General features: G+C 34.4%; 7 protein-coding genes and 1 non-coding gene across 10 annotated transcripts; 4 read left to right on the top strand and 4 right to left on the bottom strand.

The window, feature by feature from the left end:
* Positions 1 to 48,894: 48,894 nt before the first annotated feature.
* LOC141715835 (small nucleolar RNA R71) lies at positions 48,895 to 49,001 on the bottom strand. Its single transcript, XR_012572582.1, has one exon. It is a non-coding gene; the product is annotated as a small nucleolar RNA R71 (small nucleolar RNA).
* A 20,670-nt stretch (positions 49,002 to 69,671) lies between these two features.
* Positions 69,672 to 80,861, top strand: LOC141711764 (protein VACUOLELESS1). Of its 2 annotated transcripts, XM_074514442.1 has the most exons (16): positions 69,672 to 70,764; positions 74,151 to 74,195; positions 74,303 to 74,590; positions 75,112 to 75,251; positions 76,508 to 76,613; positions 76,699 to 76,791; positions 77,186 to 77,275; positions 77,368 to 77,481; positions 77,641 to 77,748; positions 77,991 to 78,064; positions 78,232 to 78,286; positions 78,754 to 78,935; positions 79,594 to 79,723; positions 79,853 to 79,955; positions 80,256 to 80,353; positions 80,455 to 80,861. In XM_074514442.1, exons 1-16 carry the CDS (start codon positions 69,985 to 69,987, stop codon positions 80,614 to 80,616), a joined length of 2,568 nt encoding a protein of 855 aa, XP_074370543.1. In that variant the 5' UTR covers positions 69,672 to 69,984; the 3' UTR covers positions 80,617 to 80,861. The 2 variants fall into 2 exon arrangements, with proteins under 2 accessions (XP_074370543.1, XP_074370544.1); XM_074514443.1 differs by lacking the exon at positions 74,151 to 74,195 and having other exon boundaries at positions 69,674 to 70,764.
* A 1,942-nt stretch (positions 80,862 to 82,803) lies between these two features.
* Positions 82,804 to 84,705, bottom strand: LOC141711766 (uncharacterized). Its single transcript, XM_074514444.1, has 3 exons — positions 84,408 to 84,705; positions 83,401 to 83,475; positions 82,804 to 83,254 (listed from the first exon to the last, which is right to left on the bottom strand). Exons 1-3 carry the CDS (start codon positions 84,592 to 84,594, stop codon positions 82,974 to 82,976), a joined length of 543 nt encoding a protein of 180 aa, XP_074370545.1. The 5' UTR covers positions 84,595 to 84,705; the 3' UTR covers positions 82,804 to 82,973.
* Positions 84,706 to 89,377: 4,672 nt separating this feature from the next.
* On the top strand, positions 89,378 to 93,168 carry LOC141711767 (GDSL esterase/lipase At4g10955-like). Its single transcript, XM_074514445.1, has 2 exons — positions 89,378 to 89,826; positions 91,988 to 93,168. The coding sequence occupies exons 1-2, from the start codon at positions 89,555 to 89,557 to the stop codon at positions 92,976 to 92,978; spliced, it is 1,263 nt and encodes a 420-aa protein (XP_074370546.1). The 5' UTR covers positions 89,378 to 89,554; the 3' UTR covers positions 92,979 to 93,168.
* A 6,922-nt stretch (positions 93,169 to 100,090) lies between these two features.
* Positions 100,091 to 104,597, top strand: LOC141711768 (uncharacterized). Its single transcript, XM_074514446.1, has 4 exons — positions 100,091 to 100,242; positions 101,752 to 101,819; positions 103,213 to 103,340; positions 103,906 to 104,597. The coding sequence occupies exons 1-4, from the start codon at positions 100,152 to 100,154 to the stop codon at positions 104,408 to 104,410; spliced, it is 792 nt and encodes a 263-aa protein (XP_074370547.1). The 5' UTR covers positions 100,091 to 100,151; the 3' UTR covers positions 104,411 to 104,597.
* Positions 104,598 to 105,197: 600 nt separating this feature from the next.
* Positions 105,198 to 106,911, top strand: LOC141711770 (putative purine permease 11). Its single transcript, XM_074514448.1, has 2 exons — positions 105,198 to 105,504; positions 105,653 to 106,911. Exons 1-2 carry the CDS (start codon positions 105,465 to 105,467, stop codon positions 106,729 to 106,731), a joined length of 1,119 nt encoding a protein of 372 aa, XP_074370549.1. The 5' UTR covers positions 105,198 to 105,464; the 3' UTR covers positions 106,732 to 106,911.
* A 32-nt stretch (positions 106,912 to 106,943) lies between these two features.
* On the bottom strand, positions 106,944 to 111,141 carry LOC141711769 (putative receptor-like protein kinase At2g42960). Its single transcript, XM_074514447.1, has 8 exons — positions 110,548 to 111,141; positions 109,437 to 110,173; positions 109,226 to 109,330; positions 108,909 to 109,031; positions 108,466 to 108,636; positions 108,231 to 108,360; positions 107,865 to 108,074; positions 106,944 to 107,384 (listed from the first exon to the last, which is right to left on the bottom strand). Exons 2-8 carry the CDS (start codon positions 110,075 to 110,077, stop codon positions 107,253 to 107,255), a joined length of 1,512 nt encoding a protein of 503 aa, XP_074370548.1. The 5' UTR covers positions 110,078 to 110,173; positions 110,548 to 111,141; the 3' UTR covers positions 106,944 to 107,252.
* Positions 111,142 to 113,227: 2,086 nt separating this feature from the next.
* On the bottom strand, positions 113,228 to 119,132 carry LOC141711771 (uncharacterized). 2 transcript variants are annotated; one of them, XM_074514449.1, is made up of 8 exons: positions 118,962 to 119,132; positions 117,417 to 118,189; positions 116,270 to 116,458; positions 116,070 to 116,161; positions 114,940 to 114,999; positions 114,750 to 114,819; positions 114,339 to 114,542; positions 113,228 to 113,892 (listed from the first exon to the last, which is right to left on the bottom strand). In XM_074514449.1, exons 2-8 carry the CDS (start codon positions 118,116 to 118,118, stop codon positions 113,503 to 113,505), a joined length of 1,707 nt encoding a protein of 568 aa, XP_074370550.1. In that variant the 5' UTR covers positions 118,119 to 118,189; positions 118,962 to 119,132; the 3' UTR covers positions 113,228 to 113,502. The 2 variants fall into 2 exon arrangements, with proteins under 2 accessions (XP_074370550.1, XP_074370551.1); XM_074514450.1 differs by lacking the exon at positions 118,962 to 119,132 and adding an exon at positions 118,404 to 118,544.
* Between the last annotated feature and the right edge of the window lie 25,047 nt (positions 119,133 to 144,179).

A 144,179-nucleotide genomic window follows, 5' to 3' on the forward strand; every position in this document is an offset into this window, starting at 1 on the left:
AATTATTGCGAATAAAAATAGACTTAATGATGATCCTTGATTAAGTCCTATCTTGACCGAAAAATATTGAGTATCACCAACAGGAGTCCTGACACAAGTCATCACTTGAGAATACATTGCTTGAATTGCCCTCACATATATTCAGGACACACATTTACTCTCCAAACTTGTCCAGATTACGCTGCGCAGAATACTATCATGAGCTTTTTCCAAATCTATAAACACCATGTGCAGGTCCCTTCTACGTTCCCTATATTTCTCCATTAAAAGCCTCAGAAGATGAATCGACTCCGTTGTCGACCTTCCAGGCATGAAACCAAATTGATTTTCTAACACTGTAACCTTTTTTCTAAGTATAATTTCAATCACTCGCTCTCATAATTTCATAGTATGACTTAAAAGTTTAATACCATGAAAATTATTACAATTCTGAGCATCACCCTTATTCTTGTAAATTGGAATAACTATATTAAGCTTCCATTCATGTGGTATCTTACCAGTCCAAAAAATAAGATTGAAGAGTTGAGCCAACCACCGCTCACCCTCCTTACCTAAACACCACCATACCTTTATAGGTATTTCGTCTAGACCCGTGGCTTTAACTTTACCCATCTTCCTTAATGCCCACTCAATTTATTCACCATATATAGGTTGTATATTAGAATCGCAATGCGATTGACGAACTGTTTCCCACTCAATCTCCTCTCCACTTATACGAGACTCATTAAATAACTGTTTGAAATAGAGATACCATCTACATTTAATATAATCATCCTTAATTAACATGTGTGCATCTTCATCCTTAATAAATCTGACAAATCCCAAATCCCGTTGTCTCCTTTCTCGAGCCTTTTCTAGTTTATAAATTCCATTTGCTCCCTCATTTGTAGATAGGCCTGATAATTCCAGATCAGCCCCGGGTCTTCTCTTTGTTCTACCCGGACTCAACCTCCATTTGTGCGGAAATAGAAGTGTTTGTGGTATAGTTGTAGGCAGGGTTCCTGCAAAACAGAGCTGAAGGGGGGTGGCGTCTCCGCGGCACCTTTGGCGTGAGAATGAGAAGGGGTATCGGAGAAGAAAGGGTAAAATAGGAATTAAACAGATAAATAGTGGTGTGTGTATATGTGTGTAGATAGGAAAGATTCAGTAACCCCCAATACACCTTTTGATCAGCCTTTTATAGGCTTCCCATTAGGGTTTCAGGGTTTGTACCTTGGATTTGGGCCGTAGGTGAGTTTTGGATTGAGAGACGCATTGACGATTGTGATGGGAAAACGTGTCCCCGGATCCGGACCATTGGAAGGTTCTAAATCCATCCCTTCAGTTCTCTGTTAATTGGGACCTAGGCCTCTCTTTTTGAGCCTAGACTAATATGGGTTATCATTTTCCTTCTACTCCCTTATGCGGGTTTTCCAGATGGGGGAGTAAATTTATTTCCCTTATACTACTTAGAAGAAATATTTGGGGTTTGGGCTAGTTAGAAGAATTTTTTTGGGGTTTTTCTTTAGTTTGTTGCCCCCCAATCCCGGGGTCTTATGGATATGAGAATCCGGGGTTGACTTGGTTAGTCTTTTTGATTTGTGTCCAAGGTTGGGTTCCTTGAACTACTTGGAAGAAAAAATATGGATTTTTTCTTTGATTTGTTGCCCCCTAACCCCGGGGTTTTATGAATATGAGACTCCGGGGTTGACTTGGTTAGTCATGTTTTGATTTCAAATTTAATTTTTTGGAGAAGGGTGGGTAGATAATGATGGGATGTCCCTGATTTGACCGGACTCTGAAAAGTAACTGCGGAAATTCGGGTTGTCAGAAAGCTGTGGGAATTCTAAAAGATTTTCCAGCGTACACGTATATATATACACATTTGAGTACGCTAAACATTTCACTCCCCCCTTTTTGTTTCTTGAAAAGACGTGTCGTATCTTAATTACCGTGGGGTAATTATTGGCATGACAGATGGGCAATAACTGCTCCAACACTTACACTTTCAAGACGTGTGGTGAGTGGCCACGCAGCATTAATGTCGCCCCCCTAGCAAAAACTTTTCACCTTTCTCTATGCCCCTATAAATATCCCCTTTTCTTCTTTATTTTTCCTTTTACACGAACACAGAAGCGGGAGTATGCATAGAGAAAGTTTGTCAGCAATTTCTTGAAGCTATTTCTGTTCGAAGCCTCTAATTTCCTCCTGTTACTTGTAAGTCCCCTCTCTTTGTGTTTCTTTATTCTTCTTTGTTTTGCATGTTGCTATTTTGTGGTAGTTTTGCCTCGATATTGTAGTTTTTGTTCAAGTATTGTAGAGGGTTTTGAGATTTTGAGTCGATTTTGTATGGTTATGGGTTTGTATGGAGTTTTTGCGGTAGTTTTATGTTTGATTCACGTAGAGAACCTTGTTTTTGTACGATTTATTTGCGGTAAAAATGGGTTTTTGGTGGTGTAAAGTTAAGTTGAATCCGGGGTCTGTTCCTGGCTTGTGTTTTTGGTTATAGTTGCATGTATAATATGTAGATCTTATTTTTGATCTTTGATCTTCATAGAATATGTTTTCGAATCTCTCTTATTTTTTGTTTTTGTTTTTGTGTTTGGGTTTGGGTGTGGCATTGATTCCGGGGTGCGTATATATATATGTATGTGTGTGTGTAGTATATGCAAGGTAGGAGATTTAAGCAAACAACGAACCTTAAGAAGCGTAATCCAGATAGACCTAAATTTATAGGTGAAGTAGAACCTAGCTCCTCCTCTTCATCTTCCAGTAGTGATTACATAGAAATGCCTCCCCGCGCAGAGAGACCGGTCCAAGTGTTGGCCGAGATATTAATTTTGGGTCACGGGGGTACTCTGTCCAATGACGATGGGTCCTAGGAGGATATGGACCATTACTTTGTTCAGTATAAGAGAGACCTTAGGGCCCTGGGCTTTTATTATAGAGATTTATCTGAGGTTTATGGGGGGCCCGGAGGGCTCAGATGGAAGAGAGCCATACGACGAGGCGACCATGGACAGGCAGTTCTTTAATGCCTCGGGGACAAAATATGAATGTGACCCTGTGCATAAAGAGATCGAGGAGAAGTATACCGATGTCAAGGTAGATAGTGCACTTCGGCTCGCATTTAACCTCAGGGATGAGTATGAGTGGAGGTGGCTGGAGGCCCATGAGAGGGTTTATCACAGACCAGCGGGGGGTTATGTTGGGATACCCTTAGAGCATCTCCAGGGTATGCGCTTAGGCCTGCATCAGTTCACCAAATCCATTTGCTGGGATGTGTATGGGATTCCCTTCACTCAGTTAGCTTGGGCTTTTATTGTTATCTGGGGGATAAACTTAATGTTGAATTGATTTAACTCTATTGCCCAGTTGACCAACCTCCCAGATGTGTCTGGTTTGTGGATGATTCTCCGAAGTGGCTGATCTGTGATTACCTTGATTTCCCGGCCTTGGAAATATTGTCGTAGCTTCCTTCTCGAGTGTACAAGAGCTTGGGAAAATTTTTCCAAGTTTGGTTACCGGGTTTCTGCGTCTTCGAGGACCTGACTTACATAATATATCGAGCTCTGGGTCCCTTTTTCTTCCCGAACAAGGGCTGAAGAGACTGCTCTTGGTCCAGCTGTGATGAGGGATAGGGGCTCTCCGGGCTTCGCCTTCGATAATATTGATGGATTCATCAGATGCTGCTTAACCTTTTCGAAAGCTGAGCTGCATTCCGGGGTCCATTCTATCAGCTTTTGGTTCCAGGCCCCTCTTAAAAACTCAAAGAAAGGTAGGCATCTTTCTACAAGTTTTGGGATAAACCTGTGAAGTGCTGCTAGGCATCCTGACAACTTTTGCATGTCTTTCTGGGTTTGGGGTATCGTCATTTCCATTATTGCCTTGATTTTTTCCGGGTTCGCTTCTATCCTGCCAACTTTTGAATGTCTTTTGAATGTTGTACTTTCTTAAGTTGTCGAAACATTCCCTAAGGTCCTTGATGTGATCCGGTATCGTGATTGATTTAGATATCATGTCACCAACATAGGATTCCATGTTCCTTCCCAGTTGGCTACTGAAAATGGTGTTCATCATCTTTTGATAGGTGGCCCAGCATTGATAAGGCCAAAAGGCATCATGATAAAGGCATATACAGCCCAGTGTGTAATGAAGATCGTCTTTGCGATGTCCTCCGGATTCATTTTGACTTGGTTATACCCATAAAAAGCATCCATAAAGCTTAGCATAACATGGCCTGGAGATGCATCAATCAGTTGGTCTATGTTGGGTAGTGGATAGGAGTCTTTGGAGGAGGCCGAATTTAGACTTGTATAATCCACGCACATTCTCCACTTTCCGCAGGGCTTCTTGACCAACACAACATTGGCAAGCCAATCCGAGTACTTAATTTCACAGATGATATCTGCCTTCAGCAATTTTTCCACCTCTTCATCATTTGCTTGTTGCCTTTTCGGGGCGAAGTTTCTTCATTTTTGCTTGATCGGTCTTCGTTTTGGATCCACATCCAGGCTGTGCATCACAACTGATTCGTCGATCCCGGGCATATCTTCCGGGGTCCAAGCAAAAATGTCGGCATATTCTTTCAGTAATTCGACGAACTCCTTTTGAAAGGACGTTTCCAGGCCTTTACTGATTTTAATCTTCTAGGTGGGGTTCCCGGGCTCGAGTTCTACCTTCATTGTCTGCTGGTCAGGCTTAACTTTTGTCTTTTCTTTGATTTCTACAAACTTCTGGATCCGGGCTTCAGCGTTGGTTACGATGTATCCCGAATCTTCGATCACATTGACATCCAACTTGGGCCTTTTACTAAGGTGTTCACGATGTTTCTTTCTGCTCTGCCCCTTGGGGAGGGGCATTATCTTCTTCCAGTTTTCTGGATCTATTTCTTCCATGATCAAGGCCTGACCATAGCACCTCCCTGCCATGTCCCTGTCACTCTTTAGTTCTCTTATACCTCCCGGGGTGGGAAATTTTAGCTTTAAATGAATCATCGACGGGATGGCCCGGAGCTTAGTAATTGTGGGCCTGTCGAGGATCATGTTGTATGACGACGCCGCACTTATAATGTAGAACTTCATGATATGAGAAACCTGTCGGGGTACGGTTTCAAAGTTTATGGGGAGATAAATAACTCCTCGGATCGGTATCATTGTATTTCCGAACCCATATAGGGGGTCCTCAAGGCAGGGGTCCATGCGTAAGTGGTGAGCTCCATCCTGTTAAGTGTGTGCTCGAATACCGTGTTAGCAGAAGAACCATTATCAACTAAGATTCTTTTTACCTCATTATCTACCACATCGAGAGCCACCACTAAAGCCTGATTGTGGTCTGGATTGAGTCCTTCGAAATCCGAATAAGAGAAGTATATTGGCTCATCCTCAAAAGTTTGGATCATCATCACATCATTGTCTATGTCCGGGCTCCATAGTGGAGAGACTATTCCGCTAAAGACAACGTTGACCACATTCTTGCTGCTTCTCGGGGCCTTTTCTTTGTCATTCAACTTTCTCTGAAGATACTGGTTCATGTTTCCTTTTTTGATTTGATCTTCAATGAACATTTTCAAAGAAGAAACAGTTCTATATTGTATGTCCATTATCTTCGTGGTATCCACAATGCTTGTCCCGGGCCCTGTTCTCCGGGGGGAGCAAGTAAGGTTTTCGGGGGATAATAAAAAGGTTTACCTTTAACCTCGCGCAAGATGTCAGCCCGGGGCCTGTTGAGGGGTGTCCACTCTGGCTTTGGCTTGGGCTCCCTTTTAGCTCTTGTTTTTTATTCATTTTTCTGGGGACCCGAATAACTGTCCTGGGGTGGGGTTCCCTGAGATTGTTGGATGTAGTTTGATTGCCTATCCAGCTTGAATCTCTTATCCTTCCTATACGATGAGCGACGTTCTGGGGATTCGTCGTCGTCTCCTCATGGATTCTCCTATTCATCTTCATTGACTTGAGAAAATCATTTTCTTTTATGAACTTGGAGGCCAACACATAGGCTGAGGCAAGGCTTTGAGGCTCTCTGTGAATTAAGTCCTTAACAAAGCCTTCACAAGAAACTGGGTGGAGATTTCTCCTGAAGATGTTAACGGCTTCTTTTTCTTCCAGGTTGGAGAGTTGGTTGACAGCTTCTTGAAATCTTTGATGAACTCGGGTAGGGACTCATTGCTCCTCTGTTGGATTGTTTCCAAATGACACATTTGCAGCTAATTCATTCGATTAGCCCGGAATATTTTTAAGAATATTTCTAAAAAATCCTTCCATGAATCCACACTCTGAGACGGGATTCGATTGAACCATTTCTGAGCTCCACCCTTCAGCATCGATGCAAAGAAACGACATCTTGTGAGATCATTGTAGTCATAGATGTTGGAGATTTGTTCAAAATAGTTCAAGTGTTGGTGAGACTGCGTAGCTATATGAACATTTACGTGATAACTCAACACGGTAATAACACTATAACATGATAGGTTAATAATACTACGTCTACACAAGAAAGCAGGAAGTATGAAGACAAGGCAAATACATAGAATCAGAAGATTATAAGAAAGCCTGAAGTCTGTCTACAGGTCACTGAAAGAAGTTCATTAATATGATCATGCCTCAGTGAAGAACAAAGGTTAAAGACTTTCAGGGTTTCAGAAATATTGAAGATTCAGTATACAAGTGCTACCGGAAGATTTCAGTGTATTGGCATTGATTGAAGATAGACAGTGTTCGAAGCATAGGAATCTGAAGAATTGAAGATAGGGTATAGACAGAGGTTAATAAAGACGTTGTCTAAAGTACTATGAAGGATTTCAGTGAAAGTACAGTTGTTTATTGACATTCAGTGTCTGAAGCAATAAAGTTGAGGCAATCTTAACAATGTAATCAAGGCTATAATACGAAGACCTGAATCGGGGTTAGTCGTCTGTGAACCAGACCAGTTGCACTAGGCGTCAACAGCTCGTGAAAGGAATCTGGGTATTATTTATAGAAGAATTGTTAAGTTGAGAAACGTACTTGGATTGAACGTTTATCTGTTAAAGTACGAGAAGTGGTGCACGGGGTATACTGCTCAACAGCTCAGGGGACTGGCGAAGTTCAAAGTTTAATTAGTAAATTAAATAAATTTATTTAAAGGACTTTAATATAATTTATTTAATAAACTTAAATTGATTTATCTTATAAACTTTAAGTAAGTTTATTTTATAAATCTAAATTAGTTTATTTATATAAGTTATATTTAAGTTTATTTTATAAATTAATTTTGTTACAATTTAAACTTAAAAAGAAAAAAAAAAAGAGAAAAACAAAAACAATAAAAAGAGAAAGAGAAAAAGAAAAGAAAAAAGAAAAGAAAGAGAAAAAGAAAAGAAAAGTAAAAGAAATAGAAAGAAAAGGAAAACAAAACGAAAAAGGAAAAAGAGAAAAAAAATGGGGAAAAGAAAATAATCAAAAGAAATCCAAACGTGTACATATTTTTTAGTTTGAGGTTTTGTTGATTAAGTACATTCATGTACTTGTTACATCAATCAAAGTTGTCGCCACAGGATTCTTCCCCCTCCCCCTTGTCGCCACAGAGCCTATTTGTTTGGTCAAGTAAAGTAGTGTAGTACTGTAGTCGCCACACAGAACCTGTGGCCACAAAAGCTTCTCTCTCCTCGGCCACACATTTTATTGGATAAAGTCTACACTTTGCAGTAGAAGATAAGAAGCCATTCATTTATTTATGTTCATCTTCTCTCCCAAGAGAGTTGTGAAAATGGCAGCATTGATTTACAGAGAAGCTCAAGCTTTTTGTATATCCGTTTAACTTCTCACCGGAGTAACGTTATAATGCCCGATTCAATTCTTGTATATTCTTACGAGCATTATAATCGTTATCCGGTAATTAAATCCTAGTACAAACAAAAGCTAGATTATTGTATAGGATTTGATTTATAAATCTTTGTAGAAGCTAGGAACTTTGTTGTTCTTAGATTGTATCCGGTTAATTTATTTACCGGAGTGTAGCAACACCCCTCAAGGATTTATATACGAATATATATTTCCCCGAATATCTTGTGTTCCTTGCTTTTATCGTTCCAAACACTATTTCTCTCAAGAACACGAAACTACTAACCGAGCACTAAATATTTTATCCGCTAAAGATTCGAAAGAATTTTTAATTTAGTGATTATCGTATTCAACCCCCTCTTCTACGATAATTCGGGACCTAACAATTGGTATCAGAGCTGACTGATTGATACACAAATCAGGATCCTTAAATAAATTTATTTTATTAATTTGAATTTACATTAATTTATTTTATAAATTTAATTTAGGAAATTTATTTTATAAATTTATTTTAAATGAGTTTATTATTTAAACTTGAATAAGTTTATGTTTTAAACTTAATTTAAATAAATGTATTTAATAAATTTGATTTAAATTAATTTATAATTTGAATTATAGTAAATAAGAATTTTTAGTTTAGATTTAGTTAAATTTATTCTCGATTTATTTAGCTGCCAGATTAATTTTCTCAGAAAATTTAGGCTGCCATTTTGTATGGTTATTGGCTGCCAATTATGGTACTCTTCGACAGCTTCAGTGTAGTGTGTTTTGGCACCTCCACATACAATCAGCCAGAGATGCAATCACGGGATTTGGTTGGTCACGGCTGCGTGCACATCACGCGCAGGAGGCTGATAACACAAGTCACGCACTTGTGGTACAACACGCGCCTGCAGAGTAAGTTGAGGTACAGTGACTGCTACGCGCGGAAATAATCAATCACAGCAGCTGCTGGTTACCGGCTTCACGCGCAAGTGCTTTGATTGATGCATGGGACCCGCCTAGTTGGTACATGCGGTAGAAGCAAAACTATCGCCACAGAAAAAGCAGGAGTATCAGCTTACTACTTGTGCTAAGGAATAATCTTCTAAGGCAGATACAAGGAGGAATTGTAGTCGCCATACAAATAGAAAATTCTAAGGCAATTATGTACACTCCTGGCACACTCAGTCACTATAGATGCGCAGGCTTCCTGTTTACTCGTCGCCACAACCTATCTGCATTCTAAGTCACCACACAAACTGATCGCCACAGCCAGTAGTTGCCATAGAGCTCTTAACTAATTTTTGTTATCTTAATTATTATTTTTAATTTATTTATTTTTCCATAAAATTTAAAATTCTTAAATTTAATTTTTTTTTTAAATAATAATTTACATTTTATTTAATTTTTAAGAAAATTTGAAATTCTTGAAAATTAGATTTTACGTAAATATTTATTTTTTGATTAATTTATTTTCTAAGAAAATTAAAATATTAGAAATTTAAATTTCTCTTAAATATTAAATTAAGGGTACTCAAGTATTGGTAGACTCAGGATTCCTCCGGACTTTTAAAGTGTATTTTAATCTTTCGAAGAAAACGAAGACCATGTGTTATTCAGACGGAAAATTCCCGAATACAGAAAATTTAGATAATGGTTTTCTTACTCCAACAAAACTGATTCCAAGACCTACAGACGAAAATTATGGATCTTCCTCAAAGGCTTACTTCATAGGATACCACTGAGTTTTCAGACGCAGGAATTGAATGAAATTTCTACGGGTACAATTTTTCTCGGAGATTTTAAGACAACTCTATGATTCCAGATTATACAGTCACATAGTGGTTTGTACCAATGCTACATTTATCAGGGAATCAATGAGATCAAATAGGTAGGAATTGTGGAGGTCAGAGAGAATAGTGGGGACATACAAATATCTCAGTTACATGCATTAAGATTGGAACCTCGGGACAGAATGTAAGAGTTACTGATAGCTGAATCAGAAGAAGCTCAGTTAGAAGTACTTGAGGGACTGGACGTCGGGGGAGTGTTTCACTTGTCATATAAGTTTAGTCACATCAGATTCACAAGGAGTACAGATTCAGTTCAAGAGGTGGTTAAAGACTATATCCAAGGATCAAGCTTATCTATTCTGAAGCAGAGATTCTTACAGATTCAGTTCAAGAGGTGGTTAAAGACTGAGAATGGGACATAAACAAGATTTGATAGCTACAGGTTTGACAAGCAATATGTGTCAAGTAACTATCAGGGGTTTTTTCTACAACGGAACAAGAAGCTTGACAAACAAGGATGAGTAGGGATTCAGTTGAAGAGTTGAGATAAAGGTGGAATGTTTTCTTAGGGAAGCAGCCAGTCAAAACTTATTGTGCACGGGAAAGAGTTGGGATGGATCAGATGACGAGAACAATGAATATCTTGCTTTCATAGCAATCTCTGAAGATGGTCCAACTCACATATCTCGGGTTTTAAATTCTTGAACCACTGCAATACTTTGCTCTCAATATTCAATGCATGATAAGATCTTAGTGTTTAAATGTTTAACACTCGTACAAGCATGGTAGATTTTAGATAATGCTGAACTAGTTCACTAGATTATTTTTCTGGTAACTAGGATTGATGTTTAACTTGTGCATGTTACTTTAGATGATCTTAAATATGTGTTTGAATATTTGTTGAACATGATTAATTGCTTTAGTGAGGTATATATTTTTTCAGCATATAAGACCTTTATTTATGCTTACTCTCTGTATCCTATTACAATAAGATTTATTCATTTGATCTGAATTATTTGTTAAGATATGTTAGTTAATAATTGGATTGAGATATCTAGATGAGATACATCAACAGGATTGGACTAGATAGAATTAGTGATTTATTTATTAATTCTGTTTGTTCCATATCATGCCTGTCTTGTTTAATTCTTATGTGTAATATTTCTGAATGAATGCCATGTATTATTAATACAATGCTTGCCTATTTTAATGCCATGAATGCATCTCTTAGTACTTGCATTAATTGTAGAAAAAGCATATTTAGGATTACAATAGGGCAAAGACTGCTAGTTGTCCTTATGTAAGGTTGGAATCATTTTTCTTCTATCCTAGAGATAATTTTGTCAAGATTATCAAAATGGAGAAAATGGTCAGTCAAAGATAAGAATTAGCATGATAAGGTTGCAGCTGTTGTTATCTCTGTTTATAATAAAATCTCTAATCCAACTGGACCCAAACTGATAAGTTGGGTACCAAGAACTGTTAATCCATTTGTGAGTGCAGGACGTAACAGGCCAATTGATTCATATGTATTCTTGGTAATTCATACTCAAGGCATATGATAAAAGAAAGAGCCTCACAATCAAATGTGATTAACAAAAGCTATTCTGTCAGTAATCTTTGGAGATAACAGCAAAGGTTTTCATTATGGGACAAGCTATACAGATAAAGGGATGTCATCATGGATTCAACAATTGATATCACTTATAACAACTAATCATTGGAGTCACTGATAACAGTTGAAGCAACTTCCTTGCTGGAGAATCAAGGCACAAATCCTCTTATCAGACAGTTCTGCATCAAAGGACAAAATGTCAATTTAATGAAGGATTAATGTCTCATCTGAAGCAGGAAGATTGAGAAGCTTGCTCTTGTTAGAGTAAGGAAAAGGATATGCTCGTAGCTAGACTGCAAACTCTAAAAAGGTGAAGTCAATGGTTTCTACTGTAAAGCTTTATCTGACAAAAGTTTAGTTATGGCAATGGAAGCTCTCACCCTTGAACATCAACACAAGGAACTCTTTTGTAAAAAGGGTTTAGTGAGAGGACTGCCTCATCTGGAATTCAGAAGACGATAAATGTGAGGCATGTCAGAAAGAGTCAAGGACAACATCACATCTAAGTAAAGACATATCTTAGTGATGGTGGTTGACTACTCTTATTAAACAAAGTTGTTATTCATACATTCTCAAGACAAGACATCACAGATGGTGATTGATCATATCAGGAGATCAAACTGGAAGCAACTCTAGAGACATATTCGGCACTGGGAACTCCGTGTCAGAATGGAGTGGTACAAATGAAGAACTAGAACTTGATTAAAGCTACAAGGGAAATATCAAGCTAATCAAGACTTTCTAAATACCAAAGGGCTGGAACAGTCAATACAGTTTGCAACAAGTAAGATCAAGCCTTGATCAGGATGAATACATGAAGACCATTAATGAGTTAATGGCCAACAGAAGCAAACACTGGATAACCTGAAAGTGTTTGGAGAGAATATTCTACAGAAGTAAACAATGAAATGTTTTCAGTTGTTTGAAGATCTTGACATTTACATTTAAGACTAGTTAGGATATTTTTCATGGCTACTCAGGGGAGTCTACAACCTACAGGGCATTTGTGGTTGATCAACAGAAGGTGATAGACAGTCAAAGTGCACAGTTCAACTACTCTATGCTCCAAGCTATTACAGGAGAAATTAATGGTATTGATGATTCATATCCAAGCAGGGGATTGGCAGGGTATAATACAACTCATTATTTCAATGAAGCTAGTCAACAAGGGTAAGGATTTTCAGGAAATCCCAGCAACAGCTTAGGGGGAGCAAAAGAAGGATCAATTAGTCAGACATAACACCATATTGAATATTAGAGGACACTAAAGAACATGTCTGCTGAGACAAAGGGTTTGATGTCTGTTAGTCCTTTAACAATGCAACAAGAATTACAGAAGGGGGGTTGAATGGAATTCTTGAAACTTTTTCACAAATAAAATTGATCTAACTTAAATATATATCAGTGTGAATTGATTTGCAGAGTGCGGAATAATAACTTGAAATGAATCAAAACACAAGTAATTAAAAACACAAGTCTTTAAAAACTTTCTGGTGGATTTGAATGTATCCACCAGAGATATATAATATATCAAGAGAACTCTGTGTAGCAATTAGCTCACAGCTGCTTACAAATTGTCAACAACTAAGATTGTAGAGAAATGCTAAGAATACAGCTTACAAATGTTTCTTTTGTTTTGCTTAGTTTTTTTGTTCTATTTGCTACTTCTAGGTTTATATATCACCAAGATTACAAAGCAATAAGACAAGATAATAAAACAAAAACTATCAAGTCTAATATTATGCTACTTCATTACTCTATTCCAGCATCGTTGAATATCTTCATAATAGCATAGAAATGGCAATGCTTCTTTGTTCTCTAAAACCCAGTTGAATAGGCTTCCACATTCCATTTGCATACACTCAACGCCTGTGACTGTGTTGTCGCTGTCAACAGATGTTTGAATTCTTTATCCGTCAGGTTTATGATCATCCGTCGAGTTCTTGATCATCCGTCGAGTTGTCTTGTTGATCATCTGTCGAGTGGCATTGTTGTTTATCCGTCGGGTAGCAATCCGGCACTTGACTTCATTTCATTTATGCAGAATTACAAGACATCATCTATGTACAATTAATCAACCTATTCTGCATATCTAGTTAAAGTCAACATGACTTGAGTACTACTACAGAATCTAAATAATGTGTATGCAGAAATGTGCTACAGACTTATTGTTACATAAGCTACTCACTCGATGGAAAATAAGTCATCATCCGTCGGGACTATATTGAGTTATCCGTCCGGACTATAATCCTTATCCGTCGAGTGCTACATTTTTTACTGAGTAAGATCTACCAAGGTGTTTTGTTAATGAAATCATCAAGTACACAACATATACACAACAATCTCCCCCAATTTATGTCTACTGGAATTGTAGCCATAAATTAAGAGAAACTTGATGATAACAAAACACCTTAAAAATATAATTTTGAAAGGTAGTAAATAGAACTGTAAAGTGCTTCATTTAACAAAATGTACAAAGTTTAGCTCACAGTCATTTTCAAGGTGCTCATCTAGCCTGAGCAGATTTATCTAGTTCCTTGAAGGTCTGGATCTCTTTCCAAGCTTTCTGTTATTTTCTTCAATCTGATTTTGGAGCTGTCTGTGGAATTCCAGTTCATCAGATTCTGAGAGATTTAGCTTTTCTTACATCTCCAAGAGAGTCTCATTACTAGAGATGCTCAATTGGTCTTCTAATCTGAAAAATCTTCTAACTCCTTTGTCATCCATGAACTCCATCAGTCAGTAGGGCCTTAGATGCACTCTTTTCCATGTGTAAGGAATAATTAGAGTCTTTGGGAGTGCATCTTTAGCTCTAATACTCCTCAGTTCTTTAATCTTCTTTAGAACCAGTCTTCTTGCAGTTACATTGAGCCCAAAGTTCTTCTTGAAAGATGAATAAACCTTTATCAGTACAGCTTGGCTTTCTTGAAGGATCCTGTGAAGCGGCCATTGAATCTCCTTTCCTCCCTTGTACTTGAAAACTAACCTTTCAGGTAGATTTTTGTATGCATCAATCCCTCTCACTTCTTCAAGTTCATCTAGATAGAGATTTAGATCAGAGAATTCCTTGATGTCACACAAGTACATGTAATCTCCCTTGTTGACTTTAGATTGAGCTTTAACTAGAGATTTGGATTTGAGAGGTGGCAACTTCACTTTCTTGACTGCTCTTGACTTTGTTCTCTTTGGCTTGTTAAGGATTGGCATATTGAAGTCAGGAATTGGTAGGCTCTCCCAGTCTATTGGTTCATCCTTAGGCACAATAGGTTCACCATGAATGTTCTTGTAAGGATCCACCACCTTGATGTCTTCAAATACCACAGAGGGTTTTGATGCTTGAGTTGTAGTTGGAGTGGATTCCTTGAGAAACTGATCCTCCAATTCCTTACCAACAAAGTTCAATTTTCTTTTGGTTCTTTTGTCCAATTCCTTGTATCTCTGAGATTTCTTCTGTTGTGATTCAACTTGCTTCTTTTGATCTTGAGATTCAGTGATTTCAGATGGCTGAGCAGGAATCTGTTGTGTTGGTTTCACAGCTTGTAGCTTGGCCAAGATAGCAGCTTGCTCTTTCTTTTACTTAGCCTTTTTGGCATTTAGAATAGCTTGCTTCTTTTCCTGCTTCAATCTTGCCTTTTCTTCTCTCTTTGCTTGAGCAAATTGAGGATGTCCAGCCACCACACAAATTTCTTTCCCATTCCTGAAAACTTTAGCAATTCTCCTTTTTAAGGCTGAATCAGTTGGATCCTTGTAGAATGCAATTAATCTTGACAAAAGCTTCTTCTCAGGCTTAGGTGTCTCACATACTGTATCCAAAGGGTTCTTTAATGATGATTTTGGATAGTTCACCCTTGGCTTCAGAATAATTTCAGCCTTTGGAGATTTGATGCAAGATGGCTGTCCTCTTTCCAGATAGTTCATGCTCATTTCATTTACAGAGATCTGCTTGACTTGAGAGTGATGAATGGCTGAATTTACTGGCTCCTTTACTAGCCCAAACTTCTTTTGTATTTCCTCATCAATTTTCTCCCAGTTGATTGGCTTCAACTGTTCCTTTTCAGCTTCTATTAAATTAGCTGTTGCTGCATTGATCAATACTGTCTGTTACTGGTGGCTTGGAAAAAGCAATTATAGGCATAATTACTTTACTGATTTGAATTTGAAGCTTCTCCCCCTCACTTGGTCCTTTCTCCCCCTTTTTGTTATCATCAAGTTGAGTAGAGGAGGAGGTTTGTGTAGCCACCAGTTTCTGAAGCAGGTCTGTTTGTTGAACTTGATGAAGATGAATGGCTGTTAGAGATGCTTCCATAGCTGACATTCTTGTACCTAAGGCATCTATCTTTGTGGCAAGATCAGAATTTTTCCTGAGTTGTCTCTTGATGTCAAGCATTGTAGCTTCTGGAAGCTTAGAGTCCATCTTGTCAGAAATAGCCTTTTTCATCTCATCAATATCACCCTTGATGGTGTTGACATCTCTAGCATGTTGGAAGTCTTGAATCTGTTGTAGTTGCAGAGAAGCAAGATGTGCTTGAAGGAGCTTCTTGGTGTTGGAATTTGTAGTGGTTTGAAGAGCAGAATTTGTCTGATTTATGAGTTGGATCAGGGTTGTCTTGAAGTAGTGTTCATCACAATGTTTTGAAAATGCCCATGATGACATGCCTGATCTTGAACTGGAACCTACTTCTCCCCTATGTCCAATGGTTCTTCTTCACTATCTCCACCTTCATCTCTAAAGAAATCTGCTGAACCACCAGTCTCATAATCAACATCACCAGCTATAGAGAGCAAAGTTGTGATGGCATCCTTAACTCTTATCATTGACTGAGTGGTATGCACAAAATTGAGCATCCTTTCTGCATTATCATTGCCCTGTTCAGCTAGAAGTTGATAAGCTGGAACAGGGTGAGTAAATGCCTCAGCATCAAGGGAGGTGGAATCTATAACAGCTTGAGATTGCTGAGATAGTCACTCCCTGTCTGCATCCTTGACATTCATTAACTCACTAGCAATGACATCCATCCTTATAGCTCATGTACCTGTATTTCTCTCTTGTTCTCCCTTTTGTTGCATCAGGGTCTCACCCTGGCTTCCCACCCTCACCTTCACCATCTAAGGTGGGACTTCTCTCACTCTCTTTTGCCAATCCTGAAGAAAGGGATTGCATATTTTCACTATTTTGCTCTCCTTTTTCCTGGGAGCAACCTAGACTCTCACTCATAACACTCTCTTCCCTCAATCCTAAGAGTGACTGTACAACCACTAAGTCTTCTGCACTAGAGATAATAGATGAAATTTGAAGTTGTGCAGAGACACCCGACGGATGAGGAATATCCATCGGTTTAGCAATTTGACTATCTGATGGATAAATGTTGTTAAGCTTATCCGTTGAGATACAATCACTACTCGACGGATGAGCAATATCCATCGAGAGAGTAGAAATGAATGAACTTGGAATTGAAACTATTGTGGACTCTGTGCTGATTCATGAGATTTTGGGCACATATGTTTCAATAGTTCCTGAAAGAATTGGCAAGTGAGCCAACAAATCATCCAAAAAATGATGCTCACTTGCAATAGATTTTGGCTTCCCTAACAAAGTTAAAGAAGGGGAATCAGGAATTGATTTGTTGATGATGTCCACATCCAGAGAGTTTGTGGGAGAATTTGGTGTTTGAGGTGCTTCTATTACTAATGATTTTGGCTGTGACTCCACATTTATTGGAGCCACATCAAGCTAAATTTGTGAAGGTGCAGTGACTGTGTCTTTAGCACCAGTTTGCACAGTGTGTGAACCCTGTGCATCCCCAAGGGTTTTGGATTTCTTCTTTCTGGCATAAGTTTGGGGTGAGCTAGTGTCCCTTACCCTTTTGGCCTGTGCTCTTGGCTGAGAGCTTTGTTCAATAGCCACATCCTTTTGGGAGGATGCAACTAGAAATGAGTTTTTATCCTTATTAATCACTGCAGTTTGTTGGAAAACTACAGTGTGGCTAGGCTGGGAACCACTCAACTCTCCATCCTTATTCTTAGGGTTTCTTTTATGTTCACCCTGTCCCTCACCTACCTTACCCACCTTCACACTCCCCTCTTTGGTTTTGGTAGATTTTGCAACTGGCATCTTTTGAGAGATACTAGATCGGGCTTTCTTTGATTTGGATTTTGAAATTTTTGATGATTTAGTAGCTTGGGTAGGCAACTATTGGGTCATTGACACAATTGTCATTGCTACACTAGAATTCAAAGAAATTTGTGAGGTTGGAATAGTAGAGACAGATGAACTTACCTCTCTTACTTGAGGTGCTTCCATTATAGGGAAATAGAAGAGTGGCACTTCTCTATGATGAATGACCCTGTTCAAATCTACAATAATTCTTCTCTCTTGAACCCAATAATCTAATTTGTTGTTTGGGTTCTCAAGTACAATTTCCTCAGAGAGGTGGTTAGCTAACATCATGAAAAATCTAGCATAAGAAACATTTTTACCCCTCTTATTTAACTCTCCTAATTTAAATCCCAACTCAAACAAAACAAGATCACTGAAATTAAAGAACTTATCTATAACTAGCATGTAAAGCATGTTAAACATGGAAATATTGACAGAATCAAAATTACTGATTTTACCAGAAAAGACCTTGGTCACTACATCACACATGAAACTCCATTCCTTCCTAAGACCCAATCTCCTAATGTCACTTTACTTAGAAGTAGAGAGAGCATAGTTCATGGAATTAAGCATATTAACTATATCAGTGTCTGTGTGTTGTAAGGTCACATTATTATCAGGAATCTTGAAACATGCTTTGATAACATCACTATTAATACAGAATTCCTTACCTTTAATGGTGAGTGTGATGGTCTTATTTATGGAGTTGTATGAGGCAGTAGTCCACATCTCTTCAACAACCTCACTGAAGATGGTGGGAGATTCTAGCATTGCATAGCTGAGTTTGCAGTTCTTCACAAAATCCATCATCTTGTGGTAGTCACTTGAATGTTGAATCCCCTTGATTACTAGAGCCGTGAAGTTGTTATTCTCATAGATGTATCCAGTTTATGACATGATCTTGACTACTGGTGCCATTGTTAGAGAGTGGAAATTGTAGAGATAGAGATGCTAATTGCTTTTGAGAAATAGAGAATTAGAGCAGATAATTTGAGAATGATAAAAGAAAAGCAATGGAAATGAAATAAGCTTTTATACTATCTCAAAAATAACTATCAAAAATATTAAAGTAAAATAAAGTAACCAATGAAAATTGCCTAAAATAGCCGTTTAAAAATAAACTGTAAAAATTCCATCAATTATCCGTAGTGTTATGCTTACAAATTGTAAGTATACTCGATGGATAATGTTCAGGAATTTAACGGCTAAGATTAAGACAATTCGACGGATGAGGATAAACTGTTATCCGTCGAGTCATAAAATATTCCATAAAAATAATTGATTTTTATTTACAAGCAATATTCCGACGGATGATCAAATTCGATGGATGATTAAACTCGATGGATAAAGATCATCCGTTGAGATGTAAATTTTGACTTAGCCAAAATTCCATCTTAGACTGAAAAATCAATTAAATTTCTGGCTGCACAGCAACCTGCAAATTATCTGAAAAGATTTAAGAATAATTAAGCATACCTAACTCGCTTACCAACCTTGAGAAGGTGGATTCATCAAGTGGCTTGGTAAAAATATCTGCAAGCTGCTTTTCACTTGGAACAAAATGTAGTTCCACAGTACCATTCATTACATGTTCCCTTATGAAGTGGTACTTGATGTCTATGTGCTTTGTCCTTAAATATTGTACTGGATTTTCAGTGATGGCAATTGAACTTGTGTTATCACAGAAAATAGGAATCCTCTCAACTTGCATACCATAGTCTAGCAATTGATTTTTTATCCATAAAATATGTGCACAGCAACTGCTAGCACCAATATATTCAGCTTCAGCTGTAGAGGTAGAAACTGAATCTTGCTTTTTACTGAACCAGGACACAAGCTTATTTCCTAGAACTTGACAGGTTCCTGTTGTACTTTTTCTATCAATTCTACAACCTGCATAATCTGCATCTGAATAACCAGTTAGATCAAAACCAGAATCTCTAGGGTACCAAATGCCAAGTTTTGGTGTTCCCTTGAGATATCTGAAAATTCTCTTAATAGCTACTAAGTGAGATTCTCTAGGATCAGCCTGAAATCTTGAACACAAACATGTAGCAAACATTATATCTGGCCTACTAGCTGTTAAGTACAGAAGTGAGCCAACCATGCCCCTATAACTTGAAATATCCACAGATTTTTCAGTAGTATTTAATTCAAGCTTAGTTGCAGTGGCCATGGGAGTTTTTACAGATGTGCAATCCATTAGATCAAACTTCTTTAAAAGATCATAAATGTATTTAGTTTGACTAATGAATATTCCATCACTAACTTTCTTAACTTGCAAACCAAGAAAGTAAGTTAGTTCTCCCATCATACTCATTTCATACTTACTCTGCATCAATTTGGCAAACTTTTTGCAAAGTTTTTCATCTTAGAGCCAAAAATAATGTCATCTACATAAATTTGAACAAGTATACTAGAGCCATTAACATTTATAAAGAATAAAGTTTTATCTACAGTACCTCTTGTGAAGTGATTTTCCAAAAGGAACTTTGGTAAAGTGTCATACCAAGCTCTAGGTGCTTGATTCAGTCCATAAAGTGATTTCAAAAGATAGTAGATATATTCTGAAAATTTTGGATCTTCAAAACCAGGAGGTTGACTAACATAGACTTCCTCCTCCAAGTCTCCATTCAGAAAGGCACTTTTGACATCCATTTGATAGACCTTGAAATTGGCATGGGCTGCATAGGCTAAGAAGATTCTTATGGCTTCAAGTCTTGCAACAGGAACAAATGTTTCATCAAAATCTATTTCTTCTTGTTGACAATAGCCCTTCGCAACCAATCTAGCTTTGTTCCTGACTACTATGCCATTTCATCCATCTTGTTTCTGAATACCCATTTGGTGTCAATTGGATTCTTTCCTCTAGGCTTGGGCACCAGCTTCCATACCTTATTCCTCTCAAATTGGTTTAGCTCCTCCTGCCTAGCTAAAATCCAATCAGGATCCGACAAAACTTCTTCTACCTTCTTTGGTTCTTCCTTAGAAAGAAAGCTGTTGTACAGACATTCTTCTTGAGTTGCTCTCCTTGTTTGAACTCTGGAAGATACATCACCAATGATGAGCTCAAAGGGGTGATCCTTTGTCCATTTTCTTTGTTGAGGTAGATTAGCTCTAGATGAAAAGGCCTCATTGTTGTCTTGATGTGTGATTGAGTTTTGATTGTTAGAAACTACCCCTGAGTTAATGGATCTTTGATTTGAGAAAGGGGAGCTTTCTGTAAGTGATCTATCCTGAATTCCAGTTCCTTTTGATAACCCGACGGATGGTGAATTTTGAGTACCGACGGATGAAGCAGGTTGCCTTCCGACGGATAAGGCAGATTGTCTCTCGACGGATGAAGCATTATGTAACTCGACAGATGTTGAATTTTGTGCTTCATTGGTAGTAGATTTTTCTGCATTATCCTTTGATATTATTTCATGATCACTTTCATCATCACTGTCATCACTAACCATCTCCACATTGTCAAATTTGAGGCTCTCATGGTAGTCTCCATCTTGCAGTCCTTCAATCTTTTTATCATCAAACACAACATGTATTGATTCCACAACAATGTTGGTTCTTAGATTGTAGACTCTATATGCTTTACCAACAGCATATCCAACAAAAATTCCTTCATCTGCTTTAGCATCAAACTTCCCATTCTGATCAGTTTGATTTCTCAAGATATAACATTTGCAGCCAAAGACATGAAGAAAATTTAGAGTTGGCTTCTTGTTCTTGAACAATTGATAGGGAGTCATGCATTTTGCTTGATTAATCAGAGAAATATTCTGAGTGTAGCATGCAGTATTTACAGCTTCAGCCCAGAAATATGTTGGTAATTTAGAGTCTTCAAGCATTGTCCTGGCAGCTTCAATAAGTGATCTATTTTTCCTTTCCACTACTCCATTCTGTTGTGGAGTTCTTGCTGCTGAAAACTCATGCAAAATTCCATTTTTTTCATAAAATGCTCTCATGGCAGAATTCTTGAACTCGGTTCCATTGTCACTCCTGATTATTCTCACTTTGAAATCAGGATGATTATTGACTTGCCTTAGGTGATTGATGATGATTTCACTAGTCTCATCTTTAGACTTTAGGAAATATGTCCAAGAGAACTCTGAGAAATCATCTACAATTACTAGGCAAAATCTTTTCCTTGAAAATGACAACATATTGAATGGTCCAAACAAATTTATGTGTAGCAGTTGCAAAGGTTCTTCAATTGTTGAATCAAGCTTCTTCCTGAATGATGCTTTGATCTACTTTCCTTTTTGACAGACATCACACAATCCATCCTTAGAAAACTCCACTTGAGGAATGCCTCTAACCAGTTCTTTCTTTACTAGTTCATCCATGGTCTTGAAGTTTAAATGGGATAGCTTCTTGTGCCATAACCAACTTTCATCCTGACTTGCTTTGCTGAGAAGACGAGTAACAGATTCTGCATTTGATGAGTTGAAGTCATCTAGGTACACATTTCCTTTTCTCATACCAGTGAGAACCACTTTGTTGCTCCTCTTGTTAGTCACAACACAGGCTTTTGAGTTGAAGGTTACTGAATTGCCTTTATCACAAAGCTGGCTGATACTCAACAAATTATGCTTGAGACCATCCACTAAGGCAACTTCCTCAATGATGACATTTTCTATTAAAATCAAGCCATATCCCACAGTATAACCCTTGTTGTCATCTCCAAAAGTAATACTAGGGCCAGCTCTCTCCTTGAATTCTATGAGCAGGGTAGAATCACCAGTCATGTGTCTTGAACAACCACTATTCAAGTACCATAGATTCTTTCTGTTTCCCCGCACACATCAAAATTAAATCAAGTTGATTTTGGTACCCAAGTTTCCTTGGGTCCTGCCTTGTTAGCTTTCTTTTTCTGGATATCAGATTCATCCTTAGTCATTTGAGTTGAACCTTTGAAACCATTCATTACAGCAGAATTATCATGCATATTATGATTAACAGGGAATGATATGCTATTAGTGAACATGTTATTCCAGCAAGACATGCTAAATGGCATTTGTGGCATACTAAATACATCATAATAAGGATTAGGTGCAAATGGCATATTAGCAAATTGTGCATTCATATTCTGTGTAGACATAGCATTCATAGGCATATGAGGCATGACATTCATGTTGGGAAAGTGAGATGGCACAGATATAGAAGTAGGCATGGCAGATTTGTAATTAACAGTAAATGATTTACACTACTATACTTGACACAGATTTTTCTAGGAGCATATTTATCAGGTGTGTAGTTATTGTGTTTGTTAATCCCTACTTTACCATTTCTATTATTTTTCCTCTTAGCCTCTGTTTTAACCTCAATCTTTTCAAGTTTGTCACTCAATTGCTTGACAGTCATATGACCAACATTAGCCTTCTTCACTTGACTAGATTCTTCTGGAATAAAATTCTTGCAAACTGATCCATATCTCTCATTTAACTTGACAAGCTTGGCTTTACTCATAGGCTTGCTCACAGTCGACGGGTGTGGATTTATGTCACTCGACGGATAACCCTTTTTGTTATCTGACGGATGACCCTCATCATCCGTCGAGTCTACATCTGTTAGCGATCCTTCCAACAAATTGGATTCCAGCTTCTCTTTGTTCTTCTTCCAGGCTGCATCACAAAAGGACTCAATCCCTTGAACTTTGGTGATTTGAGCATGAACATCTCTAAATGTTTTCCATGCCTTAATCACCTCATGTTCACATTTAAGCTGCTTCTTCAAGATCTCTTCTTTCTTCAAGGACTCAGTTAATTCATCCTTAGCAATTTTGCACTCAATTCTTAATTTTTCAAATTCAATGAACTGAGACTCTAGCACATTATTCCTCTCACTTAAAAACAAATTGTTTTATTTGATTTTAGCATTTTCTTTAGTGAGAGACTTAAGTATAACACGCAAATGATATAATTCTGTAGACATGTCATTTATAGCATCATTACACTCAGATTTAGATAAATGTGCAAGGTTAGTGGTGATTACCTGATTACTTGAAGAACTTGTCTTTGTTTCATCAGACTTGGCCATTAGGGCTAGATTGACATAGCTGACATCCCCATCCTCATCCATACCATCTGCATCCCAGTCATTTTCTTGTGTAATAAAAGCCCTTTACTTTTATTTGAGCAGCTCAAAGTATTTTTGTTTATAATCCACAGGCTCAAACTTCTTTTTGTTGGAATCTGACTTTCTACACTCACTGGCAAAGTGCCCTGCCAAGCCACATTTGAAACACTTGAATTTTGATTTATCCACCATGTTTCTATTTGGCTTAGCTGCTCCAAAGTTCTTCTTGAACTTGAGCTTGGAAATTCTTCTAGAAAGAAATGCTAGATGTTCATTAATATCTTCCATGTCATCTTGGATCAAAGAATCTTCATTTTCTGCTGCCAGCCCCTTGCCCTTGTTTTCACGGACCTTTGAAGTTGATTCAACAGCTTCCATCTTCATCTCCTTCTCTTTTTCTAACTCAGCAACTAGTGCAATGGATCCTCCTTTCGTCTTTCCTCTCTTCATCCTCTCATCTTACTCTATTTCAAGCTCATAGGTTTTCAGGATGCCATACAGTCGCTCCAAAGTAAACTCCTTGTAATCTTGAGAGTTTCTCAATGAGACTGTCATAGGTTTCTATTCCTTTGGAAGAGATCTAAGGAACTTCAGATTGGAGTCTTTTGTCTGATAGACCCTTCCATGCAGCTTTAGAGCATTTAGTAGTTTTTGAAACCTACTAAAGATGTCAGTGAGAGACTCACTTTCTTCACTATGAAAATGCTCATATTGCTCAATCAGTAGCTGCATCTTGTTTTCTCTAACTTTCTCAGTGCCATCACAGATAATCTGTATTGTATCCCAAACATCCTTGGCAGTTTTGCAATTGATGATGTTGTCAAACATATCACCATCAACTCCATTGAACAGGATATTTATGGCCTTCTTATCTTTCCTGACTTGTTCAATATCAGAATCAGACCATTCATGCCTTGGCTTGGGGACAGATGGCTCATTTCCAGTTGCAGCTCTCATTGGTACATGAGGGCCTCTTTCTATGCAATCTACATAGGCTTCATCTTGAGAAAGTAAATGAAGATGCATCTTTACCTTCCAGTGATGGTAATTATCTTTATCCAGAAAAGGAATCTTGACTCCAACATCCTTCTTGTTCATCTTACTATTTTGTTGTGATCTTTAAACTCTTTGTTTATCAAGAGCTTGCTCTGATACCAATTGTTAGTCCCTTAACAATGCAACAAGAATTACAGAAGGGGGGTTGAATGGAATTCTTGAAACTTTTTCACAAATAAAATTGATCTAACTTAAATATATATCAGTGTGAATTGATTTGCAGAGTGCGGAATAATAACTTAAAATGAATCAAAACACAAATAATTAAAAACACAAGTCTTTAAAAATTTTCTGGTGGATTTGAATGTATCCACCAGAGATATATAATATATCAAGAGAACTCTGTGTAGCAATTAGCTCACAGCTGCTTACAAATTGTCAACAACTAAGATTGTAGATAAATGCTAAGAATACAGCTTACAAATGTTTCTCTCTTTTTTTTGCTTAGTTTTTTTTGTTCTATTTGCTACTTCTTGGTTTATATATCACCAAGATTACAAAGCAATAAGACAAGATAATAAAACAAAAACTATCAAGTCTAATACTATGCTACTTCATTACTCTATTCCAGCATCTTTGAATATCTTCATAATAGCATGGAAATGGCAATGCTTCTTTTTTCTCTAAAACCCAGTTGAATAGGCTTCCACATTCCATTTGCAAACACTCGACGCATGTGACCGTGTTGTCACTGTCAACAGATGTTTGAATTCTTTATCCGTCGGGTTCATGATCATCCATCGAGTTCTTGATCATCCGTCGGGTTGTCTTGTTGATCATCCGTCGAATGGCATTGTTGTTTATCCGTCGGGTAGCAATCTGGCACTTGACTTCATTTCATTTATGCAGAATTACAAGACATCATCTATGTATAATTAATCAATATATTCTGCATATCTAGTTAAAGTCAACATGACTTGAGTACTACTACAGAATCTAAACAATGTGTATGCAGAAATGTGCTACAAACTTATTGATACATAAGCTACTCACTCGATGGATAATAAGTCATCATCCGTCGGGACTATATTGAGTTATCCGTCGGGACTATAATCCTTATCCGCCGAGTGCTACATTTTTCACTGAGTAAGATCTACCAAGGTGTTTTGTTAATGAAATCATCAAGTACACAACATATACACAACAATGTCAATATTATTCCCAGAGTCTAGTTCTTAAGTGATCCAGATGGTGGAGTAATGATTAGCAGGGCTACTGAGTGTGAATGATTATTTCTCTAGTTTTCTATCTGAAGAAGAAACTAAGAAAGTTACAAAAACTCTGATAGATCCGGATTGATTGGGTGATTGTAAAGCAAGATGAACTCAATCAGTCAGCAAGCAGATTGTAGGGAAGCTGGTATCCAAACCAAATGACAATATTCTAATTGGTACAAGGATAACCAGAAGTGAAAACTGGATGATAATGGCATTGTTACGAGGGACAAGGCCAAACTGGATGCTAGGTTATTATCAGGAAGCAGTATCTAACAGATAGCACCAGTGACAAGACTTTAGGATATTATGACATATCAGGCACCTGATGCACATTCTACCTGGAATTGTACTCTGGTAAGTGTGTACAAGTGCACTCTTGGTTGGTGAGTCAAAAGAGGAAGTCAATGCAAAACAGTTCATGGACTTTACAATAGCAGATCAATTGGACTATGTATATCTCTTCTTCACAAGCTCACTTCAGGTTGGAATGAACTAGTATACTACTCAAGCAATCGTTAAGGACATGGTATGGCACTCTAACTGAAGTTACAGTCTAATATGAATTAGTAGAGTCGTCATATTAATAACTCTCTTATCACTAGGCATAAACATAGTGTTATATATGTGCTCTGATATAATGATAATGTTATATGTTGGTCTACTAACAAAAACTTTTGCAAGATTATTTGTTAAGTAATTGCAGAGTAGGTATGGAGGAGCATGTTGGAAAGGTTACAATTTTTTTTGGTTTACTTCAAGTAAGCCATTAGGATAATTCTTTTAGGAGCTCAAGCAAGCCAAAAGAACAATTCTTTTAGGAGCACAAGTAAACCAAGAGAATGATGTCAATACAAGTAAGTTAAGGATCTTTTGAAGATGCAAAATTTGGAAGATTCCGAACATGTCATGACTACTTACCAACATGAACCACTTAAGCTTGATTAGTGAAACTCAGGTATAATGACAAGCTATAGAGGTATGACAAGCTCACTCTTTTACTCAAATGCTAATAGACATCATGTAATGTTCTCAAGATACCAAAGTGCAAGGTTCTAAGTAGATCCTAGAGAATCCAATCGTATAGCTATTAACAAGATTATCAGATATCTTAAGGGACTATCAACTCTTGGAGTAAAGTACCCTAAAGATATTATGCTTAATATGTTTGGCTATATAGATATAGATTACGCAGGTTGTAAGAAAGACAGGAGAAGCATCTCTGAAGCTGTCAGCTTAAGTGACAGGAGAAACATCTCAGGAAGCTGTCAACTTCGTGGACGAAGATTGATTTCTTTTTATGATAAGAAATAACTTCAAATCCAACAACCCTGTGGAACACTCTATGATAAGGCACCTTCACGCAAGGTATCATTTATTTTGAGAGCATGTCTTTTAGTCAAAGAGTTACTGACAGAAACATTTATTAAATCACTTGATGAAGTTAATTTTTCAAGACTGGTTTGTAAGTGTGGGATATCATTAATTGCACATTAGTTGGAAATCCCATCTTTAAGGAATTCTTAATACAAGTTCACAAGTATTAAATCTTCAATATTTAAAGGACTTGTGAATTTATCAATAATCTGTACCTCGTACTTAGTGCTACTATCTTGATTATCATGATTACAATGTCATATACATTTGTGGTAGTTAAGTATTATAGCATTAAGTTTGAATATTATTTTAACTGATTTAAATTATGAGTGTAGACAATTCCATTCTATATCAGTCTCATAATTTAAATTATCTTAAAATAATATGCAACATAGTTATTTGTATCATGTACGAATAATTATGATACTTCAAGTATTAGTGATATTATTTAGAATTTTTGTTCTAAGTAATCAATGCTTATTTCTAAAATCACTGATATTGAAAGTTGAAGTATTTTCTAAGTTATGTGTATAAAACTCTCAATATTTTATATGCTTAGAAAGTATTTCTAAAATTACTAATTATCCAGAGTGTGATTGCCATGTATATAAGTCATATATCCTATTAGTGATTATTCAAGGATAGTTATGAAAATATTTAAGTGCCAGTATCTAACTCATAGATATTTAGTATTTATTTATTTATTATTTATTTTAGGTAGTTTGGATTATGGAAATTGAACCAATTCAATAATATTATTTGCTCCATAATTCAAACTAACTTAAAATAAATAGGCGGCATGATTGATTATAACTTAATATGCCAACAATTGATATCTAGTATATTGATTATAACTTGTGTGTTATAAGTTAATTATGAGATTTTGGTTTTAGTGAATTTAGCAATGCTTATATCTCAAGAATTCACTGAAATCAGAATATGATTGTAGCATGATTAGTTATGTGTAATTTTTGACTTATTTCAGTTAATGATATTTAGTTAAGAGTTTAACTATGAACTAATTGTGGAGTATTAGTATTTGTGACATTACTTAGAACTCCTCTAAGTAATCAATGCTTATCTTCAGTCACTTATACTAATATAAAAAGTGTAGAAATTTTTCTTAAGTACAACTATGGTTATAATGTTTGATTGCTTTATTAGAAGTAACCATATGTTGTCAAGTTAAAATAATTTTTATATTTATTTGCAAATTCCTAAACACTTTGATAATAGATGCAATACTCAATGGATCAAAGTATATGGAACATAGAATATTTTTCTAAGATTGCAAACAAGACAATGTTGGTCAATGTTGCTTTATTTATCGAACCAGTATTGTTTGAGATACTACAGTTGTTAGGAGTTAACAATTGTATGATATATGAAATTGAATGCTGATGTCTTTTTGATAGATAATTGGTATTTAATTCATTGATATCTTATTTTAATATTTAAAATATGATGCAACATAATTATTGGTATTCAAAGTACTTGACAAGTATCAGAAAATGATATATTGTTAATATTTTGTTGCAGATAATTGTGAGATTTTAAGTTCTAGTGGATTTATATGAGTTGCTATATCTGACAGATTCACTATAATTTGAAATTAGCAACATAGTCATTCTTATTAATATTCTTTATCAATAAACCATATTGTTGGTAATAATTTTATAAAGATAGATTATGGAGCTTTTGATATGAATGAGAATTGCTTAGACTTTACCCTAAGTGATCAATGCTTTTACAAAAACTCATTCATATTGAAAGACAAAATCTTTCTTTCTCTTCTTAATACTGCTAGGTCATCAGTCTGTGCCTTATCAAATCATTTATTTTTTTAGGCATAAAAACAGACTTGTGCACTCGAACAGTTTTAGGAGAAAATCAAACTTCTTTCTACATTGGTGATTGCTTATTTTCATTAAAATCTTTTGAAATCACTATTGTACATCATTTCTCTCAAAGATTAAATGCATAATTTTCATTCATTATAGATCTTAAGTGCATTTTATCTCTACATTACCATATGTTTTGTGATACAGGTTCAGCCTCCAATGACATTCTTTCAATTGATAGTCATGAGGTTGAAAACCCACAACTTCTATCCCAGACTGTAAAGACAAACACAGAAACAGAACCAACCAACACTCTTTTACCACTAAAATGAAGTATGAATGAGCGTGAGGGAGAAAGTGCCTTAGTGCACCACATAAGGAAGGTTCTGAAGTCAACCCAGCAGCTCTGTCTCCTACAAATTTGAGATATATCGAAACTGAGGCAACTGCTAGCTCCCATACATCTTCTCAAAAAGATATAATGGCTGAAAAGGCACAAAACAGTTACTAGATTCATCCTCTCAACAGGGTGTGTCTATTAAAATTCGCCTGTCGGCCAGGGTATCCGATGTAGTGTCACCACCTCAAATATAAGCAATTCTTGATGCACAAGGAAAGGTTACACACACAAAGGATGAGTTGACGGAAATAAGAGTTTTGACCATTTTAAGGCCAGATTCGATTGTTCAAGGTTCTTTAATGGACCAATTGCCTTTATAGGTGTTAGGAGAGGATACTGATCCAATAGCCATATGTCAGTGGTCAGTGTCTACCTCCCCAGGACTAATAAACCTGGATGCATCTGCGGATAGTGGATCTGACATAGGTGCAGATCGGCAACTTGTTGATAACGATTCAGATATTACCTGATGAGTCACAAGGAAATGTCTTCACAGACATTAGAAGGGAACTTTGATCTTTATGCTAAATTCTTTGGATCATTGTTTACCTTCCCAGAGTTCAAACCTGGAACCCTAAAAGGGAAATTAGCAACTTGTAGATTATGACTCAGATTCATCTGACGAGTCTAACAAGGATGAGGATTTGTGAACTCCCATTGCACCACCTGTGACCTTCTTAAAGATGGCTAAGGTGATTTTCCTTGTAGGTACAACTGGATTTTGGAGCTATGAGAGGAGTGATACACTTGTGAGAATAAGTGTAAACACGAGTGGAGAGAAGAGCGAAACACTTGTGAGGTACACGAAACAGAATCACACACTCACAGTGAGGAAGAAAGACAGAAACACCATATCCCATTCCCTATCCCTAAACATGGTTCTTGATACTTCGGGTCTCGAATCTGTTTATGATTGGAACCTAACTCTTAGGGACCTAACATTTACAGATTGGATTAGAATACTTCGGGACCTTTGGGAGCTAACAATTGGTAACAATTGGTGATCTCACAGTTGGGAGGTATAAGGAGTTGGGAAGATTAGTGAACATGATGATCAATAGTGAAGTCATTTTGCAGAATTTCAAGGGACATGGTTGATCAGACTATGAATTTTTATTTCTTTTCCAACCAAGTGAAATATGAGAACTCCTTCAGATGATAGCATAAATTCCTTCTCTAAGGGGGAGATAAAAGCTTATATAATAGTTTGGAGGATTTCTCAACTAAGGGGGAGAAATAGCAGAGATGAGGAAAAATGTAAAGCACATGTACACTACACCACACCATTGTTGTTTGTAACTACCGATCCTATTGTACGAGAGAGGTGGTAAACACAAGGTGATTTCCTAGTGATCAGAAGAAGTGGTTTGGTTCATCACTATTCTTCATAAGGGAAGAAGCTGTTTTCCAAAAAGGGAGTACCATTGGTTTTTATCTGTGGATCCTATTGTACGGGAGAGGTGGTAAATGAAGGTGATCTCCTTTAAGCAGTTGATTCTCGTATAGGGAGAAGCAGGAGAGATATGCGCTTCTCAGCAGGAAATGTGGTTGTACAAAAGAAACTGCTGATGATTACTTCAAGACTGAGAAGTGTTATCTGGAAGAGATTTGAAGAACCAAGAAAATGAAGATAAAACTATTTAAAGATCAGTTCAGTGCTAGAGGAACAAGCATCTTGCATTTCAGTTACTCAAGAAATTTGGAAATGCAGTATTTGATCCAGAAATCCAGTAGCATTATTTACAAGTCCTGGTACATTACTTTTTCTAGTTGTTAGTTGAGTTATCCTCTCTATTTAATTTATTTGTTAAGTTTAACAATCAAATAGGGGGAGATTATTGTTGAGACTGCGTAGCTATATGAACAGTTACGTGATAACTCAACACGATAACAATACTAGAACATGACAGGTTAATAATACTACGTCTACACAAGAAATCAGGAAGAATGAAGACAAGACAAATACAAAGAATCAGAAGATTATAAGAAAGCCTGAAGTCTGTCTACAGGTCACTGAAAGAAGTTCATTAATATGATCATGCCTCAGTAAAGAACAAAGGTTAAAGACTTTCAGGGTTTCAGAAATATTAAAGATTCAGTATACAAGTGCTACCGGAAGATTTCAGTGTATCGGGATTGATTGAAGATAGACAGTGTTCGAAGTATAGGAATCTGAAGAATTGAAGACAGGGTATAGGCAGAGGTTAATGAAGACGTTGTCTAAAGTACTATAAAGGATTCCAGTTAAAATACAGTTGTTTATTGACATTCAGTGTCTGAAGCAATAAAGTTGAGGCAAGCTTAACAATGTAATCAAGGCTATAATAGGAAGACCTGAATTGGGGTTAGTCGTCTGTGAACCAGACCAGTTGCACTAGGCGTCAACAGCTCGTGAAAGGAATCTAGGTATTATTTATAGAAGAATTGTTAAGTTGAGAAATGTACTTGGATTGAACGTTTATCTGTTAAAGTACGAGAAGTGGTGCGCGGGGTATACAGCTCAACAGCTCAGGGGACTGGCGAAATTTAAAGTTTAATTAGTAAATTTATTTACTAATTAAGTTTATCTTATAAATCTAAATTAGTTTATTTAATAATTTATTTAATAAACTTAAATTGATTATCTTATAAACTTTAAGTAAGTTTATTTTATAAATCTAAATTAGTTTATTTATATAAGTTATATTTAAGTTTATTTTATAAATTAATTTAGTTACAATTTAAACTTAAAAAGAAAAGAAAAAAAAAGAGAAAAAGAAAAAGAAAAGAAAAAAGAAAAGAAAAAGAAAAAGAAAAGTAAAAGAAATAGAAAGAAAAGGAAAACAAAATGAAAAAGGAAAAAGAGAAAAAAAAAGGGGAAAAAATAATCAAAAGAAATCCAAACGTGTACATAGTTTTTAGTTTGAGGTTTTGTTGATTAAGTACATTCATGTACTTGTTTGTTAGGTCACACACACTGTAGAAGGGGGTTGAATACAATGTATACTACAATCAAATCGAATTAAGAACACAAGTATGAAACACAAAATAATCTTATTAATAAAACAGTATTACAATGAAACCGTTCTCTCTCAGTGATGAACAAATATCACGAGAGCTGCTAGGGTTACAATGAATAATATTCTCGATTAAGATAACACTTATAGTTTAAACCCTATGATGTGTTTATATAGACACACAGTTACAAGATAAACTTCTAATTGATATCGAACATAAGTCTGCATCCTAAAATATATCAACTAGTTATCTTTTCTTCCAAGTATTCTATTCTTCATAGAATTCTTCTCCATGCATATCTCTTCTTGTTTTAGTCTTGATCTTCTTTCCTTTCAATCAGCCGCCTTCCTTATCTGAACGTCTTCTTAAGTCCTGATATTATCTCCTGATAAATATCTTCTGATAACTTAAGTTCTGATAACTTAAGTTCTGATATCTTAAGTTCTAACTTCAGTATAAGTACTGATTTCCAGTTAAGTCCTGATTTGTCCTGTTAGTTAAGATCTGAAAACTAAACACAAATCATTATTAGACATGACATCACAAATATATCTAACAATCTCCCCTAACTTGTAAATTAGCATAATATACAAGTTCAATAGATATTTGATGATGTCAAAAATATTAAGTACAAATGCATATGAGAATTTGACTAAATAACTACAACTCACAGTCCTTGTAGCTTTTACCATCCTTAAAGTTTGATATCAGCTTTAGCCTGTATATACTTCAAAATTTATCAGCTATAGTTCTTGACTTGGCTTCAGTGTGTGATCTCTCTAATGTCAGGAGTTGTTCTGAGATAGTTCTTTAACAGACTTCTCTCAGCATATTCAAGTTCATTCTGCATCCTCCTTTTTACATCTTTAAGTTCAACTGTATCTTCATTTGTCTGAAAGACAGCAGCCCTGAGATCATTTATTTTTTCTTTCCTTATATCCTAATCCAGTCTGATGACATAGGCTTTATCATACTCTAGATTGAATTCAATTCCCTTAATACCAAGAAATGTAGTGATTTTGGCGGTATTAGGCTTCATCTCAACTATATCACCATTGTGAGCTCTGTACTTAGGATAGTATGGCCCGTCAGACTTTACAGAGTAAAGTTTCTTCTGCCTTTGAATATCAGATTTTAAGTAACTGGCAGCACCATCTGTTGACCTGTTTTTCACTTGAAGTAGAAATAGCACATGTTGCAATTCTTCAAAGTACTTCAAACGAATAGCATTCTTTCTAATCTGGAATACCCTCCCATCTGTCATGAAGTATAGCATGATATCTTCTTTTAGCACAGAGTGGTAGACCATTTGTACAGACTCCAGTTGATTCAATCTTTCAGGAGTTGTTCCTACTTCTGGTTCACTCAAAGAAGTTGGATCAGAGGTAGATTATTTACTCTCTTTTCTTTAGAACTACCCAATCCTAATTTGTCTCTAGCTTCCTTTCCTCGAATAACTCTTGCTTCAAAACCACTTGATGTAGTCTTCAATGGTTGAGTAGATTGTTGAGCTTTAGTAAACCCAGGTAGTAGAATTTTTGAAGGTTTAACATGAGCAATGTCAGAGGTTTCTTTTTCTTTATCTTCTGATATCAAGCCAACTTGAGCTCTATCAGAGGTTACTTGCTTCATTATAATATCAGAATTTACTAAGTCCTGATCTTGAACAACTTGAGCTCTGTCAGAGGTTGTTTGAATATTCTTCTTCTTCAAAATCAGACTAGTATCTTCATCAGATTTTGCTTCCAGATCCATGATTGGCATATATATCTTTACATGTTAATCAACTTTAGCTTTTCCCTTAAATCTTGGATCTACCTCTACTTGTGATTTGGCTTTGGATTCAGAGTTGGTTGCCTCAGAGTTTGTCTTCTCTTTAATCACAATGCTCTTACGCTTTGGAGGTTTCTTTGCAGTAATAGAAGCTTTAGACTTGGATTTGACATTTTCTGCTTTAAGTCTGGCTTCTTCTTCCTTCAGACTTTCAAAGTCCATTCCTGGATTGTCTTTGAGAAACAGTCTTTTTGAAATTTCTTCATCCAGCTTCTGTAACTTGGGGTCTTGATAGTATACTGATGTTTCCTTCCCTTTAAGCTTCAGTGTCTGCATAAACTTCTGTGATTCTTGCCTTTCACCCTGTATCAGAACATCAGGCTTAGTCAGAACTTGCTTATCAAAACTTTTTCTTCTATCAACATCAGAACTTGATCTCTGTGTAGAAGTTTCTGCTTTCCTAGATGAAGAGCCTTTGCCTTGACCATGACCTCTACCCCTTTTAGAGTTTCTCTGGTCTTCATTATCATCATCCTTACCCTTCAGTGGTTGATCAGTTTTGCATTTGGACTTAATCACTTTCTCCCCCTTTTTGGCATCATCAGGTAATAGGAGAGAGACAAGCAATTCCACAGAGTTTTGGATTTCATTGAGTTGATCTTGTTGAGCAGCTTAATTCTTTAAAATATCATATATTTGAGCTTGCTGCTTTTCTTGAGTCTTTTCTATATATCTCTCTCTTCCGTATATAGGCGTTCCTTTTTTTTTTTAAAATAAATAAAGCGGGTAGAGTCTTTGGGACAATAATTGGTATCTTTATTACATTAGTTAAAACTTTTTTGTTCTTATTCATTGCTATCACAACAAGATGGACTTTACCAAGGCTAAGACTACATATTTAACGAAAATAAGAATTCACTATTTTTCTTGTCGATAAAGGCCTCTTAACTGAATTAGTAATTAAGAATATAGATAAAAAGGGGTTATCCGCAATTTTTGATTTCTTTTTACAATTTAGATCTTATGCTGGCTTAAAAAACCTGTTCTTTTCCAACTTGACATTCATGTCTTGTTGAATCAGGGTTTCTTGAATTTTGTTCACCTTGGCTTGAGTTATTGAGTGTTGACCTTGAAGGTGCCTTGTACTCAATGCAGTAACTCTGAGCTGTGCTTTGAAATCATCATTCACCAACATCTCATCAGCTTTAGCCAGGTGCTCAGCAAGAATATTTGCGGTAGGAACAAAATCAACTTTGTTCCACTCCTTGATCCATTCTTGTCCTCTAGGAGTTTCACTCCAAGGTACTGGTGCATCCTCTCTAACAAAGTTCTTGATTAGATCAGCTTTGCCGAGAACTTGTTGAGGTGCATATCCTGAAGGACCAGCTGCATCAGTATTTAGATTTGTAGCAGCTTCACCAGTATTGTCAGCATTTGCAGCATCAGAACTTACAGAGCCTGCAGAATCAGCTTCCTCTGATAAAATGATAGTGTGTGAGGCTCTAGAGGTTTCAAAATCATCCTCTAAGTTCTGATCAACATCCAAATTCTGATGCTCACCTAATATCTGATCTTCATCATCTAAATTCAGAAGAGGTGTTATTGGAATATCTACATTGAAATCAGCATCTAAAATTGGTGTTGTTGGTGGAGTATGTTGAAGAATGGTTGGAGCTTCTAAGTACAGAACCTCAGGCACAACCAAGTTGTGAATATCTATTTCAAAACTTGTACCTGGGTCTTCAACATGTACTTGTTCAATGATATGAGACACAAGAGGTGTAGGCATTCTGTCTTGAGCAGTGTCTTCAGCTTGAATTGGTGACAGTGGAGATATAGATTCAGTCGCTTCAGCAAATTCTGGTAGTGTAGATGGAAAGGATTCAATCACAATTGGCTCCTTTGGGATCAGATATTCCTGATCCCCTTCCTTAGCTGCTACTCCCACATCCTCTGAATCTGACTCAGTTGTGTCTCTGTTAGCTCTTTGTTTCTTCCATCTCTTCAAGGGTGGAGAGACTGTGGGAGCTTTGTCATCATAATTTATCTTTCTAAGCCTTTTGAGGGGCCCAGAACTCCCAATTTCCTTTGTTTTCTGAGGAGACACTTCCTCAACTGCTTTTACAACAGGTTCTGATGCTTGAACATGTGCCTCGTCTTCTGATTCATCTCTCAGAATCATCCTCCTTCTCTTTTATTGTTTCTGAGGTACAGTCTCTGTCCTCTTTGCTTTAGAAGAAGAAGGCTTCACAGTAGGTGCTGATGGTTGATTGGTATGTGCTGATGTTTGTGTTTGTGGAGTGACAGGAGTAGGTGATGATGGTTGTTGTGTGTTGGTAGGTTAGACATCAGGATATAGCAATGAATATGTAGCAGCATCAGCATTTACAAGAGCTTGCTTTACTGATAAAGGAATGCTAAGGGGTCTCAAAACTCCCTTCTTGTTGTCAGTAGTGAAAAGATCGGTAAAAGCCCTTTTTGCTAACCTAAAAGGTTCTATGAGTTCACCTGCTAGTTTTGGTTCATCTTTTGTACAGTAATTGTAAATTAACTGACATAACCTAGCAAAGTAAACTACATTCCTGTCCTCTTTCATTCTATCTCCTATAAAATATAACACGGTCTTTGCATAATCAAAATGAGACTGGTTTAGGAGTGCATACCCAATTTGTTGTGTCAGAATAGGAATGGCATCAAATTTTGAGCACTTGTTTGCAAACGTCTTCGTGGTGCAATCGAAGAAGAAGCTTCATTCCTTTCGAATATATGGACATTTGAGTTGACCCAACTTAGCCAAACTCTGTTCATACCCAAGATTAGCCATCATTTGCTGTAGTAAGGGCTCCTCCACAGCAGAACTGAATTGACAGGATTCAGGTAGGTGTAGAGGTTTTCGAACTGCTCCCGGAGTAACAACATACTCATCCTCATTTGTTGTAAATACGATGCTTGGAGTCCCATGCTTACCACCATCATCATAATGTCCAGTACACCAGAATGTCAGAACTTGAGTTCCAGATACACTGGATGGCTGTGTCAATGCGAACCCAATTTCACTATGAGATAAGAAATCCTGAATAAAATGAAGTTTCGAAGGAGCTTCAGTCTTAGTGAGAATGGCAGCATAGTTGTTGGGGACGAACTTTGCTCCATTATAGATTATATCCTTGGTTGCCATTGAAAAATAAGTGAGAAGTTAGAATGCCTGAAAAGTGTTTGATAAAATGTCTGTATAGTAAACCGTCAGAAAATATGAGAGAATAAGAAAAAGAAAGAGAGTGAATAGTATAGAAATGTAAATAAAAGATTTGAAAATCTTTTATCTCTTTTACTTAGACACCCTACGTGACAACAGTTATTGAGAAGTGGAACAGACGTTACACATGTCAGGCATGCAGCAGTTAAGACAAAAGTTAATGGGCACGGGAAATAAGTAATGATTACTATGTACATGCAGTTTTTCAAAAAAAACTGTTTCCACTAAATAAATGATTATTACTGTCTTTATCTCACATGAACCAATATTCTGATAAAATATAATCGTTCAAGTATTGACTTAAAAAATCAAGAAAATAAATACTGTCACGTCAGCATCAGAACTTGATTGTTATCAGAATTTAAAAGTCATCAGAATATGGCTTCTTAACTCAAAAAATGAATGTTTATTTCTGTAATTCTTCACACAAATACTGATATGGTTTCAACAGAACTTAATCATCAGAACTTGTCCTCAAAATTTATGCAACTGACACTTAAACTATTCATCTAAAACAACATTGATCACCACAGTAATTTTCATCATTCATATGGAGTGTAAGTGTGTGCATTAATCTAAATATCAGACAAAGAGTAAATTCTGATTCACTTCAGTACATCTTAGAAATAAGGCATAACTAAGAACTTTGCTCAAAATCTGTCATTAGTCTGAAGTCTGCTATAGAATGAGGTCATGCATGAATCCACCTCAACTATTTTGTGCTCATTTTATGCATCTTTGAAATTCCTTTTTACAGTGGCTTCTCAGTGTAAGTGAGTCACGACTGTTTATCAAAATTTATGCTGTTATCAGAGTATATCTCCAGTAATCAGAGAATGTGAAAAGTCACCAAGAAAATTTTATTTTGTTTTTCTAATGCATATTACTTAATACCAGTAATGCACTTGGGTCTTCCCTTCCACATACATTTTTCTCTAGATCTCAAAGGAGTACCTGATATTTATTTCTTTTCTTTTATTTTTCTTTTGATAAGTGAGGCTTATCTGTACTTAGTACATCCATAAGATTTACCAACATCAGAACTTAACAGATAAGAAGCACTATTCTAGTTTTTGACTTAGTAATAAGATACACAAAATAAACCTAACCAAACTCAATATCAGAATTTGCTTGTGTTAAAAGATTTTCACATAAACAATTACTTAAAACATGGGATCTTTAGTATATTAGAGACTACTAGGTCAACATCTAGCACAGTTATCCTCATTGGATTGAATAGTCACAGAAGCATTCATATCACTATCAGAGTTTAGAAATTCACATCAGACAACAATCAGCACTTAGACAAATTTCAACTTAAGCACAAATTACACAAAGAGAGTAATATATGTAAATACTGATCATAAAGTCTGATGTATCAGAACATAAACTAAACAGATTTAGAGAAAGAACCTGAAACCATTCCAAGTTTATTTACTAATCTTGTAAAAGTAGCTCCACACAGTGGTTTTGTGAAGATATCTGCTAGTTGTTGATCTGTTGGAACAAAATGCAATTCCACTGTACCTTCCATCACATGTTCCCTTATGAAATGGTACCTAATGCTGATGTGCTTTGTCATTGAGTGTTGAACTGGATAACCTGTCATAGTAATAACACTTTGATTATCACAGTAAATAGGAATTTTAGAAAATTCTAACCCATAATCCAGTAACTGATTCTTCATCCAAAGAATCTGTGCACAACAACTTCCTGCAGCAATGTACTCTGCCTCTGCAGTTGATGTGGAAATTGACTTTTGTTTCTTGCTAAACCAAGAAACTAATCTGCCTCCAAAAAATTGGCAGCTTCCACTTGTGCTTTTCCTGTCAATTTTGCACCCTACAAAATCTGCATCTGAGTAACCTATTAGCTTAAAGTCTGATTCCCTAGGATACCACAATCCCAGATCAGTTGTACCCTTAAGGTACTTGAAAATTCTTTTCACAACTGTTAAGTGAGGTTCTCTTGGATCTGGTTGAAATCTTGCACAAAGACAGGTAGCATACATGATATCAGGTCTACTTGCAGTTAGATAGAGTAATGAGCCAATCATACCTCTGTAATCAGTGATATCTACTGATGTACCAGTATCTTTATCCAATTTTGTTGTAGTGGCCATAGGAGTGGATGCACTTGAACAGTCTTGCAATCCAAATTTCTTCAACAAATTTCTGGTGTACTTAGATTGACAAATAAAAGTTCCTTCTTCATTCTGCTTGACTTGAAGGCCCAGAAAATAGCTAAGTTCTCCCATCATACTCATTTGATATCTTGACTGCATTAGCTTGGCAAACCTTTTACAAAGTCTGTCATTTGTAGAACCAAAAATGATATTATCAACATATATCTGTACCAAAAGTAAGTCTTTTCCATGGTTGAGATAGAATAAAGTTTTGTCAATTGTCCCTCTGTTAAATCTACTTTCCAGAAGAAACTGAACTAATGTCTCATACCATGCTCTTGGAGCTTGCTTAAGGCCATAAAGTGCTTTATCAAGTCTGTAGACATGATTAGGAAATTTTGAATCTACAAAATCTGGAGGTTGTTCAACATATACTTCTTCTTCCAATTCTCCATTAAGAAAAGCACTTTTTACATCCATTTGAAAGACTGTAAACTTTTTGTGAGCAGCATAAGCCAAAAATATCCTTATGGCTTCCAATCTAGCAACTGGTGTAAATGTTTCATCATAATCAATTTCCTTCTGTTGAGAGTATCCTTTTACAACCAGCCTTGCTTTATTTCTTGTAATTATGCCATCACTATCATTTTTGTTTCTGAACACCCATTTTGTACCAACAACTGATCTGTTCTTTGGTCTTGGCACTAGGGTCCAGACTTTATTTCTTTCAAATTCATTTAACTCTTCCTGCATTGCTTGCACCCAATCAGCTTCTTGAAGAGCTTCTTCCACTTTCTTTGGTTCAGCCTGAGAAAGAAAAGAATGATAGAGACACTCATTTGATGTTGTTGTTCTAGTTCTAATACATGCTTCAGGATCTCCAATAATCAAGTCAGGTGTATGTAATTTAGTCCATTTCCTTGCAGATAGAAGGTTATCTCTAGAACTGGATGCTCCCCCATGATCCATGCTGTCTCCATCAACATTTTCTGATGCTCCCCCTGAAATTATGCTCTCTGAGTTGGATCCTTCAGAATTTGAGTTTCCAGAATTATCAGAATTTGGCCCATCAGAACTTGATGAATCAGAATTTGAGTTTCCAGAATTATCAGAACTTGCCCCATCAGAACTTGATGAATCAGAACTTGAAGAGCATGTTCTAGATTCTGATGCTTCTTGAGATGTGGTTAGATCTTCAATATGCTCCCCTGCACAGGTGCATTTTCCTTTGGCGTAGTCACCACAGTTTCAATAACATCAGAGTTTAACCCATCAGAGTTTGCAGTATCAGGATTTAGACTATCAGAATTTACAGAATCATAATTTAAAGCTTCATTCTCAAATCTCAGCTAATCATGATCATTGAAATCTTCAAGTCCGGTAATCTTCTTATCATCAAAAGAGACATTTATAGATTCCATGACAACCCTTGTTCTTAAATTGTAGACTCCGAAGGCTTTTGTGGAAAGTGGATATCCAACAAAAATTCCTTCATCAACTTTTAGATCAAATTTGGAGAGCTGTTCAGGATGAGTCTTAAGAACAAAACACTTGCATCCAAATACATGAAAGTACTTCAGATTTGGCTTCTTTTTCTTCACCATCTCATATGGTGTCTTTCCATGCTTGTTGATAAGTGTTGCATTCTGAGTAAAACAAGCAGTCTGCACAGCTTCAGCCCAAAAGTAGGTTGGTAACTTTGCCTCATCAAGCATAGTTTGTGCAGCTTCAATAAGAGTTATATATTCTTTCTTTCAACAACTCCATTTTGCTGTGGAGTTCCGGGAGCAGAAAATTCCTGCTTTATTCCATGGTCTTTGCAGAACTCTTCCATATTCATATTCTTGAACTCAGTGCCATTATCACTTCTTATAATTTTCACAGAGTCTTTGACCAATTTATCCAGTTGTTTGACATGATCAATCAAGATAGATGCAGTTTCACTTTTTGTGTGCAAGAAATACACCCATGTGTATCTGGTAAACTCATCTACTGTGACCATAGCATATTTCTTCTTTGCAATAGACATGACATTGACTGGACCAAATAGATCAACATGTAGTAGGTGATAAGGCTCAAGAATTGAAGATTCAGTCTTGCTCTTGAATGAAGATTTTCTTTATTTTGCCTTTTGACATGAATCACAAAGGCCATCAGGAGCAAATACTGATTTTGGAAGTCCTCTCACAAGATCTTTCTTGACTAGTTCATTTATATTGTTGAAATTTAAATGAGAGAGTTTCTTGTGCCAATCCCAGCTTTCTTCAATTGATGCTCTACTTAACAGACAGATTGCAGAACCATCAGAACTTGTTGAAAGCTTAGCTTCATAAATGTTACCATGCTTGTATCCCTTTAGAACAACTTTGCTTATAGATTTGCTTACAACTTCACAGTGTTCTTCAAAGAAATCCACATGATAACCTCTGTTACAAATTTGACTAACACTCAGCAGATTGTGTTTAAGTCCTGAGACTAGAGCTACTTTTTCAATGATGACATTCCCAAGATTGATATTGCCATATCCCAAAGTTTTTCCCATGTTGCCATCTCCATAAGAAACTTATGGGCCAGCTTTCTCCACAAAGTCTGATAGCAGGACTTTATTTCCAGTCATATATCCTGAACATCCACTGTCCAAAACTAGGATGTTTTTCCTGTGACCCTGCAATCACAAAGACCACTAATGATTAGTTTTAAGGACCCAGACTTTCTTGGATCCTTTGGCCTTATTAAGTTTGTTAACATTTGCAGCGAATTTAATATCAGAGTTTATGTCAACATTTTTTTATCAGAATTTACAGTATCAGACTTTGCATCAGGACTTACACTAGAAGGAATAATGCTAACTTTCTTTAAAGAAGGTTTTATTTGATAATAATCATAGTACACACTATGATATTCCTTACAAGTATAAATGGAATGTCATAAACTACCACAATGAAAACAAGGATTTTGTGGCTTAAACCTAACAGACTAACTCTTAACTCCTGACTTAGAAGGTAAGGAGTTTATTTTCTTATTCTTCCTGCAAAAAGAAGCCAGATGGTTAGAATTTCCACAATTATAGCATTTCTTTCCAGGAGCATTAGGAACAGGCATATAATTATTACTTTTATTCACACCTTCCTTTCCATTCATATTTTTCCTAGGTGGATTTACCTTGTTTACATCATTAATCTCTTTCAGCTTGTACTTAAGCTGCTTCTTTGTCATTAAGCCTATGTTAACTTCAGTTGGTTTATCCTGTTTTAATTTGTCAGAAGTTGACTCTGCCTTAACTTTTGTACCAATATCTTTCATCTTTTCAGAATCAGACTTTGCAGATTTAGCTACAAACTTAACAGGATTTACCTTTGGCTTAGTAGTCTGTTTAACAATAATTGGCTTAATTTGTTCAGTTCCCGTTTCACTTTTATCATCTCCATAACCTAAGCCCTCTTTCCAGTTTCCACTACTTAGTAAATTCTGAGTTGTTCTGCCAGAGTTAGTCCAAGTCCTGATAATCTCTCTTTCCTTTTCTAACTCAGTTTTTAGAGATTGATTCAATTTTAACACTTCATCTCTAACATAAAAGGCATCATCTCTTTCTTTCTGAGTTTGATGGAACATAACTAACTCATTTTCTAAATAATCATTCTTTTTCTTAAAAATCAGATTTTCAGAAGTTAACCTATCACATGTAAAAGTCTGATCTCTATAGCTAATGAATATGGTTTTAAGATAAGATCTCAACTCAGTAATATCATCAGTATGAAAAGCATAAGTTGTTTGAGGTATCTTTAACTCAGCAGCATCAGAACTGCTATTAACATTTGCCAGCAAGGCATAGTTCACCTCATTTTCAGAATCTGAAGTGTCTGTCCAGCTTTTCTTCTTTGTGACAAGTGCCTTGCCTTTGTCACTTTTTCCTTTCTTGCACTCAGGAGATATGTGGTATTTCTCACCAGAGTTGTAGCATTTGACATTTAAGTAATCTCCTCTCCCAGACTTTTCTCCTTTGCTTTCAGATTTTATGAATTCCTTCTTATCAGAACTTCCACTTTTCCTGGAAAACTTCTTTCCCTTTTTTAATTTCCTGTAAGCTATCTTTGTGATGCCCTTCACCATAAGAGCACACAATTTCATTATCTCTTCATCAGCATCCATCTCAGATAGACTTTCAGTTTCTAACTCCTCATCACTATCAGAACTTGATGACTCAGTATCAGACTTTGTGATGAGAGCCTTTCCTTTGCCTTTCTTTGAGACAATCACTTTGGGGGATTCCTCCTCAGCCTTAAAAGCAATTGTTCTTGACTTTCTCCCATGCCTCTTGCTTCTTTGATCCATCTCAAGTTCATGAGTTTTGAGCATACCATAAATTTCATCAAGAGTAGTTTCATCAAGAGCATAGTTGTCTCTTATAGTAGTTGCATTCAAATCCCAACTTTCAGGAAGAGCTAGAAGGAATTTAAGATTAGTATCTTCAAGATCATAATCATATTCCTTATCCATTAGTGACAGATCATTCAAGAGTTTGACAAATCTGTCATATAAACCAGTTAATAACTCATCAGGTTCTGAGTCAAAGTGCTTATACTCTTGAGTGAGTATAGTCCTCATGTTCTTCTTAATTGAATCAGTTCCCTGGCATCTTGTCTCCAAGGCATCCCATATCTCCTTTGCAGTCTTGCAGTTAATTACCCTGTTTGACATGACATTATCAATGACACTATGCAGCAAATGCCTTACCTTTGCATCCTTGGCAATAGATGAGATATCTTCAGCTGTATATTCATTTTTCTCCTTTGGTACAGTCATTGCTGGCTGATCTACAACTAAAACAGAGATCTTGGTTGGCTTATGTGGTCCTTCATTAATTCTGTCAAGGTATTCTGGATATGTAGCTTCCAGAAACATAGTCATCCTCACTTTCCATATGGGATACTCAGAAGGTTTCAGTATGGGAACCCTAATAGTCTCATATCGATTATGGATTTGAGTCTTTGGAGTTTCTTCAGTTTTGATGGGCTTGGTTGGAATTTTCTCTTCTTCAGACATGATTGTTTTGGGTCTTTACTGTATATGTGTTAACAGATTGATCTGATACCACTTGTTAGGTCACACACACTGTAGAAGGGGGTTGAATACGGTGTATACTATAATCAAATCGAATTAAGAAAACAAGTATGAAACACAAAATAATCTTATTAATAAAACAGTATTACAATAAAATCGTTCTCTCTCAGTGATGAACAAATATCACGAGAGCTGCTACGGTTACAATGAATAATATCCTCGATTAAGATAACACTTATAGTGTAAATCCTATGTTGTGTTTATATAGACACACAGTTACAAGATAAACTTCTAATTGATATCAAACATAAATCTGCATCCTAAAATATATCAACTGATTATCTTTTTTTCCAAGTATTTTATTCTTCATAGAATTCTTCTCCATGCATATATCTTCTTGTTTTAGTCTTGATCTTCTTTCCTTTCAATCAGTCGTCTTCCTTATCTGAATGTCTTCTTAAGTCCTGATATTATCTCCTGATAAATATATTCTGATAACTTAAGTTCTGATATCTTAAGTTCTGACTTCAGTATAACTGTATAAGTACTGATTTCCGGTTAAGTCCTGATTTGTCCTGTTAGTTAAGATCTGAAAACTAAACACAAATCATTATTATACATGACATCACACATATAACTAACATTGTTACAACAATCAAAGTTGTCGCCACAGGATTCTTCCCCCTCCCCCCTTATCGCCACAGAGCCTCTTTGTTTGGTTAAGTAAAGTAGTGTAGTACTGTAGTCACCACACAGAACCTGTCGCCACAGAAGCTTCTCTCTCCTCAGCCACACATTTTATTGGATGAAGTCTACACTTTGCAGCAGAAGATAAGAAGCCATTCATTTTTTTCTATTCATCTTCTCTCCCAAGAGAGTAGTGAAAATGGCAGCATTGATTTAGAGAGAAACTCAAGCTTTTTGTATATCCGTTTAACTTCTCACCGGAGTAACGTTATAATGCCCGATTCAATTCTTGTATATTCTTAGGGCATTATAATCCTTACCCGGTAATTAAATCCTAGTACAAATAAAAGCTAGATTATTGTATAGGATTTGATTTGTAAATCTTTGTAGAAGCTAGGAACTTTGTTGTTCTTTGATTGTAGCCGTATAATTTATTTACCGGAGTGTAGCAACACCCCTCGAAAATTTATATATGAATATATATTTCCCCGAATATCTTGTATTCCTTGCTTTTATCATTCCAAACACCATTCCTCTCAAGAACACGAAACCACTAACCGAGTACTAAATATTTTATCCGCTAAAGATTCGAAAGAATTTGTAATTTAGTGATTATCGTATTCAACCCCCCCTTCTACGATAATTCGGGACCTAACATCAAGTGCTCCTCGGGGTTGGTCAGTCCGTCAAAAGAATCAAAATTGAAGTGTTTGAGCCCGGATTCCCTGGGAGTGGATTCGAGCTTTCTGGTGAAAGGGGTGGCAACTGCTCCTATCTCCATGTCACCCTCGACCTTTCTCTTGAGATCACGGAGGGCTCGGGCCATTTGTTCTAGTTTGGATTCTTTCTCAGGCTCAGAGTCCGAAGAAACATGGATTCAGTGAGATTTATTCTTTAACTTTGCTTCTTCATCCGAAATCGCTTCTCAATAATTTCTTTTGCTTTGGCTTCTTCTTCCTTCTGGATCCTATCTCGGAGAGTAGCTCTTTTAATTTCATCCCGGGCATCCTCTGGTGGCCTTTTCAGGTTCTTTGCGATTCAATACATGACTTATCCTCTTGACTCTTCAGAATGTTCTTCCTGATCCCCCGGGCAGGTTTCGGGTTTCGGTCCATACTTTTATTTCCACATGCTCACTGCGGCTTATATCTGTTCCGGGGTCATGTTTCCCCAAGGATTTGTCGAAGTTTCAGCATACTTGTGGGCTGCCTTTTTAATGGTTATCCTCTAATCTCCTGGTTGGGGAGGTTAAGGTGGAGTCCGAGTTATGAGGGGCCCTTCTTCCACATCATCCATTTCCCCGTCCCTGGGTGGGGCAGGGGGTGGCAGAACCGAGGCAGAAATAGTTGTCTTGTTCTTTCTTGTTGTCATGATTCTTTAGTAATATTAAAAATTACAGCAAGAGAAGGTGCAAACTTGAGTAGCAATACGTAAATTTTAGATCTAAAACACGTGATAATCACAACTATGAACCCCAAAAAGTACTATAGTACTATGACAAGTGTAGCTAAATAAGATCTTCTAATCGATATTTTAAGAGCGCATATTTTGGGGAAAAGTAGATCTGAGAAAACAAAGTAGTAATCTTATAGGAGTGAGGTATTTTGATCTTTTAGGTGGAGTAAAGGTACTGAAAATAAACATGACATGTCGGAGGTTCGACCCCTCCTTCTAGCGCCAATGATATTTCCAGATCACCCCGGGGTCTTCTCCTTGTTATACCCGGACTCAACCTCCATTCGTGCGGAAATGGCAGTTGATAAGTGGCATTTATATCCACTTAGAACACTTCGTAAAGGCTCAAATTGGTGTTACGTACCCAAGATGTTTGTGTTTTTTATGTGTTTTCGTAGTGTTTTGGATTTCAGGGCATATTCGAAAGAAGAAATGAATATTACATGTTTTATGCTTAAAAGAGTGTTAGGATGGAACATCGGTCGATTGCGCACAAGAAACCAGCACGAGAAGGTCAAGAAAGCAGAAAAAATTAGATTTCCAGAAGGTCAGGGCGGCCGCGCCCATTTGTCAGAAACTCAGGGCGGCCGCGCTATGTCGAATTTCAGGAATCCTGATTCTCTTATAAGATTGATTTGCTGGATTCCTGATCTGTTGGGATGGTATTTAAAGACTTTTAAAAGATGTTTTTCATATAGAATAGCAAGGAGATAGCAGCAAGAAGACCTAATTGCACAATACAACGAAGGTGAAGAAAATCTTATTTTTACTTGTAATTCTTGCTTAAGTTGTAATCTTGGATGCTTATTTTCTTTGTTATTTGAACCTTACCCTCTTGTTAACGTACTTTTGATTATTATTCATTTTATAAAGATCTAGTTTGTATACCATGCTTTCATTGGAACCCATGGTGACGATGAGTTCGGTTATGAACTAATCATTATCGTGGGGTTCTAACGGATTTACTTATGGATTTCTATAGTTAATTTCTTTCGATATCTTGGTGTCTGGTGATTGATTGATATCCTAGTATTGGTTGTGCTTATTCGTCTTATGTGTGTAGTTAACATATAAGATAACGTGTTAATCTCTATTAAAGCGAAAGTGAATATAGAGGTTTAAACTTGCCATGCTAGCATATGTTCATGTATTTATTATGCGTGATTCGTAGGTAATTTTAACCATCTTACTTGCCCTATGTAATCACGATAGATAACTTGTTCATTAAACCTTTATGTTGTCAAATTCTATAGAGATATAAGGTCTTAACATAATTGGAGTTTATTCAGCTTCTATCTCTTTTGTGGATGTCTGGTAGTAGGGTATTCGTACAATGAAAGTTGGCGTTCACTAGTTTCGTGTTATCTGATTATTTGTCATCATCATTGCATGCTAAGGTTAAAAACAATGACTTTGAATGAAGTAGTAATGAAGTTAGAATCCCATGTTTATCTTATATAGTTAATTCAATCACTTTTATTCTTAGTTAATTGCATGTTAGTTTAATCTTAGTTATAAATATCTCAATTTGTTATTGTCTTAGCATTAAGCGATAGCCATACCATTGTTGCATAGATGCAGAATCTTAAGTTAACTAAAAAGAGTCTATGTGAGTACGAATTTAATTTATATCTTATACTACTTGCGAATGCGTATACTTGCGTGTAATTTTAGCATGTATTTTCGCCTTAACAAGTTTTTGGCACCGCTGTCGGGGACTCGATGTTAAATTTAGTTTATGTGCTTGTCATCAATGATCGTTAAAGTTCGCTGACTCAAATTATTTTCTTACAAGGTTTACTTAGTCGTGTGTTTCATGTACTCTAGTTTTTATTGCAATAGGAGAACCAGCAGCAAATACGAAAGCTTTGAGGGATTATTCTCAACCGAAAATCAATGACATTCAGTCTAGCATTGCCAGACCAACCATTTCTGCTAATACCTTTGAAATCAAGTCTAGCACGATTCAATTGGTACAGAATTCAGTCCAGTTTGGGGGTTCTCCAACGGAAGATCTCAATACGCATATCAGGGATTTTATAGAGATCTGCGACACCTTCAGGTTCAATGGTGTGTCTGAGGATGCGGTGAAACTGAGACTGTTCCCGTTCTCTCTGAGGGACAAGGCTAAGAGCTAGTTACACTCTCTGCCAGCTGGTTCGATTTCTACCTGGGAAGATCTTGCTCAAAAATTTCTCACTAAGTTCTTCCCTATAGAAAAGACACCTGCAATCAGGAATGCTCTTACTTAATTTACGCGTCAATCGGGAGAATCTCTATGTGAAGCTTGGGAGCGCTATTACGAGATTCTTAGGAAGTGTCTTCATCATGGAATGCCTGATTGGATGATTATCAATTACTTCTATAACGGTTTGGGAGCATAGTCAAGACCCATGCTCGATGCAGCATCAGGTGGAGCATTTTGGGCAAAGAGTTATGAGGAAGCTTATGATCTAATTAAACTGATGGCTGCTAATGAATATCAGTATCCAACCCAGAGATTGCCACAGGGCAAGGTAGCAGGAGTTATTGAGGGGGATACAACTACGGCTATCACTGCTCAGCTAAAGGCGATGGCTATGAAAATCGATTCTCTGGCCAACTATGGAGTTAATCAGATAGCCAGTGTTTGTGAGCTATGTGTAGGTGCACATGCGACGGAGCATTGTGCTATATCTTGTGAATTGACTCAGTTTATGAGCAAATTTCAGAGGCTGCAGTAGCCAGTTCCTTCCATGTACCATCCTAACAACCGTAATCATCCGAACTTCAGCCGGAGCAACAATCAGAATGCAATGCAACAGTCGTACCAGCAGTTTGGAAATAAGCAATTCAATCATCCTGGTTTCCAATAACAGTTTGCACCAAGACATCATTTTCAGCCACAGGGGATGCAACAACAATCACATGGAGGACCAGGTCCATCTGTTAATGAAAAATCTGAATTCGAGGAGTTGGGGCTTATGTGCAAAAGTCAAGCGGTTTCAATCAAGACTCTGGAGAACCAAATAGGGCAAATTGCCAATGCACAGTTGAATCGACCACCATGAATGCTTCATAGTGATACAGAAGCCAATCCAGGCAAGAAGGAAGTTAAAGAACAGGTGAACACCATCACCTTGAGGTCTGGGAAGGTCGCAAGCCCCCAAATTCAGCAAGACAAAGAGTCTGAAAATTATGTCCAGAATGCAGGTGCGTCTACACCCTTGCCAATTCCAGAAAATGAGATTGTAGCTGAAAAAGTTGTGCAGAAGGATGTCGAGGTGGAACCGAAAAAGAAAGTTGTTGCAAACAATCCTCCTGAGCAGAATATATGGGAGAAAGAAGGCTATCCGCCTCCCCCATTTCCTAAAAGGCTTTAAAAACAGAAGTTCAATTAGCAATTTGCCAAGTTTCTGGAGGTTTTCAAGAAGTTGCACATTAACATGCCTTTTGCTAAACCTCTAGAACAGATGTCGGGCTATGCTAAGTTCATGAAGGGTATTCTATCTCGGAAGCTAAAACTTGAGGAGTTGGAAATAGTTGCTCTAACTGAAGAGTGTAGTGTTGTGCTGCAACAGAAACTACCTCCTAAGCTTAAAGATCCAGGAAGCTTCATGATACCTTGCACCATTGGCAATTTGTCTTTCGACAAGTGTTTGTGTGACTTGGGAGCTAGCATCAATCTGATGCCCTTATATGTCTTCAAGAAACTTGGGTTTCCTGAGTTAAAACCGAAAAACATGTCCTTATAGTTGGCCGATCGGACCATCACTTATCCACGAGCTATATTAGAGGATGTCTTGGTCAAGGTGGACAAACTCATCTTCCCTGCTAATTTTTTAATTATAGACTTTGAGGAAGATAAGAAGATTCCCATCATCTTGGGAAGACCATTCTTGGCTACAGGCCGAACTATGATCGATGTGCAAAAAGGAGAGCTTACGATGAAGGTTCAATATTAGAAGGTCAATTTTAATGTGTTCAAGGCAATAAAGTTACCCACATATAAAGAGGAGTGCTTTTAAGTAGAGCGGGCCGACTCTGTGAATTCGGAGCTTGAGCAATTACCAAAGTCAGATACCTTAAAGAGATCCTTAATAGGGGAATCAGTTATTGAAGATGATGAAGGAACATATCAACTGCAGGTTTTGAATGAACCTCTGTGGAAGAGGAAGTTGGATATGCTATTCGATTCTTTTGGGTTAGCAGAGCTGAAAATTTCTCAGGAGCGTCTCATGCCATCTATTGAAGAAGCTCCTACATTTGGTTTCAAACCACTGCTAGATCATTTGAGTTATGCATTTTTTAGGTGCACCCTCTGACAAGGGGTTGGACTATATCTATGATAATCTAAAGGGTGACCGACCAGTTCCTCCCGTGCTTACAGATGGTCCCTCTCGTGCACCACAAGCAGTTGATAGGTTTGGTCTTGGTGATGCGCTGTATAGAAGATTGTCTGGGCGTATTGAGGCCATACATGACATCCACCGACGTTTTGCTGAAGATTTGACACACGCTCTCAGTATTGTTTCCTGAGACACTGGTGTCGAGGTTGATTGGCCACCTGATCATCCACCTGAAGAGGGTGATTCTCTCGCTAACTTGGTATTCCTTGTATCCTTATTATTACCTTAGAACATTGAAAATTTTAAGTTTGGGGCTGATAATGTAAGGATGAGTATTTGTGTGTGAGTCCATATATATGCATATTCATGATAGTTTAGTTCATATACTTTGCATATTTGTCATGTAGTTATTTTTTTTATTTTTGTTTTGCGTATTTGTTATCATGTTAGTATGTTGCATATAGTTGCATTGGCATTATATCATGATCCCTTAGGTTGCTTTTCTGATTAATTTTTGATGTTGATTCGAGTTAGTGATGTCGTTTAGAGGAATGTTAAGTCCTAACGAATTGATTTGCATGCTAGTAACACGAAAATTTTCTCTAAGTCTTATAGGTTGATTGAGTGCTAGATCATGATCATGACTTGTTTGTTTGTCGAGGTTTAATCACTTGTTTATGTCTAGAATTTATGATATTCTCTTAGTGACAAAATAACATGGATTGTTAAAATTTGGAGAAAAAAATTGGATATCAATGCTAGTTGTGGCTAGGCGTCAAATGGCTAGTAGTTGGCTGATATTTATATGAGTAGTCTAGGGTTGAGCGAGATGGAGCGAAACGCACTCGTTCAGAACATGAGAAAAAAAAGAAAAAAAATATGTGTTATGCATAATTGATCACGAGTGGGCTCTTTAATACTCGAGTTATTAAGTTCTAGGGGTCTTTGTGCCTAGTGACCTAAGGCTTTTATAGTCTGTGATCCGCTAACCTAACGCTCGCTATATGGGTATTATTGCATAAGTCTTTTGTGGACCTCGCTCATTGCACGATCAAATAAGCATGTTTGTGTTTTTATGTGTTATCAATAAAAGCATGAATCCTTGTATAACTCTTATAAAATTGAAGTGTTGTCAGTCATTTTTTGTTTATCGTTTATTCTGTTTATAACCTTGTGATTGTCTTGATGAGAGGTGAGTTATGATTATTGATCTAGTTTCGAGAGTATATCTGTTAAGCAATTGCACACACACACGTTTTTGGCTTGTGAGTTAATTTGTGGGATTTGATTGAACTTTGTGTGAATAATTGCATTCTTTGAGATGTTGCTCATTGGTTGGTTTAGTTATTCTAAGGGGATCATTGCATTCATGTTAGTTGAATTCATGTATTTTTATTTCTTATTTTTGAGTCTGTTATGCTTGAGGACAAACATCGATTCAAGTTTGGGGTTGTGATAAGTGGCATTTATATCCACTTAGAATGCTTCGTAAAGACTCGAATTGGTATTTTGTACTCAGGATATTTGTGTTTTTGATGTGTTTTCGTAGTGTTTTGCATTTCAGGGCATATTCGAAAGAAGAAATGAATATTGCATGTTTTATGCTTAAAAGAGTGTTAGGATGGAATCTCGGTCGATTGCGCACAAGAAACCAACACGAGAAGGTCAAGAAAGCAGAAAAAATCAGATTCCAGAAGGTCAGGGCGGCCACGCTAGTCTTGGGAGCGGCCGCGCCCATTTTTCAGAAACTCGGGGCAACCGCGCTATGTCGAATTTTAGGTTTCCTGATTCTATTATAAGATTGATTTGTTGGATTCCTGATCTGTTGGGATGGTATTTAAAGACTTTTAAAAGACGTTTTTCATATAGAATAGCAAGGAGATAGCATCAATAAGACCTAATAGCACAATACAATGAAGGTGAAGAAGATCTTGTTTTTACTTGTGATTCTTGCTTAAATTGTAATCTTGGATGCTTGTTTTCTTTGTTGTTTGAACCTTACCCTCTTGTTAACATACTTTTGATTATTATCCAGTTTATAAAGATCTAGTTTGTATACCATGCTTTCATTGGAACCCATGGTGACGATAAGTTCGGTTATGAACTAATCGTTATCGTGGGGTTCTAACGGATTTACTTAGGATTTCTATAGTTAATTTGTTTTGATATCTTGGTGTGTGGTGATTGATTGATATCCTAATATTGGTTGTGCTTATTCATCTTATGTGTGTGGGTAACATATAAGATAACGTGTTAATCTTTATTGAAATGAAAATGAATATAGAGGTTTAGAACTTGTCATGCTAGCATAGGTTCATGTATTTATTATGCATGATTCGTAGATAATTTTAACCATCTTACTTGCCCTATGTAATCAAGATAAATAACTTATTCATTAAACCTTTATATTGTCAAATTCTATAGACATATAGGGTCTCAACATAATTGGTGTTTATTAAGCTTCTATCTCTTTTTTGGATGTCTGGTAGTAGGGTATTCGTACAACGAAAGTTGGCGTTTACTAGTTTCGTGTTATCCGATTAGTTGTCATCATCATTGCATGCTAGGGTTAAGAAAAATGACTTTGAATGAAGTAGTAATGAAGTTAGAATCCCATATTTGTCTCATATAGTTAATTCAATCACTTTTATTCCTAGTTAATTGCATGTTAGTTTAATCTTAGTTATAAACATCTCAACTTGTTATTGTCTTAGAATTGATCGATAGCCATATCATTGTTGCATAGGTGCATAATCTTAAGTTAACTAAAAAGAGTCTCTGTGGATACAAATCTGATTTATATCTTATACTACTTGTGAACGCGTATACTTCGTATAATTTTAGCACGTATTTTTGTCGTAACAGGAGTGTTTATGGTATAGTTGTAGGCAGGGTTCCTGTAAAACAGAGCTGGAGGGGGGTGGCGTCCACGCGGCATCTCCGGCGTGAGAATGAGAAGGGGTATCAGAGAAGAAAGGGTAAAATAGGAATTAAACAGATAGATAGTGGTGTGTGTATATGTGTGTTGATAGAAAAGTTTCAGTAACCCCCAATACACCTTTTGCTCAGCCTTTTATAGGCTTCCCATTAGGGTTTTGGGGTTTGTACCTTGGATCTGGGCCGTAGGTGAGTTTTGGATTGAGAGAAACGTGGACGACTGTGATGGGACAACGTGTCCCCGGATCCAGACCGTTGGAAGGTTCCAGATCCGGGCCACCTGGACGGTGGGGATCTTGCCACGTGTCCGGGAGCCCTTCAGTTCTTTGTTAATTGGGCCCTGGGCCTCTATTTTTGGGCCTAGACTAATATGGGCTATCAAGACCTATATACATTTCTTCATAAGCCTTATCTTTCACCTCCACAACAACCCTTTTTACTAGCCGTTTTGCTTCCTTATAGAGAGTTTTCTTTGTATCAAATTCCTCTTGTTCATTGCAACATATAACCTCCTTAAGGCGTGCTTGTTTAGCTTTTACCCACTCTTACACATCCTCATTCCACCACCAAGCCTCTCTTTGTTCATGAATTTTCCCCGAGGTGATTACTAACATATTTTTAGCCACACCCCTAATTAAAGAAGCCAAATGATTTCATATTTGGTTTACATCATCCTCAACAAAGCTTCTTTGTTCCAAAATATTTGTCAAAATTTCTTATTATCACGGGCATCTTGATTTGTAATAAACATTTTACTAACTTTTCTATAATTGTTTAATTTCAGGAAACAAAAAGTCTCCCAAAATTGAAAAATTCCTTTAAAATGTGTATGAATTTCAAGAAAATTTCGTACCATTTCACACTTTTTTATGATAGTTGAGTGATGAAAATATTTTATAATATTATATTTAAGTATTTTGGAATTAATTTTCTGAAAAAAATAATTTGTAAAAAAATTAAAAATTAAGGTATTTTTTCAAAGATGGATGGACCTAATTCACATAAAGCTAAATAGAAAAAAAAATCCACCGATATCTAAATTTATGAAAACTTAACGTAATCAATATTGGGTGAATTTTATGGATCTAGCGGTCTGCCCGTGGCCCTTCCGAGAATTGTGAGCCTCATAACTTTTTGTTAGGCCCAAACTTTTCCGATGGAATAGCGGGGTTAAACAGTTAATATCGGTTGTAGGTGTTTGTTTTCCTCTTTCGCAGTCTGGCATACTCCTAAACGAAAATTAAAAACCAGGAATTATAATTTCATACGAATATGTTTCCCGTTCACATTTCACATAGTTGATTCACTGGTTACATTACTTTAAGGGCTTACTTCCGAATTGATTAACTTGTTAAATTATTTTAAAGGCTTATTTTCGAATTTCTTAACGGAAAGGAAGGAAGTGATTAGAAGATAAAATACTTTTATCTAATTTTTGGAACGAAAGATTGTCAAATTTACACTCGTTAACACTTTCTAACTATTATTTTAAAAATTCGGAAACAAGATTATGGAAGAAAATGAAAACTCGAAACTCGGAAGAAGGGGTAAGTCTCTCTGCGGATAAGAGCAACTCCAACAGGAAATAATATAAATTAATAAGATCCTAGTTATTTAAGACATTATAAGGCAGCCCAACCTAACAACAATCCTTATTTTGGTTTCTTACTATTATTATGATATTAAATTGAAATCATATTCATATTTTTTTAAAAAGAGAGATAAAAAGGAGTGTGAAAAAAGGAGTGAAATGAATATTTAATTAACAAAAGTAAGAGCAACTCCAAGAGATTAGCTATTTGGAGTCTTAAAGTAAAAATATAAGGAATAAGAGGAAAAAAGTTACTCCAACGATATCCTAATGATTTCTTAAATCACTAAGATCCACTAAAATCTTCTTCTAATTCCATATCTTTAACTAATCTCTCTCCTCTTCTAACTTTTATTTATAATATATATTTGAATGAAGTATTTTCTCTGTTATTCCTAGAGGACTAACAATGAGATTTACAGAAGGGGGGGTTGAATGTAAATCTCAAAACTTTTTCAAGTTTTGAGAAGTTTATTAAAGCAGTGTGTTCTAGATGAACAAGTGTATGAATTGCTTTGAGCTAATGCAGACAGATATATATTCAAACACAAAATGTAAAGAACACAACAAACTTTAAAAACTTTTCTGGTGGATTTGTTGTTCCACCAGAGATGGTATATTAGAAAATCTGTGTTCAACAATGTTGATCACAGCTGCATCCTAGTACAAACTAGATGAATTTTCTCTCAAGATATTTCTTAACAGCTCTGGAAAATCTCTCTCTAATTACTAGCTTCTTCTTGGTTTATATATATTACCAAGTGTACAAGTGAAAAACAATATAAAATTACAATAGTAAAATAAGTTCTTCACTTGCTTCTTTTCCTGTTCACTCAAGTACTTTGTTGACTATTGCAACTTTGTACTAAAGAAGAACGGCTGCTTTTTCTGTTGATCCTGAAATTCGGCTACCACATCTCAGGTTTTCTCTGTCAACCCACGTGCCTCTGTTTGTAGGTACAACTACCATTTATCAACGGCTAATTAGCAGAACATCCGTTGAAGCTTTCATCCGTTGATGACTTCATCCGTTGAAGGATGTTATCCGTTGAAGCTTTCATCCGTTGATGCTCTCATCCGTTGAAGGATGTTATCCGTTGAAGCTTTAGAGACATCCGTTGAAGCTTAGCTTCTCATCCGTTGAAGGTCTTTAAGTCATCCGTTGATACCACTTCATTTATACAAAATTACAAGGCATGAAATATTTACAATTGGCCTTCCTATCTGCATATCATCTAGTAGTCAACATGACTCATAGTTTCTCTCAACTTCTAAGAATTACAATTTTAAATACAGAGACTGAAATATGCTACAATACTAGACTTATTTCTAAGTAAAGCTACACCATCAACGGATAGCCAAAGTGGTCTTATCCGTTGAGGCTACAGACACTAAATTTCTACTTAAGTGTTTTGTTAAACATATCATCAAACTAATGCACATATATTCCTAACAATCTCCCCCTATTTATGTCTATAAGAACTGTAGGCATAAATTCAGGGTTAACTTGATGATAACAAAACACTTAACAAATATTTGAATTGAAACTAAGTAGAAATATAAAAAGTGCTGCAAAAGTGTATGTACTAGGAGGTAATTGAAGATTTACAGTATTTCCAAGGGTGCTCCTCTAGCCTGAGCAAATCATCATTTTCTTCTTTGTTCCCTGGTTTTCTTTCCTAGCCCTTTGTCATTTTCCTCAATTTGGAGTTGGAGTTGTCTGAAGAATTCAGCTTCATCTTCATCACTGATATCCAACTTAGATTGCATTTCCTTGAGAGTTTCATTGCTGGCAATCTTGAGTTGGTCTTCAAGTCTTAAAAATCTTCTGACTCCTTTGTCATCTCTAAATTCCATCAACCAATGAGGTGATTTGTGAATTTTAGTTCCCCTTTCTTGTATGAGTAAGGTTTTGGGCAAAGCATTTGGTTCCCTCCAAGTCTTCCTTATGTTGGCAATCTTGTTGAGAATTTCAGTCTTGGCTGTTCTGGTAAAGCCAGAATCCTTTTTGATGGCTGAAAAGACTCTGATCAAGGTAGAGTAGCCTTCATTTAGAATCCTGTAGAGAGGCCATGTTCTTTCCCCAGCTCCCTTATATCTGAAAACCAATCTCTCTGGTAGCTGTCTGTAGGCAGCTATTCCCCTTACTTCCTCCAGCTCATCCAGATAGAGATTAATGTCTGAAGCTTCTTTTATGTCACAGATGTGAACATAATCATCTTTAGAAATGGGTGGCTTAGGGTTAGGTTTTTGTTTTTGAGTGAATTTCTTAGAGGTTAGGGGAGGTGTAGATTTAGATTTTCTTTTCTGTTTCTTTGGTAGTGGTATATTGGTTACAAAGGTAGGCAATGTGATGTTGTCCCAATCAATAGGTTCCTCTTTTGGAATGATTGGTTCACCATGGATATTTATAGAGGGATCAGCAACAAAAGGTTCAGGTATGGAAGGTAGTGGTTTAGATATAGATTTGGTATCTTCAGGGTTATCTTCACTCCTTCTGTGTGCCTTGGCCTTTCTTCTGTTTCCCTTCTGCCATTCCTCTCTTTCCTCCATATTTTCACCAAATATGCTCCCAAGAACCTCATCTAAGTTAGCAATCTTTTCTTCACCCCTGACTTCAATTCCTTTCATTTCTTCAACTTGGCTTGACTTTAGCTGTTTTTCAAGCTTTGCTTGTGCTCTTTTGTCAGCCTTGAGTTTTACAGCTTCTTTCTTCAACCTTCTGGTTTCTTCCCTTTTAGCCTTTAGAAATTTGGGATGTCCTTGCATCACACAGATACTCTTTCCCTCTCTATAGATAAAGGCCATGTTCATTCTCTCACCCTTGTCCTTGGTCTCCTTCTTCTTTATGATGCTTGCACTTAGAACTTTGTCTCCATCAGGTTTTGGAAGAGGAAAGTCTACTTCCTTTATCTGAGCAAAGTCTAGGGGATTCTTTGTGGAGTCCATACTGGATCTAGTGTTAGGCTTTAGAACCATAGGTTTTAAATTCTTGAAAGAAGTCTCTCCAACCTTATTTCTCCCTACTGGCTTGAGCTCCATGTTGATTGGTTCAATCTTTGTGCTAAATTTCACAGATGTTGATTTATTTTGTGTAGAACCAAACACCAATTGTAACCTTTCATCAATTTTCCTCCATTGTTCTTTCATTTGTATTTCAGCTGCTGCTAGCTGAATCAAATCAATTCCATCAGGTTTTCCCTTGATTTGAATGATTGGAGAGGTAGTGATGGCAGGAACTAGCACTTTAGATATCTGAATCTTTGTAGAGGGCTCTCCTTCCCCTTCCCTTTTATTCTCCCCCTTTTTGTTATCATCAAGGAGAGGGGTCAAGCCTTGTGCTTTTGCCAGCTGCATTAGGAGATTGGTTTGAGATTGTTGGTTGAGAAGAAGGGTGGCCACAGAGTCTTCAATTCCTTGAACTCTGTCTTCCAACTTGGCCAGCCTTTGTTCTGTAACTGATTCCTTTTTCAATCTCGAAACCAAGTCCTGCAAAGTACCATAGGGCATGACTGAATCCAATTTTTCTGAAGTGAAGGATTTCAAGTCAGCAATATCTTTCCTGAGATCATCTAGACTCATATTTTGCTTTACTTTCTGCAACTTCATGAGATGCAGTGAGTCCAGGTGAGCTTGGAGGATAGCCTTGATATTTGCATTTGAAGTGTTCTGAATGGCCTGTTGAATAGTGATGATTTGTTTGACCAAGTGGACATTGAATTCACCTGTTCTATGCTCCTTAGTCAGGGCCCATTCAGGTAGATTAGGAATGGAACTAGGGTCTTCATCTCCCCCTATGTTCATGCTTCCATCAGAAGAAATAGAGTCATCATCATCAGAATTTACTCCAAATTCCTCAGATGGCTCACCAGCTGTAGAAGGCATCCTGTAAATAGCAGCTTTATCCCTTTGAAGAGATTCTGTTGTGTGCATTAGATGTAGTGTCCTTTCTGCCTCCTCATTGCCCTGAGCAGCCAACATTTGATAGGCTGTCACAGGATGAGTAAAAGTGTCAGCATCCAAGGAAATGTTATCAATTACAGCTTTGTAATGTTGCTGAAATTGTCTTTCCTTTTCAGCATCATCCACAATCATAGACTCATGAGCAATGGCTGGTTTCACCCTTGTATCAACTGTACCTGCTTTTCTCTCTTTTTCTCTATGTTCTTGCATCAGGGGCTCCCCCTGGCTCACACATCTCACTCCCTCACCTTCACCTTCTAAGGTGGTACTCCACTCACTGACTTTTGCCATGCTGGAAGAAATAGCATGCATTTTTGTGCTCTCAATCTCTCCTTTTGCCTGGGAGCAACCCAGCCTCTCACTCAAATTTTCACTCCCTGCCCTCAATCCTAAAAGTGATTGCACAGTATTCATGTCTTCTACACTTGGAATCATTTCAGTTATTTGTGTAGAGACTATCAACGGATGTGGAATATCCGTTGAAGTTGAAACTGTTGTTATCAACGGATAACTGCTGTTAAGCTTATCCGTTGAAGAGCAACCACTTGTCAACGGATGAGTGATATCCGTTGAAGAAGGAAAAGAAGATGAAATTGAAAGTGATATAACTGTTGAATCTGTATAGATTGATTTGATATGTGTTGATACAGATCCTTCAATTATATCTGAAAGAATTTGCGGGTGATCCAACAAATCATCTAAAAGATGATGATCACCTGTATTTGAGTGGGGCTCCTCCCTGAGTTGTAAAGAGGGAGAATCAGGAATTGATGGGAATAACATATCCACATCCAGAGATGGTGAAGAAGTATTTGGTGATTGATGTGTAGTTATTGTGAGAGAATGGGGCTGTGACTCCACATTTATTGGAGTCACATCAAACTGAGTTTGAGAAGGCACAGAGACAGATGGATGTATCTGTGCAGTGTGTGCACCCTGTGTAGAAGATTGGGTTCTAGCCTTCTTTCTTCTAATAAAAGCTTTTGTAGGTGAGTGTTTGGCTTTAGTGTCCCTCCCTCTTTTGTTCTGTGTTCCTGGTTGGGAACTCTTTTCAATAGTAACATCCTTTTGGGAGGATGCTACTAGGGATGTGCTAGAAACCTTTTCAACCACCACAGCTTTTTGAGAAACTGGGGCTTGGCTAGCTTGGGAAGCACTCAACTCTCCTTCCTTATCCTGGGGGTTTCTTTGATGTTCACCCCTCCCCTCACCACTCACACCCTGATCACTTCCCTCAGGGTTAATGGTTGTTGTTACAACTGTTGTCTTTTGAGAAACAACAGAGGTGGTTTTCTTTGTCTTGGATTTTGAAAGTTTAGATTTGGTGACCTTGGTAGAAATCTGTTGGGGCATTGACACAGATTTCATGGCCACACTAGAAGATAAAGAAATAGAGGGGTTGGAAGAAGTAGGAGTTGTAGAAGCAATTACCTCACCTACCTGGGGTGCATTCATGATTGGTAAATATACCAATTGCACACTGCTGTTGAGATCCATTCTCAATAAGTCTGCAAGAACTCTTTTCTCTTGTGCCCAGCACTTGAGTTTATTATTCTCATTGATAATGACTAAACCTTCAGCAACATGGTTAGCCAATAACATAAAGAATCTAGCATAATAGATGTTATTAGGTCTATTAGCTTTGTTACCTAATCTAGTACCTAATTCTAGCATCACATAGTTGCTAAAGTTAAAGTACCTATCAGAAACAAGCATATAGAACATATTAACAAGAGATGAAGTTATGGCATCAAAATTACTAATTTTCCCAGAGAAAACCTTTATGAAGGCATCCCCAAGAAAACTCCATTCTTTCCTAAGGCCTTTTCGTCTAATACCCCCTAAATTAGCAGAGTTAAGAGAGTAACCTATGGAATCTAACATGCTGGATACATCACTATCAGTGTGTGGTGTCATGGCATTGTTCTCAGGTAATTTAAAACATGCTTGTAAGTCATCACAGTTAATACAGTGATTTTTACCTTTGAGAGTGAAGGAGATAGTCATATCCATGGAGTTGAACTCAGCAGTTGTCCAAATCTCCTCAACTACTTCACAGAAAATCGTTGGGGCTTCCAGCATTGCATAGCTAAGTTTACAGTTTTTGATGAAGTCCATCATTTTGTGATAATCTGAGTGGGCTTCATTCTTTTCTACCAGAGCTATGAAATTGTTCTTCTCGTAGATGAACCCAGATTGAGACATAATCTTCACGACTGGTGCCATTGTTGTGAGTAGAAATTGCAGAGAATAACTTGAAGGTTTTGTAGAGAGAAAATGGTAAATGCTTGAAATTCTAAGAAAGCGTAAAGTAATAATGAACAATCAGAAGGGCTTATATGCTTTCAAAGAAAAAGAAATAAATAAAGGATTAATCAATAAATAGGTGTTAGTGAATTTCAGCCGTTTAAGAATAAACTGTAAGTATTCTAATAACTACCTTTAAAACCAATACATACAGATGTATGTATGGTATCAACGGTTAAGAAAATAGAATCAACGGTTGTGGAACACCTCAAACGTCTGATGTGACATTTCAACGGATAATGTAAATTGTCATCCATTGAAAGGTACTTCAGCTTTATCCGTTGACGGATAAAAGTTCCAGAGATATACTTGTCTTTCAACGGATAATGAATATCCGTTGATAGAGCAATTTTGACTTTCAACGGATAGGGAACATCCGTTGATGGAATAAACTTTGTTAAAAGTCAAATTTGTTCTAGCAACTAATATATTTCAGGCTTCACATCAAATTGCAAAGAAGACATGAATTTTAAGAGTAATTAAGCATACCTAGCTCACTTACCAATCTTGTGAATGTTGATTCATCAAGTGGCTTGGTAAATATGTCAGCAATTTGTTGTTCACTTGGAACAAAATGTAGTTCCACTGTACCATTCATGACATGCTCCCTGATGAAGTGGTACTTAATATCAATGTGCTTGGTCCTTGAGTGCTGCACAGGATTCTCTGTTATGGCTATGGCACTTGTGTTGTCACAAAAGATAGGTATTCTATCAACATGAAGTCCATAATCAAGGAGTTGATTCCTCATCCATAACATTTGAGAACAGCAACTTCCAGCAGCAATGTATTCAGCCTCAGCTGTAGAAGTAGAGACTGAATTTTGCTTTTTGCTAAACCATGATACAAGCTTGTTTCCCAGGAATTGGCAGGAGCCTGTTGTACTTTTCCTGTCTATTTTGCAACCTGCATAGTCTGCATCTGAATAACCAATTAGATCAAAGCCAGATTCTCTAGGATACCAAATTCCTAAATTTGGTGTACCCTTGAGATATCTGAAAATTCTCTTGATAGCAATTAAGTGAGACTCCCTAGGATCAGCTTGAAATCTAGCACACAGACATGTAGCAAACATTATATCTGGTCTGCTAGCAGTTAAATATAAAAGTGAACCAACCATGCCTCTATAACTTGTAATGTCCACAGACCTTTCAGTCTTATTTAATTCAAGTTTGGTGGCAGTGGCCATGGGAGTTTTTGCAGATGAACATTCCATTAAGTCAAACTTCTTTAAAAGATCATGAATATATTTAGTTTGACTAATGAAAATTCCATTACTAACTTGTTTAATTTGTAAACCAAGAAAATAGGTTAGTTCTCCCATTAGGCTCATTTCATAATTACTTTGCATTAGCTTAGCAAACTTTTTACAAAGTTTATTATCTTTAGAACCAAATATTATGTCATCTACATAAATTTGAACAAGTATACTAGAGCCATTAACATTTCTAAAGAAGAGAGTTTTATCAACAGTACCTCTAGTGAAGTGATTCTCCAAAAGAAATTTTGATAATGTTTCATACCAGGCTCTAGGTGCTTGCTTCAGTCCATAGAGTGCTTTCAACAGATAATACACATAGTCTGGAAAATTTGGATCTTCAAATCCTGGAGGTTGACTTACATAGACTTCTTCCTCTAATTTCCCATTTAGAAATGCACTCTTGACATCCATTTGATAGACTTTGAAATTGGCATGGGCTGCATAGGCTAGAAAGATTCTGATAGCTTCAAGTCTTGCAACAGGAGCATATGTCTCATCAAAATCTATTCCCTCTTGCTGAGAATAGCCTTTAGCAACCAATCTGGCTTTATTCCTTATGATAATGCCATTTTCATCCATCTTGTTTCTGAATACCCATTTTGTATCAATAGGACTCTTGTTCTTTGGTTTGGGTACCAGCTTCCAAACTTGGTTTCTCTCAAATTGGTTTAGCTCTTCCTGCATAGCTAATATCCAATCTGGATCCAATAAGGCTTCTTCCACTTTCTTAGGTTCCTCCTGAGATAGAAAACTACTATACAGACATTCATCTTGAGTAGCTCTTCTTGTTTGCACTTTAGATGATGCATCACCAATGATCAGTTCAAAGGGATGATTCTTGGTCCATTTCCTTTGAGGTGGAAGATGAGCTCTAGATGAGGTGATCTCAGTATTGTCATGATGTGAGATAGAGTTTTGATTAGTTGAAACTCCCCCTGAGTTGTTGGTCCTTTGCAGGGAACTTGGAGTTCCATCAATTAATGATGTAAATTGATTATCAGTTGATGAGCTATGATCAACGGATGCTTCATTAAGTACTTCAACGGATGATGCACAATGTCTTTCAACGGATGCTGAATTTTGTGCATTATCCAGGAGCAAATTTTGTATTCCTTTTGAAGTGTCGTCTCCATCAATCTCTTCTTCACTATCATCACAATATATTTCAATATTGTCAAATTTGAGTCTCTCATAATGTTCCTCATCTGTTAGTCCATCAATCTTTTTATCATCAAACACAACATGCACAGATTCCATAACAATGTTGGTTCTTAGATTGTAGACCCTATAAGATTTTCCAGCTGAATAACCAACAAATATTCCTTCATCAGCCTTTGCATCAAACTTCCCTTTATGGTCAGATTGATTCCTCAGTATAAAACATTTACATCCAAAGACATGAAGAAAGTTTAGAGTTGGTTTTCTTTTCTTGAACAACTGATAAGGAGTCATGCCTTTAGCTTGATTGATCAAAGAAATATTTTGAGTGAAACATGCACAATTAACAGCTTCAGCCCAAAAATATGTTGGTAACTTTGATTCTTCAAGCATTGTTCTGGCAGCCTCAATTAAAGATCTGTTCTTTCTTTCAACTACCCCATTTTGCTGAGGTGTTCTTGGAGCTGAGAACTCATGCATGATTCCATTTTCTTCACAGAACAGCCTTAATGTCAAATTCTTGAACTCAGTTCCATTGTCACTCCTGATGTTTCTTACCTTCAAGTCAGGATGATTATTGACTTGCCTGATGTGATTGATAATGATTTCACTTGCTTCATCCTTTGATCCAAGAAAACAGACCCATGAGAACTTTGAGAAATCATCTACAATCACTAAGCAATATCTTTTTCTTGCTATTGACAATACATTGACTGGTCCAAACAAATCCATATGTAGCAGCTGTAATGGTTCATCAATTGTTGTTTCAAGCTTCTTCTGAAATGATGCTTTCCTTTGTTTGCCTTTCTGACAAGCATCACACAGACCATCCCTTGAGAATTCAACAAGAGGAATTCCTCTTACTAAGTCCTTTTTGACTAGATCATTCATTGTCTTGAAATTCAAATGGGATAGCTTCTTGTGCCATAGCCAACTTTCAACTGAACTTGCTTTGCTGAAGAGACAAGTAATAGATTCTGCATCTGTAGAGTTGAAGTCAGCTAAGTACACATTTCCTTTTCTAACTCCAGTTAGAACCACTTTGTTGTCTTTCTTACTAGTGACAACACAGGCTTCAGAATTGAAGGAAACTGTATTCCCTCTATCACATAGTTGACTGATACTCAGTAAGTTGTGCTTGAGACCATCAACTAATGCAACTTCTTCAATGATGACATTCCTTGTTGAAATCAAGCCATATCCCATAGTAAACCCTTTGCTGTCATCTCCAAAGGTTATGCTGGGGCCAGCTCTCTCTTTAAACTCTGTGAGCAGGGAGAAATCTCCAGTCATGTGTCTTGAACAGCCACTGTCCAAGTACCATAGATTTCTTCTATTTTCCTGCACACCACAAAATCAATCAATTTGATTTTGGTACCCAAGTTTCCTTGGGTCCATTCTTGTTAGCCTTTCTCCTAGACTTCATTCCTCCTGCATCTTTAGACTTAGGTGAGTTTGAGTCAACCTTGGTCTTAGATGTGGTTGGTTGAGGTGTAGGGTTAGTCACAACATTATCCAGCACATTTATAGAATTATTAGGCATGGATTGTGCATACATGTTATTCCACATTGGCATATTGTATGGCAATTGAGGCATACTGAATGCAGCAAGATAAGGATTGTTAAAATATGGCATGTTTGCAAAATATGCATAAGGATTTTGTTGAGACATAACAGGCATAGCATGTAGAGGTGATACAGACATGTTAGGCATGGAAGAGGGTACAGTTATGGGAGATTTCTTAATAGATTTACAATTAGCAGATAGATGATTAACACTACTACAATGCACACAGCTTTTTCTAGGAGCATACTTATCAGGTGTGTAATTGTTATGTTTGTTAACTCCTACCTTCCCATTTCTGTTGGATTTCCTTTTGGATTCCTTTTTATCCTCAACCATCTTGAGCCTATTATTTAACTGTTCTAAGGTCATGTGCCCTACATTCACCTTTCTGACATCTTTGGATGTGCTTGCTTCTTCTTTGACAAAGTTCTTTGAAGTTGAACCAAACTTTTTGTTGAGTTTCTTTAGATTTTCTCTTTTAGAAACATCTGCCTGTTTTAATTGAGGAACCTTCAACGGATGTTCCTTTTCTTCCTTCAACGGATAACTTTCATCATCCGTTGATTCCACATCCGTTGACAGTCCATCAATTAATTCCAGTTTCTTTTTATTTTTATCCCAGGCAGTTTCACAGAATGATTCAATTCCTTGGACTTTGGCAATTTGAGCACTTACATCCCTAGATGTTTTCCAGGCTTTAATCACCTCTTGCTCTTTCTCTAATTGATTGGAAAGTATTTCTACTTTCTTAACAGATTCAGCTAGTTCATTCTCAACAGATATACAATGCAATTTGGTTTTCTCTAGGTCAATCAACTTATTTTCTAACACAGTATTTCTATTGCTTAAAAACAGATTGTTCTCTTTGATCCTACTATTTTCTTTAGCAAGAGATTTAAGAGACACACGCAAATGATACAATTCAGTAGACATGTCATTGAAAGCATCATTGCACTCTTCTTTAGTAAGCTGTGTTAAATCAGTAGTGATTACCTGATTGCTTGATGAACTAACTTCGTTTTCTTCAGAATCAGCCATGAGAGCAAGGTTGACATAATCCACATCTTCATCCTCTTCATCTCCATCAGCTGCCCAGTCCTTTTCTTGAGTAATGAAAGCCCTTTCCTTCTGTTTGAGTAGATCAAAATATTTCTTTTTGTAATCTACTTGTTCAAATTTCTTCTTTTCAGAGGTTGGCTTTCTGCACTCACTTGCAAAGTGTCCACTTATACCACAATTAAAACACTTGAACTTGGATTTGTCCACCATGTTCTTATAGGGTTTAGTGGCTCTAGTGTTTTTCCTGAACTTCATCTTTGCAAATCTCCTGGACAGAAATGCAAGATGCTCATCAATACCATCAGAGTCATCTTGACTGGAGTTGTCTTCATTTTCAGCAACTTGCCCTTTACCCTTGTCTGATTCTGGATTTCTTACACCATCTTTGGAGCTTGATGTAGATCTCACAGTTTCTTTTCTGCATTCTTTCTCATTTTCAGCTACCAATGCAACTGAACCTCCTTTCTTTCTCCCCCTCTCCAATACCTCATCCTGTTCCAACTCTAGTTCATAAGTCTTCAAGATTCCATATAATCTTTCAAGAGTAAAGTCCTTATAATCCTGAGAGTTTCTTAAGGAAACAGTCATGGGTTTCCATTCCTTTGGTAAGGATCTCAAAAATTTAAGATTTGAATCCTTCACCTGGTACACTCTACCATACAGCTTCAGTCCATTCAACAGTTTTTGGAATCTATTGAATGTGTCATTTAAAGATTCATTCTCTTCAAAATGAAAGTACTCATACTGTTGAATGAGAAGCTGCATTTTGTTCTCTTTTACTTGTTCTGTACCTTCACACAGCAGCTGAACTGTGTCCCAAACCTCTTTGGCAGTTGAACAATTTATCACATTATCAAACATATCCTTGTCAAGACCATTAAACAAAATGTTCATAGCCTTCTTATCCTTGTGGACTTCTTCTGTGTCTTCCATTGTCCATTCTGCTCTAGGTTTTGGAATGGATTGACCAACAGCAATTGTGGCCGTAGCAACTGTGGCTACTTTGTGGGGAATGTGAGGACCATTCTCAATGCAGTTTACATAACCTTCATCTTGGGAGAGTAGATGAAGGTGCATTTTCACCTTCCAGTGGTGATAACTGTCTTTGTCAAGAACTGGGATCTTTACTCCAATATCCTTCTTACTCATCTTTGTTAGATTCCAAGATCTTTAAACTCTTTGTGTGTCAAGAGCTTGCTCTGATACCAATTGTTATTCCTAGAGGACTAACAATGAGATTTACAGAAGGGGGGGTTGAATGTAAATCTCAAAACTTTTTCAAGTTTTGAGAAGTTTATTAAAGCAGTGTGTTCTAGATGAACAAGTGTATGAATTGCTTTGAGCTAATGCAGACAGATATATATTCAAACACAAAATGTAAAGAACACAACAAACTTTAAAAACTTTTCTGGTGGATTTGTTGTTCCACCAGAGATGGTATATTAGAAAATCTGTGTTCAACAATGTTGATCACAGCTGCATCCTAGTACAAACTAGATGAATTTTCTCTCAAGATATTTCTTAACAGCTCTGGAAAATCTCTCTCTAATTACTAGCTTCTTCTTGGTTTATATATATTACCAAGTGTACAAGTGAAAAACAATATAAAATTACAATAGTAAAATAAGTTCTTCACTTGCTTCTTTTCCTGTTCACTCAAGTACTTTGTTGACTATTGCAACTTTGTACTAAAGAAGAACGGCTGCTTTTTCTGTTGATCCTGAAATTCGGCTACCACATCTCAGGTTTTCTCTGTCAACCCACGTGCCTCTGTTTGTAGGTACAACTACCACTTATCAACGGCTAATTAGCAGAACATCCGTTGAAGCTTTCATCCGTTGATGACTTCATCCGTTGAAGGATGTTATCCGTTGAAGCTTTCATCCGTTGATGCTCTCATCCGTTGAAGGATGTTATCCGTTGAAGCTTTAGAGACATCCGTTGAAGCTTAGCTTCTCATCCGTTGAAGGTCTTTAAGTCATCCGTTGATACCACTTCATTTATACAAAATTACAAGGTATGAAATATTTACAATTGGCCTTCCTATCTGCATATCATCTAGTAGTCAACATGACTCATAGTTTCTCTCAACTTCTAAGAATTACAATTTTAAATACAGAGACTGAAATATGCTACAATACTAGACTTATTTCTAAGTAAAGCTACACCATCAACGGATAGCCAAAGTGGTCTTATCCGTTGAGGCTACAGACACTAAATTTCTACTTAAGTGTTTTGTTAAACATATCATCAAACTAATGCACATATATTCCTAACATTCTCCTTCTTCACTTTTTGTAATAATAATACTTTTTAATGATAAAATGTTATATAAGGAATGAATATAGGGAATTTTGTTGGAGATGAGAATATATATTGATGTATTAACTTATTAGGATCCAATATTTTATGTGACATTTAGGTAATGAACTAAGAAGACGTTGAAGATGCTCTAAAATAGGGAATGGTTAAACATCCCTTATATTTAAGGAAACAAAAAATGATCTTAACTTTTTAAGGAACTACTATTATGGTATTGAAATTTTAATTTTGATGGAATTTTTATAATTTTATGCTCTGTTATAGAAATCGGTCGATTTTTAAAAAATCGCCGATAAATCGCTTAAAAATCGGTCAAAAATATTTGTCCGATTTCCAATATAGCCGATTAATCATCCGATTTTTTAAAAATCGTCCGATAAATCGTAAATTGGTATCTCAACCGAATAATTCCGATTTCTGAAATCAGTAACCCTGATTTTATGTAAGAATCCATTATAAATGAGTAATCGGAGTTGCTCTGAGTTTGAATAAAAGAAAATCAATGTACTACTATGTGAACAGTACTCATATAACTTAACAGAGATGGTGAATGGATCCGTAGGGACAGCAGGAGCAAAAGTAACCGGACAGTTTGAAAACATTCCAACAGCTTCTTTCCAATTCATCTTCAACCACCTCTCTCTCTCCCCCCCCCCTCCCCCCTACAGGCGATCATTTTGTAGTTTAGTTTAATTAAACTCTCTCTCTCACTCGCTCTCTCCCCACACCACTCCCCCCTCCTCTCTCTCTCATACATAAAAACATACAGCGATGCCCTAATTATTCAATTCAATCAAACACTTCTTCTTAGAACCTTTTACAATCATGTCAGCAACAGTCTCTGTGGCCGCGGAGTGGCAGATCCTCTTCGATCGCTTCTACCGCAAGCCAGAGCTCTACCAAATGCAATGGAAACACGTCGATCTCTCCCGCAACAAAGTCGCCGCTGCTCCTTTCGGCGGTCCAATCGCCGTCATCCGCGACGACTCCAAAATTGTCCAGCTCTACGCCGAATCAGCCCTCCGTAAACTCCGTGTCTTCAATTCAGCCGGCCTCCAGCTCTCCGAACTCATCTGGCGAAACCCCGGCGGTCGGTTAATTGGAATGTCCTGGACCGATGAACAAACCCTAGTTTGTATTACCCAGGACGGTAGTGTTTATATGTACAATATCGATCTCGAGAGTGTTGGTAGTGTTGTTTCGATGGGACATGATTGTTTTACCAATAGTGTGGTGGAGTGTGTGTTTTGGGGGAATGGTGTGGTTTGTATTAATGAGGCTTTTCAGGTGTTTTGCATTCAGGATTTTAGGAATCCTGTTTCGTGCCAGTTGGCGGAGACTGGGATTGAGGATTTTCCGCTTTGTGTTGCGGTGATTGAGCCACAATATACTATGTCTGGGAATGTGGAGGTGTTGCTTAGTGTTGGGGATCAGATTTTGATGGTGGAGGAGGATGGGGTTCAAAGATTAGATGTTGATGTTGGGCCTATTCAGAAGATGGCGGTTTCGCAGAATGCCAAGTTGTTGGCTGCTTTTACTCATGATGGGCGGCTTTTGATTATGACTTCGGATTTTTCGGAAATTGTATTTGAGCATACTTGCGAGGTTGGTTACTATCATCTTTGGCTGTTTTTGCTTTTTCTGAAACTGCAGAATCATATCTTTGTGGTACATTGTCATCTATTGTCGGTTTACTCGATTAAATTATTGAGCAATTGCATTATATACTTAATACTTGTAATCTTGTTGTTTTCTGCATTTTAAAATCGTAATACGATATGCCTCATGGAAATTGGTTTATAGGTTTGATAGATATAGCTGTTTAGTGGTGCATCTTCTTGATGGGTATAGAATGTGGCTGGGGCACCAGTCCTTTTCAAATTCACCTTTTCTGATAAATTGAAATTCCTAAATAAGTTTAGGTGTTTATGGAAGTATATGATCAGATATTTTGCTTTTGCATGTGGAATGCTGCAGCTTTATGTGTCTGGTACATTGTTATAAAAACATTTTGTTCACGGTGAGCATCTCACACTTTACTAATTTAATGTTCGAAAGTTAAAACTTAAAAATCTATTATTGATTTACTGGATGAAATAATTGTAAGATTTCATTATTTGCATATGATCTAGTTGAGGTATTGGCTGCAGTTGTGGTAATTTAATATTGCACATGATGATTGCTTCATAGTTTAAGTTGATAATGATTTTGGTTGATGATGCATAGTGCAACTTCTAGGGGGGTTAGAATGTGGCTGTGTCATAGGGCTGATATGTTTCATCATCACCCTTTCGACATGTTCCAAATTGGCTTATGAGTGGATCTAGCTGTTTATGTTAATATGTGAGTACTTACTTTTGTTTGTGGGAATAGTTATATACGTATTTTGTCTTTACTTTCTTTTATTCCAGTGTACGTTATTTCGGAGAAGTTTCGGGGCTGTTTACTTCAACAGCTTTCCAGAAAACTTTTCGTAGAAAATAGAAAATTTTGAATATGTGTTCAACTTGCATATTTTCTAAAATGAAAACTAGAAAAATGGAAAACACGGTTTTGTGATTTATAACTAGGAATGAGAAAATTATGGAAAACAACTTTTTATTGTTTTCTGATTTAAGAAAACAGAAAACACCCACGTTCTAACCTAAAATCCACGTTCTAACCCTAATATACACACATTCACTACCTTTTTATTCACTACATTTTTATATAAGATATGCATAATATATTATTATATTGTTTCTTATGAAAATACATGAATATTATTAATAGTAATACAATTAATATTATTAATATTAATACATTTGTTTTAAAATATAGACAAAACAAACTCCCATAAAATTTAAAAGTTTTATATTAATGAAGTATTCACAAATAAATTTTTAACATAATAATACATAAAAGTTGATATATAATACAAATATTAAAAATTATATAAATATAATTAAATAATTTAAAAACAAGTTTTCATAATATAATTTTTGTTGACAATAACATTATTTATAATTGTTCATTGATTACATAAAAAAACCATATATTTCAAATTGAGAAGTGTTTATATATATTTTATACTTTTTTGTTTAAGTTAATTTGGAACATGTTTTCTCATTTTTCAATAGTTTTCTTAGAAACAGAAAAGTGAATTTTTTTAGAAAATTGGAAAAAAGAAAACTGGAAAAATCATCTGCAAGTAAACAACCCCTTCAGTGTAGTATTGGTGGAGGGAGGTGCTAAAAAAACCAACTGCTAGAAATTTAGACGTGGTATAGTGTTAAAATAATGAGGCTTTTTAGATAAAACTACAGATGGAGATAGTGGTGGTTAGTGGTTTTTAAGATTGAGGTAATTAAAAGAAATTAAATACTCAGATACACTTGTATTCGACCAAGGCTTGAGCACCCACTATCTTATAACCAGTAAAACACGTGATACCGCTACGATACCTTGCAGATTAGATAGTCATCTAGTTGATATCTTTTGCAACTATATTATGACCGTGTTCCCTTTTCATATTCATGCAACTCTTTACTTCGTATCAAATTTTTATAACATCTTGGTTATGTCATGTATGGTCTGATATTTGTTGGCGTGGGCTTTGTATAACCACCGTTGGGCGTTTGACAACTGATTGCAGCACATAATGTGCTAAGCAAGATAATGGAATATGACTAAAATTTATTAATATCAATAGTAAATTATTGTCAGAAATGGAGGTATTATTTTCCAGGTAGTAGATATTATTCTGGACTCTTTTTCTTTTTCATATGAGGTTTGCCCTTATATTACAAAAATAACGGCTTGTTATGAAAAGTTTTCTATCCTGTGATTTTGTGTCGAATATACGCAAGTGAAACTATATATGTTTTACTATGCTGCTAGGTCCTTTACCCTCTTCTTTCTTTTCCCTGATGTTGTTCTCATCTATATTTCAACTGGTCCAGCATCATGTGTATTTGTAAAATTCAGTTTGTACTTTCTTTTCTCTAAAAATTACTCCCTCTGTCCCATATATTTCGACCACAATTCCTTTTTTAGTTTTTTGTATGTCCCAAAAGTATTGACCACATTTTCTTATTAAAGAAAATTAAGTGTTAAATATGTTAATCTTTTGTAAATATGTTAATAGTTGAGGTTAAAGTGGTATTTTTCATTTGAATAAGTGGATTTCTGATGGTGGACAAAATAAATGGGAGGGAGGGGGTAAATTTTTTAAGTGTTGAGAAACTTTCAGTCCAATATTGCTAGGATAATGAGATATTTAAGATGGTGACCGGTTACAAATGATTAGGATAATTAAGCTTAGATGTCTTACAAATGATTATTTGTTCTAACAAATCTTAGGATGAGCGAGAATTGAACCCAAGACCTCTACCACTAGGCCATCCCATCTCGGGATGAGCGATAATCAAACCCATGACCTTTACCATTAGGCTATCCCTTCATGCTCAGTTATTTGTTCATATTCAATACAAGAATGAAATATAGGAAATCCTTAAGATGGACAGCTTATTGTTGTAAAATATTATCAATTGTTCAATTGCAGGTAATTTTTCAGTGTACAAAAATGACCCTTTCTGATGCATAGCATAAAATAACTAAACTAGTTAATAACTTTATATTATTATTTAGATACAATTTTGTTTTAGAATTAGTAATTATATTATCTAGTTAGAATTATTCTAGAAAATATATATATGATAATTAGATACATGGTAGTACTTAGTAGGAAATTAATTGGTATAAGTTAATATTAAAAGGATCTGTTTCCTTTTATTTTTGATTTTACTCAGTCCGCAAGTTTCTTGTTCACCATGTCTTAGGAGTTCTGTATTAAACAATAGTAATCTTCTTTATTGAATCTGTCCTACATTACTTTCTATCTAGCATGCACGAAAAAAGGACATATCACATTTTCGAGCTTTTCTATAGAATATTTAATGATTGTGAGAGCATGTATAGTAGTTTAACATTTTCTGCCTTCACGCATACAGTCGGTGCTCCCTCCTGAGCAGCTGGATTGGTGTGGAATGGATAGTGTATTACTCTACCGTGATGATGTGTTTTTGAACTTTTCTTTTAATATAATTAAAAACTGACACACCATATATTACTTGTTTAACATTTTCGGTCTTCACGCATACAGTCGGCGCTCCCTCCTGAGCAGCTAGCTTGGTGTGGAATGGATAGTGTGTTACTCTACTGGGATGATGTGCTTTTAATGGTGGGTATTGGCGGTTCCGTGCAGTACTTTTACGATGAACCACTTATCATCATCCCGGAGTGTGATGGAGCAAGAATTCTCTCTAACACAATTATGGAATTCCTACAACGAGTTCCAGATTCCACTGTATCTATCTTTAAAATTGGTAGCACAGAACCTGCAGCACTACTGTATGATGCTTTGGATCATTTTGATCAAAGAAGTGCCAAGGTATATTTTAGAAAAACATCTTGTTTGAATCTAGCTTACTATTATGTCCTCATATCATAAAGCATAATATACCGGCAGAACGGTGTGCAGAAGCATGTTCCTAAAGCAGAAAAAAATTTAGGCCCGCCTAATAATAGTCTGTGCACCTTTTTTACTGATTAAGTCGGAATTCTATGCCTTCAAAGGGCCTATTTGTTGTGACTTTTGAACTCTAGGCTTCTTTTTATCATCTTTTTGGTGTTAAATTTCTTCTAATAATTAGAATATCTGTTTAGTAGACTATGTAATTTGTTGGTATATAGGTATTCAATTTAAAAATCCCTTTTTTCCGTCGAACGATAATTCCCTTGAACTGTTTCTGAAACAAACCAAGATGTTTGGCTAAGTAACCACTTATTGAAATTATATGCACTTGTATACTAAAGGATACTAATATACAAAAAGCTAAAATATAATATGAGAAGTAGAAACAATTGAGGTGGACCATGAATCACTGAAAATTTTTAGTGGCATGTATTCAGGCCGATGAAAATTTGAGATTGATACGCTCCTCACTTCCTGAAGCTGTAGAAGCATGCATTGATGCTGCTGGTCAAGAATTCAGCATTTCACAGCAACGGAAACTACTAAGAGCTGGGAGTTATGGCCAAGCTTTTTGCAGGTGGGATTATTTTAACTTCGCTAACAAAAAAATGATAAAGTTAAGTAAACATACGTAATACTTTTTTTTGGGTCAGAACCGATGTAGTACTTAAAATCAATGTATCTGTGATTAATTAACACGTATGATTTTCTTACTAAGAACTCCTGCATTCTATTTACTATCTGAAAAGTTAAGACTTAAGAATATATAAAATTGACAACTGGGTGCACACATGTATATACGGAGGCACAATGCTTTTTAAACTTTGCTCTCTTGAGGTTGAGACATACAAGCTTAAAACATATCTGTGGTATCCAGATTTTTCAGCAGGAGCAATAGTATTTCTGGGATACTCTTTATTCTGGCAAAAGAAAGCACGCTTAGAAATATGTTATGACATTCACAATAATATGACCCCTTATCTCTGAGTACCATGCTTCTGATTGACCCAGTGTTATGAACTGAAGAGCAACAGAGATGATTATAACAGTTGTATAGACTATAGATGAACAAGAAATGAGTAGGTTAATAAGAAAGTAGGACTTTCTTAATTTACTGGAGATTAACTAGTATAAATTTTTCAAGGATTTCAAGTAGCTTAGTTACTCCCAGCACCCCCAAATGGGTTAACTGGTTTCGATTATTACCCTACGGCCTAACAGATTCTAGGCCGTGTTTCATTTAATACCCTTGAAGTGATTCGTGCATATGTCATTTTAGTAGAGGCTTTAGAAGTTCTAATCGGTGTCATTGGCACCCTGATATGATATGCACCAAACACGGTGAAGAGCTGTCTTAATTAAATGAGATACATGAATTTCCCCCCTACATATCCCCAAAATTAACCACCTAGACATCACCCACTGGCACTCTGTTCCAGGGCCCTATCGTACGTATTACCCTCTTTGGCTAATCGATTAGCATACTTACTAATCTTTTTTGGAACGGTGGATTCACATCTTTATAAAAAGATGGTCTTATTTAGAAATTTTGTTGTTTTTTGACAAAGAACCAAATACCTCGTCTACAAATTTTATGCTATTTTTAACCTAGTACAGGTAGAAAACAATCCATGTTCGACCTTTCTTTGACCGATATAACCATGTAGGTCTTTTCCATGCAAGCTTGCTTTCCACATGTACCTCATTAATTTTATTTTACTATATATCTAGGGTCAATAGTAGTTTTACATGATTAAGTATTCTTTTTCCTAGATATAGCACATTTAAAGAGTCTGATTTTTCTCGGTAATGATATCCAGTTGGCTTTGACAGTCAATTTCAGCGGGTCCGCATCCAAGAGATGTCTAAAACTTTACGGGTTTTAAATGCTGTACGTAACCAGGAGATTGGTATTTGTCTAAGTATTCAGCAGTATAAGGTATGAAAATGCATGCTTAAATAATGACTTCTAATTTTTTTCGGACACTTTGTTCTTGTTAAGTAATCTTCGATTTAACTGGCAGTTGCTTACACCGTCTGTGCTGATTGGCCGTTTGATAAATACACATCATCACCTTTTAGCATTGAGGATATCAGAGTACCTTGGCATGGATCAAGTAAGTTTAGTTTTATATTGAGCTTTATTTTTCCAGTGCCTAAAGGTTCTTGAAGTGAACGGCCATCAAAAAGTTCATGTTATGTATTGATAACAAACTCTTTTGAATCTGTTTATTGGTTAGTGATTATAAATCCCTCTCCTTTTAATTCAACCCCCTTTCGAGTACAGTAAAACCTCGATGAATAAATAACCGCAATAAATTATATTCTCTTGGTTTTAACATAATAGAGATGATGTTTTTTTAACCTCGATCAATGAATAATTTCGATGAACTAATAAGTTCTCCGGTCACGAGGATACCCATTTGTCGAGGTCTAACTGTACTAGGTTGGTTGTAGGGAGAATCAAATGCTTTTGTATGTCCCACCAATTTCTCTGTCTGCTTTGTGCAGGAAGTGGTAATTATGCACTGGGCCTGTTTAAAGATTACAACATCTTCTGCAATTCCAGATATCAATCTTTTGGAAACTTTGCTCGAGAAGGTTTTTCGTTGTTGAATTCTTTAGGCTAACTTGTAAATCTCTCAACTTTCTTGCATGAGGAATGTCTGACAATGATATTCTCGGGGTTTCAGCTAAAATTGTGCAAAGGGATATCGTATGCTGCAGTTGCTGCTCATGCCGATAAGAATGGCCGGAGGAAGTTAGCAGCTATGCTTGTAGAAAATGAACCACGTTCCTCCAAACAGGTTCTCATGTTGCTTAATAATCTACATATATTTTTTTTTCATTTGTCTTTAATAATGGTGAAGTAGTCTCTTCTAAATAATTCATTCTTGGTGATCATCTTGCTTCTGACAGCTGAGGTTAAATTAGTTCACTAATAGATGAGTGTGACTTCCGCACAGGTTCCTCTCTTGCTAAGCATAGGTGAAGAAGATGCAGCTTTGATGAAAGCAACTGAAAGTGGTGATACTGATCTTGTTTATCTCGTTGTGTTTCACATCTGGCAGAAGGTACCACATAGTTAAACAGTATAGACATCACAATATCACATGATCACAGTATTAGTAGAAGCAGTAGCAGGTTTAAGTTTTGGAATTAGTAGCAATAGCAAGTAAAAGTGTTGGTTTGCAATGAGCATTTTATCGGGGGGTTTTAATCGTTCATATGTCTGACTGTAGTTTACATGTATAGCTTCACGTATTACCTGTATGTAAAATCAAGCAGATATGTAAGTACCTTTTTATATATTCAGAGGCCAGCCTTGGAGTTTTTCGGGATGATCCGAACCAGACAACTGGCACGGGACCTCTTCTCAAATTATGCACGGTAAGTTTACTTTGTTAAAAGAATAGATATATGTGGGTTGCATTGTTAATTTGTTTTTGTTTCATGTTTTTATTGGAAAAAGTTATTCTTCAATTGCACGCATATAGGAGAATAGAAAAAATATAAAGTACAAAGCCCGCTAATGGTAAAATAATTTAATATCTCAGATGCTATAGACATGAATTTCTGAAGGACTTCTTTCTCTCCAGTGGTCAGCTTCAGGTAAATATGTGTGTTGGTTGTTTTACGAAGATAACATTTTTTTCCTAAATGATCCTGTTTGGCAATTGTATTTCTTTATAGATTTTTTTATGCTGGTTGATTTTGATTGTTACTTCTGGATTGACAAGAGTTAATGGTCAAATCACAATGGGTGCTTGTATAATGATCTATTAATAGACACCCTTCTTGTTAGGGTGAGTAACTGGACTTTGTAGATTTCTATGGTTACTTTTGGACATTGACAAGTGTTAAGGTCAAATCACAATAGGTGTTTGTATAAAATAACAGACACCATCCTTGCTAACCGAATTACTGGACTTTAGAGTATAGAAACAGAAAATTCCCGTTGCCTTCATGTTATAGTTTATATTGTTTTCTTCTGGATTTGTTTTAGTTGCTTAATCACATTCCTATTATTTTAAGTATCTTGCCTGACAAATTTTCCTTGCAACCTTTAAATGTTGCAGGACGTTGCTTTTTTGTTGTTGAAAGAGTCTTGGGAATTAGCTAAGAGTCCAATGGCCAGCAAAGGAGCACCTCTTCATGGTCCACGCATAAAACTTATTGAAAAGGCCCATAATCTTTTCTCAGAAACAAAGGAACATGTCTTCGAGTCAAAGGCAGCCGAAGAACATGCTAAGTTGTTAAGGTAAAGATGAGTTTGTAATGCACATGACACAGTGCACATATTATCAATATGATCTTTCTCAATTGGACAAACTGTTGATTCAATATCTGGTATCAATTTCTTTTCCTATGAGTTTAAAATCCATAGTAGATTTAAAAATGTTCTATATACCATTGTTCATGTCTAGATCTTTTTCGATTTCTTGGGGCTAAGTATCTGGTTAGCACTTACTGTATTTTGTTGGTAGAAAAAGGGATAGTTAGTAAATGCCGCTATCACTTTACTTCACATGTCGTGTACATATTACTTGGATATTGCAATCATGTCTAACCATCATGGTTTCGTTCCAAACAATTGGTAAACTACTTCTTAACTGTTTGCTGCTTCATGTGAAATAGGTGACAAAATATGCAAATAACTCCTCAGTATATAATCTGTATTTACAGTTTTTTTAAAAAGTTCTGTTCTGGTTTTGGTCCTTGATCTAGTGAGTTCATCCACTTTTTGATTTGTCAAAGTCCAGTAATAACTACTTATCTGGTTCTTGAGCATCTAACCACGTAGTTTGACCTCTGGATACCTTCTTTATAGAATTGACGTGGTAGTTTTTATCTTCTGTTTCTTATAATATAAGCCAAGTCATTGACACTGATCATCATCAATTTTTAAATTATTACAGAATGCAACATGAATTAGAAGTGACCACCAAACAGCCAATTTTTGTGGATTCAAGTATCAGTGACACCATCCGCACATGTATTGTACTGGGAAATCATCGTGCTGCTCTAAAAGTTAAAACTGAATTCAAGGTTTCTGTTTTCTCGTGGAGCTTCTGTTAAAAACTGAACACTCCATCAATTGATGCTGATAATTAGTGCTCAATTTTATTCTTTTAATTTTTATCTCACTTGTGTTATAAATGCTGATCACTTGATCAGGTTTCAGAAAAGCGGTGGTATTGGCTTAAAGTTTTTGCGCTGGCAACAATTAGGGATTGGGATGCCCTAGAAAAATTTTCAAAGGAGAAAAGGCCACCAATTGGTAATATTATCAATCTTGTTAGGCACTTGCATTACATGACGAGTTTTGCTAAAATTTGATATGTTTTACAAGGTTGGCCTTTTATAATTTTACTTGTATCTTGCTATCTCTTTTATACTACAAGCAAAGTTCTTTGGTAGTTGGTAGACAAAAGGTGTTCCTCCATTTGTACTTTACACTTAATGAATAGCGTTGAATATAAGTTGTCTACTTAAAAAGAACCGAATTCACTTTTGTTACTTCTCTTCTACTAGTAGCTAAATATTATATTCCTCTCCGATGCCTTGTCTTGGTAAGTAGGTTATCGGCCTTTTGTGGAGGCATGCACGGATGCAGATGAGAAAGGAGAAGCTTTAAAGTATATTCCAAAATTGGCAGATCCCCGAGAAAAAGCTGAGGTAATTCAAGGGGAAAATGTCAGTTTAACATTAAATTTCGATTTCTGTATGTAAAGTGAAATTCGGGTTGTTAATAAGAAAATTATGTAAAACTTGTTCAGGCCTATGCTCGAATTGGCATGGCAAAGGAAGCAGCAGATGCTGCTTCACAGGCTAAAGATGGTGAACTGCTAGCACGTTTGAAGTTAACTTTTGCACAAAATGCAGCAGCTTCATCAATTTTTGATACTCTCAGGGATCGTCTGTCCTTTCCAGGTGCATGATCGTCTCTGTTTAGATGTATGCCGTTCTCTAAAATCCTTAATCTCAGTAAACTCTCTTGTGTATTGTCTCTATATTAGTATATTGCGAGAATTTCGTAGTTAACTGTAAAGTTGTTATTGGCCAAACCTTAGTTTAGCTGCAGTCTAAACTACACCTTGACAAATTTGTCACACATGTTTTGTGATGTATTTTGTGTTGTGAAAACTACACTTTTTTGTGTATAAAAGTTTGCAGTTTTCTTTTATATATTGAAGTGCTAGTTGAAAAGTTCATCCATTTTTGGAAAACAAGGAATCATTTGGTCCCGGTGCCATGCAATACATTTGATATATAAATTGATCATAAGAGACGGCAAAATCTATGTATTAATCAAAAGGGACAGTAGCACAACTACATTTTCAAGGAGAAAATTAAGAATCGCCTACTAATTTCAAGTCTTCAAGAGCATCTGGTGCGTTGCTGTTGCTCAGTCTCGTGAAGATCTCCATTACAAGTTCGTCCGGGAGATTTTGAATAAAGGAACCTTCGCCCTTCAAATTAAAATTTCATAATGCTGCTGCACATGAAATATTGGCAAACGTGTCAAGGCCCAAACAAATATTGTAATTCTAACATGGAGGGGCCTTTTAAAAGGGGACATCCTTGGAAGGAATTAATTACCTGATGAATGTTCCAAGAGTTGGATCAGATACACAAAAAAGTTTTTTTTTATTCTTAATTGATTGTTTCCAATTTAGCGGATCCTACCCCTTTCAATATCAAAAGTTAGTACCCAATAAAACATCGTCTTTCTAATGTGTGCCCAAGAGGACACAATAAATATTAAATTTTATGAGTTTTGTGCATTTTTATCGGTGGAGTTGTTATAAATGCAGGGGTCCATCAATATTTATGATTAGAGGACCAATTAAAATGCAACAAATTCATGGGAGTTAGTGTTTATTGTGTACCCTTTGGCACACATTAGAAAATCCGATAAAACATACTACGCAAAAAAAATTATAACAAAAAAGATAAAGTACATATTAAAATAATATTTAAAATAATAGCCTCTCCCTGCAAAGTGATAATAAGATGCATAATTATACATATTAGAATTGAAATTGAAAACAATACACACTCATGAGATGTCATCCTTGTCGTCGAAGCTTATGAATTTTGTCTGACTATTTTAAATTCTGTCTTTGAATTTTATCTTCTAAAAACCAGATGTATGGTAAATTATCAATTCTACGTATGTAAAATATTTTTCAAAAAAAGTTATCAAAATGGCTCGTATCATTTTTTTTATTTGGGATTTATATTAATAAACTAGGGGCCCATTTTATATATAAGTAAATATTCAATAATACGATGATAACTTGAAAACCGTTTTGAGAACGTATTTTTAGAATTTAGCATTTCTCACTATGAAAAGATACCAGGGAGGAAGAAACAATATGCTTGCTTTTTATAATAATAAATAATTGACAAAATCTCAACGAGATAATCTAAATGCGTATTTTTTTTCTCACGGATTCTTAAGAGTCCAGGAAAATAAATATTCGAATAATAGATCATTTTTTATGTTTTTACTCAAAGTATTATATATTTATATTTTTTGTAACTATAAAATATCATTGCTAAGGTTGATCTACATTTATCAATAATAACATTAAAAAAATTAAATAATACAAAAATCAAGTTAAGGTTGATCCACATTTATCAACAATAACATTAAAAAATTAAATAATACAAAAATCAAGTTTTACTTGGAATTTCGGAATTTGACAAATTTAACAAAAGTTAAATTTTGATTAAGATTAGTGACTTGTTCAGTAAAATCCTAAAAAAACATGTATCCTAACAAATAGCCAAAGATACCTTGTTTTAACAACATTGGTAGTTTTCTATTAGCTCAAGATTCAACATAAATTAAATAAAGTTGGTTAGTTCACTCCAGTATCATAATTAAATTAGACAATCACTGGTAAAAATGTAGGGACTTACAAAAAAAACTTGAAGAAGCTGTTATGAATGAACAACTTTCTTACCACCCTTAATACGTACCAGTCATATCTTTACTACACTCATAATTTGTGTATTCACTGCATAGCATTCATTAAAACCTAATGACTTGAAAGTCTTTTCCAAAAAAAGTTTTTAAATTTTTCCAAAGCAATCTACATTGCTAAAACGCCAACTACTTGATGTCTAGTTTACATGTATCCAACTTTTGTGATGATAATTTATATTGTAGTGAGTACAGGTCAGTAAGAAAATTATTAGTACTGAACTCATACCATGACTTGGACAAAGCTAATTGCACACCTTACATATATAAGACTGGTTTTTGTACAAAACTGGAGGAACGATATCATGGAAAAAGCTGCACATAACCGGTGGCTATAGCAATGCCTAGTATAAGTAGTGGTGGAACAAGGACAAAGGCACCAATGGTGGCGAAAAAAGTTGAATCATTTCTCTGAGAAACTTCATTCAGGTAACTCTGTCTTCTGATGTTTCGCTTCTGCGAGACGGTTAGAAACTTTGGACTAAACTTTTTAAGATTTTTCCCCAAAGGAATTGTGAAATCATCATCTCGATTTCCCACCAGCTGAGCAAGTTGATCCCGTATCGTGAGCTTTGTACTGTTACCTGGGAATTTAAACATTATTGTTCATGTATACATATCACTTCTTAGATTGAGTAGCTACTTGATACATTTTAACGAATTCGGTGGGCAAATTTGATATAAAACCCCATATGAATTTTACCTAAGAAGTAAAACAGGATGTACATACCGTCAGCAGATGATGATCCGGAGGATGTGAGTTGGTCTAAGAGGTCCAGCTGCGTTTGAGCAGAAGAAAAAGACCCTTGTCAAGGAAAAAACAATAGAGAAAGTCTGTCAGGAATCACTATTACTACTTTCTTCATCATCAAATGGGAAATTAGATGTCAATTTTGATCTAATTGGCCCAATGAAATAGTAAGAAAACTAAAACAGAATAATTTTTTCAGTGCAGTAATTAGGTTAATTCTTTACTAGTCATAAAGTACAATGCAATTTCATGTAAAGCCCTAATAATCTGTGAGCTAGCTATATGGGGCAATGCTTGATGAACGGTCGATGAGTTAAAATTAGAATAAATATTTACCTTAGACTTGAGCCAAATACTTGCTAGTCATATTTAAGTAATATCGTGACAGGAGTTGAAGATACGTCTAAGCACTACTTTCGTTACAGAAGTCATTTTGAAGTGTTTTCTTGAAATAGTTTTCAAATTATCTTGAAGAAATTTTGTAAAACCTGGTGATGCTTTGGGCAGAGGTGTGAGCCAAAGAGGCGCATCTTCATGAATTAGCTAGTGGAGGGGATATATGACATGAAAGATTACAGATAGTGTAATTTATAGCGAACTACAATTTAATGATAGAAATATATATTGCATGATAGAGCAAGAGGATCATAGCCTCTCTCGTTTCTTCTTGTTAATGGAAGCTGATATGTGCACACCCTGATTGATAGATATAAACCTAGGGTGTGCACATATCAGCTCCCTTGTTAATTTGATGATAGGCTGGGGGATTCAAGTACAGAGCCAGGGCTGCAATCAAAATCAACCCCCCCCCCCAAAGGTCCGGCTTGCAGACATGATCCTATAGTTGAACAAACTTGGTAATATTGAATCTCATGAGCACTACTTAGAACTCAACATTTAACCTGAACATCTACATATAGGTTTTAAACAAGATGGATTGAAATGATATACTAACAAGTACTACTTGATATGAATTGTGTGTGTACCAGAGTAAGTCGAAAACTCTTCTTGATCAGCAACTCCACCTTCTGTTTCTTCAGAGAGAGCTTGTACTCCAAAAGAAGAAGATGAAGCTGGAGAGAAGGTACAACTGAAGTATAGATGTTTGGGTTTTGGTAAGAAACAAGATTTAGAGGGAATGGAACAGTGTAGTGTTGTAGCATTCAAGGCCATGATATAGTAAAAGTTTTGAGCTTTCCATTCTTCTTCTCAGGCTTAACCATCACAAATTTCATTCTGGCTGAGTTCGGTATTTTGGATTCCTCATTTTTTTATGGATAGAAATTAAAATTAAACCTCAGCCACATAAGTAATAATCTTTGCTGGGAGCCCCCTCAAGTGTACATGTTAGAGCCATCTCTGTTTCATTAATTTTAAATATTATACAATGCTGCTTTCTTTTCGACATTGTAGTTCCGCATGTAAATAATTTATGATCAGCACTCTAAGCAAACATACAATCATATGGACTATCAAAAGACAAAAAGAAACCAGTAAAGCCAACTTTTTTTTAAATATAATTTCAGATTCATAATAGATATCATATCCAGGCCTGGGTAAAACAATCGGTCGAGTTCGAAATCACAAAATTGATCCCGTAATTTTTACTTAAATATAAATTTAAAGTAGATATATTCTGACAAATAAATTGAAGCATCAAACTATGTAAGCGAAAAATATATTTCGATCATTCAACTAAAAAGAAAGACCCTTCTCGCATATTAAGGGGTCCGGTGCGGAGCTCATACTGCACTCCCTCGATTGCCCTCCTGATCATATCATTACGCCAAATCAATGTTCTAAAAGTCGGAGATTAATTGAATTAATCGGTGATTAATCGATGTTCGGTAGGAAATCAAACTAATTAAGAGAAAATCGGGTCAAAATCATTTTTTACGAAAATCGGACAAAAAACGGTATTAATCGGTAAAAAAACAGGCCTTACTGGTAAAATTTTGAAAAAATATTTAGAAAATAAAAAAAAAGTTGTAAAAAATTTAAGAAAAATTATAATCTCGTATTACATATTTACTATTTTAAATTGTTAAATAATAAACTCTATTATTTTTTCATCTCAAATTAACCTCAATTCATAAGTTAGATTTTAAGAATTATATATACTTTAATAATATTTCATATTTTAAATTTATTTGTATAAATATTTACAAAAATGATATATGTATAATCAAAACAGTAAAATAATTATAAATAAAAATAATATTAAATTAGTTCTGATTAATAACCCGATTAATCATCTCTTCTATATATAATAGCACAACAAGAAGATAATATTTTGAGATTAAAAAGTCTCATTGAAAAGACTAAACTACCCCTATTTTTAATATTTATATAAAAGTTGTGTCTTGTGGGAATCAAACTCAATTTGTTCATTCTTCTATACAAACTCGTAGCACTACACCATATTATTGTCACATGTACTTTTTATTATACACATAATATGTAAGCGTACTCTAAAGAAATATTTTATTTAACTTTAAAGATAGCTATTTGAATTCTGTAAAAAAAAATGATAGTTACTTGAATATTTGTATAATTTATTTTAAATAACTGAATTCCAGATATAAAGTGAGGCATTGTACATAAGTGAGTTATTATCTTATTTATTATTATTTTTTAGTTTTAAAATATATCTCATATATTTTTAACATATTTTTTATTATAAAAAGTAATTAAAATGTACATATATAATTTTTAAAGAAAATATTAAAAATAGAATTGCCTATATATAAATAATCTAAATTGGTATTAAATATTTAGATAAGTTCGAATTATAATGAGTCAATGAATTTTAGTTTATTTTGAATTTGAAATCAGAACTTGGCCCATTATTCAAAAAATACTCGAAATTTGACTACATGGCTGGCCGAAAAACATTGTCACATTCTACGTTTAGTAAATTTAAATTACAAATTCGACGAGAATATCTTACCAATAATGTGAATTTTTTTGATATCTTATATTAATAAAAATGAATGTATTTGAGGTATTTATAGGATCAAGTTAATTGATTATTTGTATTAAAATTACTAACTTCACTCGTAGCGCAATAGTGTTTTAGGACTAGTCCCGATTTTAAAAATATTTGAAATTTGATATGAGGTCTCACGAGATTTGTTAAAACTGCGATGATATATTAAATCGATTTATTTTTTATTTTTCTCTTTAAAAAAACTAGCATTTTAGAAAGAATTCTTTTAGATAAACAATATTTATTGATCAAGATAATATTGTACAAATATTTTGACTTATTTTAATATTTTGAATTATTCAAATAAAAGTTATATCTATACAATATTGTAGAATTTGATTCAATACATTTTTATACTATTTTAAAAAAAAATGTTCAATAATCTGAAGGAATTAACCAGTTCAACTAATATTTATATAACCTTATCTAATTGAAAAATATTTAATTTTAGGAGAATAATATACAATATTATCAAATTATTATACGAAAAAATATTAGAGTTGTAATGAAAGAAACTTAAAAATAGTTTAAATAACAATATAATTACAATTTTTTCTTCAAATTCTTGAAAAAAATCATGAACATCAATAATAAGTCTTACAATATATAATTTATTTTTATGTTACATGATTGATACTCGGTCGCGTAAAAAACAGATATGGATTGTTTGTTAGTGATAATGTGAATACCATATATAAATTATTGCAATTTATTTATTACATAATTTTAATTTTTGAATAATTATAAATATATGTTATTTAAGTAATCAATTGTCTCACTAGATATTAATAATGATTATACATGTACATAAATCAGATATTTAACATATAAATAATTGAAACCATAGTAATTTCCTAAGAAATGTAACATACGATAATCACGTGTTAACATAGACACATATAACTTAATCTTATTTTGTTAAGAGTAGTGTAAAAAAATTAACATTTTTCCAAATATACATACATTAAATTTCAAAAACTAACAATTTTCATTAAAATCAACTTTTATATTAACAATAGTGTAAATTTTATATTATTTTATATTATGATTGCAAGTAATTCTAAATTCAGTTATTCATTTTTTATTTTTTTAAATTGAGTAAGTTAATTGTAAGTTAATAGAGAACCCAGTAATATTATAGACCAGTTATATAGTTTATTTAAATAAAATTCAAAATTTTTGGTCAACTCTGTATTCAACATATATGTTAATTTTTAACTTTTTTCTTTGTAAACATATTAACGACATTCTACATATTAAATTTATTTGTTTCATTTTAAAAGTACACTGACTACCCTATTTATATTCATTCATTAAATACAAACATACAAGACAAACAAGTATATATATATTTTTCTTAATGAGTTATATTGAAAATATTGTGTAATTTAGTAATGTCTTGTATGAAAATGATACATTAGACATTATACAATATTTATAAATAAGAATATAATTAAAAATATTATAATTACGTACATAAAAAAACTTTAGAAAAAAACCCGTACCTCGCACGGATTATTATTTATTATGCTAGTTTCAAATAATAATCGATTCCCTAATTAATCGTTGAACAGTGCCTCCACCAACTAATCCCGATTTCCACTTTCTGCAACCCTGCCAAATTAACTAAGAATATTAATTATTTTTTTCATATTTATTTATTATCTTGATAAGTAGCTCTGCAGCCTATCATTTAGTAAGTCAAGCGGTGTGAGTCCTGCACAAACTAGCACAAAATGAACCCAAATTAAAAATGCACGTAAAATCCGAATACAAAATGCCCGTCATATTCAATTAAAAAAAAATTATTCGAAAAAACCCAATCTAGTCTGATCCGATTAGCGGGTCTTAACGCACCACATATTTTTTATAACAATCCGGCCTCGCCCGACCGCTAAAAATCCGGATTAAAGCCCAATCCAGAATTAAGCCCGATTCGGACAAAAGTCCGGTTCAATCCGAATAAAAATCCGGTCCGACCCGATAAAACCCCGAATTTTATGGTAATTTTTTAATAAATATTGGAATAAAACTTTTAAAAATTATGTTTAATTGAAATTTATTTTATAATTGAATATAATTTTGTATAATAGTCAAAAAAATTTAATAGACTCTTTTAAAAACTGGTATTTACACATTTTTATTTATACGTGAATATTTTTTGTTGATATTAAGATCGAATTATCGAGATGTAAGTTTTAAATTCAAATTTATTATAAGATATAATATAATTAATTTCTTCCAAAGTCTGTCGAGTGTGCACGTATAAATAAAAGTCTAAATTTATAAATGCAATCCAAAAAAATATGAAAATTTATATTATTACAAAAAAAATTGAAATTATTATTATTTTAGCAAAAAAAAAAATTGAAATTATTAATATTAAAATTATTTAAAAAAATCCGGCGGCCAACACAATTTTAGAACAATCCCAGCCCAGTTTCAAAAAATCCAAAATTTTAAAGTTCAGACACAATTCGGCCAGATCCGATTTTCGTGCATATCTAACACAAATGAAGGTAACAATTTTTTTTAGAAACAATTGAGTTTGTATTTTAGTTAAACTAACCCTTACCGCTAAATATAGTACAAGACTCGATTAACACATATACTAAATTTTTATATCATTTAAGTCGTGTCGTGGTCAAAATTTTTGGGTCTATACATAATTTTGTGTCGTGTACTAAAAATAAATACAAACACTAAATTTTAGTAAAATTTAAGTCTTGTCGTATCCAAAATTGTGGGGCGACGAATCCCCAGCTGGCGTTCGAAGTGCAAGCGCGTAAACCAAACGGGACACGGCTATACAACCCGAAAACGGTCAAAAAGACGAACATAGCCTTCTAACATAATCAAAGTCAGGGGCAAATTGGTAAGGACAAGTGAAGAAGGTCAAATAATATGACCGTTGGAAACGTTTCCGGTAAGCGTTTTTTTTTATCTTTAATAAATCTCATCATATCTACCTCATAATTATTAGATTTTGCTCCCCCAAAGTCTAGATCGTACCTCTGTTTCATTAAATTCTCCTAAATCTGATTAACTCAACAATGCAAATCACATTATAACAATCTCTCTCTCTCTCTCTCTGTCTGTCTCTCCCCCTTAGCTGAAGAATCATAAGGAGACTGATAATTACTAATGGCGAAGAAGAATGCTGAGGAGATAGTGAAAGAACCGATGGCGGTTTTGAAAGAGAATAATAATTCTATTATTAACAATAACAATAATGATGAATACAATATAAATTCAAACTCACCTGCTGTTGTTGCTGCTGCTGCTGATTCATCATCATCCTCGTCTATATGTGCTGTATCGAATAATAATGAAAATCATCATCCTTATGCGTTTCATGTTTCCGGGCCTCGCAATGTATCTTCTCCCAATTGGAGAGAAATCATCAAATCTAGCTGGTATATTTCTGTCTAACATCCGTCTTTTTTCGATCTTCATTTGCCTTTTTCTTTATATGACATGCCCTTTCAACTTGTTTAAATTGTTGAATTACAATTTTAAACTGCTTTATTAATTTCTTTACTTGTTGATTTATATGAATACAGTTATGCAAATGTATAAGATGATAAAGACTTACTCCATAAGTTATACGCCTTTGACTCTACCCGTGTTCGCGTAAAACTAGATTATGTTAATAATAATAACTAAAAGCTTGTGACTCTGATTATGTTACTGGATTCTATCTTTGATACAACTTAGTAGTCACCCTGTTTTCCTGTTGGACTATAATTTTTTTAATTTGACCTTCGAAAACTTGCACAAGTATAAACTTAAGTATCCCAAGCTGTTGAACCTGGTTGTTTTTATCATAGTCAGGGATGGAGGTATGATTAAAATTAGAGAGGGCTGTTTTTTACATGCCACATTCTGTGTATAAAATGAACAAACTGTAAATGTGCCAACAATCAATATATTAATGCACATTGCGAAACTTCAAATCAAGTTTATACACAATAAAGTTCATGGCCTAATGCCTATATTAGAGTTTTGTCCAACCCATTCTTGATTCTTCTTATTTATTTGGGTGGTGGCCAACAAATCATATTGAGAGAGGATTGGTTCATAATTAAAATATGGTTAAAAAGATTGGGTGACGAAAGCCTTATCCGAGGGGTGGATCATGTTTACGACATGAATTGAAAAGTTTGGAGACCAGAGCTATGGATGCACTCATTCCGTCAACAAATGGTCATTGATGATAAATGGTGGATGGGGTATTTAAAACTTTTAACTCATATATGAGCTAAACTGCCCATTTGTTCTTTTTGCCTTTGATTCCATGAATTCTTCCCCATCTTGATCTTCACATAAAACCCAGGCTTGTCGAAACTCAGAACTTGTCTACCCTGAAAACTATCCCAAAACATTATAGTATATCCTCTCTCAAAAAAAAAACCGTAAATCATCAGCTTATTGATATCGTCTCTCAAAAAAACCGTAAATCATCAGCTTATTGGTTGGCTTTTGCATATTACTAGTAGTAGTAAAGTGTGCCTATTCCTTGTCCTTACCCCATTGACTCCTCTTCTAGTCATAAGTTAGTTTGTATTCTAAATCTGAAGAAAGAATATGTATTTTAGCCTCTTATTTGTCTTAGAAATTTGCGATGTGATAGTTTGACTTATAATTATATAAATCTCTGTGTTGCCCAACGGAAATTCGTCTAACAGAGGAAATCTTTTTTTCCCTATTTCCGTACTTTTGTACAAATATTTATGCCTAAATATTAATCATCCATACTCCCTTGTGTTTGCAACAAGTTTTGGTCTGATAAGCATATAATATTGTAGTCATTCAAGTGCTTTTATACAAATCTATAACATTTCTGAGCATTTACTTTAAGTATGAGCACAAACAACCATTTATATACCTGTGAATATACTAAACTGTTTCTTCGTCTAGATATACATATACACACACGCACAAGTGTTACGTATTTAATTCTCATACTTTCTGATGTGATTTTGCATCCATGTCATTTGGCCCTTGAAGAAAATTAATTTTGTGTCTCTATTTGGACTTGTAAGATTGTAAGTTATTGGAAGAGTTGCAGAGCTTTTGCTAATCATAGTATAGTGTGACTTTTCCCTTGTCCTTAACTCATTGACTCCTCTTCAAGTCATATAGGAATTAGATTGTATTAATTTGGAAAAAAGAACCTGTATATTGGCCTCTTATTTGTCTTAAGATGTGATAGTTGACAGATTATAAAACTTATCTATCTGCATCAAATCTAACTTTAGGGTCTATGCCAGGATCCATCAGACTTGACTAGACTGAAGTTTTATTTCCTGCCAGTTGGCTATACAACTGATTAACGGCTTAATAGTATGAAAGTGATTGACAATCTATGTAAATTGACCTATTGATCAGTTTATCTTTTGGACAACTTTATTGTAACAAATAACTTTAAGGTCCAAGAGGAATAATGTATCTATATGGATAATGTCTCTTGAATAATTTGCTTGAAATTTTTCGGATTAAGAGATTTGTGTCAGTCAGTCTTTCTTCTCGTCCTAATAAATCCTGGTCACTTACACATCGATGAATTTTCTTCAGGAAGAATGGAAACTACAAGAGGACAGTTATTGCATGTTTCATACAAGCAGTTTACCTTCTCGAACTTGACAGACAGGAAAATAAAACTGAAGAAAATGCTCTTGCTCCAAAGTGGTGGATACCTTTTAAGTACAAGTTGTCTCAAACCTTAATTGATGAGAGAGATGGATCTATATATGGCGCTATACTAGAATGGGATCGGTCTGCTGCATTAGCAGACTTCATACTCATCAGACCAAGTGGCGCTCCTAGGGCTGTCTTGGTACTACGAGGTACATTACTTAAAAGCCAAACAATTAGACGTGACATACAAGATGATCTCCGTTTTTTAGCTTGGGAAAGCCTAAAAGGTTCCGTCAGGTTCAATGGAGCTCTGGAGGCTCTGAAATTGATTGCAGGTAAGTATGGAGGAGGCAATGTATGTGTTGCTGGCCATTCTTTAGGAGCCGGATTTGCCCTTCAAGTGGGAAAAGCATTAGCTAAACAAGGTGTCTTTGTGGAGACTCATTTGTTCAATCCACCTTCTGTCTCACTAGCAATGAGCTTGAAAAACATTGGTGAGAAAGCTGGTATTGCTTGGAAGAGGCTTAAATCAATGCTTCCATCCAGCAATGAAACCCCAGCTACTGGTGAGATCGGGGAAAATGTAAAGACTCCCAGTAGTGGACTGAAAAATTGGGTACCTCATTTATATGTGAACAACAGTGACTATATCTGCTGCTACTACACTGATCCTGCTGGTACAGAAGGAAACCAGGAGGTAGAAAACAAGGAGAATGTTGGTCCGAAAAATGGACAAGCTGCAGCAAAGCTTTTTGTTTTATCAAAGGGCAAACAAAAATTTTTAGAGGCACATGGATTGGAGCAATGGTGGGGTGATGATTTGGAACTTCAACAGGCTCTCAGTAATAGCAAGCTCATAAGTAAGCAGCTGAAGTCCTTGTATACACTACCAGCATCATCTAAACAAACTCAACCTAAGCCTTCATAGTAGAAGGCTTCCCTTCAGTTCTTTTTTATCCATTCTTTATTTTGTTTATTTCCGTGCGAGTCAATTGACTAATTCCGTCCCAATACCAAACAATTTTTATTGCCAGTTACAGATGACTGAAATTGGAATTTGTTTATATGATATACATTCTCTGTGGCATTGATAATTTGATAAACTGCATGTTTCTACTTGATAACTTATGAGTACTATTTTATGCTCTATTAATAAATAGTGAGATAATGATTGCTAGTTCATTATTTATTATGTGCTCTACATTATAGGTGGACTTTTAAGTAGTAGTAGCAAGGTTAACAGAAGTCTTGTTAGTTTGTATTGTTCCCTTGGAAGGTTGAGAATTTGAGATTCCATATAACTGTGGACGTTTAAATTGAAATCTTAATTCAGCCTAAATTTTATAAAATCGAATTTTGGATATCTAATAACACTAGAGCAAAGCTATGCTCGTTCAGATGGTTCCGTATATATGCACATAGATCTACTGTTTTTATTCTCTAATTTCATTGTGACTTGAAAAACCCAAAAGTAGTAGTTTGTAGAATTATTTAAACTGCTGAAGCCATGACAAGGGACACTTTCTTTTTATAAAGAAGGGGATATGATTGTGTATTTGTTTTTATGGAAGCTCATGCAGCTTATTTGTATCCTACTAGTTTAACTTTTAGGCAGAGAGATGTGACCACTTCTCATTCTATGTTATTAATTAGATCAACATGTAAGATTGCAGGTAAGTATAGTGTCTGATGCGGCTGTTTGGAATATTTAATAGTAACATCAAAAACTGGTCAGAGATTGCCCAAATAGGCCTCAAGTGTAAACTAGGAGATATGAAGATACATTGTCTGAAGACAATATATAAACAGATGTTTATTTTTTTTATAGATTCTTGTATATGGAGTTCTATAAACATATATGAATTCTAAACAGAGATGTGTCTAGAATAGCATAATTTTGAGCACTTTGATAACACTATTGAAGATAAATAACTATCTTCACAATGCAGTATATATAATTGGAAGAGACTCGCAGATAATGAGGTAATGTGAAGATGCAGAGTGTATGTTGATGTAAGATAGATTCTATATACAGCATTACAGCCTGCTTCTAACTCAAATTTCCTTAAGCTCAATGGCTGGAGCTTGATAGCATCTTTATACACATTAAGGTAAACAGAATTATTGAAGATAAGTAGATAACAGACTAAGCTTAACATATGTACCACTCCAAAACAGTAACACAATAGCGTATATGTACAGCATCTATAAACACCTTCATGCACGTTGAATATCCAACGAGTGACACTACTACACCATCACATAATCCAGGAAATATCATAAGCGTAGTCACAACCTTCTTGTGGCATTATGGAAGCCCCACATGCATCATCGCGGTCATAAACTAAAGGATTATTCATCTCCGAAATCCATGAATACTCTACATCATCTCCAAATTGCGGAAAGATTATTTGTTCATGACTTCCAAGTAAAGAAGAATGAGCTTGATCAATTATGTCATTGCTAAATATTGTAGTTGACATGTTTAGTTCTTGGAAATCACTCTGTTTCTGGCTCTCAAGGAAAGAAGAATGAGCTTGAGTAATCATATCATTACTGAAAAATTGACTTGACATGTTTAGTTCTTCTGAACTATTATTCCATGTATCAAACGTCGTTAATGGAACATTAATTATTTCAGAACAAGAACGTTCAAAAGACCACTCTGGGCTACTTTCTTGGAAATTATAACAATAATCTTGATCAACAACAGTATTATTCTGCAAAAGCTGAACTTGTTGATCATCAATTGGTTGGGATATAGTAGAGGATATCGAAGATGATGAGGAAATTGGAGTTGGATTATAAGTTTCTGGAGGACTAGCAATTCCATTTCCAGTAAGTTCTTGAACAAGAGATTTGAAGTTGGAAGGGTTGATAATAAAGACTTTAGGCTTCAAAACCTTAACCAGATGGTTAAAACTTTTCTTTTCGTGACACATACTATTACTACTATCTCGACTCTTGCTCTTGGATAGTCTCTCTTTTCTTTTACTCAGTCTCTTCCCCATATTGTATAGAAATAAAGGATATACTAGTTGAAGAAGTCTTTTGATTTGGTCAAGGAATTTATATGAAGCGCTGCTATTCTTCGTCTAGGTGTATAGAGATCTATATATAGAACAATGAGCTAGCTAGATAATTACTGATATGGTGGTAGTTGTGGATATACACATGCAGCAGTTAGTAGCATATTAAAAAGATGCTAAAAATGATAATGATGTTCAATTTTAAATCTTGCACTAGAATTAACATTCTGATTAGTAGTCTTGGCTCTTGACTTCTGAATTCTGATTCACCTCAACAATATTTTATGTCACTTTTAGGCAGTTATTATCAAAAGTTCTGTATTTATCTGCAAAATGCTTAAATTTGTCCTCACTGCAACTATGGGTTAGTTATGTGTAGGGTTTCATCAATTCAGTTGAAGAAAATAAGCCAGTGACATTGTTGGATTTTTCGACTAACCAGTTATCAGCTAACTGTGCAATGGTTTGTCTACTTACAAAGCTTCCAATCTGTTCTATGAGAGATATGGTTTGTCTACTTCCCAGGCTTCCAAGTTGTTCCCTGACTAGGAAAGAGATTGACCTTTAAGAGCAGTGTCTATAATATAGAGCTAGAAGAAAAACCAAAATTTTGAAGCATGCATATAATTTAATATGCAGTAACTGTTATAATTCTTAAATGTATGTGGATTAATCAATACAAGGTAAGCGGCAGCTGTGTTTGTTTATATCTGTGAAGTATATAATCGATCAGGATTAATTAAAAATAGTGGGCGTACATGCATAATGTGGACAGTAATTGTGACATCCGGCCATGTACTGTTTTAGTGTTTTTTTGCTGCTTCTAACCAGTCATGAGTCCTTGCATTGATTGATCTTTCGTATTGGTGAATTTTGGTCTGATTGAGGAGAAACCTCATAAGCTGAGAAATGATTAAGCTTTCAAATTGTTGATGAACCGTGAAGGGGTGATAGATTTTTAAGCTCTTGAATCGTTGATTGATGACTAGAGAAATGGTTTAATGTCACTAATGTATTGATAGAGATGATTAAGGCCACTATTTTACTAGAGAAATTGATTTGTGCCAGACAAAATTCAAATGAACCATGCCTCAGACCTTTCTTTCATCCGTTTCTGCAGATAAAAATTTGGATTAGTCTGTACATAGTGCATACTTGTTTTTGCATTACACAATGTATAATCATAAATGCACCACTGCAAATTTAATCTCATTACCAGGCTTTAGAACATCGCATCTTCAAGTATGTTCTAGTCTAGAAGTTGATTTCCCACTTCTCATCGATGGGAAAACTGGAGCTTATCTTGGATAAAATTGCAGAACAATATAAATTTTGAGTGTGATCAACTTATTAGCCTGCCTGCAAATAAGGCATGAAGTAAATAAAGATGCACTGGTAGATTTTCATAGCGTCTGCATTGTGTTCAACACAAAAAAAAAACAATACTGTATAACAGATACATTAAGTACAGGTCAAAAAAATAGAAATAAAAATGCTGGCAAGAATAGTCCATGAGATAGGACACTTGAAGAACTATCTATTCAGTTTTGTTGTATGCTGTGTAATTGCTTTAGTTGTTACGAAATGAGCAATAATTGACGATTTCATGTAACATGATCATATTCTTGATATATTATACTAAAATCACCATTTTGAATGAGGATGATAATGGTTATGGAGCTCTGTCACTCTACTAAGCAAAAAACGCCACAAATGAACAAGCACAGACCTATGAAAAATGCAGCATTCCAAATCATGAACAATCAATCCAACTATGAACAATCCACCCTTCAAAATTACCAACAATCATGCACATCCTACCACTTAGTTCCTACCGCCAAGATTGTTTTGTTAGTCTAATTTCTTAGTAGAGCGGACAATTTGGTACACCACTAGTGAACATACACTATATGAATATGTGTTTTAATCACTAACACCAAATTATACGAGATAATTATATTTATAAATTAATATATATAATGCATGCATATATTTATATATATAATATAAATATTTACAAGTTTTTATAGAATACTATGTAAATATATATATATATATATTTAAATATACACTCTCCATGTTTCATTAAATTATACATTAAAATAGATTTTTTTTATATTATATGTACATATATATTATATTAATTTTTATTTAATATACACCGAAAGTACACGGAAAATATATGACACGATTCGAATCGGATATGGGTTTTACATATGAATACACAAAATCATTTCGGGTCAGATATGAGTTTCATGTTACGTACACGAAACACGAAATTACACGACACGACTCGATTGCCCGCTATATTTCTGAGACTGAAAAATATATCTTTAAATATTTATTTATCAAGATTTTTACTCCAATAAAAATTATTCCATAAATAAATTTTTAATATCTACACACTTTGATGGTTCAAGCCGGCGATTAGGCATCACTTTTTTACCGTCCTCAGCTTGATTGCATTTTTTCCCTTGCAGCACCAGGGGTGTAAAATGATCAGGGCCATATCGGGTATCTCTTTGCTCAAGTATAGGATTATATTATTTTTGTAGTGTCTAGATTTAGGTTCGATATCATTTTATTCTGATATAAATCGATCCCGGATATTGAAAGTCCGGATCCAAACCGGATATGAGTCAAAATCGTATTTTTGCTTTCTAACCGGGTAGTCTGTGATCCATCACATCCGAGTCAAATATGATCCACCAATATTACAAAATAATTTTAATTTATATTATATAATTATCATTTTTTTTAAAAAAAATAGATGTAATATTGTAAATATACTACATAATCACAAATAAAAAAACTTAAATATAAGATGTATTAAACTCATAAAATTATAAATTTTCCATTTTAAAGGTGGGTAAATTATATTTAGTAATAAATTACATTTATACAAGATATTAATAAATTATAAATTGATATTTACTTAGAAATGTAATGAGTTAAAACTATAATCATATGCGGGTTTTAATCAAATACGGACCACATATTATATTTGGGTAGGATCATTTTATTGAAAAAATATGAGACATAATTTGAGCGGGTACATAAATACTCATATTCGGAATCATATTTATTCATATTTTTTACGCTAAGTTTGGATTCATATTTAAAACGGATATAAGACATATATTATATTTTCAAACCATATATAAGTCAAAATACCTAATAATTTGGATCATTTGACAGCTTTGTATAGCACAACCGTAGATTTTTTCAATAACATACTTTTTAATTAAAAATCATAATTTAATAAAAAAATACCGGCCAGTCATTTATTTTAATTTTGTCAATTTGGTTTATTAGTAGGCTAGGATTTTTTAAAAAATTTCTATTTAACCTATTAATCCCGTGCAAGGTACCGCCAATTCAATTTTTAAGTCTTAATTCTTACAAGTTTTTCTTTATTGAAATATATATAATTATTTATTAAAAATCAAAATATTATATTCATTTGAATATAAATAATTATAAAAATTATGATATAATAAATAAGAGTCAGATTCAGTGGATAACTATTTTTTTAAGGCAACTAAGTAACTATCTCTCATAAGTCCACATATATAACACACATGTTCTTCAGCTTTAACGACTATGTTATGTAGTTTGTTGTTTTTTACTACCTTTAGCTTTATATTAAATTTTGACATTGTATTTTGTATTCTTTTAACATGTTTTAAATATTTTAAATTGTAGGTTTCTTTTTTGTATCTAGTAATTATGTGTTCTATATTTACTTTGTGCGTGTTGTGTATTTTTAACTATTGTACGTGATTTTTGTATGTTATGTTTTTTGATTAATGTTATATAATTTTTGTATGTTATGTTTTTTTATTAGTGTTATATAATTTGTATGTAATTGTTATGTTAAATATTTTGTAATTTTCATTGCACAAGTTAGTGAAAGTTTAATATGTTTTGTAATCGTTTTGTGTAGTGGATATTTTTCATTAGTGTTCTGTATTTTTTAAGATTGTTCTATTCTATAGTAATTGTTTGTTCTCTAAAATTCTAATATCGGGTATTTTTTTTAGAGCTCTATTTGTTTGTTTTATGTGCCGTTTATATCTATATATTTTTTTTCTTTAAATTTTGATATGTTATCAAAAATTTTCGGTCCCTATCTTTATTTTATGTTTTCTGAATATTTTCATGTTCTATAAATTTTCTTGTACACTTTGTGTGTTCCTTAATTTGAAATACCTTTTATTTTTTATTCTTTATTCATGTTCCGTAAATTTTAATGTTCTGTTATATATTTTCTATTTCTTTAATTTTTATGTGTTTTGTAATTTTTTATGTTCATTAATTTTAATTTATGTGTTCATTAATTTTATATTTCACAATATAAATACTAGTTTAGATCTTATAATTTATATTTTATGTTCACTAATTTAAATACTTATATAGCACATAACATTACAAAACACATAAAAATTTTGCATAACACAATAAAATTATATGTTTTTTATATTTATAAGTACTTTATGTTTTATATTATATAATTTATATTTTAAATATTTTGTAAATTTATATTTGTGTGTTCAGTATTTTTTATATCCTCTAATTTATATTTTATGTGTTTTCTAATTTCTGACATGTTTTTCAAATTATGTCCTCTAATTTATATTTGTGTACTTTTTATGTGTTATACTTTTTTTATGCATGTAAGTTAAAAAATTATGTTAATATATTTTTATAAAAAAAATTATGCAAATTCAATGTTTAATTTGTAAATGTAAAGTAAATAGACAACTGAAAAAATAAATAAAAAGAAAGAAAAAACAATGTACAAAGGAAAAGGAAAGAAAAAAGTAATATTTTATAGATAAAAATGGTAAACATGCGTTAAGTTACTTAGCCTTTGATCCCAAACCTAATAAATATATGTTTATTAATAAATAATTAATAAAATAATAATAATAAAAAAATTTAAAATTATAATATATTCAATTTTTAATCCGAATAATAGTTTTGGTTAATCCCCGAGGGGTGCACAAAATAAAAAGGACCTAACAATTGGGGAAGGGCGAGGCACACAAGTTTGGCTACCAGCGACATTGATGGCTAAACCGGTCACAACACAGCAGCTGAAATTGGAAGATGTTTCAAAGTATTTCAACCTGCCTCTCTCTGACGCTGCTGACTCTCTTGGTACCTTATCTACTTCGCAACTTTATTCCCTTTTTTATTATTATTTTCTATCGATGAACAAGTGAATTAATTAATTAATTAATTGTTATAGTTGTTACCAAGTGCTTAGCTAAACTTTAATTAGGCATGTTTTTTTTTGCACTTGAAAATTTATTCAGAATTTAAATTGGGGAAATTAGAGAAATTGGAGGTGGGGTTTTTTGATTACTTGATTTATATGGGTATTGAGATTCACTGTGACTGTAGTTATGGGGTAGGCTTTTGAACTTCTGATGCGTTGCGATATTGCAGAAATTCGTTTCTGCGTTTATGAAACTCTTTCTTATTGAGCATGTAGCTCTCGCTCTGCACTTATTGTAACAAACTTGCACTTATTGTAACAAACTGATTTAAGGATTTCAACAGGTTTTTAAGAGTGGTTCTATGGTAACTACCGTATATATGTTATTGAGGATTTCATGGTTATGGTTGGTTCCATCATGTGTGCTCAAGTGTAACGCTTTGGTGACAGTGATGTAGTATTATATATTTATCATATAAAAGGAATATAAATAATTTAGAAGTAAATTATATGGCTGTTAGCTAAAGTTTAATTTTTGTTGAGTGGGTTTTAATTTTGGAATACAATTCAATGATGGTGCATAGTACTTGAAGTGTATGTAAATATTCTTAATTATTTATAAGTAATCGAATAATGTGCAGCCATTAAAATTTCATCTATTTCGATAACAATAATAGCAACCTTTTCATTTATCATCTTCAAGGAAAGTTGCAGTCAAGGAAACTTAGCTCAAACTGTCTCCTATACCATTTTTTACTGTGGAGTGTGATGAAACTAAACCTTGCATGGAGACAACAAAAATGAATAAGTGTAAGCATACACCATACTCCTAATAAGAGAACAAGGTCAATTATTGAAACCTGCAACCTTAAAGTTTATAAATATTACTCAAAATATTTACTTCCTCGCATTTAAAGTTACAAGCCAGAAGATGTAACAAAGAGTGAAGGAAAAAAAGATTTTCATTTCAGTGAGCACATATAACTAATAAGCCGACTGACTTTAATTAGTGTAGGTCTTACAATTAGAAGAAATTATAGAAGGGGAAACAGTGAATATGCCTTCATCCCCTTGAAGAGGTTGAGTTCAGGTCTTACCCAAGGCATAGTAGGGGGGTAATTGTTTTCATTAAAGTATTAATATGTATTAATTCCTAAGAGATCTAGATGTTGATAGCTTTTGGATGTCAAACGTATACAGGTGCTATTGGTTCAAGGTTTTGATGCTGGCTATAATTTTATGTGTCCACCCTTCGCGTTGAAACCTAAAATTAATTGGATTTGATTTCTTCTGCTATCGTTGAAATTAAAATGATGCTAATGTATTTTTAGGTGATTTTATTGATACTAGTGCCTATAATTGTGAAATTGCATAAACCTGTTTCTTCAAGTGTCTTAAGTAAGTCTCTCCAAGAAGTTCTCATAATGTATGTTATTTCAATGTTACAGGTGTCTCTATTACTACCCTGAAGAAACTATGCCTGGATAATGGTCTGGTCAGGTGGCCATATCGGAAGGTAGGGTTTGAAAATTCAAAACTGTCTTCTTATAAAAAAAAATTTGATGATAGCAACCCATTGGTAAAATTGTACACAAACACACATACAATAGAACCTCCATATAGTAATACTCAATATAGTAATAACCTCCGTATTGTAATAAAAATTACAGTCCCAACTTGGGTCAATTATAATTAGGAATAAACTCTACATTGTAATATTCTATACTATTTTAAAGTTCATCCTTTATTAATTTTCCTCTATAAAGGAATAAAACTGCTTAAAATTTATTAAATATATCCCAATAAATATAATCTTGTTATATAAACATTGGAATTTCCACAACTTAAAATATTTTTCTAAAGTTATTTGTAACAATCGCTTGGTCGTTCGGGTCAAAATTGCATTTTTAGCTTTCATGTCCATAATAATTGATCACCACAATCACCATCTTGTTATATCCAAAATAATCCCATTTTCTCGAGCATCTTTGAAACTTCTTGACTCAAAACCTCTTCGATTTCTACACTATCATCCTCTGGTTAACACCTTGCGCTTCTTGCATGATACGTGCAATGATTTCTTCTTCAATTAAGGCGTAAACCACTTGATGAAATGTCCAAGAAACTTATTGATATTCATCTAGTTAGTGTAATAAAATTCTATAAATAAATATTTTTAATTAACAATTCATATGTTAACCTCTACTTAAGAAAAACCTCTTTGTAATAATATTTTTTCTCGGTCCCGAGGATATCTGTATAGAGGTTTTACTGTATTTGATAAATAAGCCTCTTGGTTGACCCTGGGTAGTTTGTGATGTGACTTCAAATATATTTTTTTGATTTACCTTTGTTCTGTCGAATCAATTTTATGGCCTCGCATATCCGTCAAATTTAGTTAGAGAATTGATACTCTATTGAGACAAAAGCATGCAACAGGAATCATCATTGGCTAATCTTAAATGACAGTTATATTTTTCTATCTAATAAAAGATTTAGTAATTTTTTTTATAATTTTTTTTATAACTTGTTACCTTTAACCTCTTGCCAAAAACAAACTACCTGAGTGATGTGCTAACAAGTTTGTGTGGCTGGATGAATGCAATTAAAGTATATAAGGTTTTAATTGTTTATTGGAAATTTGTTTAGATTAGGTGTACTATTCTCTTTTTATTGTGGATTGTGAAACACGGAAACTACAATATCTTCTTTTCCTTCTCTATCATAACCACATATATCAATTTGAATAAAATATAGAACTCGGTGCTGTTGTAGGATTAGCAAAAGCATAGTACCTAGTATTTCTTCTTGTTTTATGCATTTACTAATGGTGTTCAATATTCATGGGTAGAAGTGGTTTACTTGTACTACTCTTATCTGACTATGCATCCTTTCTGCAAATCATTTAGATTCTCCTAGGCAAGAGTATTGAGGATATCATGAAGGAGGCAGCTCTAGAGAAAAAGACGAGACATGAATTACTGAAGTCCACAAAAGACGGAAAGGTTGATGCAACAAAGAATACTGTATCAATTGGGTAAGAGAAACCTCAGTGCATCAAAAGAAAGCACCTTCAGGTGTAGTACCTGGAGCCTAATCTTTGTCTGTATAATTCTGTCCCATGAGTGCTAGTCTTTGGTTTGTACTTTGTAGATAGTGTCATTAGTTCGTAGTGACTCAAATTTGGTGAAGGGCCTTCTATCAGAATTCAGAAGTTTGTTTTAGCAATTCTGAAAGTTTTAAACAATTCCTTCTCTTACTCTGATGGCTTACACATTCTTTACTATAAACTAATATTTCACCAGTATGCAGTTTAATCCCCACTACCATTACCCTCTTTGCTACTTGTATAATAGTGATCACCAAATGACTCGGCCTTTCCCAACTCTATATATTGTGCGTGATACCAAAGAGTGCTAGCTCATTAAAACTGTGGATCATTAACTTTCGATTAGAACATGCCTGTACCAAACTTGCATTGTTCAGACTATGGATAAATGATAATTAACTTGAACTGTGAAATTTTAAGAATTGTATCTGTTCATAGATCTTTCTCTTCTGATTCTTTCAACTGTTAAAATCAGTTGCATCTTGATGTGCAGTGCTGTCCACGAGATTCCGAAATTGCGCTCGATCACACAACCCCCCGCATATAAGAAGGTCCAGACTTCTTCTTTAGCCATTGTTGATGAATTCAGGTACGGATTCCCATCAAATGGCTTATTAAGAACCTCTAACAAATGGTGGGGAAGCAGTACTGCTACTAGTAACAAGGATACCCAGGTAAAAGCAGATAGAAGTATTGAACAAACTGGAAGTATTGAACAAACTGAACAACAGTCTGAGAAGGTGTCAAACGGTAGGCCTTGTAAAGGCGAAATTGGTGGTCAAGGCGGAACAGATGAAACCAATACTTCTCCCCAACTCTCAGGTACAGGTCTATTATTAGCCGTGAGGAAAAGAGCTCTGGAGGAAGGGCAAGAAGCACTGAAGCTTGGGTTTTATCAGTGTTCTGGCATAAACAAGCTGGGAAAGCGAGAAAAAATGTTGCTTCAGGGAATTTTTGGATCCTCGTTACCTAAAGAGTGGACAGATGTCTCTTCTTGAATCTTGTTGGCCAGACATTTTGAATTATTACCATAGTCTGTAGGGTTAGATATATGGGTTTTCAATTCAGAGGAATCTTTATTTGTTTTTCTTCTACGGCGTACAAGTTTTTGAACTGTCTTATACTAATGTATAATCAGTAGAATCTTTATCTGTTTATGAATTTATTTTATGTTGGTTAAGGTGTAATTTGTAAAATAAATTACATGAGCAACTGCAACTGGAAGTAGTATCCTTTGTTGTGCCATTGGCACCTGCTAAGCACGGAATTTTATCAGTTTGCTTGTTTTGATTGGCTTATAAGTACTTCTTTATAATGATGGAACATCTGTATTCATAATAACCACATCAATTAAGATGCAAAGGTCTATTATCGTTGAAATGCAAGTTGCACACCTATCCGATCCATGCATTTATTTTCTAATTCACTTCTATTCTCTATCGTCATTTATTTTAATCAGTCACTCACGTGTGCTTCCTGTATAACAATATATAATTCAAGTGATTTTATAAATTACTTAAAATGTTATTATAGCTTCTTTAAATTGTAGTGTTCTTTATTATGATTTCATTTCTTGTTAAATTATAATTGTCATCTGCCATTGAAATAATGATTTTCGGAGTTCAACTTACAAGAAGAATCTAAAACATAAGTTGCATGACTAATTACACTTACATTTTAAGTTGGGCCTAACCCAGACCCAGATGTAATTATGGCCAAGTTGTATATGCAAGAAGAAAAAGAAGAGAGAGGGGAGGTAGGCGTAGTGTTTGTTAGTTTGTTATTTCCACGCTCAGCAGACAACCGGGTAATAACATTAACGTGATGCCATAGTATATGGAATACATGCATTTTAGATGCCTGGTAATGTTATCCATGACACCATTTATCCTTTACTACAGCCTGCAGTCTTTGGACTGTGGCATAACAACTTCAACTTGAATATCTAGGCCACCAAGCTTAGATAGCTTTCTTGTTCATACAACTTCAGTTATCAGTCATATTAGACAGTCTCTGCTAAAACATTCACAGGCCATCCTTCTTTCTTCAGTTATGGAACAAGTTGACCAACCGCCGCAACTTCATGTTATAGGTGCAAATTGTCACTCTTTAAGTATAGTGTGTATCATACCAATACTCTATATAATCATAGCATTTTTTCGATTTCTAGTTTAGGTTATAGACCCTTATTTTGATAGATGTACTCTAATTACTTGACTAACTTTTATGAATAATGTCAGAGGACAAGACAACTTTACGACGTACACTGCTACACAGCGTCCAAGGTTACAATCAATGGTGGTTGCGGTTGATCCTCTTCACCGTCCTTCTCATATGTGGTCAGTCAGCAGGAACTCTACTGGGAAGGCTTTACTTCAGTGAAGGTGGCAAAAGCATATGGATGGCAGCATTAGTACAACCTGCTGGTTTTCCAATTCTTATTGTTCTTCTCTTCGTTTTCCATGTCTTTCCAAACTCTGGCAAAACTGAGAATTCGAGATTTTTTGTTTCACTCTTTACCCTCGGCTCTCTGTATTTCTGTTTTCTTGGGCTTGTTAGTGGAGGAATTACAATGATGTATACATTTGGCCTTTGTTATCTTCCTGTCTCTACTTTTGCCCTCATTTGCTCCACACAATTAGCTTTTAATGCCGTGTTCTCCTTCTATATAAATTCACAAAAGTTCACTGCACTGATACTGAATTCTGTAGTCCTCTTAACCACCTCTGCAGCTCTACTCGTAGTTGGAGTTGACAACACGAATTCTAAAAGTGGTTCGGAAAAACAGAAATTTTGGGTTGGATTCATCTTCACAATTGGTGCAAGTGCTCTCTATGCTCTAGTGTTGTCCATCACTCAACACTTGCTCCAGAAAATACTGAAGAGTGTGACCCCTGTTGTGATTCTTGAACAGATGATTCTTCAGTCATTTGCTGCATCAGCTGTTTGTGCAACCGGCCTATTTTCCAGTGGCGAGTGGAAGACTATGGGGAGGGAAATTCATGATTATCGGCTGGGGAAGGCATCGTATGTCATGACATTGGTGTGGACGGCTGTTTCTTGGCAAGTGTATGCTATCGGCTCGTTCGGATTGCTATTTGAAGTATCATCGCTCTTTACAAACGTGATTGGTACAGTGGCACTACCCATTGTTCCGGTTCTTGCTGTGTTATTTTTCGATGATAAGCTCAATGGGGTGAAAGTTGTGGCTATGTTACTAGCTATATGGGGGTTTCTTTCTTATATCTACCAACACTACCTCGACGATTTAAAGACAAAAAAGGCAGTACTGAAAATTGCAGATGCAAATTCACATTGACCTTCCTTTGGTTGAAAGGCTTAAGAGGGTTTTCATTTTATGCAAGGGGATGTTACATGGCCCTGCAAGTCTGTAAACAACAGGCAGAATGTGACTGTTGTAAGAATAAAATCTTAAATCCGTCTTTACAAGAAATATAAATCACACCCCCATCAAAATAGGCACTGAGCCGAAGAGATCGACAATAACAAACAAGTTACGGAACCTGACAGTGTCGAAAAAGAATGATGGTCATATATAAATAAATTAATAAATAAAAAGGTCAGCCATGGATTCAGAAATTACACTGTACACTATTTTTCTTGATCTCATATATTAGCATCTGTAACAGGGAATAACGAGACACTGCAAAAGCTGCAAGAACATAAATGGGCCATCAACAGTCAGACAGCTCTCCTGCATGCTAATTTTTGTAGCAAAAACCTTTCCTTTCCAAGCAGGTATTGTTAATTTATCAACTGGTTACTCAGTCTAAAGGGTTGACAATGCAATAAACCGTGAGTCATGGAGACTCGGTCATCCTACTCGTGTAATATCTCAGATGCTTTGTTTTCTGATTGTCCTACCTTGCTGTCCACCTCGGCTGAATTACCATTCTCCTTCATAGATTCAATTTCCATGCTTGTTGTCCGGGTCTTCCTATTTCTACGATCCTGCCAAAACAATATAAAATTGACAGGTAGGTAGATATATTAGAATAACTATTAACCTTTTTGCTGTTTCTAGTGAACCTAAGCTGCTCTCAAGTGAAATCGTTACTAACAGGGCACATGGAGTTGGTCTCTTTTCTTTTCCATAGGTCCAACGATACATCAGCATACCTAAACTAAAATGATGTGTGGGACTTGGCTGAGGAAGAATTCTTATAATTAGTAAGCTTAAGGTGAGATCTGCAAGTGCTACTGTGACATGACTCCAATGTTACATTAAGCATGTAAAGCCTTTGGAACTAGGTTTTCCGGTGGACACTACACATTAAGTGGGGCCTTTTTGGCTGCTGCTTTCCTTATCTTTGGTATACACCATGTTAAATAAATCAAATATGTTATTATAGTTGTGACATAAATAAATTGCATACGTGACAGAAGCAAACAAAAACAAGAATTAGTAAATAGTAAAAAATAATTCAGCACCTCACGATGAGGGAAATCATCTGCTTCGAGCATCCGAACAACTTGACTCATTTTTGGTCGTTTCTGTGAGTCTGGATCAACACACCTAAGTGCAACCAGAAGTGCACATTTCAAAGCACGTGTTGGGGGCTTAGTTTCAATATCTGGATCCAAAACTTCCTCAGCTCTTCTATTCCCAACCATTGTTTTCAGCCATTCAACCAGGTTAACCTGACATGAGCATAAGAATTTTATAGAAGCAAATGTAGACAGTCTACCTGTGGGGTTTTAAAGTTATTCTACTCTAGAGGCATAGCTATGCGCCATGGATAGACATCAACAAAGAAAACTTGCTTGAAATACTTAAAAACGGTACTGACTTAGTACCTCATCAGCAGGCCGGCCATAGTCCACTGGGTCCCTTCCAGTAATTGCTTCCAGGAGGAGGACCCCGAAACTATATATATCGCTCTTCTCATTTAGCAAGCCAGTGTTAGCATATTCTGGAGCAACATAACTGCACACACAGAAGAAACTAAAGTTTGAGTATGACAATATAATAAATGAATATATATTTGACTTCAGGACTAAGCCATATGTAGCACTATAAAAACGAGCATACCCAAATGTTCCCATCACTCTGGTAGTTATGTGACTTTCTCCAGAATCCAAGAGCTTGGCCAATCCAAAGTCAGAAACTTTTGAATTAAATTCATGGTCAATCAGGATATTGCTAGACTTTATGTCTCTGTGAATGACTTTTGGTTCTATAGCTTCGTGCAAGTACGCAAGACTGCAACCCACGTGTGACAAAAAGCTTTTCAGATCGTTACCGTAATACAAATTGATTAAAGTAACATAATGAACTTTTTAACATAATGAACTTTTTTTGCTGATAATTTGCACTGACAATAACTGTCAGGTGATTGATTAAATAAGTTTATAAGGTCATTATGAAAGTACAAGATGCTGATGAAAGTAAATTGGCATATTAGGACTGTACAAGATTATTTACTAGTCAAAAAAAGTTCAACGTTTAAACAACTTGAGCGAAGATCTACTTACGCTTTTGCAGTACCAAGAAGGACCTTCATGCGGGCTTCCCAAGTAAGGCTACCATGTTGACGCATGGCCCCATGAAGCCACTGTTCTAAGTTTCCATTGTTCATATATTCATACACCAGCATCCTGCAGAATTGGCAGAACAAAGATTAACATTGATATAGGAGTTGACGTGAAATGAGGAAACTGATTACTAACTCCAACTTTCATATTCATTTAATATTTTAATGGCATACACATATCTGAGCAATAAGAAGCAGCTGAGAAGTACATTAAAAGGATTACAAAATTTAGCCAATGAGTAAAAGCTTGAAGCTTACCTGTGAACCCCTTCTACACAGTAGCCAAGAAGTCGTACAAGATTCTTATGCCGAACATGACCTATAGCCTCCACTTCAACTCTAAATTCTCTCTCAGCCTGCCCGCTACAATAAGATAAATCAAACGATAATCATAAAAGAAAGAACAATGAAGCAAGTAAGACTTTAGAAGCAAGAGGCCCAAAATTGGAAGCTTGTTAACTTTACTCACAGATTATTAAGAAGCTTTTTGACTGCAACTTCAGTTCCATTGATAAGTACTCCCCGATAAACAACTCCATATCCCCCCTCTCCAATCACATTTTCAGCAGAAAAACGATTTGTTGCAAGCTGAAGATCTCTAAGAGTAAACCAATGACCCCACCCAAGATGTGACATTTCTGGCAAGCCAATTAAAGGAGAAGCCGTTGGATATGAGGACTGCTTTCTGGTCGTACCAGAACTTCCTTCTTCCCCTGACTGTGAACTACAGGGCCTATCATGATAATACATCGAGCTGCACTGGCTGATATTATCAGCATCACTAGATTTACTCATACCTAGGTGCACCAACAGCTTCTCAGAATTCTTATCACTTGATTTATCAGGAACAGAAACAACTACACTTTCTGGATGATCATTCATATTTCTCTGCCCTACTCTGTCAACCTTGATATCTTTCGAGGCAAAAGGTATTTGAGGATCAGTGTACTTGCGATGGGTTCTTCTAGATCTTCTTCGACATGTTACCCACATAGATAACACACACAGAATCAATACAATAAATGCACCGACGCATATGCCTATCAACTCCCATAATCTCAAGCCCAGAACTTTCTTTTTCAACTCTCTATTTAAATCCCCGGATGCCATTTTAGTCACTTGGCACGGACACTTAATCGCGTTCCAAATTTCTAGTTCTCTACAAAATTACCCATGCCCTTCTGGATCCAATTAATGGACAAATGACTGCAGAACATTACAAATATCAAACATACTGACATATTTCTTCAAATGGGGCAAATAATATTTCAAGAACTTGTAAACACATACACTTTATAGAATAAAAAATCAGTAGCTATCACAATCAGAGGGTATAATAAAATGATGTTTACTTAATTTACTAGGACAGGTAAACAAATCAATTGGGTACAAAACACATCTTAATAAAACATATATATTTGTGAATTAAACCAAAACATTAAGCAAGTAAAAATCATAACTTTAATGCATAACAAGGAGAACTTGAAAAAACAAACTAACCCACATATCAATATACCCAAAAAACCAATCACTTGACAAATCTGAACAAAAGACTTAAAAATCAAGAACAATAAAGTTACCTTGACAGTGATCTAAACCTAAACTACTTGATCTGGAGATTCCAAAAGAAAGAAAGAGATAAAAGAGCTTCCTTTAAATAAATAGAGACACTGTGAGCATATATGAGGCAATGCCAGATGGTGGGGATATAAACAAAGCAGAGTACAAAGCTAAGAAGAAGAAAGTGAAGAGGCGTAGTTTGGAAGTAGAAGAATGTAAACTCTGAAGTGGGGGCAAAAAGAATGAAGAAAAATAATAACAAATTGTTAAAATAAGGGCAGGATTAAAAATCCAATCTTTGAGAGAAAATGTGTTGATGCACAGAATATTGTATATTTTTTAAGTTGATTTAAATGGTGGTAGTAAAAAGCAATGTGGTCATGTGGATGAGAGAGGGAGAGAGATAGAGAGAGAGATGTAAGTGCTGTAGAGAGTGAGAGAGAGATGTAAGTGCTGTAGAGAGAGAGATGTAAGTGCTGTAAAGAAATCTTGGTTTGCAATGGAGGTAACAAGTTAGAGAGAGAGAGAGAGAGAGAGATGGGCCAATGTGGAGGTGAATATATAAATATAAAATGGCAATTTAGTTAAAAGTGGTAGGAATAAAAGAACATGGAAACACAGAAGAAAAAATCCCAAGAAAAAAGAGATGGGCTTGTGGTAGAAGAGGAAGGTCACTTGTCAGTCAACTGTATAGCTAGTACAGTACAGCTATTAGTCTTAAATCTAGCTAAGCTATGGTGACGGGTGAATATACATATACACATGTATTATTGTCTTTTTTATCTTAATTAGTACAGCAAGATTGTAGGAAAGGGACAATTATAATTTTGTGCACTATCTATCAGTTTCGAACGTTAGAGATATATAACAACTAACAAGCAAGATTGGCCTGCATATCACAATCCACTGTTGTGCCTTGTGCTGTAGGCCAAAAGGAATGTTTAAATGGAATGTCATTTATAATAAAATTTAATAAATAATTATTATATTAATATATTAATTTGAATATAAAATTAAAGTTAGTTGACGGTTACAACTAAATATCATCATAATACTCATTTAAATTAGTAACTTTTTAGATACTAGTTTATAACCCGTGCATTTTTTAAAATTTATTTGTTTTGTTTTTTAAAATTCTATAAATTTATTTTAGAATTTTTTAATATAGGTATATTATTACTCTTGATGTTTGTATTTATATTGTTATTATTTTTTACAGTTTGTTGCAATATTATTTCAACAAATATGCAGATATTGAAATATATACGAATGTTGAATTTAATTACTTTTTTGTCATGTATATTATATAGCTATTACAGTTATATAATTGCATCATATTAGAGCTCTATCATTGCATCATATTTTAGTATTTGGGGATCAGTAGAACAATCATTTTTATTTATGATTGATTGAATCTCTAATCATATTCTATTTAGAATCGTATTCGGAAATTATATCGTATTCTCGTGTTTGAATAGTATTAGAACAATGTGATTATTTTCTATTCGGCTAGGATGTTATTTTTATGATCCAACGATTGAGATTATTTTGGCGGTACAGAACCATAACTACCAAATATTTGGATAAGATCCCTTTTAAGGATATAATAAGGATATAATTAAAAATATATAAATATTTTAAAATTATATTTGTTATTTCTGGATATTTCTAATATTAAAATAATTATTAAAAAATAAAAAAATAGTAAAAAGGCATGCCGAATCATGAAAAGACATGGCTCGCTAATTGACGTCATGGCATGCCCATCTTGACATACCCGTGCCGCTGTGATATGCACCCTACTGCGGAGATTTTTTTTTTTTATCTTACACTTATCTTTTTATCTCCACTTTCTAAGTTTATTATACTTATCCACTTAAATCTTCAATTAAATGTGATTTTTAGATTAATTAATGAGATACTTGCATTTTCTATCTTATAGAATTAACATTTAACTCAAACTTATTAATGGAAGTGTTTTGGATAAGAAATTTTAGAAACAAAAATTACAGTAGTAATTATCCAGATAAGTACACAACCAAAAAGGCAAAAACCCATTAAATCTTTGAATTTGTTAGCATAATAAACAGAGTGATGCGGAATAAGTACTTCGTTACAACTTACAAGCTTGGGTGACATATCGATCTAAAGCAACTAACACATTATTTTAGTAATTTATAAAATATCATTGTAGTTCAGTGACTTTGACAATTGACTATGTCAAATATATAGTATACATAAACAATAAACTTACAACGGCTCTTAAGGGTAATATAATAATCCCTCTCTCCCTTAATATATTTTACATTTTGACTTTTTACGCTATTCATGGTAAGTGATTGACTACTAATTTATATCTAATTTATAAAAATAAATATAGTCATGAGTGATCTTGTTGAATTCGTATTGATGAATACTTTAATACAGTGGAATTTTTATATTTAATACTACTACAAAATTAAAGATATTAACAATCAAAAATGTGCATTGACAAACGTGTCCATCACAAATGAGAAACATTTTTAGGGACCGAATACAAACCTACTTTAGTTAAACATCACTAAGCCACTAACCTAACCTTCGAGAACAGTTTTATAATGTATATTTAATAAATATTTACATATTTTAGTGTTAAAGTAATATTACAAGGTAAAGTAGAATTAAACAACACAATCGAATATCTCATATAATTCTAAAAAATATAACAATAAAACGAGAATTGTATATAATGTAAATTTTAGACTGCATTGCAAAACTAACATAACCTTGGCGTTTCATTTGAAGCACACAACTTTACAACAAACTAGTAATCTTTGACTTAAACAAAAGGTTGGCTATGTATCTATGCTTATCTGTAAAGTGACTGTTAGTCAAAATTATACTAAACTTATGGCATGTCATTCGACTCATCCCATGCATATAAGGTAACATGAGAGCAGCAACCCCTGGGAGGTTTATAGCTTGCTCAGATGTGTTCAGTCAATGAGGATATAACCTTCTTCGCCATCTCTGAGCAAAGTAGCAGCATTCGAAGCAAATGTGTTGTGGGAAGTAGACTTTCGAACTTGTGCATGGGACTCTGCTTCGTGCTGAAACATCTTGACTAGTTCTTGCAACTCTAGTTTTCTCACTTGAACTTGCTCTTCAGCAACTGGTCGTTTCAGACCAAGGTAGAGCAATCCCATTGCAATCAGCACAACGCCTAACAGAGCTAAAAGACCAGTGAAGAGAGCAAATGCATATGGAGTTCCTTCATTTCCAGGAATTCCATCCACGTTTATTCCAAAAAGCCCTGTGATGACTGAAAGTATGAGGCCGCAACCACCAAACACGCCCAAATTGTGTGTGATATGTAGACTTTTGTCCTACAAGTAAAAGTTGTGCCAAGCAAACAAAATCTGTCAACAGAATATTTTGAACTGACAAATATCTACATACTTGGACAGATTATATCAATTGAATTTCATTAGAACAACTAACATGAGAGATTTTTAAACCAGTGGCAATTAAAATAGAAATTACACAAAATAATTTCTACTATCCTAAAGGAGCACAAATACATTAATTTTTTATCTTAGAACCAAAGGTGCAGGACTTGTAAGACACACGCCAAGGGACTTGGGATATGCAACTTCTCAAGTTCCAGTAATTATAGTAGAAATTGACTCCAACTTGGGTATCTCAATGACTCTGATGTGAACTATCTGTTCCAGACATGGAGACCCTAATACCTCCTCGCATTTCACTGTAGTACAATTAAAGCAAAGTATTGTACAAAAATATCTTAACCTGCCATGGAGGAATAGATTACCTGTAACCATGCACGGACAGTGCTCTGCATAACATCTTGTATTGTAAACAATCGACCACGGACTGCTTCTTGCTCTCCAATCATAGCCCTTGTACTCTTCCTTATTCCTTCAAGCAAATTCCTTGTTGCATTTCCCCTTAAATGTTGGAGGAGTTCAAATATGATTTCCTCTCTGGCATGTAATGACCATTTCACTCTGATAACCTATATGTGTAAGAACCAAAAAGGAAAAGAACAAAAGTTTATCCACAAAGTAGTACAGTTACAACCTCTCTTTTAGCATTATATAGTATCTTCTTTTTATCATTTAACCAAACAATATAAAATGTTGGATAGGCACTCCTGACTTGTTCATAACGTGTTCTCCATTCTTAAAACACACTTTTCCCATTAAAAACAACATCAATATACCTGGGTTGATAGTCTTCTGATCTCTTGGTTTAGGATAACAGTAAAAAGATGCATGTCCTCATGGTTTCTCCTAGACAGACGTAAATTTTTTATTCACAAATGTGATAGGTTGAAGCTTAAAATGAGTACAAGAAATTGCAGCTACGTATCCAATAATGAGTGTGTGTGTGTGTGTGAGAGAGAGAGACACCTGTTCATAAACTTCAGTTCAATTTCATCTGCAGCACCAAAGATGTATTTCCGAAATAGCCTGTAATAGAACATGATAACAGCTCTGTAAGAGACATTAGCAGGTAGGTAATTTCATAAAAAACTGTAACTTATTAAAATTCTAAAAAAAACAGTGATAAATAGAATCGTCTAATATATCCACGTTCATCAAGGTCCTGCAATGTCAGTTTTACTAAAATAAATATATTAGAAAATGGCTAGTAAACGTTAGTGCTTTCTACTTAGTTTGTTTAATGTAACTGTCATAATTAAAATAAATTAAATGGCATCCCATTTAATTTTTTTGGATTTATAAACCTACATAAAATCGAGATCCATTTAGAGGGCAGATAGAGTGTCTGGCAAAAATGCAACTCCCAGAAGTAGTATATATCACATTATACTTTGAATTAAGTTTGAGAATGGAACTGCAATGCAAAAATCTTTATATAGGAAGCAAATGAAGGCAACATATAATATAACTGATGAAGTAATTACTAACAATTTGTAGAATATAATAACATCACTTTTTTGCTCAGAAAAGAAGAAAACTATTACGATGTAATATGTGTAGTACAAGTCTGCATAGAAGGTTGATAGAAAATGACTTTCTTCTAGACAATAAATTCAGCTTTATTGAACATCTAAGAATATCTGATTATCTTTCTTATGCTCCTACTAAATAATATACACAGGAAATCACCTAGGTTCAATAAAAATTTGTTTAATCAATTGCAAAGCAGAAATTTACCCTATCAAGAATTACAAGAATGAGAAGGATAGAGTATTTTGACCATGCATATCTCTGTTACTTTTAAATGTTTTATTACCACTAAAGAAACATAGATCTGAAAACGAAAGACCCGTGACAATATTAGAGTATACTGAGGGTTATTATATGACTGGAGCAAATGTTGATGTGATTAAAATAATTTTAAAAAAAATATATTCAATCTCCACAGATTTTTATTAGACCGTATACTTTCTTACTGCTCGTATTCCACATTAAGTAAACTCACACTTGGCATGGCTATGAACCAGAAAAAGTAGATGCCAATTCTCTTAGATTTGGATGTTTAATATCAAACTTGAGAAATAGAAAACAATTACCTGTCATCCCATCTAGCAAGGCGGCATGCCAGGAGTGCTATGACCTCGTGAATAGTTTGTGGCACATTGCTGCCCCCTGCAGTAAGCAACTCCTATTCGAGGAGAACATAATAAGGATAAATGGAAGCTACCTGTGCAGAACTCCCCCCCCCCCACACACACACAAAAGAATGTAAAATCCATGTCTGAAAATCACAAACCTGTACTTCTGCAACACCTAGTACATTAATATTTGATGCAGAACCTTTAACATGCAACGCAGTTACCAAGAAGTTTTGTGCTTGCCACGACCGCATAACTACAGGTATGTCATCTTCTTCAACAAATGGATCACCTGCTGACTGACCTAAAAGTTCAAATAATAGTCCTCCAGCAACTCTAACTGGGACCTACATAAAAAAAATACTTTTAGCAACAGTAATGAGCTCGCATTTTCACAAACTTGGTCTTCCAAAAGATATTTAGCATTGTACCACACCATTGACATGAATGTGAGTACTATGGTCTATTCAATTAAAAATGATGCATAGGCAAAACAATGACTAAAAACTATGATAGTCAACAAACATATTATAAATGAAAAAAGACAATTTCCAGACAGGAGCACTAGTATGTATGGTTTTAAGATTGAGAATAGACAATTTACACAACTACTATAAAGGAGATATTTCTAGACAGTCTTTCCGTGCTCTCTACAAGTTCTTTAAACTCCTTCCTAGTTCCTAACAAGTAAAGCTTATGGAGCCATGTATGTGACGCTCTAACTGGAAACAGAGTCCTTGCCCAAGGCAATAACATAGACGCTTTGAACAAATCCAAATCTTTTATTTTTGTTAAACCTGTCTTTGAATTATCAAATTCTTAACTTTTACTTGAAATTGGAAGGTGTTTCTGATGATATTATATAAATTATTTAAAATTTACTACAGAAGTTTCTGCTCGAGAGAGGAGCAAAACATCTGCCTTGTTCCAAGCTGTTACAAAATTATCAAGGTATTTTAATTCAATTATATAAGGTCAGATTAATCTTGAGAAGGCAACTACGTAGATCTATAAGGCAGTTGACCAAAATGCTCACATATTTTATTATCATCTTTATGATAACATATATTTCAGGGAGGGGAAAAGATGCATGACAATATCATTCTTTCGATAATTATGCAAAGCTTAGATGCAGAGAAATACAGTGACAAACTACACTCTGAAAATATATATGTAAAATTTGTTAAATGCCTGTGGCAGCCAAAATTATTATTTTTAGTCCACATAGTGAGAATGAAAAGGGTAAACAGAAAGTAGAAGATTGCATATGGAAGTAGCTTGTAGAGTAAAGTATTAAACATCTACCTCATAGAAAAGGTGCTTCATACGTTCACTAATCAACTTGCTTTCATCTCTTAGAGCAGTACTGATAGCAGGATGTAACCACTGAGCATTAGTTAACCAAGCAGTAATAAATGGATGCCCTGCAATTACATGACACCACCAAGTTGGCCCTACAGGTTGTTCCCAGTAGGGAGCTGCAATCTCTGCAACGGACACATCATCCTCACTGTCGGCAAACTCAATAGGCTGTGAGGCCCAGCCAGTATCCACTTGCACAGTTTGGACAAGTTCAGAAATTCGAGACCAGCCAATTGGTTTCCAATAGCTTCCTGGATACTTATCCTCAGTATAAGAATACGATGAAAGGCAATCATGCTCGCCATCACAGCCGACCAATGGATCATTGGGATTGCCAACTGACTCAGCTAGAGGCACAGACTCGTGAATGGTGTTCTTGACTTCATGTCCCGAATACTTAGCTGTTGGAAACCTACTAGATGTTTGTTTACCTACAGTGTCCTTTTGTACAAAAGGGGTCTTTGCTACTGAACCAGCTCTCTTCCTATGACTCTGAACAGATTCAAAAGCACAAACTAGCCCATCAGTCCATAAGCCACATGCTAATTGCATGACATCTTTCTTTGGCTGTTTCTGATTCTCTTGCTTCTTCTCCATAAAATCTAAATTATCAGCACCAATATCCCCAATTGCCATCTCCGTCATAGCCTTTACAACCTCAGAAATAATGGTAGAAACAGGATCGACATATAGCAATCTCCGAGCACATATCTAATCTAATCATGCCAAATAGCATAACACAGTTATCAGAAATGTAAAGCATACTATTTCTTGATGTTTAGCATATAGTATAATTTATATCTTCAAGTGGGTTATTCTACTCCAATATATCAAGCGGATCACCGGGAAATTTTCAGTCTCTATTGAATCACGCAACTATAATATAAAACATTAGTCTGTAATAATACATTATAACAAATTAACACTTACCACTGTTCCAAGAATTAAAAGCATTAGCAACTCTTATCACTCTTTCAAGAATTATAAAAGCAAACAGCACACTTGAGTCATGTAATACAACCTCTGTTTTTTTTATTTGTAGCTTTGATTTTTGCACTTATTTTAATGGGTTTGACCTTATAAATATAATCTAAAAAAAAATTATGAATTAAAATATAAGTTTTCTACTTTTATTTACAAAAAAAAAAATTATAAATAATAATTTTAACTCACCGATCAAAGAACATTGAATGTGCAAAAGTGGGAGTAATAATACATTATTACAAATCAATCTGTGTATCTAAAATGCACATAGTTGATAAAAAAACCAATTCAAGAATCCACATTGATTTTTGAGCTAAAAAAACCCAGGACTTTAATTTATTACATCAAAAAAAAACATAATCATCACTAATTACTACATCCTTAAAAACATAGTTCTACTAACCACTATAGCACAGTTTTGTAATTTAAAGAAATGTTCGTACATGTCATAAATAAAAGATAAATTATGGAATTTAAAATGTAAAAATATGGGTGAGAAAATACCAGTGGATGTAGTAGAGTTGTGTGGACTATAGTAGTGGCTGTATGTATATATATATGATGTATGTATGTATAGGTTGAAGATTGAAGAAGAAGTGGGGAGATAAGCAAATTGAGATTGTGCTGAGTGATCTCGAACAAGATTCTCCGCGAATAAAATCTGTAACCGACTTTTTTAAGAGATTTTATAACAAAATCAACAATCAGTAACTCAGACTTACCCACGTGGCAATCCTTTACATCACCACTTGTTTGTGCAGGAATTTCATTTTATACCGAATATAAATTTATAAATAAATTTTCAAATCTATCTTATACTACTAACTTTTATTGTAATTTTCATATTCATTAATTTTCAACTACTAACAGCCTTTTGGCTTCCGGATAAAAAGTTGTTTATTCACTTATAAGTCCTTGATTACTTACGGCAATTGTTTGTCGATTTAACTTATAAGTTGAATTTATAACACGTACTTTTTCCCAAATTATTTTGATTTTTTCACTTTTTTATTTTCTTTAATTTTAAAATATATGTTTTTAAATATTTTTCTAATTTTAAATTCACAAACTAAGTTAATTGTATTCACGGGTGGAGAATTTATGATTATGCCTCCTGGGTCAGAGCATGTCACTTAAATGCGGTTTACTTTTGTTCACGTGATTTGCAGGCTATTGCGTGAACCCGTAGGGTTTACCTAGTGCGCACCCGAAGGGTAGCGGCTGCGGGTTACCTACGATAAAAAAAATTATTTATATTAATTTATTTAAGTTAAAAAATTCTGATTTTTAAGTAAAATTATTTAAACACTAATATAAGTTATACGTACTTATCTACTTATTACTTGTAAGTCATTTATTAATTTTAAGTTATAAGTTATTTATTTTAAAATTTTCTAAACGGGCATGAGAGGGGAAGTATTTAAGTTTAACTTAATACAATTTTAACTTATAATAAAGATCAATAATACATTATATTCTATATTATAAATTTAATCGTACCTTTATGGTTTTTTATTATACTCCCTCCACAAGTCCACAAAGTTCATATCACGAAACATATAGCTTTTCACATAATAAAACGGTATAAAATTGATAGCTTCTCATGTTATTTTTCCAAATATATTGTTTTTATTAAAATTTAATATTTACCTTTTTATTCAGGAAAAAAGTAATGAAGGTTAATGTAATGAAACTATTATTTTTTTTTTGAAAAAATGAAACTATTTTTTTTAATCGTAGAGACTATTGTTTTGGGAAGGTAAGAGTATAAGGCCAATTCTTCGGTGGTTCAATTTAAAAATATTTCCAGAGCCGTTGAGTTATTTTAACTCGCACAAGATGAGCCCATGAATACCCTAAGCCCCAAACAAGAGCTTATTGGAACCGGCCTTCCAAACTCTCTTTCCAACCCTGCCCATAGCTAGTAGCCCAATAATCGGTCTCATCAAAGAGGAAAATATAAAATTCAGAAGTGCATAAAAACTACGTAATAAAGTAATAAACCTGTGTTTTTTTTTCCTTCCCGGATAAGGAAACAAAAATAAAATGTATTAAAAACTAATTTATTTATTTATTTAAAAAAAAATAACGTAGAGTACCCGCATACGAAACTTCACGGGTTTACGCAATAGCCTGCAAATCACGGGAATCAGGATAAACCGCATTTAAGCGACAAACTCTGTTCATTAGGCATAATCATAACTTCTGCTACCGCGAAATTCGAACATGTGATCAAGAGGATAATTATCCCCTCTTTAACCAACTAAATCAACCGTTACGAGAAATTGACTTTTTAATGACTTTAATATTTGAATATAAATATTAAGAAAAAAAAATTGATTATCGAAAACATAAAGAGAAATCAGAAATCGTAATTTTTTAGAAAAAAATAAGAAGTTTACACCTTTTTTCTCGTTCATGTCAAAAGTAAGAAGCATACGATGTTATAAAATTCGGATCGGTCCGATTTTGGTATACTCATTCATAACTCATAACTCATTTTTTTACTTAACTCATGTCAAACTCAGTCAAAACTTGGATCACTCGGAATAAAAACTTGGATTATTAAATTATGGTTTTAAAATAAAGAAATTGAGAAAAAAATAAGTAATGGTGAAAAAACAGTAAGTGAGTACTCGTTTCCGACAAAGATAACTTTTAAGTATTTTAAGTGTAAAAATGATGGTAAAATGCTAGCCAAATTCTAAAAAATGTATTAATTATTACAAATTAAAGATGTGATAAAAAATAAAAGTTACAAGTAGTTTAAAATATTTGAATTTTATATCGAGTAATCTTTCAAAATACCCGAAAATATATTTAATTGTATTTTATATTATTTATAAAACATTTAAGCAAAATAAATATTAAATTACAAAATAATATTTTATTTTATTCAAAAATTTTAACCAAGTACTCTTCGAGTATTCCGAATACTCATCATTCCAAATCTCTTTATCAATTTTTAACCGTGTAAATATAGGTTTAAAGTAAAGAATGCGTAATTTATAATCACTGTTGACTTCCTGTAATTTTACGTTTGAATCAAACAAATTTGATGAGGGTCGATGATATATACTGTATATTTTTATAGCAGGGTCGCCGAAATTAAATAGTCACGTTTATGTTGTGAATTGTGATGGAGGCAACTTCTATCAACCAACTCACATGTCCCCATTATTTTTGGTACATTGCTTTTTTTAAAACTACCTACCGCCTCACCGTGATATGGAATTTAAATAAGCAGGGATGTTACTGTTTTCTTTGATCCGGATTTTCATTTTCTATATCAAATCAATAAATGTGATTTTTAAAACTCACAAATAATTTTAGTAAACGGAACTAGTATTCAATTACTTTTAAGAAACGGAATTAATATTCAATAAATATTTAACTGGTTTGTGTGTGTTAGATAGATGTCTAACTTGTTTAGCATATCAAGCGAATACGTAGGCGATTTGGTTTCAGGTTTTATGCAACGTTCCTTTTGATAATCCTACCACTTTCTCACTCAAGCTTCTCCACTAAGTCTGATCATGTTCTGTGACTGTGATTCAAATTACCAATTATGCGCACTTTCAAGATCTGACAAGTACATCTTAATTACTCTACTAAATTTTTGCTTCTCGATAAGGTAAGTTTTAACTTGCATGTTTGGCGGATTACTTGTAACTCACTTATCTGAATAAAACCCGTAATTTATGGAGTACTGTATGTCGATCCAAGTGAAATTTATAATTTATAAACCGGTAAGTTGAATATTAATAATTATGTACTTTTTCTCAACTTATTTTAATTTTTCGGTTTTTTTAACTTTAGTTTTAAAATTTATGTTTTAAATGTTAATTCAATTTAAAATTCATGAATTTAGCTAATTAAATTAAAAAATTATTTATTCTAGTTCATTTAATTAAAAAAAATTGACTTAAAAATAAATTATCCAAATACTTATATAACTTATAAGTATTTATATATTTATCACTTATAAATGACCTTGTTAATTTAAGTTAAAAGTTATTTATTTTCGAATTTCTTTTGTGTTAATCTATTTAATTACTCCCTTCCAAGTTGCTTTGATGGTTGAAGCCGGCTACATTTCGCAAATTGTCCAGTTTCGAAAAAAAATATTTTAAAATAATTATTCATTTATTTTTATATTTTTTATTGTAGATAACCCGCAGTCGCTACCCTTTAGATGCACACTTGGTAAACCCTACGGGCTCACGCAATAGCCTGCAAACCACGTGAATAAAGATAAATCATATTTAAGCGATATGCTCTGACTCATGAGACATAATCACAAATTCTCCTCTCATGGGATTCGAACTTATTACCAAGAGAATACTTATCCCCTTTTTAACCAACCGAGCCAAACCTTGCCCGCTATTCATTTATATTTTCAATATCACTATTCAAATTATAAAGTCTAGTTTATACTTTTAGCATAACTTTTATACCACAATTAAATAATTATATCACTATTTTCTATTTATAAAATTAATTTTATAGCATAAACAATGATGTATAATATATTCAAAACTATATATATATATATATATATATATACAAGTCAGGTTTCACTATTTTATTCGAGTTCTTAAAATCCATATATGTTCTGCAAAAAAAATATATATTAAAATATTACAAAATATATTATTTTATATACGAATATCACTATTTTATTAAAATTCTTGCAGATTGCATACATTTTACAAGTAACATTGCAAAATATATTATTTTACAAAATATACTTAATTTGCAGAACATAAATGTGAATAATGATACATAACATACATGTTTAGTTGAAGAACATACATGACACATAACATATATGTTTAGTTGAAGAACATACATACTGTAATCGTAATAATCGTAAGTGTATGAGATTTACATGATTTTATTAAAATAATGATATTTGTGAAACATATTAAGTAAGATAACACGTTTTAAATAATATTTTATTTGCAAAATATAAAAGGACTACGAGGACTACAATAAAAATATGGAATGCATAAAACTTTACTATATATATATATATATATATATATATATATATAGAAAATGTTAGATTTTTTTAATAAACGTAATTTTTTTCAAAAGTGAACAGTTATTTTAAACCGAACGAAATACAAAATAATATTGTATAACTTCATTACTCGAAAAAACGTGCATCAAACATATATCTGAATAAAACTATATTCAAATTACATAATTTTAAAGTGCAGATTGTTACTTTATTAATGTATTTTGACATTTCTAAACAATGTTTAGGTGACAATTATACTTATATATATTTGATCTTATATTTAATACAAAATGTATCATTAAATGTATCATTAGTTATTTTGATTCAGTAATAATATCAATTTATTAACACCATTGTACTTGATTTAAGATAACCTTTATTACATTATTTTGATATTAAACTCCAAGTTACATGCACTAAATTTAACATTATTATTCTAAATTTTATTGTTAATGTATAAAAATAATAAAGTAATAGCTTTATTTTAGCTAATGAGTTCAAGGATAATGTCGGAACAAACACAAATTCTAAAATTTTGATGGACATCATTTTTGGTGCAATGCAGTACAAAAATAAAATTGAAAGTTACATTATAAAGGAGTTTTACACTATAAAATAATGTTAGAGCATATATTTGAAATTGAGACAGTTTTTTGGAGATGCTTTTAATATTGGTACTGTTTAGTGCCTGTTTGGGGAATATTAAATAAGTAATTTATAATTTAAAATAATTAATTAACTTATAAGTGATAAATAATTAATATTTATAAATTATATAAGTGTTTGAATAATTTTACTTATAATTTATAATTATTTTATTTAATTAAACTAAAATAAATAATTTTTAAAAATAATTATATAAATTCATGAATTTTTAATTAAATTTAATTGTAAAATATATATTTTATAACTAAATTTAATAAAAAGATGAAAAATCAAAATAAGTTAAAAAAATTAACTTAAAAATTAAATCATAAATTTAAATTATAAATTAAACCTATAAATACTTGTCAATAAATTGTTACTAACTTATTTTTAGTTATTATAGAGTACTAGACGGGTCTCTCGACATGGGAAAGAAAGAAAAAACTTCATTACGGTGTCAAAATGGAAGTTACTATTTGCAAGTTATAAGTAGAGTTATTTATCAGGGGTGAAGACTTGGGGGCCTGGGGCTACAAAATACACAAAAGATAATTAGATAGTATGTACACCACATAAATAGGTCAAAGGTTGGGCCTCTCTTGTCAATCAGTTAAATGCATGATTAAATGAAAATGACAACTGATCTAATTTTCTGGTTGAAAAGCTTTCTACAACCGGTTATATCACTCATTTGGATAATATAATAATTATACTATTATATTATCTATGTTATAATATAAGAAATATCAAAACTTGTGTAGTCGATTGATATTGTCTGAAATTACGTAATTATTTTTACTTAATTATTTTATTATCTGACATAATTATCTCATATAATATTATCGTTAAAAATTTATAAAACCCCTAAAATAAATTAAAATATAACCGACCAAAGTAAGTGATAGGAGACAGTATTTGGGTTGATATAGACGTTGTTTAGGCTAAAAAAATAAATTAAAAATAATTTGTTGGTCGATATAATCACATCAGATTAAAAATAATATATTACTTACTCATTTAACAACTATAATTAACATAATATTAAAAAAAAAACTAAAATAATTGTGTATCGCACAAGTTTATGTTGGTAATCTTAAAAATTATTTAAACAAATTAGATAGCTAGTTAGAATGAAAGAGCCTATGTTTTTTCAAAAAGTTGGAATTAAGAAACATATTAGTTAAATTTTTGTTTTTAAAAATACATGAAAAACTTAAAATAAATATTATTAAACACAACATAACAATCTAAGTTAAATCATAAGGTTAAATATCAAATTCGTTAAAAGTAATTGAAAATATCTTAGGGTTAAATATTTATTTTTATAGTTATTTTGGTTTATTTTATTTAAAAAATAATCCCTCTGTTTTTTTATATCTCGTTTCTGTTTTTATATCTCTTTTGACCTTTTTAACACATTTATAACTGTTTTGATCGTATAGATAAATTTATAATTTATAATTTTTTTGTTAAAGTCTTTAATCATCATCGTACTCAATAATACCGCTTTTGCACTGGGGAGCGTATAGCGTATGCAGCCTTGCCCTCATTCCAAATAATGAAGAGTTTGTTTCATGAAAAGACAACCGACTTATGTGTGCACAAATATGTGTGTCCTAAATAAAAAATTATAAACAATGATATATAAAAGCAAGTAAAAGTAAGCGAGACAATAAATCGGCCCATAGTTTTCTTCACATGGGACTTACTTATTCCGTAAAATATTATCCGCCAAAAGTATTTGTCGTAAGTCCCGCTCCAAGCAAAATGCTTTGAATTTACCCCAAATGAACACATTTATTCTACCAAAACAAACCAATTTGCACAAACCCAAATTTTCCCCTTCTTTCACTCCTCTCTCTATCACCGCCGATCATTCTCTCTCTCCTCTATTGATTCAATTTTCTATCGTTACACCACTAATTCCGCCAAATCTGTGATATACTCCAAGCGTCGTCGTAGAGTGCTCACACACGCCGAAATCTGACAAATGAGTTTCGAAAAACTATGGTCATATGCTACTATCATTATGATACCATTAAATTAGAATTAATCAAATCTAAAGTCTTCCTTATATATTTATTCACAAAAAGAAAAATTTGAAAATTATTATTTTAACTATGTGGTCATGAAACTTGGAACTTGAAAGTGTGCACACAAAATTAAGCGACATATACGAAAAAAGAGTAAGTACTTTACAATGACTAGGATTTTTAGCGAATTATTTTATCGTTATTTAAATTAGCGATTATTCGATAAAAGTGAAAATGGTTATACATATACTTTAAATGGAAAAATGGGTGTATATGGGATTTTATTGATTTAAATGTGTGAATATATGTTACTTGACCCTTATGTATTTGAATTTTTTTATTGTGGGAATTTATAAATATTTTTAAAAGATTTATTATGTGAAAAATAAGAGTTACTTGACCTTTAAATATTTTTATAAAATCATCGGAATATATTTAAATTATGAAGTTTGTTTTCGTATCTCTGAAACGGTCCCAGAGACTTTTAAAAAAAATAAAAGTTGGATTTATTTTAAGATGACAATATTTTTAAATAATTTTAAGAGTTATTTCTATTTTCTGAGTTATCTTGCGAAATTCACTGAAAATAAATCGTTCGCTCATATATTATTCTAAATATACCAAGAGGTGGATATTTTCATGAAATTCATTTTTAAAATAAGTCTCGAGTATCAAATCTCATTTTCCTATTTAGTATCCAAATTATCAATCAATTATCAACAATATTCATGAATTAGAAATTAGAAAATTAAAAGAAGAGCAAAAGACCATTTTGTCCCCACTTAACCCCGGCATATACTCCCATCCCTCCTTCTTCGTTCACTACTATCTCTCTCTCTCTCTCTCTCTCTCTCTCTCTCTCTCTCTCTATATATATATATATATATATATATATATATATATATTATCTCTCTTTTCTCTCTCAGGATCTCTTCCTTCTCTATCTCGATTTTGTACTTGTTTCTTGGCCGAAATTCAATCCGAAACTTGATTCATGTTCCTCATTGCTTCGTGGTCATGATTATTTACTTGCATGTCGAATTATTGGCGCGATTCGAGATTCTTTGATTTTAAATTATGAATTTTTGGTTCGAATTAGTATGGGATTGATATATAATTCATTGATTATATGTTTATGTGTATAGAACCGTGATGCATGTCCCGAATGACGAATATTCAGATTTTTTCAGAATGAATTATTTCATTTTTTAAATTCGATTTTTTATGATTTTAATTTGTGTTATATATATATGGTATAAAATGGTTTGATTAAGTAGTTAATCGTTGAAATATCGATACAAGATTGTGTTAATCAACTTTCATAATTTATAAAACTCGTTTCCCAAAAATTTTGGGTTCGGTTAAAGAAGTAAAGGTGGTATTTGTTTAGTAAATGGACATAAGACACTTGTTAGTAATTAATATGTGTTATGCGATGCGAATAAAGGATTGTTGATGTTGTGGATTGAATTTGGTCAAAAGGTTAAGATAATTATGAATAGTTCATGTCGAATTTTCGGCAGAACTATTAGAGGTTAATAGCATATGCTATAGTAATTATGTTGTATATCTTGGCATACTAAATGCAAGTTAAGGTTAGTCGCACATTTATGTGTGTGTCTACGAAGGAAAAATGGAAAATATTATATAAATGAAAGTTGTGTGACACTCGTACTTGATTATGTGTTGTGTGAATGCAAGTATATATATATATATATGATTACTTAATATGACCCTATTAGTTAGAAGAAAATGAGAGAAAATATAACGTGCATATGTAAATGGTTGTAACTATGTGTTATGTGATCGGTGTGGTCAGAGTTTTATATATATATATATATGTATATATAAAGTATGAGTTGGTTATTTTAATGCGAATGGAGTAGAAAGTTAGACGTTCATAGAAATATTGAAAGTTTATAAGGTCCTTAATTAGGTTTTATTGTTGTACTGTAGATTTGAAAAGCAAGGACACTCAAACTAGGAAATGAAAAAAAGTCATAGATGGCAGTAACTCGATCTTTTTAAAAAGGAAAACTCTTGAGGCACGTAACTCTGCTCTTTCTTATAATCATTGAATGATATAAATATGATAAAGGAAGTTGATAATGATATGAAATGATAAAGGAGGTTGATTATTATAACGACTCGTACATTTTTGTATTATTTAAATGTGTAATTATTAAATAATTAAATAAATAAAAGATATGTGTGGGTCCTGTCAGCTGGATATTACTTTGTGACGAGTCATAAGTAATTTTTGGTGTTCATAATTCATTTGAGTAATTGTTTGTGAACTGTGTTGTTTTGTTTTTATATTTAAAAGTGGTTTTATTTCCATAAATACTTGAATTATCTCTAAAATCATTTATATTGCTTCATAATTTTATTTATTATTTTTAGGATTTTATAAATTTAGAAATCAATATTTTATTGATTATTTAACTTTAAATGATTTTATGATTATATTTAATTGTAAAATCAGTATTTAATTCCAGAATTCTTCAAAAATTATGAAATTCATATTTTATTAAGTTTGGAATATTTTGAGAAATTTAAAATTTATTTGAAAATTTTTGGGATTAAATTCACCTGCGCGATCGTTCGTTGAATCATTAAATGCGGGTAATAGTGGCGTTCCAAAAATGAGTTAAAAATCTGCAAGGATTTTACATTATTAATTTTAAAATTATTCTGAGACCTTTAAATTACTTTTTGTGAATTCTCGGGTAATTTTACCCGTTAAATACTCGTTGAATCGATAAATTGCGATACAAAATCTAGTTTTTTGGTTTAGTAATAAGATAAGGGTTATTATTTTTTCATTTTTATTTTTCTTTCTCTGTTTTCCTCCAACAGCACCGCCTGTCTCTCTCTCTTCGCGATCTCATCCTCTCTTCAATTTTTTTATCTCTCTCTCGAATCTCTCTTTTTCCTCCTCTAACCTCTCTTGTTCTGGTTCTTTTCGATTTCTTCTCCTGCCATCTGAAACTCCAGTTCCGGGTAAGTATTGCCTTCGTTTTCTGATCAGGCCGCCCGTTACGGCCGATTTTCCGGCGAGGTAATGGCGGTGGCGCGTGTTTCTTGCTTCTCGTGTGTATTCGGTCTGTATACGGGTATCCCTGTGCAGCCATATATGCATGTGTAGCCGTGTGTGTGTTATTGTTGTGGGTGCGTGTGTGTTTTTTATGATTTTCCGGCTTCCTTGCCGGTTGTGTTTCCGGTTGCCGCCGTTCCGGCGATGCGACCCCCTCCTGAACTGCAGCCAGTAGGCGCGTGTTTCTCTGTTGGTTGCCTGATTCGAATTGAATTGTTGGTTTTGAACATAATATTGATTTTAATTATTTTATTTTCTGTAAGAAAATAATTTGATTAAAATACATGAAAGCAATAAAAATAATACAGAAATATTTGTACGAGAAATATTAAATTAATTGGTAAAATTTACGTAGGATCACCGATATACGGAAACCCGTGAATTTTACCGTCGTCGACGATGAGCCTCGGCGAGCCGACGGTGGACTATGATGAATATTTATGAGTCCTACGATTTAAAATACAAAAATACGAATAACAAGTAATAATTGTATTTGAATTGGCATTTGAGAATTTACGGATGTTAGTTGTTGTTAATTGAAATCGGTGGTTGGGACTTTTAAAATTACATTGAGATGGTTGTGATTGATTTGACGTCGAGTTGTTCGATATGGTAGTCCAATAATTAAAGGAGGTGCTGCCCGATTTCCGGAAAATCAAATTACGAAAATACGGGGGCGTATCCAGTGACTATCGGGACGTCAAACGATTATATGTAAATATTTCATGCAAACCTGATTGTGTGTTGTGGTGAAATGTCTTGCCAAAAACGATAACCCTAATTTCATAAAATGACGGGTATACGTATTTTATGAAAACGAACACCGAACCGACTTTTGAGGTCATGAACCCTAATTGATACGTGTATTATAATATCGAGTATGCTACGAGTCGGGTCTTGTTAACGTATGGGTATATTGTTAGCGAGGATATGTCAAGCATATTCGGACGTCTAATTTAGGGTATTTCGGTTACTATAGGTTCCAGTCGAAATCCCTAGCATCCCGGTCGGTGCAAAGCCAACCATTAATAGTTGTTAAAGCGTATTGAGGCAAGTACCCCTGACCATATCTTTATGGTTCAGTAATATATGAATAATTGTTGATTTAAATTTACGTACTGGAACAAAACGTTTTAAGTTACGTATCCCATGTGTTCAAATTATTTTATTATTTTTTGTTTTGGGGGAAAAGTAACTTCTGAAAGTACCTATCTCTACACTTTGAATAAAATGAAAATGTTTTGGAAAGTGTGATGTGATAGAATTATTTTGAAAAGAGATAGGTAAGTGGTTCAGAAAACTGGATAAAGTTGATCAGATAATTGGATAAGCGTGCGCAAGGGCCCGTAACGGCCAGGAAGATAGCGTAAGAGGCGAAGTGGTTGCGCACCCTATTATAACCACCAGCCCAGTGTGACAAGGACCTAGCTAGTCTCTGAGCTCCGGAACAAGTTTCATGGGATGGCCAAGAGAGTCGTCCTATGAAGATTGCCTGATCAGGTGTCTTACCAGGGATCATCCAATACTTTTATATTTGAATGAAGTTTTATGGTTCCCTTAACGGGACAAGTGGTTTTGGGTCCCCGTAACGGGACAAATGGTTTTATGGTTCCTGTAATGGAACAAAAGATTTGAAAATGAAAGTACCATACTAAGATTGAACTCGGGTATTTACACAACAGAATTAATGAGATGTTTTATAGAGCATGCTAGCTATTGATATTCAGTTTCCATCGGTTTTCATATGTTTTACCTGTTTTACTTGTTTTCTAATAACAAGTTATGATTTCTGCTCCTACAATTGTTTATCATAAACTGTTTTGATTATTATTCATATAGTGGTACTGCTGAGCGATTGATCACTCACTTTTGCAAAATATTTTGTATATTCTCACATTGCAGATGCCTAGGAGGTTGTGCTGTCTTCGGAAGGGCCAGTTTCCAGTTCCTCCTGTGTTGACCTCCTCTGAGTGTGTTGTGTCAGACCAGGTGTGGTCTGTGAGTTACTGTAGATAGTTAGAAATGTCAGCTTGTTTTAAATAAGTTGGTTTGTAATAAGTATGTAACATAAATTATACTTGAACCTGGAAAAGATCATGTGAAGGGGTTGTTTATATTGAGATAAAAATGAGTTGATTGTATTATATTTGTAGTTTGACATTGTTAGTGACGTCAACTCCTGACCCCGGGGTTGAGGTCGTCACATATTGGTATCAGAGCCACAGGTTTAAGTCCCTGATTTAGGTTAGGAATAGAGTCGGAAAGGTGTAAAATTTGTGTATGGGGTGTGAATCAGCAACTCACATTTAGAGGAGCAAGTTTAAGAGTTTAGTCGAAGGTTCGAAGGTGTAACCCTGGCATATTGAGAATCCTGGAATTGCCATGATCTATAGTGTGTCTCCCTGGTATAGGTGCTATTGGCAGCGACCGATAGAGATTCTTAGTTATCCCTCTTGCGAGAACGAGTCTAACCATGTGAGCTTAGTTAGTAGCTTTCTATAATAGTCAGCATTGTTAGGAGTATTGGCTTATGCTGTTAGTGATGCACTATTTTTTTATTATTACTTCTATTGTTGCATTTGTTGCTGATTTTGTTAAATCTATTGTTACAGTCGGACCCCAACTAAATAAGGATGGGAATATTTTATTGCGGTAGCATTCTGTTGGCACATGAAAATGTTGCTACCCGGGGGCAATTCTTTTAAACTAAAACCATTTGTTATGTTTCAGGAGAATACCGCCCAAGAAAAATATCTCGTCCAATTCCTCTAGTAGAGCATCTGAAGGGGGTCCGGTTATGGACTTATGGGTGAATTGCTAGATTTGCTGCGCCAACTTTCTAATCAAATGGCTCAATAGCAAGAATAATTTCAGTAGCAACAACAACAATTTCTGCAACAACAGCGACAACAACAGCAGTTCATACAGCGGCAACAAAAATAAATGCAACAACAACAGTTACAACTTCAGCAGCAACCTCAGCAAAGAGAAGTGAATTAAGCTGTGAGTTAAAAATCTTTTCAGTCGGTAAATCCTCCGAAGTTTAAAGGCGAGGTGGACCCAATTGTTGTCAAAACTTGGCTAAAGGAAATGGAGAAAGCCTTCACCCTCACGCAAGTAAGTGATAATCTTATGTCGGACTATGCAAGTTATTTTCTGAAGGGTGAAGCAAATTATTGGTGGGAACCCACTCGTACCTTAGAAGGAGAATGTCCAGTTTCTTGGACAGGTTTACGAAATTATTTTTGGAAAAGTATTTTACGAATTATTTGCAAAACCAGTTGGAGGTTGAGTTTTTGGAGGTGAAGCAGGATGAAAAGAGTGTGGCCGAGTATTAGACCAAGTTTATGGAATTGGCCCAATTGGTACCTGTTAGGTCCCGTATGAGGGCTATGTTAAGCTAGAAGGGAGGTTGAATAGCTTAATTACCAATTTAAAAATTATTATGGCGTTTTAAAAACTTTATCGAGTGGTTATGCAGTTTATATGTGCGGAAAATAAAGTGCAAGAAAAGAAAATACCACACGGCGATTTAATCCTGGTTCGCGATGGCGCAACCTCTAATAGATCCGCTCACCCCTACTCTAGTCCCCGAGCTCCTCTCCCGGACTCGGGATTTTCCCTTAATATAAACTCGCTCCTTTAGTAGGCGGAGAAGTCTTTACACCCTTACAAATATTTATCTTGGTGCGTAACACAAGGGTCACCACCTCAAAATAAATGTAGTTCCTACACAACTTATCTTAGACAATAACTCCCCGCTATCTCTTCAAAGTTGATGTAGATCCCTTGTGTGGACTTGGCTTCCTTAGCTTTCACCGGTCTCGGATCTTAGTATCCGGTCTTCGGTCTTTCCTCTTCTTCACGGTGCAAATATGACTAACTCCCCGCTAGTGCGTATGAGACTTGGGTCTTAGAACGAAGATCACCTCACCTCACGTCACCTCACCTCACTGCGAAACTAATAAGACAATCCACAAAACACAAAATATAGAGAAAATATGTGTTGAACTAGTATGTTACGGTACTAGCCCAAAGATGGTATAATATTCAAATAAGAATATTAATACTCTATATGTATACTTGACTTGAGATATAAAATGTTATATCAAGTATACTTCTGATTACTCCGTCTTTATGGATTATGTGTTAATCGGAGTAATATAAGAAGTCCTTTATATGTATAATCAATAAGGATTATGACTTCTTTTGATCTTCAAGCTCAACACGTATACTTAACTCGGAATATATATTTATATGTCAAGTATACGTATGATTACTCCGTAAAATATATGTTTGTGGGAGTAATACGAAGTCTTGTATATATATGTATAAGCACTATGGCTTACGAGTTCGTTTGTATTCTTCTTCTTTCGATTATGTATTTATGGATCGAAGAATACTTTGGTTACAATCTCGGAATTGTACCTATCCTTTTAAGCTCTTAGGCTTATGGATTAAGTATACTTATGATTTGACGATTATGCGGTCAAAGTATACTTTTAACTTCAAGCAACTTTATATGTTCTATGATTCTTAGCCAAGATCCAAATAATAGAAGTGCGAGTAATTAGCTTTGAATTTGTGCTTTTGAAGTTTAGGTGGATGATTACGAAGTTTACTATTGATCGACTTATAATCCCCTGGAACACTGAAGATGCTAGATGGGGTTATAAGTGATACCTTTCGTAATGATACTATACACACGAACTATGCGTTGACCAAGATCGAGATAAATGAAGTGCATAGTAATTGGTCAACTCGTGTGATTAAATCCACCTTTGAAGCTTAGACGGATTATTACGAAGTTAATATATATCGAATAAAAACCCCACGGAACACTAAGGTGCTATAAGGGGATTATACGATATTTTTCATAACTGGACTATATACACGAACTATGCGTTAGCCAAGATCCAAATAATAGAAGTGCGAGTAATTGGCCAACTCGTGTGATTTAATCTGTCTCTTATATATGACAAAATTACGAAGATCACTATTGATCGACTTACAATCCCCCGGAACAGTGAAGATGCTAGAAGGGGTTATAAGACGATACCTTTCGTAATGATACTATATTCACGAAATATGTTGGTCAAGGTCGAGATAAATGAAGAGCAAGTAATTAACCAACTCGTGATGTCAAATATGAAATCTCATTTGTGAGGAGTTATTTAGAGAGTTATGAAATCTCACTCGTGAGGAGTTATTTAGAGATTTAAGTACTTGTATATTATAGATCTTCTTCGTTTAGAGCTTCGATTTGAAGATCAAGTACTTATTCGAATTCCGAGTTCGAATCTTCGTTCTCTTTTCTTAGAGAACCTTCTTTATAGGGGATCTTGTATTAGAGGTTGAGATGAAGTAGAGAAATTAAGTACAAAGCTCAAAATAAATAAAACCAAAGAAGAAGCTAAAAACTCACCACTTTTGGAAAACGGTCGGAAAAGTTCGCCGGAAAAATTCGTCGGAGGTTCGGCCGGATTTTGGCACTATGGACGAACTTGGGCAGCCCTTCGGGAGGCCGTAAAGTGGTGGTGGATGAGCTCACTTGGTGGGAACAAGCTTGGTTGGGTGAAGCTAATCTTGGATATCAAAAACCTTAAGTATATGTGTATATATTTAAGAGAGAGAAGGTTTTTGAGAAGAAGTGTGTGTATAGAATTTGAAAGAGATGAAGAGAGGCACTTCTTGAAAAAATCCCAGCAAGTATTTGGCTCTTTAGCTTAGTTGAAATGGGTTGGGGTGGGGGTTTATTTATAGAGGAAATTAGGTGGAATTAATGGTTGAGATTTGAGAATGAATGGATGGTCGATGGAGTGTATCACATGGATTGATGACATGGCAAGTAGGTTGTGTTTCTTTGAAGTTGGGAAGCAAACACAAGCTAGTATTCATTCAAATCCCAGCTGAAATATATATATTAAATATATATTTTCCTTTTCTTTTAATCATTCTTTAATCACTTTAATTAAGGATTAAGCACCATTAATTATAACCACCCCAAAAACTCTTAAATAAATATCATAAAAATATTATAATTATCTAAATATTATAAAATGATGTTCTGCAAAGTTTGGTCAACTTTAGTCAATGGTAACTAGGTCAAACGTGGTCAACTGTGGGACCAACTGCCTCGATTTTTTTGCCTGGACAAAAATTCTCTGAATGTTATGAAATTTTTACCATACTTAGAAAATACCATTTAAATAATCCATATCAAATTTCAAGTCATTCTAGCATGTGGAAGTATTTTATCTAAAAACAAAACTGTTCAGTCAGTCTTTCTTTCGAGTAAAAATACCATGGGTCTTAAAATAAAGGAGATAGATCTTTTGACCAAAGTTTTGACTTGTATTAATACTTAGAATATATTTCCTAATATGTGAGATATATTTGGAGGATAGAAAATGTGTTTGAGTATTTTTGAATTATTTTCTCCGAAAGATGCTGATTTTACGAACCAGAAGAAAATTACTGTAAGTATACAGAACTGAGTTGCAGAACTGGATTTTAATATTCCAATCATGAATATTAATAATCTTTGGATAAAAACTCTTTTGATTATATGTAGAGATATATTTTGGAGCGAAGAGTAAAACATTTTTGATTTAGCACGAGATCTCTAAAGAATATTTCTGATATATTCCTTATTCGAGTTTGTTGCCTTATTGATGTTGCAACTGTAATCTAAAAAATATCATAACTTGATATTTCTTATTTGATCAAATTACCTTAGAGAAATATTTCATAAAATATAATTTTGATTGTTTTTAGAATAATGGAATGTCTCTTTTTATAAATAGTCTTTGAAAATAATTTAGCTGGTTTGACTATTTGACTTTGATCTGGATCAATTAAAATCATGTTCTAATGGAGAGGATCTAAGTGTACTTAAATTTTATGTTTAATCGTACAAATACCAAAATAAATAATATATCGAAGATATCCTTTCAATCTTCCCCTTTTTGGTATTTGCCAAACAAACATAAAATTAAAATTTTTCAAGTGTGTGCTTCCCCTTGGTGTATGCATGAGTTTTAAAATATTTTTGCACATACAGTTTAAGGGACTCAGCTTGATTCCTCTCTTAGGATAAATCCTGCAAAACCTTGTTAGATATTTCAGAAATATTGAAGCATAGTGATTATCTAGCAAAATCATGCATTTTAAAAATTGAGGGGGCTAAATTCATTTAAGTACTCTTTTCCCTTTTTATTTCCCTTTAGTTTACAATAGAACACTTTAAATTCTCTTCCCCTTTTGTTTGGAAGATAACAAAAAGTAGGTGAATCCTAATTTAAAAACAATATGATCATGTTAAAACATGGAATAAGTGCAAGTAGTTTCTTAATGGTTTTTAGTTTCATTCATGCAGGTTACTTTCTGATTTAAGCATGTGAGATTTTAGGCATACATAGCTTGAATCAAACAATGATAGTTTTATAGACCTTAAAACATGTTAAGTGTAATTCATTTATACACATTTTATTTGGCCTTGTTGCATGCATAATTTCGGATTTTTAAGACTCTTGCTAAAACAGGCTAACTGCAGTTTAGTTTAAAGAAGTAACTTCTTTGTATAAGAAACCATTTACGAACTTATACCTTTTAAACTAGTCTTGTGATTCGAATTTTTCATGCATAGCTTGTTAAAGAATTACCTAATATATATCAGACTTTGTAGATCTTAACTGAGTTCAACTGCATGTCATCTTGTGATTTTAAACCTTGATTAAAGCATACTCTAAAACCTTAGTTCTGTTTTAAGCAATCACAAAAAGAGTTTGACTGAAAATACAAACGTGTTTTACGCAAATCCTTTTAAACTTGAATTATCAAACATAAACCTATTTATCAAACATATACCAGTTTAGTTGCATGCATGATGATTGAGTAGAAGTACGTATGACCCTTTCGAGTTGCACAGAAATAATACAGAGTACAGTCTTGCACTAGAAATTGTTACACATGAGAGAGCCTAATACATTCTATGTTTTGTATTGTTTACAGATCCAGAAGACTAATACATGCTACTGCAGTGCTTTTTATCTGAAACTCATAACCATTCTTGCAGTTTACATGGGATAAATACTACTACAATCTAAGGAACCGACTGTTTACATTCAAATTGTTCTAAACTGATTCTAACTTATCATGTTATAAGTTGAATAAACGATAATTACAATACAATTTGAATAAGTCCAACAGTGTGTACCTTTCATACCTGAGTGATGTGTGTGAGTGTGTAGTTATCAAATACACTTCTTTTGCATTTTGTTTGTGCACTGTGTGAGTTTTTGAGAAATGAACTTGTTAATCTGCAAAAATGATTAGTATACATAGTTGCTAATCCATATATATTCTTTGAACTAGTGGACTGAATACAACTGGTTAGTAGACTAGTCAGATTTAAACAATGCAGTTGTACTTCTAAGATATCAAACCGTTTAACTAACTCAATTATTAGCAAACTAAAATCATTTCTTTAAAATTATTAGTACAACCATTTAGTAACTTGACCACAGTACATGTAGATGCATATTAGTGATCCATAAAGGCATAAATACAGTACTGCAAGAGAATATAACAGAATGCAAATTTTATATTCACAAGAAACAAAAAATGTTCCATTTCAATCAGTGTGGTTCACTGATTAAAGAGAACACACATTTGCACCTGTCTTAACATTACAAAGCAAAAAGAGTGCATACACTCCAGAAAATTACAAGTTCAACAGCTAGTTCCAATCATTACAAACAAAGTCAAAGATACAAAAGTTAACATCAGATCAGCAGAGTTAAGTAGCACGGAATCACACACCACTTCAAGTTCAGCAAACACAGATCATCCAATCATATTTCCATCCACATCAGAAACATGAATCAAATCAAGTAAGAGTTCAATGGGGGGTCCTCTAGCATCCATGCCTATATCCTCTAATTCATGAACCATATCTAAGTCATTTGAGACTGGAACTTGGAATGAGTTCACCATCTCTACGTCAGTCAAACTAGGTTCCCCTAGGTTTGATCCAGCTAGGTTCTCTAAATAGGAAATCCTATTCTTACAGGATATAGTCACACTTTCTAGGTAAGTCACCTTTTCCTTGATCTCCTTATTTTCTGTTTTAACCTTTTTAAGTTCATTTTTAAGCTCACTAATCATGACTCTCGCAGACTCATAATTTGAGAGGAAGATGTCTTCTTCTCTAAGTAGTGGAGGAAGTATAGTAGGTTCAATCTCTTGAGGTTCACAGGTTTTAAGGGAGATCTGAGGTCTGATATGGTCTTTGGTGATATGAGAATCACCCAAGTTAGCAAATTTTTCACGAAGGTGAACATTACACATCAGAAAGACGGATGTAATGAGAAGACCATAGGGCATATATCCTACCAGATTAGCATTTATCATGTTTAACAAGATTACATAGGATATACTGAAGTTTATCTTGTTATTATAAAGGAGGTAAATGAGTTTTACATCATAAAAGTCAAAATACTTGCTTTGATTAGGCTTAGGTAACACATTGGCCCTAATTATTAAAGCTAAGTGTTGAAATACCCCTTTAAAATGCTTAAAATGGATACCACAGTTAACATCACACAACCCTAAAGGCACATCAGATTCACAGAGGACACCCAGCATTAACTCATACTCAGCTTTGTTAAAGATAAATAATGAGTAAATATCATGACAAGGAAGTTCATACAGGTGTAAAGGTAAATACAAAGCTCTATTTAGACTCTTGTTATCAATGCAAATAACCTTCTTGTTCACAATTGTAGTAAAATGCAACAAACCATCTACTCCCTTAATGATATTCATGTTGCAATAGAATTCACCCATCAGATGTATGAAATACTGTCTACACAAATGAAAGACTAACCCATCCCATTTAGCAGATCTGATTATCTTCTCAACTTCACCAGTCAGATTCACACAAATGCCAGGCTGGACATTTTGGACAAGGTCTAGGTATTTCTTTGAGTTGGAAGGGTTTGCAAGGTCTGAAGGAGGGGGTTTGGAACTGTTTGTGTTTGTTTTTGTGTTTGGTTCATTTCTGAGGTTTGATTTCCTGGTGTATACTCTAGCTTGAAAAGGCTTAGAGGGTCTAGAGTTTTGAGCATTTGGGATCTGGAATTTTCTGCTTTGATTTCTAAATCCTTTTCTAGGGTTTTTGGACAGGACTCCCTGGTTAGGGTTTCTGGACTGGGAAGTGTTTACAGTTTTGAAGGCAGAATTTTTGTGGTGAATAAACTGTTTATTTTCCATATCTTGAAGTAGATATGGATTGGTGATGGTTGGTCTAGGTCTGGGGTAATATGGCATTGCATTTGGATTCATGACTTGTAAAGTAAAGAATATAACCTTTTTCTAAGTGTTTGAGTGTGTGTGAATGCAGCAAGTAACAAGTATATATGCATGCACATTGCACAAAATCCAAGATCAGTTTAGAAAATAATTTCATTTCAAAGTCACATTTACTGTTCATGAACAGTGTTTATCATTATGTGCAGTTTGCCAAAGCATGATGTGCCACATAAGTCCAAATCCAAGGTATTTACTTAGTTATTATCAGACAAGATATATTTATAGCAGTTATAGGAAAATAGTGACAGAAGTGTCTGATTATACTTTTTAATACTGTTTTAAGTACATAGTACACAGATTTTGGGAAATTGTGTGACATAAAGGTGAAGTGCAGCATAGACTTCTAGTAAGATGACAAATTGTGCATTTAAGAGTGTTCAAATGGCTGTCCTGAATATGCAAAAAGTGCAGCACCTTTTCACAGATATTAATGGAATAACCTTTTTGTTTTTAACACAGAATAATGCATTTATATCTATAGGTAGATTATGTTAAATGATAAGGAATTTATGAGAGTAATATCACATTTAACACAGCTGATGCATTTATATTACATGTGCAATTCCATTTAATTCAGATAGCAATTAATATCACACAATTACACATAATAAACACTAAGTCAGATTTAAACATAATTTCTTTATGGTATTTTAGAGTGTTCTTCCTAAGATCTATAAGTGGCCATTAATCACAGCAGTGATCCAGATACAGAGGTGCTCAAGGCTCCCCTGCCAGGTCTTTCTGTGAGAGCAGTGTGTGCTTGTGTTTTCATTTCTTGCATTAAACCTTTAAATTCATACATTAATCTACAGTAAATCGTCACAGTGTAATCAATCATAGTGTACAAGAGTACATATATATCACAGATAAAGATGAAGATTGAAGTACACAGAAGTTCAATGAATCAGGAAGTATATCACATTTTGAATTCAAATTAAATCTGACAGATCAAATAAGTGCACAGATTTCAAAAGATCATAAGCACAGGACACCTTGTAGATTGATTCAAGTAGATCCTGATAGGATACAATGAGTCCAGATACATGATACACTGTTAAGCACTTACTTTCTCATAAATATTAACTCAACCATGGATCGGTAAGCATTCATAAATAACAAGTTGATGACTTTATCCCATTATTGAGTATTATCAAGCTTAAGTTATTTTGATTAAGAGAATTAAAAGATCTGTTTCAATAAGACCACATAGTTCTTTGGATCATACAATATAAAGCAATATTTATGCATCTTATTCACTGAATCAGATTCTATCAAGAAAAGTTCACACTTTAATCAGTTTATATCAAATCAGTTCATATCTAAAGACAGTTCATTCAGGACTGTTATACTCAAAACAACAGTTAACTCAAGATACATTTTGCATAGTAATTCACTAGCAATTCACATGTATAAATTTTTATCACAATTAGCACATAATCAACTGTAGTCTTGCTTTCATCTAATAAATCACACTTGGAGTTTTATTATGGTCAAAACAGTGACATACCTAAAATACAATTATACATAGTACAGATATATATATTAATTTATGATCACATATATTTAAACACTTATACTGAATTTGATTTATCCCAGATGACACAAAACCAGAGTCGGTCAAAAGTTCATATAGTAGATATATACTTCAATTTTGATCACAGACATACTAATAAATAACTTTTAGTATTGATCCCACCAAGTGACTCTTAACTGGAGGTTTACTAAAATCAGTGACAAATATTAACCACATTCATACACATATCTCAGATTAAGATCACATATACTTCAGATTAAGAACCCATATGCTTAAACACTTGTCTGAGTTTGATTTTTCACTTATATTTCACAGGGAGTTATCTTTAAACCAAAACAAGGCAGTTTTTAGGAAAAAAATTCACAAATATCCAACATACATCAGTTTTGATTAATCAGACATAATTGACTTTATTTTATCAAATATTATCACAAATAACGTTTTGTTCATACCAGAATTGAAACATATTTCAAGAAATTCCTCAACAACCATATATAAATATCTCAGTTTATGAACTCGTATAATCAATTGATAAACCAAGTCGATTTCGTAAAGAATTAATCATATCATTCAAATAATCTCCGCAAATAGCACATCTATCTTCATAAATTTCAATCACAGAAGCTTCAACTCTTCGATTTCACAAGAACTAAATCAGTAGCACACTGTTAGGGTTCGATTTGTTCATACCTGAGCCTGTAGCCTGGCCTGGCTTACAGGTCCTACCTGGTTGACTCAGTCGCGGACTGAGTCAACTTCCAAAACACCGCATGCACTCCTTTTTCTTCATTTCTGTTTGATTGTAGGCTCGATTCCATTCTTCTCCTACATATTGTCTCAATAAGGGTTCATCAAATCAGTTATAATCGAATCAAAAACGAAAGTATATATGTATATAAACATGATTTGAATGTTTGATTTGATGATTCTCGATGGATTCATATAGAAATCATCAATTTTTATCATCGAAATCATTTGTTTTTCCAACCCAAACACGATTAATCATCAATCGTATGTTATAAACGACGAGATATAAGAAATAAGCATATTATCTGTTTATATTCATCGAATTTTTGAAAGAAAATGATGAAATTGATCTAGGGTTTACAGAGAGAAGAAAGAGGCGGAGAACAAGTGAGACGGGGTTAGGGTTAGGGGAGAAGATGAATGCACTGTGCAAACAGTGTGTTCGGTTTTATATTAACCGAAATGGACGGCTTAGATTGATCTAAGCAAATGATCAATGGTCACGATTAAATCGTTTTAATTTTCTGGGCTTATAAAAACTGGGCTGAATAAAATTCTGGGCTGAGGTTTTATATAAATATATCAATAGGATTTTAGGTTTTTATAAAACATTTGGGCCTTGAATATTGTTCGGGCTGGATTAACAAATAACATTTAATCCAAAACAAATATTTATTTGTATATATATTTTGAAAATAGATTTTTCATATACCCAAATAATAATATATATATATATATATATTTAGCCTTTATAAATCTCAATTGTAATTTATATAATTACTTGCACAGTTTATTTTCTCGGTTAATCAAAGCTATATAAGATCTCAATAAATCCGATCAATAAATTTCTTTATTGACAAATCTGAATTTACGAGACTCAATAACTCGATCGAGAAAATATCATATTCATGAGATAGGCTTAAATAACCCAACAGATAGATAAAAATATAATTGTCTATCTATTTTATTGATTCCAACATTCCTAAATCCAAGCGGAGTTTAGTGAATCTTTCGGAATTCAATGGTTTTGTGAATATGTCAGCGAGATCGAACTCAATATCTATATGAGTCATTTTTATGTCGCCTTTATTGACATGATCACGTAAAAAGTCATGTCTCACATCTATATGTTTGGATCTTGAGTGTAATACGGGATTTTTGCTAAGATCAATAGCACTCGTATTATCACATAATATTGAGATCACTTCAAATTTTATATTATAGTCAGCCAGTATTTGCTTCATCCATAATATTTGAGCACAACACTTTGCAGCTGCTATATATTCAGCTACTGTAGTTGAGATGGATACGTAGTTTTGTTTCTTTGAAAACCAAGAAACTAGGCATCCACCGAGAAACTGACACGTACCACCAGTACTTTTCCTGTCAACTAAATGCCCGGCATAGTCTGAATCAGAAAAACATACTAAGTCAAATGGTATACCCTTAGGATACCAAAGACCAACATCAGTGGTTCCTTTAAGATATCTCAATATCCTTTTTACTGCTGATAAGTGAGATTCTTTTGGTGCGACTTGAAATCTAGCACACTTACAAACACTATATTGAATATCGGGACGACTTGCAGTGATATAGAGCAAGCTACCTATCATTCATCGATATTTCTTTGCGTCTACAGGAATTCCTTTTGGATCTTCCGTTAATTTATCGGATGTAGACATAGGAGTAGAGATGGGTTTGGCATTTTCCATTTCGAACTTTTTCAACATCTCTTTACAATATTTTGATTGAGAGATATGGATGCCTTCATCTGATTGCCTTATTTGCAATCCTAAAAAGAAGTTTAATTTTCCCATCATACTCATCTCGAATTCTTTACTCATATTTTCCGAGAATTCTTTGCATAGTGCATCATTTGTTGAACTAAAGATGATGTCATCTACGTAAATTTGTACGAGCAATATATCATCATTTTCTTGCCTCGTAAATAAGGTTTTATCGGCTGTTCCCATTCTAAATTTATTTTCTAAGAGAAACTTGCTCAACCTTTCATACCAAGCTCTTGGAGCTTGTTTTAACCCATATAAGGCTTTTTATAATTTATAGACGTAATCTGGATGGTTTGCATCTTCAAAACCGGGAGGTTGTTTGACATATACTTATTCTTCTAATATCCCGTTTAAGAATGCAAATTTCACATCCATTTGATATACTTTGATATTTTTATGACATGCATAGGCTAGTAGCATTCTTATTGCTTCTATTCTTGCTAGGCGCATATGTTTCATCAAAGTCTATGCCTTCC

This window comes from Apium graveolens, chromosome 3 (genome assembly GCF_009905375.1).
Source record: "Apium graveolens cultivar Ventura chromosome 3, ASM990537v1, whole genome shotgun sequence".
Classification (NCBI taxonomy): domain Eukaryota; kingdom Viridiplantae; phylum Streptophyta; class Magnoliopsida; order Apiales; family Apiaceae; genus Apium; species Apium graveolens.

Excerpts from the sequence above, each read along its gene's own strand:
- LOC141711771 (XM_074514449.1), bottom strand. The coding sequence starts at position 118,118 with ATGACGGAGATGGCAATTGGGGATATTGGTGCTGATAATTTAGATTTT. Across the intron at positions 114,820-114,939 it reads GAACTGAAGTTTATGAACAG|GAGAAACCATGAGGACATGC; the intron begins GTGTCTCTCTCT and ends ACGTCTGTCTAG. Across the intron at positions 114,543-114,749 it reads TCAGAAGACTATCAACCCAG|GTTATCAGAGTGAAATGGTC; the intron begins GTATATTGATGT and ends TTACACATATAG.
- LOC141711768 (XM_074514446.1), top strand. The coding sequence starts at position 100,152 with ATGGCTAAACCGGTCACAACACAGCAGCTGAAATTGGAAGATGTTTCA. Across the intron at positions 100,243-101,751 it reads TGACGCTGCTGACTCTCTTG|GTGTCTCTATTACTACCCTG; the intron begins GTACCTTATCTA and ends TCAATGTTACAG. Across the intron at positions 101,820-103,212 it reads TCAGGTGGCCATATCGGAAG|ATTCTCCTAGGCAAGAGTAT; the intron begins GTAGGGTTTGAA and ends CAAATCATTTAG.
- LOC141711767 (XM_074514445.1), top strand. The coding sequence starts at position 89,555 with ATGGCGAAGAAGAATGCTGAGGAGATAGTGAAAGAACCGATGGCGGTT. Across the intron at positions 89,827-91,987 it reads GAAATCATCAAATCTAGCTG|GAAGAATGGAAACTACAAGA; the intron begins GTATATTTCTGT and ends AATTTTCTTCAG.
- LOC141711769 (XM_074514447.1), bottom strand. The coding sequence starts at position 110,077 with ATGGCATCCGGGGATTTAAATAGAGAGTTGAAAAAGAAAGTTCTGGGC. Across the intron at positions 109,331-109,436 it reads AAAAAGCTTCTTAATAATCT|CGGGCAGGCTGAGAGAGAAT; the intron begins GTGAGTAAAGTT and ends ATCTTATTGTAG. Across the intron at positions 107,385-107,864 it reads ATGATTTCCCTCATCGTGAG|GATCGTAGAAATAGGAAGAC; the intron begins GTGCTGAATTAT and ends TTGTTTTGGCAG.
- LOC141711766 (XM_074514444.1), bottom strand. The coding sequence starts at position 84,594 with ATGGCCTTGAATGCTACAACACTACACTGTTCCATTCCCTCTAAATCT. Across the intron at positions 83,476-84,407 it reads AGAGTTTTCGACTTACTCTG|GGTCTTTTTCTTCTGCTCAA; the intron begins GTACACACACAA and ends TTCCTTGACAAG. Across the intron at positions 83,255-83,400 it reads CGGATCATCATCTGCTGACG|GTAACAGTACAAAGCTCACG; the intron begins GTATGTACATCC and ends TTAAATTCCCAG.
- LOC141711770 (XM_074514448.1), top strand. The coding sequence starts at position 105,465 with ATGGAACAAGTTGACCAACCGCCGCAACTTCATGTTATAG. Across the intron at positions 105,505-105,652 it reads GCCGCAACTTCATGTTATAG|AGGACAAGACAACTTTACGA; the intron begins GTGCAAATTGTC and ends GAATAATGTCAG.
- LOC141711764 (XM_074514442.1), top strand. The coding sequence starts at position 69,985 with ATGTCAGCAACAGTCTCTGTGGCCGCGGAGTGGCAGATCCTCTTCGAT. Across the intron at positions 77,482-77,640 it reads AACCACGTTCCTCCAAACAG|GTTCCTCTCTTGCTAAGCAT; the intron begins GTTCTCATGTTG and ends ACTTCCGCACAG. Across the intron at positions 77,749-77,990 it reads TGTTTCACATCTGGCAGAAG|AGGCCAGCCTTGGAGTTTTT; the intron begins GTACCACATAGT and ends TTATATATTCAG.